Genomic DNA, 144179 nt, shown 5'->3' on the forward strand with positions numbered 1-144179 from the left:
TGGTTAGCGTGAGGTATCGTGCAACGTTACCTATGTACTGCGTGGTCGTTAGCTGGGTCAGTCCGGTTGCTGCGGCTGGGCTCGCTTGTAGTCTCCTGGGCCGGCCGCAGTGGCTTCCTCCCTGTAACATAGAAGTTCGGCGCGGCAACGCATGCGCTGCTGTTAGGCCCTCTGCTGCGCCCTGTCGTCAGTGACTTGGTGCAGCTTCATCGGGCTGGTGCAGAACGGCGGCGATCGGCTACCGTTCAGCGTCCTCCTCTACTGCACGCCGCAGCCTTTCCGTAATGTAGCTTCCATGAGCTCCGCTTGTTCGGAGAGCTGCGCCAGTTCAGCGTCGGAGGAGGAAGTATTACCATTCGCTCGCGCTTGTGCGATAAAGGCTGCCCTTTTGGCTTCTCTATCCCTTGCGGAGCCCGCTCCCGCAGCAGTCGGCGTTGCCACCGGTTCAGCTGGAGCGGCGGTTGTCTTCTTTGCGCCTCTCACCTGCGGTGCTGCTGGGGCAACCGCTGGGATAGGCGCGCGAACGTCCTTCTGCGAGGTCGCAGGAGTGTTCGCAGGTACGACTGCGCTGAGGCCTTGGGCGAAGACTGCTCGCAGTTGCCTCAAGGCCTCATCCTTCTCTGCAGCCACGGCGGCTGCGAAGGCAGCCCTCTCCGCCGCCATGACGGCTTTGAGGGCCGCTGTGGCCTCTTTCACGGCGGCGCCGAGTTCGAGGTCACACTTCTTCGCGGGAGGGCGAGCTGCGTCCTGGCTGCCCGTTTCCGAGCGGTCGTCCCTGCCCCTGGCAGGTGGATCTACTACTGCGCCGTCCCTCAGCTGCGCCGGGCTGCTCTGCACCCTACGCCGTTTCCGACGTCGCCTTCTCTTCTGCTGCTGCGTCGGTGCGGCCGCGGCCGCTTCGCCGCCACCGGTTTGGGTGCGGCTTGAGAAAGCCGCACAACCGCGCCAGCTGGCGACGTGCGGGCCGCCACACCGGACACAAGTCGGCAGAGCGTTGCTGCCGCGGTCGCAGGCGCGGCTGTCGTGCTCGCCTGAGCACTTGACGCACCGCGCCGCGTTGCGGCAATACTTCGCTACATGGCCCTCGCCCTGGCACCTGAAGCACTGGGGCAGAGGGTCCATGGCGGTTGGGAGAGCCTCTGTCGTCACCGGGAAGCCCAGCAACTTCCGCAAGTCGAAGATGTCGCCCCCGCCGTCGACCGTTTGCACGGTCACGGCATAGAGCGGCGCCCTCTTCCTGTTGGTCCGGTTGTGCAACCTTGCGGTTGCGCAACCAAACCCGGCTCGCAGCAGCCCTTCCCGGACCGCTGCCTCGTCGCAGCACCAAGGCAACCCCCTGAGGAGTGCCTTGGTCGTCTTCATCCTTCCGACGGAAGGTGCCTTATCACGCGCCGGCGGTGCGTCGACGACGTGAAGGATCTTGTCCAGTATTTATACCCAGAGGGCGCTGGGTGCTCTCTTTGCCGTCCGCGCCCGCCTGGCGCTGCTTGTAATGTGTTGTCTCTTCCTCGGTGCCCCCTCGGACGTCCGCGCCCGACTTGGGCGCCGTGGCAGCTCTCTGAGGCCTGTCCTGTGTCGGGCGTTCCGTTCGCGGTCCGCGCCCGCCAGGTGCTATTCCTGAGGTTTTGGCCACTCCCTGGTGCTCCCACGGACGTCCGCGCCCGCCTCGACCACCATCTGCAGTTGTGGCAGCTGTCTGGGGCCCGTCTCGCGTCGGGAGCTCTGTTCGCGGTCCGCGCCCGCCTGGCGCTGCTTGTAAGGTGTTGTCTCTTCCTTGGTGCTCCCTCGGACATCCGCGCCCGAAATATTGTGCCAGAGCGACAGAAACATCCGACAGTAGACCCGATTATTCCACATGTCATTACTGAACATATCTGGATGCCTTGCAACGTACTATACAGAAAGATCTCCACCCCCTCCTACTCTTACGGATTTATGGACACTCCTACAGGATTCATGGTGTCAGTTCCCTCCAGCACTACTTCAGACTGTAATCGAGTCCATGCCACTTCGTGTTGCGGCTCTTCTGCATGCTCGCGGAGATCCTACACGATATTCGGCAGGTGTACCAGTTTTTTTGGCTCTTCAATGTATAACTGGTCCAAACTATGGGAAGAGTGTTTAATTTTGTTGTTGTTTTCAATACAAGACAAGGAATACGAAAAGAGCTGAGACGAGTATAATTTTAGTGTTACAATACCCTTTATTTTCAGATTAAATTGAGTTCTCTATTGATTTAAAACGTCCAGGTCTCTTACGATGACAGTCGTGTTGAGACTAGATGCAGAATGAAATGTATATTAATAGCAGTCCCAGACAGGACGTCCATAAATATGAACGTGTGCGATAGAGGCATGCGGCTATACCTGCGCAGCAACAGTCCCCTCGTTGGTTTGGCGCGGCCCCCGGGGTGAGGGAACGCGTAATGAGAGCTGCGCCTCGTCCCTTCTCCCCCCTATCTCCCACCACCACACAGCCGTACAGCCAGAGCCCCCATCCCGCATCCTCCCCCCCCCCTCCAACCCCCACCCACCGCGGCGGCCGTCTGCCACGCGTCTGCCGGGCGTCTGCCTGCCGTCTCCACAGCGCACTCACCCCCTGCCACCCCCTGCCAACCCCCGCACCCCTACGACCGAGCCTTCTCGTTAAAAATGTTTGCTCTCCCGGCGCTGCTGTTGCCGCTGCCGCTACTCCGTTCGCCGGCTCGCGCTGTTTTCACCGCGTAATTATTTTTTCTCTCGTTTTCGACAACAGACACGGCTTCCCTCGTCGTATACAGCGCTGCCTCTCGACTGGTGTGCTCTTCGACGCACCGTTGTCATATTCGAGCATTACTTCTCTTGCCCGGCAGCAGCCACGCCCTCATTTGCCAGTTCCGTGTTGACCTACAGCATTTCCATATCCTTTCCCTTGTTTTGCGATTCACTGTTGTCGATATCACGTTCTGCTGCCTGAATGTGATGGACGGGTGTAGGCTCCACTTCTTCTGTACGTAAATACGAAAATATGGAAATACAAAAATGTTAAAGCAGAAACTTAAGAGAACTAATGTGTCTGTTACATTACAACATCGAACCTGCAACTTTGTCACGCAAACGGCCGATTTTGTCACGTTGACAGCTATGTTTTTCAGTTAATGGTCAACTCTGTTTGCATTATCAGTAACATAAATTTATTTTCTGTAACAGTCTAACAGGGCCTGAATTCAAATCCGGGAAACGCAAATCAAACATGGTTAAAGCTGTAACAACGCTCCAGATACATACTGGGTGAACAAAAAGTCAGTATAAATTTGAAAACTGAATTAATCACGGAATAATGGACATAGAGAGGTATAAATTGACACACATGCTTGGAATGACATGGGGTTTTATTAGAACCGAAAAAGACAAAAGTTCAAAAACTGTCCGACAGATGGCGCTTCATCTGATCAGAATAGCAATAATTAGCATAACAAAGTAAGACACAGCAAAGATGATGTACTTTACAGGAAATGCTCAACATGTCCACCATCATTCCTCAACAATAGTTGTGGTCGAGGAATAATGTTGTGAACAGCACTGTAAAGCATGTCCGGAGTTATGGTGAGGCACTGGCGTCGGATGTTGTCTTTCAGCATCCCTAGAGATGTCGGTCGATCACGATACACTTGCGCCTTCAGGTAACCCCAAAGCCAACAATCGCAAGGACTGAGGTCTGGGGACCTGGGAGGCCAAGCATGACGAAAGTGGCGACTGAGCACACGATCATCACCAAACGACGCGCGCAAGAGACCTTTAACGCGTCTAGCAATATGGGGTGTTCTTTTTTGGTTCTAATAAAATCCCATGTCATTCCAAGCATGTGTGTCAATTTTACCTCTCTATCTACATTATTCCGTGGTTTATTAAGTTTTCAAATTTATACTGACTTTTTGATCACCCGGTATATTTGTTAGACTGACACCAAAATCAGATATACGTGGTCAATTTTTTATGTTGGACGATGGATCGAAATCAGTTTGTTTTGCTTTCTGGTTGATTAACACAAAAACACGGAAAGTTACAGTTACCTTTAAGAGGTTGTGAACAAAGACAAAGAGGCGCATCTTGGTTTTATGGTACTACTCTAGGAATTTTGAGAAAACAGAGACTATCGGATTCTCACTACAGAAGAGCCTCCTAAAAAACTGATACAAAAAACTTATTTAGCAACTGGAGCATCAGTGAGAAGGGCCTTGTGCGAAGGCTAAAACAGTTTTTACAGTCAGGTTCTGTCGAAAGATCTATCAGAAAATCCAAGGTAATTCAGGTCGTGCGTAAAGTCAATGAACCTCCCACTTAATCTTCCGTGGAAATGTATGGTGTTGAAACTGAAGGCAGCAGACTATAAGCAGAGACATTAAATTCCGTTTCTAGTTGTCTTTACGCGTGTCGATACTACTGCACCCGTGTTTGACTGTTGCACAGACTGACAAGCGGAAGATATCTATATTTGCAGCCTCGATAATAAAATACAACGAAGACTGCTGAAAGTGAACAAGGCACGAAGCAGCGATAGAATTCCAGTTACATTTTCCATTCAATACGTTGTGCCGATATACAGGGTTCGCCATTTATCTTGACCAACCTAAATAACTGTTTGTCCAGATGCAAATTACAAAATGTTTCAATTAAATGTTCTTTAGCCGTCAGGGGGACATCAATCAGCATGATTTCCTTCGTTATAGCTTTGTTATCTACAAAGATATGAATAGCAGTATGACTTTTATAAATGACACCCTGTGTTTTTTATTCGGTAATTCATTTCCTCTCCTAAAGACCTATTCAAAAATGTACACTGTGTATCATTCACTGAAACACAACGTTATTAATTACATACCACAACAATGACGTTGACGCTCCCAGCGCTTACTGCAGGTACTCGGGGTATTTGAACACATCCACGTCCAGACGTTGACAGAGGACAAATGTAAACATAAGTAGAATGCAAACCCTTCATTCCGTCAACCATCGTCAGTTGAAGAGTTGTGTGAGTAGAATGTACACCAACGAAGAGAAGGTAGAAGTGCTACTCATCTATGGCGAATGTAAGTTTGCAGAACAGTAATTGCAATACTGCTTCCTTATGTACAGTTACATTTACTACAGTAGTTTAGTCCTTCTAAATACTGTTGTGTAGAGTAGGCATACAGTAAAGGCTATCCTTCCTACTAACTGCATCGACATAACGTTTCTTTTACTGTTGTTGTTGAAGGTTGGCGAGATGCTACGCAGGCAGCGGAACTGTACAGGGAGCGATATACTGACAAGAACCCATCTTCCCGACAGATGTTTTCTCGTCTTTCTGCGACGCTTAAGGAAACGGGAAGTTTCAACCCACGGAAACGCAATCGCCGTAGCATTCTCACAGACGAAGCTGCCGAAGTTACTGTTCTCGCTTCTGTTGCTATGAATCCACATGTGAGTACACAACAGCTCGAACACGAGATTGGCATTCCTAAAACCAGTGTACATCGTATTCTTACACGTCACCGGTTCCATCCTTGTGACGTACTCCTACATCAAGAATTGCATGGGAATGATTTCCAGAATCGTGTACAGTTCTGTCAGTGGGCACAGCAGCAAAAACTCGCCAACCCGAACTTCTTCTCCAATGTTCTATTTACCGATGAATGTTCCTTCTCAAACAAAGGACAGGTAAATAGAAGGAACATGCATTGTTGGTCCAGCAACCCACGGTTGCTTAGACAGGTGGAACATCAGCATCAATGGAGAGTTAACGTCTGGTGTGGGATGCTTGGTACTACAGTTATTGGCCATTATATCATCAATGGTAGTCGAAACGGCACAGCATATGCCAACTTCCTCAGACAAATTCTTCCTCCTCTTCTGAATGAAGTGCCGCTAAGAACCAGAATGCTTACGTGGTATCAACACGATGGATGTCCGGCACATAATGTCTTATGTGCACGTCGTGTTCTGAACCGAAGGTATCCTGCCAGATGGATTGGTCGAGGAGGAACAGTCACTTGGTCTGCTAGGTCTCCTGATTTAAATCCTCTGGCGTTTTTTCTTTGGGGATGCGTTAAAGATGTTGTCTATCGTCATATTCCAACAACACCAGAGGACATGCAGGAACGTATCGTGCTTGCTTGTAATTCTCTTCAGCAGGCAACAATGGAAGCAGTAGTTTAATTCTTTCATTCAACGAGTGCACCAGTGTATCGGTGTCCAGGGTCACCACTTTGAGCACCTTTGAATGTTCTACTTCTGAACAATGGTACAGGAGAGTCAAAGACAATTTTGTGGAACGTTTTTACTTGGCTTTTAGTTGTTTTCTGACGACTCCAGCAAGTGGACGTGTTTGTGATCTCGGGCTCAAAGTCAATTTTGTGTTTCAGAGAATGGTACACTGTGATACATTTTTGAATAGGTCTTTAGGAGAGTAAATAAATTGCCGAATAAAAAATACAGCGTTTCATTTAAAAAAGTCACACCGCTGTTCATATCCTTGTAAAAGCTACAACGAAGGCAATCATGCTGATTGATGTCCCACTGACGACTAAAGAACATTTGCTTGAAACAATTTGTAATTTTCATGTGGACAAACATTTATTTAGGGTCGTCAAGATAAATGGGACACCCTGTATTGCACCTTAGTGCGAGCTCAAGAGTAGCATGATTGCATTCCTCATTATTTACGCCCAGAACGTGTCAATTAGAGCTCTGCCTTCGTAGCGAACATGTCGGCGCTCGTCGAACTGCAGCTCACGTGATTTGCGGCTGAGATGCTTGCCTTGCAGACCTCTAGCCGGAATTCTGCATATCGGGCAAAACAAGTTTTTATTAGCGTCTAGTAAACTTATCAATTGAACAGTGACTCATTCACAGTAGCGTAGACTCGCAAACCTCCACAGTAGCTAATTATAAATTAAAGAAATGAACTGTGTGTCTAAACGGCACAGCGCATGCCAGCTTCCTCGGAAGCAATCGTGCTGATACCACATAAACATTCTGGTTCTTAGCGGCACTTCATCCAGAAGAGGAGGAAGAATTCGACTGAGGAAGTTGGCATACACTGCGCTCATGCCCGCATGAATTGTAAAACCAGCGCCAATGCTCAGAGGTGGGTGAAAACTACTGTTGCGGCTGCAGCCACAGCCTTGGACCCACGTGTATGTCAGGATGCACCACCAGCAGCAATGGAGTGTATCCGGGGATGATGCGAGTGGTAGGAATTCGGATATTATCAATAAGACCAGTGGAAACAAAATGCCCATATACACTCCTGGAAATGGAAAAAAGAACACATTGACACCGGTGTGTCAGACCCACCATACTTGCTCCGGACACTGCGAGAGGGCTGTACAAGCAATGATCACACGCACGGCACAGTGGACACACCAGGAACCGCGGTGTTGGCCGTCGAATGGCGCTAGCTGCGCAGCATTTGTGCACCGCCGCCGTCAGTGTCAGCCAGTTTGCCGTGGCGTACGGAGCTCCATCGCAGTCTTTAACACTGGTAGCATGCCGCGACAGCGTGGACGTGAACCGTATGTGCAGTTGACGGACTTTGAGCGAGGGCGTATAGTGGGCATGCGGGAGGCCGGGTGGACGTACCGCCGAATTGCTCAACACGTGGGGCGTGAGGTCTCCACAGTACATTGATGTTGTCGCCAACGGTCGGCGGAAGGTGCACGTGCCCGTCGACCTGGGACCGGACCGCAGCGACGCACGGATGCACGCCAAGACCGTAGGATCCTACGCAGTGCCGTAGGGGACCGCACCGCCACTTCCCAGCAAATTAGGGACACTGTTGCTCCTGGGGTATCGGCGAGGACCATTCGCAACCGTCTCCATGAAGCTGGGCTACGGTCCCGCACACCGTTAGGCCGTCTGCCGCTCACGCCCCAACATCGTGCAGCCCGCCTCCAGTGGTGTCGCGACAGGCGTGAATGGAGGGACGAATGGAGACGTGTCGTCTTCAGCGATGAGAGTCGCTTCTGCCTTGGTGCCAATGATGGTCGTATGCGTGTTTGGCGCCGTGCAGGTGAGCGCCACAATCAGGACTGCATACGACCGAGGCACACAGGGCCAACACCCGGCATCATGGTGTGGGGAGCGATCTCCTACACTGGCCGTACACCACTGGTGATCGTCGAGGGGACACTGAATAGTGCACGGTACATCCAAATCGTCATCGAACCCATCGTTCTACCATTCCTAGACCGGCAAGGGAACTTGCTGTTCCAACAGGACAATGCACGTCCGCATGTATCCCGTGCCACCCAACGTGCTCTAGAAGGTGTAAGTCAACTACCCTGGCCAGCAAGATCTCCCGATCTGTCCCCCGTTGAGCATGTTTGGGACTGGATGAAGCGTCGTCTCACGCGGTCTGCACGTCCAGCACGAACGCTGGTCCAACTGAGGCGCCAGGTGGAAATGGCATGGCAAGCCGTTCCACAGGACTACATCCAGCATCTCTACGATCGTCTCCATGGGAGAATAGCAGCCTGCATTGCTGCGAAAGGTGGATATACACTGTACTAGTGCCGACATTGTGCATGCTTTGTTGCCTGTGTCTATGTGCCTATGGTTCTGTCAGTGTGATCATGTGATGTATCTGACCCCAGGAATGTGTCAATAAAGTTTCCCCTTCCTAGGACAATGAATTCACGGTGTTCTTATTTCAATTTCCAGGAGTGTAGAATCTTCTCTGACACGACACACATGTCGGCTTCTGTCATGCTCACCCAGCACACTGGTCTCTTCAGCAGCCCTAGCTGCTGTCAGGGAAATTAGATAGGTCGCACCATTCTTTGTAGGCATCACAGGCTGAGCTAATCAGCAACTTCCAGTTGTCAAAGCATCGTGTCTGCACTTTCAGCCAGCTGCAGTGTCCTGCGAAACAAGCAGCTGCACCCTGGATGCATACAGTAGTTTTAACAATTCCAGCCTGAAATAAACCCACCAGTTTAAAAAATCTACTTTGCCCATTACAAGGCAGCGATGTTGTTGACCACACACCTCGAATTTCTCACGAAGAATGTATATTTTTTCCCTTTATATCAATTATTTTCGAAATCAGAAGAAATCGATGCATACACGCATTCTCACATCGCTAAACTATCGATACTTGTTGTGATAATCCTGTGACAGTATGGCATAGGTTACATTTCCTCTAAGTATTTTCTCATCAGGTAGGAAAAAGTCTTTACTTATCTGTTACGTCATGTATCACAGGACTAGAATATTAAATTCATTTTTGGGTCATGACGGAGTCCTAAGCTCTACCTCAATCGCAGGGATGGCTCCTCGCTTTCGAACTCGTTTAAAGTAACCAAATTCCTCGCCACAGATGAAGTCTCTTAACGTAACAACACACAGAAGTTGTAAATATCAGATTGATACTATGTATCACTTTATAAATTCGGTAATACATCTGATTTTATTACGAAGGTCGTTTCTCCCTGTGTAGGAGACAGAGTGAAATATCGCTAAAAGATATCATCGCAACGAAAAACACGCATGTTCACCCTCAAAGTCAAGAATCATATCTGCTGTACCCTAGCCATCACTTCCAAACGCCTGGTGAACCATATTCGTGACTGGCTCATATCTCAAAACGAGTCACATTTTGTCGAACCTGTCTCCTAGAGCAAAATGCCAGTATAGTTTTTTAGACAGACCCTCTGCACCTTGTAACTGTTTCTCACTCTCTGCCCCGCCCTCCATGCAGCTTTGTGCATGTGATCGTTCCAATTTAAGATCGAACTGAGCAGAAATCAGAAACCGCTATACCTATCTATCACCTTCTGCAACATATGGAGAACACGGGTGAGCTGAGTTAATGCCACAGGACTGTGTTTTGACCAGCTCCGCCAACTGTGTACATTGTGTAAGGACAGAGCCAAACAAAGCTTTTTCCTGCAACACAAGGTAGTAGAAAAGACAGTATGAACAGTCACGGTAGTGTTTCTTATTGGGAAAATTAGAAAGACTCCACATCTTATAGGAGCTGGAAGAAGGACGAGGATTTTGCTGCTGCATTGCAATGAGTCTCCAAACTACACGCAGATACTACAGTCTGATGTATATCTGTGTCCTTCAGGGTGCATTCATGTCTTGTCACCCAAACATTCTATCATTGTTATTTTATACCATCCAACGGAGGTAAATTACCAACCATAAAAACTAGGCTAACATCATCCGATAAAGAACTCGATAAGATACTACTGCGTCCCTCTCTTCAGATATATCAGACACAAATACCGTCTGCATGCTGGCATTGAGCATATGTGGCGATCATGTTAAATATACAGGTTTTGGTTAATTGGGGATAGTGTCCAGTGATCGAAGTCACTTCCATAGACCAGCGTATAAAGTTTCATCACTTGTACAGTAGAAGGACCATATCCCCAGACTATCATTTGTGTTGTTGTTAGATACATTGTTATTTTTCTGCTGGAACACATCCAAGCACGATATGACTCCAGCTACATACACCACTAACATTTTGTTTTCCACCACGACTTCAAGGTCTGCGTCAGGCGCTAAACAAACATTAACGCGTTTTGATTCAATGGCTCTCACAGAAAACTGGACAAAGCGCAGTGTAAATTATGCTGTTGCTGCTTCCACAAAACACAGGATGACTGTAATAAAAGACAGCAGTGGTGTTTCTTATCGACAAAAACGCAGAAGACTTCACGACATATGGAAACTGGAAGAGTTTTAGGGCATTGCAGTGCATTATCAAACAGCAGCCCAAGGGTGATTGATGACCTCTTCGTTTAAAATTCTCTTTCGTAGTGACAAGGTAGCAGATGCCTAGGTGTCTCGTTTTTATTGATTTCTCATTGATGTCCTCTACATTTAAAGTTATCTTTCACAGTGATGGTGTGTCAGATGCCTAGGTGACCCATTTAGATTAATTCCTCATACTGCAGTCATGTACGTGATCATCATTGTTTCGTTACAGGCCATCCCCAGAAGGTATTGCCCCTCCACTAAGACTCTATCTCCATCTCAAAAAAATGAAGTCAATCAATCACTATGTGGTAATCAACAGTGTACTAATTGACAGATGGGATGAAAACGCCACCATCAATGTACTGTGATAAGTACCACAGCCGATAATGCGAACAAGTTTTGCTGTTTTACCAGTTTTTTCCATAATTTCAGTGCTGACCACTGAATTTAGGTATTTAAAAAACCAATCGCGGCGTGAAATTCCCGTCTGATAGCGATCTCTGATTCTAGCGATGACAAATGATTACTAAGGGTTGGCTTATGGTTTAAGTGTGTGTTGTGTTTAGTGCTTCTCAATGCATCGCAGTGCCGGCCGGTGTGGCCAAGCGGTTCTAGGCGCGTCAGTTTGGAACCGCGAGACCGCTACGGTCGCAGGTTTGAATCCTGCCTCGGGCATGGATGTGTGTGGTGTCCTTAGGTTAGTTAGGTTTAAGTAGTTCTAAGTTCTAGGGGACTGATGACCTCAGATGTTAAGTCCCATAGTGCTCAGAGCCATTTGAACCATTTGAATGCATCGCAGTGGACTCTATGTTGCATAGGTATTTGTTGTTGTTGGTAGTATCTTATCACATGTTGGATACATCCCACCCTCCTTCTTCATCCCGGTGTAGCAGAGAAAACCATTCAGCTTAGTAATTCTATAGAGCTTTAAAAAGACCGCATAGATTTCTTTACACTTTATGACCAGTTTTGGCTTATCGCCATCTTCAGATCATTAATTAATGTGTATGAAATCTTATGGGATTTAACTGCTAAGGCATCAGTCTCTAAGCTTATACACTGCTTAACCAAAATTATCCTAAGGACAAACACACACACCCATGCCCGAGGAAGAACTCGAACCTCCGCCGGGACCAGCCGCACAGTCTACGACTGCAGCGCCCTAGACCGCTCGGCTAATCCCTCGCGGCATCTTCAGATCGTTAAAATATTCTGATATAAGTCATCGTCAAGTTAATAGGTTTGGATTATTTAATGAAATTTCTCTTAAAAACATAACACTGTTGTTTATGCAGAGTCGATCTATTTCTTTTATTTTGAGTAGTTTTAAGCTGTGTGAAACAAATTGTTTGAACACGATATTAACGATTTAATTAATATTTCTCAGGGCACATGTTCTGAAGCAACACTTGTGACATCTTCGAGATATGATATTCCACACCAAATTTAATAATTCCTGAAGCAGTCCGTTAAATGTACCACAAGGAAGTACGCGGGGATGGCTGAGGCAGTTTAGAGCTCATGGCGGAGTTAAATATACTGTACCATTTCTTATGTCATCTGCAACGTAAACTACAGCTCTCTCTTTCTCTCTCTCTCTCTCTCTCTCTCTCTCGCTCGCTCGCTCTCTCTCTCTCTCTCTCTCTCTCTCCCCATCCCCCCTCTCTCTCTCACTCTATGCAACGATTTTTTTAAGTGTATTTCGAGGCAACGTGCCACGTTTCTGATATCAGTTTCTGTGTGAGAATGTGAAATAGCTACCGTGTCCATCTTACATTCCCTATATCAAACCGAGCGAGGTGGTGCACTGGTTAGCACACTGGACTGACATTCGGGAGGACGACGGTTCAGTCCCGTCTCCAGCCATCCTGATTTAAGTTTTCCGCGATTTCCCTAAATCCTTTCAGACAAATGCTGGGATGGTTCCTTTGAAAATGCATGGCTGATTTCCTTCCCCAATCCGAGCTTGTGCTCTAATGACCTTATTGTCGATGGGACGTTAAACACTAATCTCCTCCTTCTCCCTATATCACGATCATGTGACCGAAAATTAATTATTTATTAACTTCAGCAGTATTTCAGGATCGATTTACAATCAGGTATTTGCTTTGTAAGAAAGGCATCTCTCATGTTTGCCAGTTTCCGACAGGTTGGTTTATGCATACAGACCAATTGAGACAGCAGCCGACAGCAGTGCAATGAACCCACTGGAATTTCCAAAATCCTTCCATTGTGTCCCAACTCTGGGCTCCCTGCGTGTGTGTGGCGAGATGTGAGAAAGTTTTTCAGCTATGTTTAAGCGGTCTGTGATAGTATAAGTACGCATATCCTTACACAATTGGAATGAAAAAGCATTGCAAGTGTTTGAATATCCTGTACATCAACTTGTAGCCCATAAACTGTATTCATAAACAATTTTCCACACATTGTCTAAATTATTTAAACAATATTCAACACATTGTCTAAATTATTTAAACAATATCCCATATGCTGCAATCGATTTCACTCCAAACAGACAATCAACTGAGTCTTTTTCCTCCAATTTCTGGGGGAAGCTGGTCTAGGGGGTTTCCCAGTTGGATGTTAAATAATTGATCGATTTGATTAATTAGTCAATGAAATTGATATCAGAAGTGTGCTTGTATTGGCAAGGAGAGCTCCCAGAGGTATGGGACAGGAGAAGGGGGACAGAGGAGATAGAGGAGGTGGGGGATGGCCTGGGGAACAACAGGTTAAGGACCTGTCAATCAAAAGGTAGGATTAGCCCCAGGGGATCATAATCCTTTTGCAGAACAATTACTTAAAGACCTGTCAATCAAAAGAGAACAATAGGTTTGTTCCTGAACATATACTTGCCCATGATGTAGGCAACCTGCAAAGTAGGTTTGATGCCAGCCTTGTCCCACTACTACTCTCATAGTTTTGTGTTCTCTTGCAGAGTCGTAGCAGCGCCGTTGGATTCTAAAAGTGCAATACTATAGTCTAGGTTTTACAAAATGAAGTGGGAAGAAGTTTTTGTGGAAATAATTTTTACACAGGATGCCAGTATGGTGTGTTTATTTAAGGAACACCATGAAAAAGAATTGGTTCACACTGATCATAAGCCAACTATTAACGGACGAGAACAAAGTCTGCCATATAACTAGATCGAAAGGCCTCCTATCGACGACTGACGACTATGGCGCACAGTCTATAACTTGAGCGTACAATCAGCATAGTTTGTATAAGATCGTACATCTCCAGTCATTCGAAATGGATTCTTTTATTTATTGATATCAATTTTTCCTGGCATTGTAGGGTTACTGAAATGTAGTACTTATGACCTGTAAACAACTACTAATTTCTGAATGGCGAAAGGCAACCTCTACTAGCAAATATTTATTAATAACAATTACTTGATTCCCGCCAGAATAAATGTACTTTCTCAACGTATCTTTTTGCTGATGTCACGAGCAATTTCTGCATTGCCACCTCATCTCACTGGATCTGAAAGAGCCAGATGGCCAATCGCCTCTGCTAGGCAGCAAGGGACCCTACAGCACACTCTTCACTCCATATGTACTGGAGTGCTGATACATTCACTTCACGTATATGAAACAGCAAAACTGGAAATAAAGTAAAACGTGCTCTTATCTGCAAATAGAGGATACTTACAGTCGGCAGAGTTCTACTGGTGGAACCCCAGGACTTAAGTGTCCTCTGCATTACGGCTCACAGCAATACTGTTGCTGCTGTTCACGAATATCGTTGCACACACCAATGATGTGTGTCGCTATGGATCGGAGGAAATCCTCTCTGGCTTCCGGCGGCTATCTGATTTGGTGAAGACTGCCAGTCTCGCTAGCGGGATGAAAGCAGAGCTCACCATCTGCAGCATCGTCGACAGGACTGACTGCGGACCTTTGGTACAGAGCCGAGTGGAGGGTCTGAATCAGAGGCTGAGACGGTTCTGCGACCGTGTGGGCTGCAGATTCCTCGACTTGCGCCATAGGGTGGTGGGGTTTCGGGTTCCGCTGGATAGGTCAGGAGTCCACTACACGCAACAAGCGGCTACACGGGTAGCAGGGGTTGTGTGGCGTGGGCTGGGCGGTTTTTTAGGTTAGATGGCCTTGGACAAGTACAGAAAGGGCAACAGCCTCAACGGGTGCGGGGCAAAGTCAGGACATGCGGGGACCAAGCAGCAATCGGTATTGTAATTGTAAACTGTCGAAGCTGCGTTGGTAAAGTACCGGAACTTCAAGCGCTGATAGAAAGCACCAAAGCTGAAATCGTTATAGGTACAGAAAGCTGGCTGAAGCCAGAGATAAATTCTGCCGAAATTTTTACAAAGGTAAAGACGGTGTTAAGAAAGGATAGATTGCATGCAACCGGTGGTGGAGTGTTTGTCGCTGTTAGTAGTAGTTTATCCTGTAGTGAAGTAGAAGTGGATAGTTCCTGTGAATTATTATGGGTGGAGGTTACACTCAACAACCGAGCTAGGTTAATAATTGGCTCCTTTTACTGACCTCCCGACTCAGCAGCATTAGTGGCAGAACAACTGAGAGAAAATTTGGAATACATTTCACATAAATTTTCTCAGCATGTTATAGTCTTAGGTGGAGATTTCAATTTACCAGATATAGACTGGGACACTCAGATGTTTAGGACGGGTGGTAGGGACAGAGCATCGAGTGACAATATACTGAATGCACTATCCGAAAATTACCTCGAGCAATTAAACAGAGAACCGACTCGTGGAGATAACATCTTGGACCTACTGATAACAAACAGACCCGAACTTTCCGACTCTGTAAGCGCAGAACAGGGAATCAGTGATCATAAGGCAGTTGCAGCATGCCTGAATATGGAAGTAAATAGGAATATAAAAAAAGGGAAGAAGGTTTATCTGTTTAGCAAGAGTAATAGAAGGCAGATTTCAGACTACCTAACAGATCAAAACGAAAATTTCTGTTCCGACACTGACAATGTTGAGTGTTTATGGAAAAAGTTCAAGGCAATCGTAAAATGCGTTTTAGACAGGTACGTGCCGAGTAAAACTGTGAGGGATGGGAAAAACCCACCGTGGTACAACAACAAAGTTAGGAAACTACTGCGAAAGCAAAGAGAGCTTCACTCCAAGTTTAAACGCAGTCGAAACCTCTCAGACAAACAGAAGCTAAACGATGTCAAAGTTAGCGTAAGGAGGGCTATGCGTGATGCGTTCAGTGAATTCGAAAGTAAAATTCTATGTACCGACTTGACAGAAAATCCTAGGAAGTTCTGGTCTTACGTTAAATCAGTAAGTGGATCGAAACAGCATATCCAGACACTCCGGGATGATGAAGGCATTGAAACAGAGGATGACACGCGTAAAGCTGAAATACTAAACACCTTTTTCCAAAGCCGTTTCACAGAGGAAGACCGCACTGCAGTTCCTTCTCTAAATCCTCGCACAAACGAAAAAATGGCTGACATTGAAATAAGTATCCAAGGAATAGAAAAGCAACTGGAATCACTCAACAGAGGGAAGTCCACTGGACCTGACGGGATACCAATTCGATTCTACACAGAGTACGCGAAAGAACTTGCCCCCTTCTAACAGCCGTGTACCGCAAGTCTCTAGAGGAACAGAAGGTTCCAAATGATTGGAAAAGAGCACAGGCAGTCCCAGTCTTCAAGAAGGGTCGTCGAGCAGATGAGCAAAACTATAGACCTATATCTCTGACGTCGATCTGTTGCAGAATTTTAGAACATGTTTTTTGCTCGAGTATCATGTTTTTGGAAACCCAGAATCTACTATGTAGGAATCAACATGGATTCCGGAAACAGCGATCGTCTGAGACCCAACTCGCTTTATTTGTTCATGAGACCCAGAAAATATTAGATACAGGCTCCCAGGTAGATGCTATTTTCCTTGACTTCCGGAAGGTGTTCGATACAGTTCCGCACTGTCGCCTGATAAACAAAGTAAGAGCCTACGGAATATCAGACCAGCTGTGTGGCTGGATTGAAGAGTTTTTAGCAAACAGAACACAGCATGTTGTTATCAATGGAGAGACGTCTACAGACGTTAAAGTAAACTCTGGCGTGCCACAGGGGAGTGTTATGGGACCATTGCTTCTCACAATATATATAAATGACCTAGTAGATAGTGTCGGAAGTTCCATGCGGCTTTTCGCGGATGATGCTGTATTATACAGAGAAGTTGCAGCATTAGAAAATTGTAGCGAAATGCAGGAAGATCTGCAGCGGATAGGCACTTGGTGCAGGGAGTGGCAACTGACCCTTAACATAGACAAATGTAATGTATTGCGAATACATAGAAAGAAGGATCCTTTATTGAATGATTATATGATAGCAGAACAAACACTGGTAGCAGTTACTTCTGTAAAATATCTGGGAGTATGCGTGCGGAACGATTTGAAGTGGAATGATCATATAAAATTAATTGTTGGTAAAGCGGGTACCAGGTTGAGATTCATTGGGAGAGTCCTTAGAAAATGTAGTCCATCAACAAAGGAGGTGGCTTACAAAACACTCGTTCGACCTATACTTGAGTATTGCTCATCAGTGTGGGATGCGTACCAGATCGGGTTGACGGAGGAGATAGAGAAGATCCAAAGAAGAGCGGCGCGTTTCGTCACAGGGTTATTTGGTAACCGTGATAGCGTTACGGAGATGTTTAACAAACTCAAGTGGCAGACTCTGCAAGAGAGGCGTTCTGCATCGCGGTGTAGCTTGCTCGCCAGGTTTCGAGAGGGTGCGTTTCTGGATGAGGTATCGAACATATTGCTTCCCCCTACTTATACCTCCCGAGGAGATTACGAATGTAAAATTAGAGAAATTAGAGCGCGCACGGAGGCTTTCAGACTCGTTCTTCCCGCGAACCATACGCGACTGGAACAGGAAAGGGAGGTAATGACAGTGGCACGTAAAGTGCCCTCCGCCACACACCGTTGGGTGGCTTGCGGAGTATAAATGTAGATGTAGATGTAGATTAAGGGAATATGGAGAGCTCCTCCTTCCTCTCTGGGTTGAAGAACATGATACGGAAGTTAGAATTAACTGGCGATTTGAGGATTGCTCCTGGAACAGGCCGACTGCGAGTTGCGCCATGAGTTGACGCAGAAGGTATTGTTGCTTTAGCTGAACATGCTGGACGCATTGTGAGATGTTCAAACAGTGAACACGCTGTATTACTGTTACTGTCTAAAGTTAGTGACGGCACGCCAATCGGGAACGACAGAAGAGAGATGGCTGTGAGGCCAGCCAATCGTACGCTGGCCGACCTCCCTCCGAGACAACTATGTTAGCCACTTCGATAGTAGACACTACGTAGCACAGACTTGTAGTTGTCTACACTGAAGAAGACTGGTTATTTTGTATGTCGCCCTTTGCTTGCGAAACGTCCATCAAAGTTTAAAAAATTGTTCAAATGGCTCTGAGCACTATGGGACTTAACATCTGTGGTCATCAGACCCCTAGAACTTAGAACTACTTAAACCTAACTAACCTAAGGACATCACACACATCCATGCCCGAGGCAGGATTCGAACCTGCGACCGTAGCAGTCCCGCGGTTCCTGACTGAGCGCCTAGAACCGCTAGACCACCGCGGCCGGCGCCCATCAAAGTTAAATATTGTATTGTTTTGTTGTAATGAAACTCATTAAAATGAGTTTTTTGATTGTTTGTTTAGTGAACTAAGTACCCAGGATTCCGAGACACAACAACATTGACGACGAGGTAATGCAAATTCAAATGTGCTTCAGGTGCTTTATATTCAGACGTTACGTTGCGTGATGTGATCGAGTACAATGTAACTGATGGGCTGTCAGACTTAGAGAACGGATTTTGAAACAGTCAGATCCATCATTTCAACACGTAGTGAAAATTCTAGATCAGTATGATTCAGGCTCCGTAGCAGCTGATAAATTTGAGCAGCCACCAATTTGTCGTGTTGAGCCATCCCTTGCTCACGATCGGCCCAGCAGATAGCAACAGCACGTGCGTTCCAAGCCATGTAAACAGTTCTCCAAACAAACGGCTGCATCAGTGAATAGAATTAAGTCATCTCCCCCCCCCCCCCTCCCGGTGCTATTCGCGGGACACCCGCCAGGGTTGTTCGTCCAGACAAGCACAGTGTTACGCTCTTGGGTAGGAAAGGTCACATACTACCCAAATGCTTGCAACATAACAAACATAAGAATTCTGCCCACTCACAAGAATCTAGTTACAAGGCCCATGTAATCAGCGCAGTGTATTCAGAGCCTGCTGCAGGCATTCGCAAAACTAGCAAGCCGCGTGGGGTGGCCGCGCGGTCTGAGGCACCTTCTCACGGTCCGCGCGGCTCCCGTCGTCAGAGGGAGTCCTCCCTCGGGCATGGCTGTGTGTGTTGACCTTAGCGTAAGTTAGTTTAAGATTCAGTAGTGCGTAAGCTTAGGGACCGATGACCTCAGCAGTTTGTTCCCGTAAGACCATAAGACCTTACCACAATTTTCCAAAACTAGCAAGCAAACAGTTTCTTCAGAGCTACGCCGCCCCAACAAACATTTTGTTCATTTGCATGTTAGTGAAAAACGTGCGGAATTTCAGTTAGACACGGGTGCCTCTGTGACACTGCTGAATCATAACACATATGAAATGTTAGGCTCCCCAAGCCTGCCTAAAACTAGCACGCACCGGACAGCTTATAGTGGACAGGACACTCCTATTCTCGGAAAATGTACTTTGCCTGCCCTGTATCGCTCGCATACGCGATCTGTAACTTTCATAACGTTACAATCACGCGATTGGGAGATGATATTTGACCTTGATTCGTTTGATTTGTTTGGCTTTAAAAATGAGGACAATGTGTAGCTAGCTTGCTGAAAGAATTCCCTGAACTCTTTTCTGAAGGTTTAGGCAAAGCTAACAATTTTGTTGCGCATTATTACTCTGAAAGACAATGCTCAGCGGAAATTTTGCCGGACCAGAACTGTTCCCAATGCATTATGGGATAAAGTGGCTGCTAACCTTAAAGAACTGCCAGATAGCGGAACTATTGCGCTCATACAAGCTAGTCAATGGGTAAGTTCACTGGTTTCCCTCCCCATATCTTCAGGTCGCATTCGCCTCTGTGTTGACTCTAAGCCTACAGTCAATCTACAAACTGTGACTGATACTTACGTATTGCCACGCCCAGAGGATCTCATCGACAGATTAGGCGCAGGTCGCTACTTTTCAAATACTGATTTGCGTGACACGTATCTTCAAATACCACTAGATGAAGAATCTAAAACCGTGTGTGTTGTGAACACTTGTAACCTCCCCCTCACTTATCGACCTTAATGACAGTGAAAAATTAAACCGCGTGTACCTAATGGAAATTTGGGAAAGCAATCGTCACCGAAGTTAATTTGTCGGTAAACAGGGAGGAAAGGGTTACATCTAAATGAAAGGAAAAATGTTAATGAAACTGGTGGAAATTAATTTTGAAAAGGGGTAAAGTTAATAAAGAAAGTAAATGTGCGGCCGTTACGTTAACAATTAACTAGCGGTAATTAGATATTTGAGATTTGGGGGAAATTACGGTCGCCAGTCCTAAGGACAGTTACTATAGTAACTGAAAAAGAAAGGTTATTACACATACAATTAGCACTAGAAACGTGGCAACTGAAGGTTGACACGTGTAGTGTGAAAACTGAAAGTTTGTCAGAAGTAATAAATTTCGCTACACTCTGACTTAATTTAGCAAAAGAATTAATAAAACAGGAAAATCGAAAGTTAATTTAGTGACTGAAGTAAATAGTGAGCTTTCTTTCTGAAGCACATCGAAATTCAGTAAAATATGGTTAGTCTTGGATTACCTCAACAATCATTTCAAAAGCTACTTGAATCTAAACAATTTAGAAATAAGAGATTTAACTTTGAACTTGAATTAAATGATTCTGAACAATTAACAATAGTAAAATTTAGTACGTACCAAGCTGAGCTGCAGTCACAGGTAAGCTAAAATACGGTAACAAAACTCGCACTCTTAATTTGTGCTTGTGTAATCTAAATATTGTAGCCAGCTATGAATACCTTAACTGAACTTTGAAATTAAAGCAGTGAAATCGAATGATGGTGGCGTTTGAGTTTCAACGACACTCGGGTTCATTCTGGAAAAGGAAGGGACCCTGCTTGGTAATGCAATTGGGACAATGAGCAACAAACGTTCATGCTAAGTTGCTGTAATTTTGTGATGCAACAATTTTAAAAGTTTGAAAAGCTGAGGTCTGCCATACAGTTCTAAAACTTTACGTGCTTCCAGTCTTCCTTGTTGGTTGATTGAAGGTTTGAAGCCGTCGATCGAGGAGGTGGCGACAGTCACCCATTGTCGGCCGTCGCTGTTGCAGAAGCTGGATGTTGGCGCGCCTTCTTCTCGACACGGTCACCAGACGAAACGGGCTCTTGATGTGCGCCAGCTAATGCTTCCCGTCCGCGACACCATGTCAGAAACTATCATCGCAAGTCGAGCGCAATTACATGCTGCCAAACCCCGAAAGCGCGGCAACTCGCGGGAGCGTCACACAACACACCTGCTCCAGTGCACCACCCCAGCCAAACTCCCTCTGCTCTTCCCGCGCTCCACGCGGCAGAGTTAACACTACCAAAGATCCTAAACACTTTGGTTCTCCACACGACCTATCGATGTAATGGTTCGATAGCATAGTTTCCCTAGGCCAGACCCAGCGTAAAAATTCAAATAATCTTTACACAACAAACCAATTATACGTCGACATCAATGCATATATATACAAATAGTAAAACAATTACAATGTACAATGACACAGAAACGTCATATATTCAGGTAACAAAATAAGGGAAAAAAATATATAGTACAATAGATGGAAATACGAGGATATGCATTTCCGGCGTTACACATTTGGGCTAGCTTTCATAATTGCGTTTGCCTTTTGGCAGTGCTTCCGCACCCGCCATTTTCCAACGGTATTTGGAACAGCTAACTACTTAAGTACCAAACTGTTCAAACTATTGGGACGATATTGTCGTATCAGGTAGTACACCTGAAGAACACGTTGCAAATTTGTGTGCTTTGTTTCGTGTATTATCTGATGAAGGACTAAAGTGCAGGCTCGACAGGTGTGATTTTTTTAAACCTTAGTTGCAGTATCTTGGCCTTGTCATAAGAAGTCAACGTGTAGATCCTCTTCAGTCACATTTATTAGCCATACGTGACCTGCCAGTTCCTCGCAATGTTACAGAATTGCAATCAGTCTTAGGGAAAATGAACTATTATTTTCGGTTCATACCGAATGCTGCACTAATGGGAACTCCATTGCATAGCCTGCGTCGCAAGAATGAGTCTCAAAAACTTAAAGATGTTGACGCTTCTTCTTACGGAATCGGTGCAGTGCTTTAGCACATATTATGTGATAAAGACAGGCCTATTGCTTTCGCATCAAAAGTGTTGTCCAAAGCTGAGCGTAACTGTTCACAAATAGAGGAAGAGGCATTGACTATTGTGTATGGTGTCACCAAATTCCACCACTATTTGTAAGGCAGAAAATTCTACTTAGTAACGGATCACAAGTCATAGCAGTCCTTGTTTCATCCGATGAAGCCGGTTCCTGTACCAACTACCCAAAAATTTCAAAGATGGGCTTTGTTGCTGTCTCAATACCAGTACAAGATTGTGTATCGTCCGACATCTCAGCATGGTAATGTGGACGCACTTTCACGTGCTCCTATTGGCCCTGATACATACTTTGACGCTTCTGCTGCATCTTGTTGTCACATCGATGATTACGATTCTGAATTGCTTCAGTCCTTTCCTCTGAAGTATAGGAAAATTGCACAGGCCACGGAATCTACATCTACATCTACATTTATACTCCGCAAGCCACCCAACGGCGTGTGGCGGAGGGCACTTTATGTGCCACTGTCATTACCTCCCTTTCCTATTCCAGTCGCGTATGGTTCGCGGGAAGAACGACTGTCTGAAGGCCTCTGTGCGCGCTCTAATCTCTCTAATTTTACATTCGTGATCTCCTCGGGAGGTATAAGTAGGGGGAAGCAATATATTCGATACCTCATCCAGAAACGCACCCTCTCGAAACCTGGCGAGCAAGCTACACCGCGATGCAGAGCGCCTCTCTTGCAGAGTCTGCCACTTGAGTTTGCTAAACATCTCCGTAACGCTATCACGGTTACCAAATAACCCTGTGACGAAACGCGCCGCTCTTCTTTGGATCTTCTCTATCTCCTCCGTCAACCCGATCTGGTGCAGATCCCACACTGATGAGCAATACTCAAGTATAGGTCGAACGAGTGTTTTGTAAGCCACCTCCTTTGTTGATGGACTACATTTTCTAAGGACTCTCCCAATGAATCTCAACCTGGTACCCGCCTTACCAATAATTAATTTTATATGATCATTCCACTTCAAATCGTTCCGCACGCATACTCCCAGATATTTTACAGAAGTAACTGCTACCAGTGTTTGTTCCGCTATCATATAATCATACAATAAAGCATCCTTCTTTCTATGTATTCTCAATACATTACATTTGTCTATGTTAAGGGTCAGTTGCCACTCCCTGCACCAAGTGCCTATCCGCTGCAGATCTTCCTGCATTTCGCTACAATTTTCTAATGCTGCAACATCTCTGTATACTACAGCATCATCCGCGAAAAGCCGCATGGAACTTCCGACACTATCTACTAGGTCATTTATATATATTGTGAAAAGCAATGGTCCCAAACACTCCCCTGTGGCACGCCAGAGGTTACTTTAACGTCTGTAGACGTCTCTCCGTTGATAACAACATGCTGTGTTCTGTTTGCTAAAAACTCTTCAATCCAGCCACACAGCTGGTCTGATATTCCGTAGGCTCTTACTTTGTTTATCAGGCGACAGTGCGGAACTGTATCGAACGCCTTCCGGAAGTCAAGAAAAATAGCATCTACCTGGGAGCCTGTATCTAATATTTTCTGGGTCTCATGAACAAATAGAGCGAGTTGGGTCTCACACGATCGCTGTTTCCGGAATCCATGTTGATTCCTACATAGTAGATTCTGAGTTTCCAAAAACGACATGATACTCGAGCAAAAAACATGTTCTAAAATTCTACAACAGATCGACGTCAGAGATATAGGTCTATAGTTTTGCGCATCTGCTCGACGACCCTTCTTGAAGACTGGGACTACCTGTGCTCTTTTCCAATCATTTGGAACCTTCTGTTCCTCTAGAGACTTGCGGTACACGGCTGTTAGAAGGGGGGCAAGTTCTTTCGCGTACTCTGTGTAGAATCGAATTGGTAGCTCGTCAGGTCCAGTGGACTTCCCTCTGTTGAGTGATTCCAGTTGATTTTCTATTCCTTGGACACTTATTTCGATGTCAGCCATTTTTTCGTTTGTGCGAGGATTTAGAGAAGGAACTGCAGTGCGGTCTTCCTCTGTGAAACAGCTTTGGAAAAAGGTGTTTAGTATTTCAGCTTTACGCTTGTCATCCTCTGTTTCAATGCCATCATCATCCCGGAGTGTCTGGACATGCTGTTTCTGATCTGTTAGGTAGCCTGAAATCTGCCTTCTATTACTCTTGCTAAACAGGTAAACCTTCCTCCCTTTTTTTATATTCCTATTAACTTCCATATTCAGGGATGCTGCAACGGCCTTATGAGCACTGATTCCCTGTTCTGCGCTTACAGAGTCGAAAAGTTCGGGTCTGTTTGTTATCAGTAGGTCCAAGATGTTATCTCCACGAGTCGGTTCTCTGTTTAATTGCTCGAGGTAATTTTCGGATAGTGCACTCAGTATAATGTCACTCGATGTTCTGTCCCTACCGACCGTCCTAAACATCTGAGTGTCCCAGTCTGTATCTGGTAAATTGAAATCTCCACCTAAGACTATAACATGCTGAGAAAATTTATGTGAAATGTATTCCAAATTTTCTCTCAGCTGTTCTGCCACTAATGCTGCTGAGTCGGGGGGTCGGTAAAAGGAGCCAATTATTAACCTAGCTCGGTTGTTGAGTGTAACCTCCACCCATAATAATTCACAGGAACTATCCACTTCTACTTCACTACAGGATAAACTACTACTATCAGCGACAAACACTCCACCACCAGTTGCATGCAATCTATCCTTTCTAAACACCGTCTGTACATTTGTAAAAATTTCGGCAGAATTTATCTCTGGCTTCAGCCAGCTTTCTGTACCTATAACGATTTCAGCTTCGGTGCTTTCTATCAGCGCTTGAAGTTCTGGTACTTTACCAACGCAGCTTCGACAGTTTACAATTACAATACCGATTGCTGCTTGGTCCCCGCATGTCCTGACTTTGCCGCGCACCCGTTGAGGCTGTTGCCCTTTCTGTACTTGCCTGAGGCCATCTAACCTAAAAAACCGCCCAGCCCACGCCACACAACCCCTGCTACCCGTGTAGCCGCTTGTTGCGTGTAGTGGATTCCTGACCTATCCAGCGGAACCCGAAACCCCACCACCCTATGGCGCAAGTCGAGGAATCTGCAGCCCACACGGTCGCAGAACCGTCTCAGCCTCTGATTCAGACCCTCCATTCGGCTCTGTACCAAAGGTCCGCAGTCAGTCCTGTCGACGATGCTGCAGATGGTGAGCTCTGCTTTCATCCCGCTAGCGAGACTGGCAGTCTTCACCAAATCAGATAGCCGCTGGAAGCTAGAGAGGATTTCCTCCGATCCATAGCGACACACATCATTGGTGCCGACTTGAGCGACCACCTGCAGATGGGTGCACCCTGTACCCTTCATGGCATCCGGAAGGACCCTTTCCACATCTGGAATGACTCCCCCCGGTATGCACACGGAGTGCACTTTGGTTTTCTTCCCCTCCCTTGCTGCCATATCCCTAAGGGACCCCATTACGCGCCTGACGTTGGAGCTCCCAACTACCAGTAAGCCCACCCTCTGCGACCGCCCGGATCTTGCAGACTGAGGGGCAACCTCTGGAACAGGACAAGCAGCCATGTCAGGCCGAAGATCAGTATCAGCCTGAGACAGAGCCTGAAACCGGTTCGTCAGAAAAACTGGAGAGGCCTTCCTCTCAGCCCTCCGGAATGTCTTTCGCCCCCTGCCACACCTTGAGACGACCTCCCACTCTACCATAGGTGAGGGATCAGCCTGAATGCGGGCAGTATCCCGGGCAACCACAGTCGTAGTCCGATCGGGGGATGCGTGGGACGAGCTGGTTGTCCCCGACAAACCCCCATCCGGACCCCCACAGTGATGACCATTGGCAACAGCCTCAAGCTGTGTGACCGAAGCCAACACTGCCTGAAGCTGGGAACGAAGGTATGCCAACTCAGCCTGCATCCGAACACAGCAGTTGCAGTCCCTATCCATGCTAAAAACTGTTGTGCAAAGAACGTCTGAACTAATCTACAGAGAGCGCAAACAAATCGACACAAAATTTAAACGGTTATTAAAATACAAGATTGCCTAGTAAATGCAGTAATGCTGCCACTTGTGCACTGCTGACACACTGCTCGGCGGCGGAAGAAGACTACGCGATTTTACACTATTCAGGTACTAAAACGCGATGCTACAACTCTCAAATACTATAATACGCCCGAAATTTATGAATTAAACAATGCAAGTACCAAAAACACGCAAATAAATTAAGAATTAAACTATGTAACAAATGAGTGAGCTAGGAGTATACGACTTGCTGCTGCAGCTGCTTATCAAACGGCGGCGGGGAGCACACTGACTGTGACCAACCGACACTGGCCGTTCAAAACAAGAACAGAAGACAGACGACTACGCGAATTTACACTATTCAGGTACTAAAACGCGATGCTGCAACTCTCAAATACAATAATCTGCTCCAGATTTGAACATTTTGGTAAAATACATTCGCATATCTTGGCCTCCCTCATTGGATAATATACAGAACTCTGTAGGGCGCCGATATTTTGCACGCCGGCATAGCCTCGCTATACAGCAAGGTGTGATTCTGGTTTAAAATGGCAGTGGACAGTCACGGGTGTTGATCCCCAACTCTTTACAAAAAGAAGTGTTACACTTACTTCACTAAGGACACAGGTTTTTTTTTTTTTTTTTTTTTTTTTTTTTACGAAACCGTTAGCGCGTCGACACTGTACCTGGAAGGGTATGGACACCAAAACAGAACAGATGACATCACAGTGTCACACTTGTGCGGAAAATCATTCCGCTCCGTCACAAAAATTCTCTGCTAGGCCGAAGTCGTAATCACCATGGCAACGTGTGCACGTAGACTTTGCGGGTCCTTCTTGGAACACTAGTTGGCTGATTGTGGTAGACTCTTATAGGAAGTTTCCTTTTGCTGCGCCAATGAACTCGACAACGTAACGTTGCACAGTTCAGGCGTTGTCCTCTATTTTTTGCCTCGAAGGTTTGCCTGAAGTGGTAGTGTCGGACAACGGCCCCCAGTTCACGTCAAATGAATCTGAAACATTCTGTGAACGAAATGACATACAGCATCTAACTAGTGCACCGTTCCATCCACAGTACAACAGCGAACGTTCGAGCAGCAGATGGCCAAACTTTGCACCACCCACACCAGGGATCAAGCATTGAAATTGTTTCTCGCCTCCTGTCGTTCGCATCCACGACTATGGCTTGTGAAATTGCTTCACGGCCGCCGCCATCGAACACTGGTGCACCAGCTCCACCGTCCTCAGCATCCGGCACAAAAGGAAGGCAGCAAGTATCTCTTCGCGCCGCATGATATTGTCTTTTACAGGGTTTTTGGAGGCAGCAAATGGTGGGCGCGAGGCGAGGTCCTTCGTAGGCTTGGCGCATGCATGTATCTCATTTCAGGCCCAGCATATTTCGGAAAATTCGCCACTGACATGTGAGCGGTGATCCTTCTGTATCTCTTCCCCCAGATTCTCGGATCCCAAGAACAGCGCGGCTACATCAGCCGCCAGAAGGTGTCATCACGACAACGCGGGACGACCTCATGGAATGGAACCTTCGCGTCCTCCGTCTCCTCTCATCCTACCGATGGAGCTGGACGCCCCCACACCGCATCATGTATTGACCTCAGGATGTGGACGCGAACCCTTCTGGACGTTTTCTGCAGGATGTTTCGCCAGAGCGAAAGGCGAATGGCGGGGTACATCAGGAAGTCTGACGTCCCCTATGACCACAGCTTCCGGTCCATCAGAGTGTCCACGACGCTGCTGCCTCCCCACACATTGTCGTTCCCCATATACGACGACGTTCCGTCGCTTTGGGGGAGGGGGGTGGGAGGAATACTACAGCTTTAAGCGAGCGTCGGCAAGCCAGTCGGGAAAAATAGAGAAGAGATGGCTGTGAGAATAGGTCAGCCAATCGTACACTGACCAACCTCCCTCCAAAACGACAACGCGACAGCAGCGGCCCCTAGATGAAGTGGACATAAGCACCGCGCCCTACTTCGATAGCAGCTTCAGTGTTAGCCACTTCGATAGTAAACTCTACGAAGCACAGACTTGTAGTTATCTATACTATGATTATTTTGTCTGTCGCCCCTTGCCTGCGACACATACATCAAAGTTAAGTATTGTATTGTTTTATTGTTCAAATATTCAAACGTGTGTGAATTTCTATGGGACCAAACTGCTGAGATCATCGGTCCTTGGATTTACACAGTACTTAAACTAACTTACGCTAAGGACAACACACACACCCGTGCCCGAGGGAGTACTCGAACCTCTGGCGGGAGTGGCCTTCCGATTCGTGACATGGCGCCTCTAACCACGCGTGTTTTGTTGTAATAAAACTCATTAATACAAGTTGTTTGACTGTTTGTCTAGCGAACCAAATAGGCAGGATTCCTAGACACAACAATAAAGACAGCTGAATATTCAATAGTTCACCTGAGATGTTTCGGGCAGCAGCAGAGGAATCTCTATTGCAGTCCCAGTTGTCATGGATGCAGATGGTCGTCACACTGAGCAGAGTTTCCAACCTGGAACGCAAACATGGTACGCAATTAACAAGTGTTACCAACTGATGTGGAAATTGAAATGCGTTTCTTTGGAATGTGTTTCTTTCGAAGGTTTATTAGATATTTCTCTTCTGCATTTCCTTAAGAATGTTTCCACAGTGTTTCATTGACCTATGAACAGTCGTTTCTCGCTGGGGCTCTCTCAAGCAGCGAAAATTTAATTATAATCACCCTGTACATGATAAGGTTCAAATGGCTCTGAGCACTATGGGACTTAACTTCTGAGGTCATCAGTCCTTTAGAACTTAGAACTACTTAAACCTAACTAACCTAAGAACATCACACATAACCATGCCCGAGGCAGGATTCGAGCCTGCGACCGTAGCGGTCGCGCGGTTCCAGACTGTAGCGCCTAAAACCGCTCGGCCACTTCGGCCGGCCATGGCCTCGACATGTCCTCATAACTTCCAGGCAGTTTCCACGGTAAACCCACTTAGTCTCTATGCTAGAGAGGGACGGCCTTTCAGAAAGTAAATACGGCGTTGTCTGGTTGTCAGTTATTTAGAAGGGTGCATGTGCACGACTACCCTCATGGACAAGGGAAGAGTTAATTTACAGCCAGTCCATGATAGTTTGGTTTCATGAGCTTCTGAATATTGTTAACTTATAGCTGAATGTACACAAAAGTGATAAATACTTTCGTTTAATGTCACATTCTTCTTTTGTGCTGTACATACAGAAGAATGCAAAAACGTCATTACATGGTCATCTTAAAACGAAAATATATACATTTTAAAAACACATTACATAATGGCGGAATTCTTCTAAGAAAAAGTACTGCCTGTTAAAACATGAAGGACATGCAATGGGAAAAAAGTATTTTGGGAAGAGAGAATACATTCCATAGTGTAGCTGTCACTGCCAAATATACAGGGCTATTACAAATGATTGAAGCGATTTCATAAATTCACTGTAGCTCCATTCATTGACATATGGTCACGACACACTACAGATACGTAGAAAAACTCATAAAGTTTTGTTCGGCTGAAGCCGCACTTCAGGTTTCTGCCGCCAGAGCGCTCGAGAGCGCAGTGAGACAAAATGGCGACAGGAGCCGAGAAAGCGTATGTCGTGCTTGAAATGCACTCACATCAGTCAGTCATAACGGTGCAACGACACTTCAGGACGAAGTTCAACAAATATCCACCAACTGCTAACTCCATTCGGTGATGGTATGCGCAGTTTAAAGCTTCTGGATGTCTCTGTAAGGGGAAATCAACGGGTCGGCCTGTAGTGAGCGAAAAAACGGTTGAACGCGTGCGGGCAAGTTTCACGCGTAGCCCGCGGAAGTCGACGAATAAAGCAAGCAGGGAGCTAAACGTACCACAGCCGACGGTTTGGAAAATCTTACGGAAAAGGCTAAAGCAGAAGCCTTACCGTTTACAATTGCTACAAGCCCTGACACCCGATGACAAAGTCAAACGCTTTGAATTTTCGGCGCTGTTGCAACAGCTCATGGAAGAGGATGCGTTCAGTGCGAAACTTGTTTTCAGTGATGAAGCAACATTTTTTCTTAATGGTGAAGTGAACAGACACAATGTGCGAATCTGGGCGGTAGAGAATCCTCACGCATTCGTGCAGCAAATTCGCAATTCACCAAAAGTTAACGTGTTTTGTGCAATCTCACGGTTTAAAGTTTACAGCCCCTTTTTCTTCTGCGAAAAAAAACGTTACAGGACACGTGTATCTGGACGTGCTGGAAAATTGGCTCATGCCACAACTGGAGACCGACAGCGCCGACTTCATCTGTCAACAGGATGGTGCTCCACCGCACTTCCATCATGATGTTCGGCATTTCTTAAACAGGAGATTGGAGATCATGATCAGCAATTCATGTCATTTGCTCTCCCGACTTAACCCCATGCGATTTCTTTCTGTGGGGTTATGTGAAAGATTCAGTGTTTAAACCTCCTCTACCAAGAAACGTGCCAGAACTGCGAGCTCGCATCAACGATGCTTTCGAACTCATTGATTGGGACATAATGCGCCGAGTGTGGGAGGAACTTGATTATCGGCTTGATGTCTGCCGAATCACTAAAGTGGCACATATCGAACATTTGTGAATGCCTAAAAAAACTTTTAGAGTTTTTGTGTGTGTGTGCAAAGCATTGTGAAAATATTTCAAATAATAAAGTTATTGTAGAGCTGTGAAATCGCTTCAATCATTTGTAATAACCCTGTATATGTTGGCTTGCAGTGGAGGAACGTAGGATGTAGATGGAAACTTTCAGGATGCGCTGTATTTAAACTTGGCCGTGATCTTCAAGTATTTTATAATTCCTAGCTACAGTGCCATGTTCCCCTCTGTCTGCATCACAGGGACGCACGATGCCGAGGACGCCACTCTGCTGTCTGCAAAACAGCTTGGTGCGGAAGCGCTACCTCAGTGACCAGTGCAACGTACTGCGGCGTGCCAGCCTCGTACATCCACGGTGTTTTGACGACGTCAGGATGCGCTGGCAGCCGACTTAGCAGCCTTTGTCTCCGTTGTCTTAGCGCCACTCGGTGGGAGCTGCAGGGCAGCCCGCTGCGTTCTTCTTTGCCATCGTGGTCGACACAAGCGCCTGTGATCTGACAGCCATATCTGCGGCCCTCGCCTCGGGATGCCTTTGGAATGTGTTGGGAGCCAACAAGACTGTCCGCAGTAGTGAGCCGTCGTGTGGCCCACCGCTGGCTGGCTATGGACCCCGCATTGGCCGAGGGTCGAACCAGTGACTCGCCATGGACTGGAATGCTGGCGCCCCATCTGCTGCTACGTGTAGCCAGTTGCGTGAAACGTCCCACCGTCCAGGAGAGCTGCCACACTTGAATTCCCCTCATCAGAAAACCGGCACCTATTTATACACGGCCGTGCGCCTCTGTTTTTCCAATGTGCCGCTCCGACTCACTTACTCGTAACACCTAGGTTGCGCCAGTGGGACCCTTCTGCCTGTAACTTGAACCATGCAAACTGCTGCGTTTACTCTTTTCAGAGGTTCTACGGTCCTGTGGCCTCCATTCTACTTCGCAACCGCTGGTCAGCGTAACTTACTGTCAACAGGCCTGCACCTGGCTGTAACTTGTGCACTCAGAAATATTGCACCGAATCTAACTTTCGTATCTTAAACGGTGGTGCCGCTACAGTAGGGTTGAGGGGCATAGAAAACAATGGAGATGAGGGTGGTTGTGGTGGATGATGGAAAGACAGATATTGGGGAAGATAGACAGTGGGGATGGGATTGGCTTGTGGGTAGGTTATTGGGTATTGAGAGAAAAGGATTGGAGATGGATGCAAAGAGATAAGGAGACAGCAGTCCGGATGTGGAGTGGGATAATTGGTGAAGAGTTAAAGCTGTTAGGAGGGATAACTATCAGGCCGGATCTGACTCGCTGCAAGAGCGAGTTGGTTGTAATTGCATTGCGATAGGCTATGGAGTTTGTGTAACTATTTGACGCAGCTGCTAAATAATCCCAACCTGCAAATTAATACGCCAAGCACAAGATTTAACAGACCCACTCTGACACGCGCCCAGTTGCCTCCACTTCCCATCAGTTGGCATCAGTGGCTTAAAGTCGTCGCACAGTTACAGTGGAATGTTTAAGGTTAGCCAAAGTGATAGTCAAAGTGTTTATGAGCTGAGAGACTGAATTTAGAAACTCTCTAACAGTAGATTAATAAGTTATCATCTACTCTCACTAGATTGGATTCATAAATTTTATGCCAATGCTACACCTTCTCCTCAGACTACAGTTGAGTACATTTTTTGGTGTGTACTATTCCAATAGAGAAGTGCTCTTGTTTCTCACATGTTGGTCAAGTTATTCTGTTCCCGATATATTGCTCTGGGACGTTGGCATGGAATTCGTCTCACAACTCTTTAGCTGGCAGTTTACGTCGGACACCTCAGTTTCTTATCAATACAATACTGATTACCACCCCACCTCGCTTATCATATCCATGAAGAGAACGTATTCGTAGAAATTTGCTCAACACTCCTTCCACATTTGTTATTCATTATTTCGTATACCTACCGTATGGATAAGATCTGTAACTCATGATAGCAATTAGAATTTTATTAGATGGCGCAGCATATTATTCCTGATCATCAAACTGTATTCCAATGTCATGAGATAAAAAGCCAAATATATGTGATATTTCTCATAGAGCGAGGGTTGACGCTAACCTTGTCTGTTGTGTGCAGTCATCAACATTGCCTTCCCTTTTGTTGTACGCATGCAGACTGTGTGCCGAAACTAGAATCACAGTTCCTTTCACTCAGATGAAACCACTGAAGTTATCAGACAAAATGCACGTCGTCTATCAGGAAATGGTTTCAAAATTACTTTGCTGAAGCACCACGGGTCTTTCCACCCACCAATGACCGTAACACTTACTGCGTTGCTACATGAACCACATACTGCAGAAAAGCTATATGTCCACATTTCCTTCTTTTGCAGTAAAACCAACAAACTGAAAACCGCTTTAATGCACTTTATTTCCTGGCATGTATTTCCGATATCGTGGCATGGGTGTACTTGCTTATCATACACTTATGAACATAGAGGGTGGTCCATTGCTGTGACCGGACCAAATATCTCACGAAATAAGCATCAAACGAAAAAACTACAAAGAACGAAACTCGTCTAGCTTGAAGGGGGAAACCAGATGGCGCTATGGTTGGCCCACTAGATGGCGCTGCCATAGGTCAAACGGATATCAACTGGGTTTTTCTAAGTAGGCACCCCCACTTTTTATCACATATTCGTGTAGTACGTAAAGAAATATGACTGTTTTAGTTGGACCATTTTTTTCGCTTTGTGACAGATGGTGCTGTAATAGTCACAAAGGTATAAGTACGTGGTGTCACGTAACAATCCACCAGTGCGGACGGTATTTGCTTCGTGATACCTTACCCGTGTTAAAATGGACCGTTTACCAATTGCGGAAAAGGTCGATATCGTGTTGATGTATGGCTATTGTGATCAAAATGTCCAACGGGAGTGTGCTATGTATGCTGCTCGGTATCCTGGACGACATCACCCAAGTGTCCGGACCGTTCACCGGATAGTTACGTTATTTAAGGAAACAGGAAGTGTTCAGCCACATGTGAAACGTCAACCACGACCTACAACAAATGATGATACCGAAGTAGGTGTTCTAGCTGCTGCCGCGGCTAATCCGCACATCAGTAGCAGACAAACTGAGCGAGAATCGGGAATATCAAAAACGTCGGCGTTGAGAATGCTACATCAACATCGATTGCACCCGTACCATATTTTTATGCACCAGGAATTGCATGCCAACGACTTTGAACGTCGTGTACAGTTCTGCCACTGGGTACGAGAGAAATTACGGGAGGATGACGGATTTTTTGCACGCGTTCTATTTAGCGACGAAGTGTCGTTCACCAACAGCGTAACGTAAACGGCATAATATGCACTACTGGGCAACGGAAAATCCACGATGGCTGCGACAACTGGAACATCATCGACCCTGGCGAGTTTATGTATGGTGCGGCATTATGGGAGGAAGGATAATTGGGCCCCATTTTATCGATGGCAATCTAAATGGTTCAATGTATGCTGATTTCCTCCGTAATGTTCTATAGATGTTATTACAAGATGTTTCACTGCATGACAGAATGGCGATGTACTTCCAACATGATGGATGTCCGTCACATAGCTCGCGTGCAGTTGAAGCGGTATTGAATAGCATATTTCATGACAGGTGGATTCGTCGTTGAAGCACCATACAGTGGCCCGCACGTTCACCGGATCTGACGTCCCCGGATTTCTTTCTGTGGGGAAAGTTGAAGGATATTTGCTATCGTGATCCACCGACAACGCCTTACAACATGAGTCAGCGCATCGTCAATGTATGTGCGAACATTACAGAAGGCGAACTACTCGCTGTTGAGAGGAATGTCGTTACACGTATTGCCAAATGCATTGAGGTAGACGGACATCATTTTGAGCATTTATAGCGTCAATGTGATATTTACAGGTAATCACGCTGTAACAGCATGCGTTCTCAGAAATGATAAGTTCACAAAGGTACATGTATCACATTGGAACATGCCGGCCGCGGTGGTCTAGCGGTTCTGGCGCTGTAGTCCGGAACCGCGGGGCTGCTACGGTCGCAGGTTCGAATCCTGCCTCGGGCATGGGTGTGTGTGATGTCCTTAGGTTAGTTAGGTTTAAGTAGTTCTAAGTTCTAGGGGACTTATGACCTAAGATGTTGAGTCCCATAGTGCTCAGAGCCACATTGGAACAACCAAAATAAAATGTTCAAACGTACCTACGTTCTGTATTTTAATTTAAGAAACCTACCTGTTACCAACTGTTCGTCTAAAATTGTGAGTCATACGTTTGTGACTATTACAGTGCCATCTATCACAAAGCGAAAAAAGTGGTCCAACTAAAAGATTCATATTACTTTACGTACTACACGAATATGAAATAAAACATTGGGATTCCTAATTTTAAAAACACAGTTTGACGCTTATTTCGTGAGAAATTTGGCCCGGTCACGATCAATGGACCACCATGTATACAGATAGCTGTAGTATTGCGTACACAAGGTATTAAAGGGCAGTGCATTGGTGGAGCAGTCATTTCTACTCAGATGATTTACGTGAAAGGGTTCCGACGTGATTATGGCTGCAGCACGGGTATTAACAGACTCTGATGGCGAAATGGTAGTTGGAGCTAGATGTATGGGACATTCTGTTCTGGTGTAACCACAAACGCCAGCACGATCACGAAGAAAGCAAGGGCAGAGAAGGCGGTGGGACGACGTTAGCCAATAGCGGCTGACTAGGACCGCATCACGACAGGAACGCCCTCTAGCCGAAGAGAATATAAGCGCCGCTGCTGCCAGTCTCGGCCGCGTAGTATTAGGTGCAGTACTAGCCCGGCCCTAGAAGAGAGCACTACAATAGCCTTTATTAGTGATCCACAAACTGTGTGACAAGCTTGCATGAACCTTGCTTATAGCAAAGGACTCGGACTTATTTCCATATCGCCCATCGCTTGCGACACCGTTGTAAATTCAAAGTTAAGTACTGTCAATCTTGTTTATGGTAATACTAAGCTATCAATGTGATTTGCTTGAATTGTTGTATAGCATTCCGAGAAGGCAGCATCCTTTAGGCATCTTATAAGCGTCGAGTGGGCAGGACTGCTTGCTCAATATACAGATTGAAGAACATATATGGAACATAATCGAGAGGTCAGCGCGTGCACAAAATTCTGCACCTGCAACACTTTCATAGTTATGGGAGGTCATAGAGGCAGCATTGCTCAATATTTCTGCAGAGGACTTCCAACGACTCGTTGAGATCGTGCCGCATCGAGTTGTTGCACTAAACCGGGCTAAAGAGGGTCCGACACAATATTAGGAGGTATCCTACAACCATATCACCACAGTGCATACTTACATGTAAAGGCTAAGTATGACGCATCGGGAAAGAGGCGGACGACTTTGATGGTTTTGGAAATTTTCCCCTTCTACAGTACACTGAAATTTAAAATTGATTTTGGGATTAAGTTACTTGATTTAAAATATAATTGCACATATAAATGTCTTTTACTGTAATAAATTTTCTGTGTTACATACGTCTGAATAATATTTCACGTTTTTTACTCAGTTTCCTTCACATATGTAACGAAATGTCGTTGTTGTCGGCCACGCTATGACTAACTTACAAAAATGCATTCTTTCTTCTTAGGGACAAACAAATATTTATTGATGTCATCCATCTTGTTGTTACTTGCAGGCAGTTCTTCTATCTAGACTTTCTTTGACCGGAGTTCCAAAGGTCGTACAGCTTTTTTCAGTCTAAACGCATCCATAGCCAAGCCAGCAATATTCATGTTGCACTAACACTGTGCGGAATCGGTATTTTGAAACAGTGAGAACAGGTGTTTATGAAAGACTTTACCGTACGAATTATCGCTCAGGCAGGTTCTTGCACAAAATTTAGGCCACCAAGAACTGTAATCGATGAAAGAATCCACCTTCATTTGAACAATGAAAAATTTGTTGTTTTCTGAGGAATGCTTTGTGAATTTAACATCGTCATCCGCTATGTGGTATCTTTCCCCTTCCATCAACATGTGCCTAATTAGTCCCCTATCTGCAGTAAGTGGAAAGTTGAAGGCCTCGTCGGGTCCTTGTATTTGTTCTCATATTCCGGCAGTTACCCTACAGTTCCCGGAAACTCCAATGAAAAGGCTCTTTTAGAGGAAAATTGAAAATCGTTATCCTTGCCGACTCACAGATAATAAAAATGGGCTGATTTTGTTTCGTGACGGGGAATACTAGATGATGACTGCAGACGTGAACCTACAGTCACTAACACTAGGGATTATTGCTTCGTGTTATTTGCCTGCACTTAGCAAAGTCAACACTTTAAGAGCTGAATGAGGATCACGTGTTTGTAAACACGGCATGTTTGCAAACGGCGTGTTTGCAAACACCAGCAGGAAATCAGCAGCTGATGACACCATGAAACATGCTTCGCTATAGAGTTTTCAGTGGCCATCCAGAGTTAGGAATAAAAGTGGACTCGATTTTTCATAACCGTGGAAGACAGTATTCAAGAATACCAAATTATTGCTCATACGATCAAATAATGCTGCATTCTCACAACTTAGGATCCAACGCAGAACCAATCTAAAGTTTCTAGTACCATAAGATGGGTTACCCTAGCCCTCTGTGGGTAATTTGGGCCGATTGGCTGAAAAAATTTTTAAATTCTTTTTCCGTGCTAAAATTATGTCATTATCGTGGAGTAAACAAGGCAGTATGGATTTATAGTGTGTGATGAACTATTTAGAAAATTGAGTTCTCGGAAGTAATAATGTGTTGGCAGCACTGGACTCAATGTTGATCATAAATATTTTAATAGCTATTACATCTCGATAGCTTCTGCTAAAGCTAAAATATAGTGAGGGTAATTTTGCGTCGTGTCAGTATTAAGCAAGAAGGTGAGATATTGTCATTTGTGTGAAATTCAATATAAACTAAACCCCGTCCGAACAGGTCTCGTAAGACCTAACGATGCTGACCGACCGCCCTGTTATTCTCAGCTTACAGGCCTCACTGGATACTGACCTGGAGGGGCCCGTAGCCACCAAACCGCTCTCCCGGCCGTTGTCTGTTTTCGTGACCGGAGCCGCTACTTCTCAATCAAATAGCTCCTCAATTTGCCTCAAAAGGGCTGAGCGCTCCTAGCGTGCCAGCACACGACAGATCCGGACGGTGACCCATTCAAATGTTAACCAAATCCGACAGCGCTTAACTTCGGTGATCTGACGGGAACTGCGGCAAGACCATTGGCGAAATTCAGTATGGGTTATATACATAACACTTCTGTAATATAGTGCACATTTTTTGAAAATATGGTGTTACTTCATCCTATGTGAAGATGAGGTGGTGCAAGAATTTGATGCCGATTCTGAAAGTTTCTTCGATGTGCGAGATGATGTCTAGCACCACAAAATTTTAAAAGATAAATTAGCAATTGGGCCATATGCTACAGCTTCATACTACAAAGGACATTCTAGACTTGGGATTGAGCTGAGTGATGAAGGTGCTGAAGTGAATTGTATAGGAAACGAAAAGCATATGGCCACAACAAAAAGTGGTATTTAATCCCCCAAAAGATTTGATAAGAATTATCAATCCAACACTACTAACAAAAATGTGACTATTTTCAAGTACCACAATTTCAGTAATTTGTGTAATAAGGCTCGCGTCCACACTCTACAGTATCCTTAACATATGATATATTCTCTTTGCAAATAGCTACCATAGTTTAACACGTAACTTGAAACTTAATTACTCAATTTATGAAATAAACAACACATATATTTGCTGTATCACTGCTGCTTCAATATTCCCTATCCGTACCTGCAAAATTTAGTGTTTATAATTGTTCCTCGGGCCCCTGGATGACTGCTCTAAAGATATTCACTGAGTTTCATTTGACTCAAAAACATATTACCACTTTGTCGTGAAGAAATCTCTGGGTGCCGCGCCGCATTAGCCGAGCGGTCTCAGGCGCTGCAGTCATGGACTGTGCGGCTGGTCCCGGCGGAGGTTCGAGTCCTCCCCCGGGCATGGGTGTGTGTGTTTGCCCTTAGGATGATTTCGGTTAAGTAGTGTGTAAGCTTAGGGACTGATGTCCATAGCAGTTAAATCCCATAAGATTTCACACACACACAAATCTCTGGGTGGGGCAAAGTAGCTCCGAGCGCGGGTAATTTTAGTCAAATGGTTCAAATGGTTCAAATGGCTCTGAGCACTATGGGACTTAACATCCGTGGTCATCAGTCCCCTAGAACTTAGAACTACTTAAACCTAACTAACCTAAGGACATCACACACATCCATGCCCGAGGCAGGATTCGAACCTGCGACCGTAGCGGTCACGCGGTTCCAGACTGAAGCGCCTAGAACCGCACGGCCATACAGGCCGGCTAATTTTAGTCCACTTCTTCTTAGTGGTACCACAGCATCATATGGGATGTATTTTAACGAATTACTTATTGATAGTAAAAGTCTTGGACAAGACTAGAAAAAACTATTTCTGGTTTTATGCCTGCCTCTATTCTTAGCCGGCCGCTGTGGCCTAGCTGTTCTAGGCCCTACAGTCCGCAACCGCGCCGTTGCTACGGTCGCAGGTTCGAATCCTACCTCGGGCATGGATGTGTGTGATGTCCTTAGGTTAGTTACGTTTAAGTAGTTCTAAGTCCAAGGGACTGATAACCTCAGATGTTAAGTCCTATAGTGCTCAGAGTCATTTGAACCCTATCCTTAGTTTTCATCCCACGCTTAAAAGGACAAGTGGGCCAAGGTAACGATACGCTTCATTTGTCCTTCCTTCCAAACGTTGTCACTATACAGCTTTCCAACATAAAATATTTTATTTATTAATGATATTCTTGGTAGCTGATGTTATTTTTTTAATATCCCGGAAGATCACTATACATTAGTCTGTTTAAGAACTACAATTCAGCGAGGTAATTTCTTTAACCTTCATATAGCTTTCCTTGCAGCAAAAAAACTATATGTGAAGTAATCACGTGTACTTCCTCGCTATCTGTCGGTTGTCTCGAGCCACAACAGAATTTATAACAGTACGAAAATCTCAGCGCATTTTCGTCTAAAAGCCAGCTCGAAGTTTTTCATAGAGCCACTACTCTATGGAATGGTGGCTGACTCCAGAAAAGAAAAACCCCGCTTCCTCCCGCTTTTCAGCGGAGCGTGATTGACGACGTAAATCAAGGGCAGACGGGGAGACGCCAGAAGTTGGCAGCCTTAGCTGGCAGTTTTTGCTGGGCGGCTTAAAATGTAAAGCGCTAAAGAGATGGCGGAAGACAGACGAGGACTTGTGCAAACAGACCTCCGTATCTGTGTAAATGCTAACACAATCCAAATAAATAATTTTTGATATAACTGGGGAATACAGCGGTAGAACCAACAATTTAATAAACAGCAGTCCAAATCGCAAAACTTATAGCACGTATTTTCGATTCCGGTAACCGGTTTCGATCTGTAGAGACCATCCTCTGACGAGAGCTTCTGAAATATACGACATTTATAGTGGGTCATGTATAACAAAAGTTGTCCACATGAAGAGTTAAAATACGACCAACATCAGTTACGATATAAAATGACAATTATATGTTAGCCAGAGCTGGTTCGGGAGTACCTACTCAGCGACCCACTATAAATTCGAAGTATTTCAGAGCCTCTTGTCTGACGATGGTCTTATAAACCTAAACTGGTTATCACAACCAAAAATTAATTATTCCGATACTAACTCGTTTTTACTAAAAGAACCAAAAAGGTCGTCTTACTGGTAGTGTACTACACATGCATACGCGTACAAAGGTAACAAAACACCCCTGAAAAGCCGTACTGTTAATGATTATTTATACAGTACCTGGCGATAATATAAAACCGTTGTATTAGACACACACTGTAGAACCACCTTTGCCAGATTCTTTGCTTAAAACTAACTATTCACATAAAATGCAGAGCTTCAATGGATTGGAAATAACAGCCAACCAGCTGCAAAATACAGCTTTATTAAACCTTGATCACGGCTTCGACAGTTTTAAAACTGTATTCTTCAGCAGGTGTTGCATGTAATATCACATATTATCTGTATCCAATGTGGGAGTCGTTGACTCTGTCTAGTATATGTGCGTGGCGTCCTCTTAATCACCATTTAAAATAAATGATTTAAAAGTGTACTGTAGAGCATTGTCTTAATTTTTTTTTAAATACCAAACATTTGACAATGGATCCGATAACGAATAGTGTGCCACTTTAAAGATTTGTATATATATAAAAATGTTTCAAATGGCACACTACACGTTGTTGGATACATTGTCAAATGTATGGTATTTTAAAAAGTTTTTAGACAATGCTTAACGGAAGATAGCTACTACTTTTAAATCATATATGTTAAATGCGATTAAGTGGATGACACGCACATATACTTGACCGAGTCAACGACTCTCACAGTGAATATAGGTAATATGTGATCTACAAACACTACCTTCCGAAGAATGCTGGTTAAGATTTAATAAACTTGTATTTTGTAACGTTTTGGCTGTTATTTCCAATTCATTGAAAAACTGCATCCGTGTTCAAAGCACATATTGTTTATACTGTAAGGGATCCACACTCGTTTTGCATTTAGCAGTCGTTGTAGGCAGTGCAAAACGAGTGTAGGTTACAGTAGAATTTGTATGATGTCAGTTTCCTGTGAAATTAACGTGAAGTGAAGAAAAAGGCCAAACACACTTTAAGTAAAAGTCAACATCTAAACGCCGAAGAAATCGACCAGTGAAAGTGAAATCAAGCTTCTGTTGATTGTAACCGTTGCTAGCAACGAGTGCTCTCAAAACAAGTAAAAGCAATAAAAGCTAGTCTTCACTCGTGATGTTTTACTAATAAAACCTCACCATATGAAAAAATTTTCTAATTTACATTACGCTAAGACAAGAAAAAATATTAATTGTTTTATGAAAACATTTCTGTAAAAGTGTGGAAGCTTAATGTTACATCCAAATGCAGGTCAGTGGCTTGGGAACAATACCTAATAGCTAAAATTTTTATGACTTTTGACAAATTTTTGAAAATATATCTTCTCCAATAATAGCTATCTTTGTGGAACAAACTGATTAATTGTTTTATCAGGGATGGCGCCATTTTGACTTAACACTGAATAATGATTACTGCCTGCAATTTATAACTGATGTTAGCAGCTTCTAGAAACATATTATGATACTATGTTTGCATAATTGAAAGGTGAGATGAACATAGTGAACTTGTGAAGCTGTGCCTCAGTCGCGAAAACTGCTTAACATCAGTTAATGCAAATTTTCGTCTTCAAATACGAGTATAAACATGAACAGGTGTTAGGCCGCCAGTCTGCTCGAGTTGCTCAAGCAATGGTCACTGGCGGTTGGATCGATCAGTTGGTCGGTCGCGCACTGACACACAAGATGACTTGTCCGTCGAGAGCGTCGGTGCATGTGAGGTGAGGTCGCCACGTGAGTCCAGTGGGCCGCAGCGTATAGCGAGGGGAGTGACTTCGCGGTCGACACGAGAATTACAGGAGTCAACCCACGACACCAGTCTGGCCGATGCGAGCTGCGACACTGTGGTGTAACAGGTTCTCCGAACGCTTCTGGGCCCCTTCAGTTACCATCTTGTGGAGCATGGCTCGGTCCTTTCCTGGTGCAGGGATGTCGTTTTGCCAGTGGCCGCGTTTCCTCTGCATGGTTGGGTCCGAGCCAGTATTTCCGCCGTCGTGTGTCTGGAAGTGAGTGGGAGACGCACCAGCAGTGCAGGCGCGACGGAGCAGCAGTCGCGGACGGAGCAGCGGGCAGTCGGTCGGTTGGTGCGCTCCAGGAAAGACGGGAGACTGGCGCGCCTTCCTGCGTCCGTTGAAGCGGCTGGCAGCGGACGCTTCGGGAGAGCGATTTTGGGGTGCTGCGCCAGGTCTTCTCGAGAAATCGCAGTTAGAAGTTAAGTGATTGGTGATATGTTGTGTGATTTACTCTTGTTAAAATCTACTTGTTTTCTTGGACAGTCTCTCGTCCCCAGCTTGCTCGTGTGTCTCTCGTCCGCATTTGTTAGGCAGTTAGTGTCTGTCTGTGGTTCGGAGCTGCCTCTCTCATGTTTGTCGGATTTGGTGTGTTAACAAATTTATTGCTTGGAGTGTAACGGCCTAATTCCTGAAGGATGTTTTGATCCTGCCTATCATCTTGAGAGGCAGTATCTGTGTACTGAGAGGTGCTTAACTTTTTTGGACAACCTTGTAGAATTTTATATAAGATTGCATTTCATGGGCTTTTATTTAAATGATCATTTTAGTATATGAAGTTTCCACCCTTTCACCGTAAGACTTTTCTTAGAAGTTAAAATCAAGTTGCACCTTCGGTGGCAAAGTTAATATTTTAATTTTTAGTGTTTAATGCCATTTCCATCCTCCTACGGGGTGCATAGTTTGTGTGAATTGATGAAACTTTTAGTTTAAAGTAATCTGGTGTGTTGCAGATTTGCACCAGTGTAGTCATTCAGAGGTTGTTGTGGGCGGCCGTAACTACGGCCGTGTCAAAAAGGAGCGGCAAGGTTCTCAGCCTTTGAATAAATTGTAACTTGATATTTAGAGGGTGCTTCCTGATTATAATTTTACATCTGTTTCTTTTAAAAAATGCTTTAGGCACCATTAAAGTGAATAAATTACCATTTGTTAAAAAGGAATTTGCTTATGATTTCATCAGTTACTCCTTTCCAGCTACTTCCACGCTCACATAATGTGATTAAATGTGTTAATGTTCTTGATCAGTCGCTAGTAAATAGAATAAATTCTTACGAATATTTTTTGAAAATAAATCACGGTTCACGAACCATTCAACGAAACATCATCGATGTGCGCTTTCGGAACCGAAGTCCCACTCGTGTACCCTTAATGACTGCATGACACAAAGCTTTACGTCTCTCCTGGGCCTGTCAACACTGACATTGGACTGATGATGACTGGAAACATGTCGCCTGATTGGACGAGTCTCGTTTCAAATTATATCGAGCGGATAGACTTGTACGGGTGTGGAGACAGCCTCATGAATCCAAGGAACCTTCATGTCAGCAGGGGACTGTTGAAGCTGGTGCAGGCTCTGTAATGGTGTGGGACGTATGCAGTTGGAGTGATAGGTGACCTCTGATACATCTAGATACGACTCTGACAGGTGACACCTACGTAAGCATCCTGTCTGATCACCTGCCTCCATTCATGTCCATTGTGTATTCCGACGAACTTGGGCATTTCCAGCAGGAGAATGGGACACACCACACGTCCAGAATTGCTACAGAGTGGCTCCTAGAACACTCTTACGTGTTTAAACACTTCCGCTGGTCACCAAACTCCCCAGACATGAACGTTATTGAGCATATCTGGGATGCCTTGTAACGTGATGTTCAGAAGAGATCTGCACTCGCTGGTACTGTTACAGATTTATGGACAGCCCTGCGGGACTCATGATGTCTGTTCCCTCCAGACATTAGTCGAGACCATGCCTCGTCGTGTTGCGGCACTTCTGCGTGCTCGCGGGTGCCCCTTCAGGATATGCGGCAGGTGTACCAGTTTCTTTGGCTCTTCAGTGTATCTATAGAGTATATCAATAAGGTGTGACGACCAAAGAACCTCTGTTTCAGTTTGGGAGCACACCAAGCCTGATTTATTGCGGGAATCTGAAATGGCGAGTTAGAGGTTCGTGGGTAGTAGTGTTAGTAGTGTTTAACGGACTGGGAGTAAGGCCAGCTGGGTAGCGTGTTCAGATATTTTACTGCCTTACGAAATGCCATGTGGCTTGTGAATGACGCTTCATGACTTGATTTATGTGTATATTTGCTTATTTTGTTTAATATCTAGTTGCACTGCAGCACTGGTTAAAATAAAATTTAATAGATACACTAATAAAAATTTTTTTGTCTACAGATCCAATAAAGAATAATTTTTGATCTACTTTCTTAGAAAAGGGAGCACAAATAGACTTTTCCCTTCACAGGAGTTGTATACATAATTTTTTCAACGATTTGGTAGAGTAAGTTATTGTGATGCATCACTCTAGTGTTAAGATGTGACATAGGTATTAGACATTTCCTATCTTTACTGTCATATTTTTTCTGCTGGAGCTTTGTCATGTTTGGGTAAAAGCTATTGCATTTGCTGCTGCTGTTTGTCAGGCATTGTCCTGCTGAATTTTACATTGTATTAAGCCAGTTTTACTACTGATTTGTTTTTCTAGTTGCTGCACATTCGCTCATATTAGTTGTAGTGTTGCATTTGCTTTGCTAGTTTAGGTATACTGCTGCTTGCTTTGCCAATTTCCATTTTTTTGTCACTGTTGATTGTGTTAATTGTTTCATGCTGCTTCATTGCCTCGCCCCTTAGGTTATGCATCTGCGCTCACTAGATTTAAGTTAGCTTAAGGTGGGGTGGGCCATATAAGAGAACGAGGTGCAATGAGTTGGAAGAAATGCATTGAGAAGTTATATGAAAAAAGTTTGCAAAAAAAAGTAGTGGGCAATGAAGAAAAATTATTTTGAAAGAGGATATGAAAAAAAAAGTAGCGTTTAGGGACTACAGGTATAGATAGGAATTTTGGGAATAATGATGAACTAAGGGAGATCTCCAAGAAGTAAAGAAAATTTTGTTTGCAAATCATATACTATAAATACTACAGTAAAACAAACCATGTCCTTTCCTTTTGTGTTATCCGTCTATGTATTTGTGTACCCTTGTGTATTTGTGTTTTTCCTGTCTTTATGAGTTTATCTGATAAGAGTTATGTTGCAGAATTTTTCAAATGCTAAGTTAGATTCACTATGATGAGGAATACTGTTATCCTCAAATATCATTTGCATTAATAATAGGTTGTTTACTTTGTAAAGATGTTTAGACATTATGTATTGTGTTCTGTTTTAATGCTCACGTGTGAAGTTAATGTTTCAAAAGCTCTTCTCGTTTTTTTATTTATTTACTTATGTCATAATTCCTGTAACACGGATGTATATGTTTATTTCTATTCTTTTGTAAAGCCTGTATTACTACAAATGTTATCTGTATTATTATGTTCTTTAATGATGAATTTTGTACCTTTTTAATTGCATTCTAATGTCGTAAATTTGTAATTGTATAGACACCAGTTCTTCAGATTAAGTATTTTCATTTCACTGCACAATGCGAAAAAAAGGGACTGTTAGTGCTTGCACGTGTGTTGATAATTCAGCAAGGGACTGGTTAACAGCACTGCTGGTTCTAAGGACATTTAAAAAAAAATTGTGATTACACAATGGACTTGCTATATTGTCTGCAAGGGTCTTCGATGGTGATAGTGCACCTGCACAGTCGCAACGGATGGCTGGTAGCCATCTCTACAAGGGGTCTGCTCTGTGATGACCTACCAACCAATATTCTTCAAAACTTCGACTGATTCTGCTGTGGGTTTGCTCTGTTGTGGCCCATTACCTGTCTGAATGTCAAGAGTTAGCACTGCCTTTTCGTTGGAAGGACAACACTACTTCTTCAAGACTGCGTGGAAATCCACTACTTCCAGGTGAATTTTTTTTTTTTTTTTTTTTTTTTTTTTACTGATCAGATTTTGTGCAATGTAATTACTACTGTGATGAATGAGCTGGACTGTCTTTATGGACAGTGGACAATTTTTGCTTTTGACCAACATTGCATCAATAAGTGTGTACATTTGATATATTTGCTATCGTTAATATAAAAAAATTACCAAATAATTATTGGCACTGCCCAAAACAATTCGTAAAATTTTTTGTGGGGAGCATCGGGGCTATGTGAGTAGGCTGTTTATGTTTTTATGTTGGTATCGTCACGTAGCGCTCTGTATTAAAATCACTGACTGTGCTGTGTGCAGTCTGTGGCTAGTTGGCATTGTTGGAATACTCACTATTGTAGTTTTGGGCAGTTGGATGTGAACAGTGCATAGCGTTGCGCAGTTGGAGGTGAGCCGCCAGCAGTGGTGGATGTGGGGAAAGAGATGGCAGAGTTTTGAGAGCGGACGATCTGGGGCTCCACCCGATTTTCATCGTGAAGTTCGTGGTTGCCTGAACACAGAGCTGCCGCATCGATGGGTCGGCCGTGCTACAGAAGGGGACAGCTGCTTCATGAAGTGGTCTGCCGATCACCAGATCTAACTCCGCGTTTATGTACCGCCTCTACCGCGTTATGTAGCAGAGCTCCGGGAGAGAATACAGGAAGCGACTGCCACAGTCGCCGATGCCATGCTATGACGGGTATAGCAAGAATTCGATTATCGTATTGACGTCTGCTGGGTCACTCATGGTTCGCATATCGAATGTTTGTAAAAAATCATATGTATGACATATGACATCTGTACAATTTTTAGTTCTTGTGCAATAAGTAATTGAAAGTGTTCCCGGGGTTCATGTAAGTGTGTGTGTGTGTGTGTGTGTGTGTGTGTACATATGTGTATGTGTGTGTGTGGGGGGGGGGATTTTTTTCTACATGGAAATAATACAACGCCATTTTATGCAATTCAGTAGCAAGTATCTTTGAAGATGACGCCTTTTCATGCAATTAAATTGACTGGATACTATATTTTAATACCTGCTAAAATGGTAAGTATACTGTAATTGTGTGCTTTATTTCAATGCCTGCTAAAATACTTGCCGAGATTGGCAGGGAATTGGGAGGGGGAGGGAGAGGGAAAACGTAAGCGTTTGTCTTGTCAGATGATAATGATGAGTTTATTTATAAGGGTGAAGACGTCACTAGTAAGGGACCAGTGCTTGTGACGTCAGTGATGGGGGCATGTGATGAACGGAAGATGACGTTCAGCGACGTTTAAAGAACAAAATTTACCAAACGCACCTAGGTACACTAACCACATTTATGGTTTCTACAAAGTGTATCAGTGAGCAAATGCAATGTGACGTAGCCCTCTTATTTAAAATAATGAGCAGCAGCACTGAAGCTTCAGTCTCTTCATCTCACTCGGAAGATGCCCGAAAGATATACAGTCGAAATGATAGGAAAAAAAATGGAGTTTCTGCCCACTGCACGCCCGAAATTTAGCAGATCAGTCAATACCGATGAGGTCGCGTTTTTTTCTGCAGGTACTATGGTCGCCAAGAGCCTTTCTAAATTCGCTGAAAAGGACTATAGCGTCGAGAGAAGAGAAAAGAGGAAAAAGCGCGGCGATAGCGCAGCTGAGTGCACAGCGACGGGGCTCGTCACGCGCGGGCGACAGCCGGTGGCTAGCAGCCTAGGGGCCAGGGCGGCTAACGCAATTGGCGGGAGGCGCAGGAAGCGGACACGCGTGGTGCTTCCGCTGCGGTCCGGCGCCGATGGCCGGAAGCTGCTGCGGTCACCGGCAGGTGCGGGGGTAGGGGGTGGGGGGTGGGGCGCATGTGCGGCTGTCCACATCCAATTCCGACCGTATCCGCCTCTGGCCGCGCCCACCTGCTACCGCAGGGCTGTTCGAGCCCCTAATCTCGGTTCCATACATCAGGCAAAAATCATACTCGTTACGATAACTCGCAAGTAGTGTCGAATATGACACTGTAGTATTGTTCATTTGTCCGAATACGGTAGGCAGTGTCAAATGTGCGCATGGAGCAAAGATCCGAAAATGTTGTTTTTCCAACATGTGAGTGTGGTGTGGCAGCCCTGCATATTCGGTTGAAGGCTTTTATGGCGGAAGAGTCAGGTGTGTTGTGTTGGTGACATGCGCATTGAAGCTTTCGAGACAAGACGTGAGTTAGTTTCTCGGAACTAACAAGGAATCCCTTCAGTAGGAGGTCGCAGTTTCAATCTCATTTGAAAGTGTAGTGTTATCAGTTATGACAGCGAAAATATGAGCTGCTAATGACTCTCTCACGTGCATCAGGAGGGTGACAGGGAGGTGCAGAGATCAACCTTCTATGGGACGTACGTATTACACTTCGCAAAATGGACATCGTCGACATTCACGAAATGTTGAAAACGAGCCATTAACTTGCACTATCAATATCTAATGAACAATGGCGCGCCGCACTGATCACAAAGGTTCACACCATCAAGAACGAAGCGAACTACTTGGGAATTACAAGCCGTCCAGGACGTTTAGCTGAGTATCCCCCTTAAAGAATACATACTGGTGTAAGAGGGTGATGTGAACTGATGGAATGTAGTGGAATGCAGTCGAATGCGGAACAGTTTGTCTTGGAGCTTGTACTGAAACTGGCTATCCTTTAATATGTTTTACAACCACAGAAAATTTATCCAGAGGCTGAATTTGTCCACTGATTTCAAGTAGTATAAACAGCAGTGCCACATACTACTCAGGAGGGATAGTTTGCTCTAAAATAGTATAATTTTTATACGCAGACAAGGAATCAAGCAGAAGCAAGTTATTTTGACCAGCTATTGGACAAAAAAAAATTCTTCAGATTGCTCTGAGCACTATGGGACTTAACATCTGAGGTCAACAGTCCCCTGTAACTCAGAACTACTTAAACCTAACTAACCTATGGACATCACACACATCCGTGCCCAAGGCAGGATTCGAACCTGCTACCGTAGCAGTCGCGCGGTTCCGTACTGAAGCGCCTAGAACCGCTCGGTCACAGCGGCCGGCTATTGGACAAAGCAGTGGCCATACCATAGCTGTTGTTCTCTTACTCTCATTTTCCCACTCTCGCTTGATGTCACGTAAATATTCCTTGCTGCCCTTGTAAGATCACACTCACGATAAGGAACCGTAGGGGGCAGAGGACTTCCAACTTCTCGCAGCACAGTAAATAATAACCTTCCAGGAAATTTACCATCCAGATTAAGAGTAGGCATAATTCTATACCAAGGCGGTAAGGTATTGGTATAAGTTGATCTTGAAACAACTCTCTTGGTACCTCTAATTTCCAGGTTTCCTTTCATATGCATTTCCTCTTCAAATCCCAAGCTCAAAACAAATTCCTTACTGGACGATGGGAGAAGTTTGTTTATGTCATTTCCAAGTTTTCACGACGATTCGTCCCTTTGCTGTGCATCGTCAAGTTGACGCTTTGTTTGCAATTTCGTTGTTTTACGTCTTCCAGTTCTGTAGCACAGTTTGAAGTTACGCAACCATCCATTGCTTCCCTGAAAACCACTGTGATCTATGTCGTGCGTAAATCGATGTGCGTAACGCACATCCTGTAAACTGTATCGTGCTACCTTGAAACGTACAAACACCAGTGTTTGGTTTCATAATCTTTTTTATTTTTTATTTATACACTCCTGGAAATGGAAAAAAGAACACATTGACACCGGTGTGTCAGACCAACCATACTTGCTCCGGACACTGCGAGAGGGCTGTACAAGCAATGATCACACGCACGGCACAGCGGACACACCAGGAACCGCGGTGTTGGCCGTCGAATGGCGCTAGCTGCGCAGCATTTGTGCACCGCCGCCGTCAGTGTCAGCCAGTTTGCCGTGGCATACGGAGCTCCATCGCAGTCTTTAACACTGGTAGCATGCCGCGACAGCGTGGACGTGAACCGTATGTGCAGTTGACGGACTTTGAGCGAGGGCGTATAGTGGGCATGCGGGAGGCCGGGTGGACGTACCGCCGAATTGCTCAACACGTGGGGCGTGAGGTCTCCACAGTACATCGATGTTGTCGCCAGTGGTCGACGGAAGGTGCACGTGCCCGTCGACCTGGGACCGGACCGCAGCGACGCACGGATGCACGCCAAGACCGTAGGAGCCTACGCAGTGCCGTAGGGGACCGCACCGCCACTTCCCAGCAAATTAGGGACACTGTTGCTCCTGGGGTATCGGCGAGGACCATTCGCAACCGTCTCCATGAAGCTGGGCTACGGTCCCGCACACCGTTAGGCCGTCTTCCGCTCACGCCCCAACATCGTGCAGCCCGCCTCCAGTGGTGTCGCGACAGGCGTGAATGGAGGGACGAATGGAGACGTGTCGTCTTCAGCAATGAGAGTCGCTTCTGCCTTGGTGCCAATGATGGTCGTATGCGTGTTTGGCGCCGTGCAGGTGAGCGCCACAATCAGGACTGCATACGACCGAGGCACACAGGGCCAACACCCGGCATCATGGTGTGGGGAGCGATCTCCTACACTGGCCGTACACCACTGGCGATCGTCGAGGGGACACTGAATAGTGCACGGTACATCCAAACCGTCATCGAACCCATCGTTCTACCATTCCTAGACCGGCAAGGGAACTTGCTGTTCCAACAGGACAATGCACGTCCGCATGTATCCCGTGCCACCCAACGTGCTCTAGAAGGTGTAAGTCAACTACCCTGGCCAGCAAGATCTCCGGGTCTGTCCCCCATTGAGCATGTTTGGGACTGGATGAAGCGTCGTCTCACGCGGTCTGCACGTCCAGCACGAACGCTGGTCCAACTGAGGCGCCAGGTGGAAATGGCATGGCAAGCCGTTCCACAGGACTACATCCAGCATCTCTACGATCGTCTCCATGGGAGAATAGCAGCCTGCATTGCTGCGAAAGGTGGATATACACTGTACTAGTGCCGACATTGTGCATGCTCTGTTGCCTGTGTCTACGTGCCTGTGGTTCTGTCAGTGTGATCATGTGATGTATCTGACCCCAGGAATGTGTCAATAAAGTTTCCCCTTCCTGGGACAATGAATTCACGGTGTTCTTATTTCAATTTCCAGGAGTGTATTTTACTATGCTGCAGATGATGTTCCACGTACGCAATTATGTTTACTACCCGCTCCTTAGACAACGATTGTTCTGTACTACATTCACTGAAGACGAGGTTTGTGGCACCCTGTCCGAGGAGGATGATGATGTATAGATGGCTCTACACATGTTTCAATATCACTTTCACTTGTTAACACCTGTTGTTATCATTATACTCCTCACGTACATTGTCCACACAGTTGAGCGTATACGACACCACACGTTCCACTGATTCATCTTGCAGAAACACTGATATTTCATCGGCAATTATTTCTCACGCTGCGAAATTCCGTGGATTCATTTCTGATGAAATTTCAATTTCGGTAACTGTTGCTGTAGATATAATGCAATGTCTACTTTGTTTATCGTTGCCATTGCTCTGCTTCGTATCAACACCAATAGCACTGCAGCACTGCTGTGGGTTTCTCGTCGATTAAGCAGTTCAACTACGCTCCGTAAAACTACAAACAATCCTGTCGGAGGAACATCCGCAACAGAGCATTATAGCAGACGTTGAAAATACTACTTCAGTTGTAAGTTTTTTGATTTAGTACACGATCGGTTTCGGGCTCTTAATTACCTATCATCAGGTGTTATAACTTTGTGTAGTAATACCGAGCGCCGCGGTGGACGAGAACAGAACGCGGTGTATCATCAGACAGCGCTTGATGGTGATACACCGTGTTCTGTACCCGTCCACCACGGCGCTCGGGGTCAAAGCACAAAGTTATAACACCTGATGCAACTCCGTTTTCTGTTCATTGCTTAATGTGAAGCGGAATGGCACGTGGGAGAGATGGGCATTTTCCAAACTACCGGAGATATGGTACTTTCAAAATCGTGGAAATCTGCATGTGGAAAACACATGCCTCCAATATTTCCGCCCAGATAAAAAAATTTACGGAATCGTGCTGAGTCAAACAAATATAGACTTTTTAAAAACAACAAAACTGTTATGTTTTGACAAAAACAACAAAATTGTTGCAACAATTTTTTTACTGTGGAAGTATTTGTAATGAAATGAAGGTAACTATAAGGAAAAAGATATCTGTAACAATTGTTTTGGAAATTGTCGCAACTAAAGGCTAGAGGTAAATAATGCTGATTTGTTGCTGTGTATTGCTCTTTTGTAGCAAAAAACTTCTAAATGTGTATAAATGATATTTTTCTGTAATAAGAAGCGATCTCGGTTAGAAAGCGTGAGATTTTTTCCGAGTTGATAATCGAGGCACGTAATTTTAAATGTGGTCTCTGTAGTCCCGCTTATTGAACCACACAGCTATAGTTTGTCTTCCTGATTTATATAAAAATTAACTTTTAATTGAAATTAGGGATTATTGCTGTCTGACCCTTTTCATTACCCCCAATAGTAATGATCAAACTTTCCTAAAGTATGTGACTATGACTGAAACTTTATTTTGTTATAAAAGACGAGAAACCATATCTTTTGCTAAAGAAGCCTTTACAAATAAATAGTATTAAGCTGGTAAGAAAAAGAGAAACAGGAAGGTTATTTCTATGTGCTGCAGAAAGTAAGGACAATTAGTGATTGTTTTTGCTGTAGGACTTTCGGCATGAAATAGGACCGTAATTCGTTAAAGAACAAAGGAAAGAATATTCCACAAATTACATTTTGAGAGACTACGATAATATCAAAAAATATTAAAAACAGTTCCAGTAGATTACTTGTAAACTGCAGCTATTAATTAATTTAGCTTTGGATTCCTTATGATCGTTTGATACACAGTAGAAGTGGTATATTTTGTTTCTCATTTTTCTTTCCAGTTTCCCTTAGGCATGTTTGCCAGTTTTCCGAAAATTTGTCTGAGGTGTAGAAACTATAAACCACGATAAAATAACGTTTCTGTGGGGTAGCTGATCTGTTTTTTTGGTGTATATGTGTGTGAGTGCAAAGTTTTAATTACTAGATCATTACTGCATTTAAGCTAATACCACCACAACTTGTATTCTTGTACACAACAGAGCGACAGCCGGCAGCCTCAGTGAATGAATCGCAACAAGGCTCGTTGGCAAAGCTGAAGTCTGGGTTCAGTGTCATTTGGCACCATTGCCTGTACACGTATAATATGGAAGTAGTTCCTGCTCCACTGCTACTAGCCCACGCTACTCTTCGGGGTGAGTGTTTAGCTGGCAAGTTGATATATTTTCGTCCGTACGATTCAGTACCATCTGATAAAATTCTACTGTGTGAGAAATTCTTTGACAAGAGCCTTTTTCAGCTCTTCATGGCTTGAAACAGGGAAATCCTTTGTCCACAGCTTCGCTGATTGTCCAGTGTTGGTACCGTTGGCTCGTCTGTGTGCCGTGGGCTACTGTTGCAGTAACAGCTTATGCAGTGGAGTACAGCGGCCGCCGACAGGCCCTCGACGTGTAATGCGCGGCACATGGTGAAGGGAACACGCAACCCAGCATGTACACACGGCCGACATGCTACATAGCAGGGCGAGCATTGTGCAGCGCGCCTGCGGCGTGGAAGGGCGACCTGACCGCAACACAAGCTTGGAGGATGTACACTTGCATTACGTATCCACACGTATTTCGGCAGACTTTGTCCTAGAGTCCAGCAAATCCCTTTTAATCAACAGAAAATGAAATCTTATTACAGTTTTCCCCATAACGAATATACAAGTTGTTAACTGGGTGCCCATTTAAATTAGTACATATTAGAAGGGTATTATTGAACAGCTTAAAATCGAAGTAGTTCGTCTAAGCTTGTACGAGTGTTGTACCAAAAGTAAGGTTCCCACATTTTTTACAAATAGAAAATATTGTTTATTGTTGTTAATTTATACATCGTCGAAAAGCTTACACTTTTGTCTGTTTTTCAACATAGTCTCCATCTTTTTCTACACACTTTTGAAGACGATGCTCCAGATTTTGTATTTTAAGTCGAAGAAGTCTCCCGCCAACCTGTTGAAGAAGCGTGTTACCTCTGCTCGGACTTCATCGTCGCTCTTGAAGCGTTTGCCACCTAAGGGTTCCTTTAGCTTGGGGAAGAGGTGATAACTGCTGGGGACTAAGTCCGGGCTGTTCAGGGGATGGAGCACAACAGTCCACCCAAATTTCTTCAAAAGCTCCTCTGTTTCACGAGCGACGTGGGGTCGGGCGTTGTCGTGAAGAAGCACTATTCCCTCCATATGTCTTCCTCTCTGGCGATTCTGGGTTGCTCGCCGGAGTTTGGTCAGTGTTTCAGAATATTTATCTGAGTTCATTGTCGTCCCAGGTTGCATGAAATCAATGAGGAATACCCCCTTCCAGTCCCAAAACACAGTAGCCATAACCTTTCCTGCCGACTGCGTTTGAATTTCTTTGGTGGCGGTGAACCGGAGTGACGCCACTGACGAGATTTTTGTTCTGTTTCAGGGGTGTAATGAAACACCCACGTTTCATCTCCCGTGATGATAGAATCCAACAACTTCTCCTTGTTGCCTCCCCCCTCACACAGTTGAAGAAACTTGTGAGCACAGTCAAGGCGTTGCTCCCCGTGTCGGTCAGTGAGCATCCAGGGGACCCAGCGAGCACACACCATGTGATAACCAAATGTTTCTGTTAAAGTTCTTTCAGTTGTGGCTTGGGAAGCTTCAGGAATGCGTTCAACAAGTTCACGGACAGTGTCCCTCTGATCTTTGAGCAGCTCACTGTTGACTTTTTGGACTATTGCATCCGAAACTGGCGGTCTTCTACTCCATTCTTCATCGTGAAGTTCGGTGTGACCCTCAGCAAAAGCCCTGCACCATTTGCAGACGTGCTGAAGACATGCAATCTTCACCAAAAACCTCAGTCAGTTGCCGATGAATATCCACGGGTGGTAACTTCCTTGCGTGGAGAAACCGGATTGCTGCTCGAACCTCGCACTTGGCGGGAGCGGCGATCAACACCTCCGTCTCTGACGGCTGCCAAACCAACACTGAGCGACGTAGCGAATGTGGACGGGTGGGCTCGAGAGTGGGAGAACCACTGCACACGGCACTGTAGTTGGATTTACCCCAGCACCTTCCCTCGGGGCTGTAGCTCATTGGGAACCTTACTTTTGGTACAACCCTCGTATATTGAGTGCGTATAACACCTGATGATTATGTATATGAGGGGACGAGAATTCAGTAACAGAAATTTTTCGTTTTTTAACACGTGAGTATTCTAACATAACAGAATAGTTGATTTTGCTTTCCTCAGAGGTTACGTTTGTGTAACTTTATTCCGCTCACTACATTCACCGGAGGAATGAAATATAATTGAAATATGAGTAATGTGTATTAACAGTTTTCATCTGGAAAAACAATTTGGGAGAAAAAGAAAATCAGTCGTGGATTAGTTTTCACATCATGCACGGCATTTTGAACACAGAAATAATCGAGGCCGCTGTCTTCTGATACTCCTCACACCCATTCAGAAAGCCCATCGAACCAAGCAGCTGTCTCAGGCCAATTCAGGTGACTTGTTTAGCTGTCTGATCACCATGGACGGGAAAAGCCGGTCCTGAGAGAAAGCAGCAAATCAAACAATAGGAAACACGCGGATTCACAACCGTTGAAAATCGCGAAGACATAGCCATCAGTTTTGTTGAGACTGATGCGTTGTAGTGCTAATAGAGTGTGCTCGTTAGAATCACACCGTCACAGCAGTAAACTAGCGATATCTACAAGGATATCCTACGCAATTGAAGCAGCTAGTCGGGTACCATAGTACTTTTGAAGTGTACATGAGGTTTTTTTTAGGCTAGACGGTAGTATGAGATACTCTGATCAATACTCACCAGTCGATACCTAGCAAGTAAAGTCAAACCGCGTTCAGAATAAAGAAATTTATATTTTCAAAATTTTATCAGTAAACCGTCGACTCATGATAGGAATCAACAACCAACAGGCTGCAAATAACTGTTTAGTACAGTGACCTAGGTTTAGAGACCTCTAGGAATGTCTTCATCAGAATGAAATTTTGAGAAACCATAAAATTACGTCGTTGTTGTCCCTAGCTAGGCATATTTGTCAAAGGCTGTAAAGCGTTTTATTTTATTTTCTGATTTGAGCATATTTGCTCTTAACTCTGACCATTGCCTTCTCGCGATGTAATTTTACGGTTTCTCAAATTTCATTCTGATGAAGACATCCTTAGATGGTCAGTGTACCAAACAGTTATTTTCAACCAGTTGGCTGTGTGATTCCCATGTTGAAGTGTAATTAAGGTTGTTGAGAAACAGCCAGGTTTAGGACTGTAAACTGTCGAACAGAGTTCCCGAATTTACTGCCCTCCAGGAAACTTCTCGCACTAAGATTATTCTTGAGACTGAGAGCTGGTTGAAACCAAGGAATCAAGCTCTGAGATACTTAGCGAGTCGTGGAACGTAGATCGGAAAGACATATTAGAGGCCTTAAGAGAGGGGTCGTTCATTGCAGTTGACAAAAATATTGTCTCTACAGCGGTCGAAGTTGAGATTGACATTGAACTTATCTGATCGCGTATAACACGTGTAGCTGCAACCAAATTAATTGTTGGATGTTTTTACCTGCCACCCTTCTCCGCTGTGACAGTTCTCTAGAAAGTCTACTGTCAGCAGCCCTTAAATACCCAGATCATGCAATACTAGTTGGAGGTGGCTTTAACCTACCGAGCATAGACTGGGATGTCTATGGATTCATTTCGGGGAGTATGAACAAACAGTCCCACGACGTACCTTGGAGCAAATTTTCTGAAAACTGTGTTGAGCAGCTACCTCAGCAGCCCACACGCAACAGAAATATCTTAACCTTGTGGCTACCAGGCATATTCGGAAAATAAGGTCAGATTAGGCGCCAAGTCGAAACCACTGGGGAATTCCAATGGAACTTGGCGCAGATATCTTGGGCAGTGTCCTTAGTGTGTCTGCCGATCGCTTCACGTCGCTCTTTTCAGTTCCGAGCGCAATGTGATCACGTAGAAATGCCTAAAACAACAGTGTATCCAGCCGGCCGCTGCGGCCAAGCGGTTATAGGCGCTTCAGTCCAGAACCGCGCTGCTGCTACGGTCGCAGGTTCGAATGCTGCCTCGAGCATGGATGTGTGTGCTGTCCTTAGGTTAGTTAGGTTTAAGTAGTTCTAATTCTAGGGGACTGATGACCTCAGATGTTAAGTCCCATAGTGCTTAGAGCCATTTGAACCATTTTGAACAGTCTCTCCCGCCAAGTATGTGGATATGGTGAGAAATTTCGCCTGAAGCTATGCAACCCACATAACATAAATTTCATGCCTTACTTTCTACAAGACAATTTGAAACCGTATTCTGCAGTAGCAATGAAGACGCTCCTGCAGCGTTTTCGATGGGAAGTGTTTGATCACCCACAATACAGCCTTTAATTGTTTCCCTCCATTGTTCATCTCGGCTCGCATGAGAAGACAACATTTTGGCACAAACAACGAAAGGCAGACCAGCGTAGAGAATTGGCGGAAAGCACAGGCGGCTGCTTTCTGTGTTGAGGGTACTGGAAAGTTTGTACAACGCCACGAAAAATGCCTAAGTCGGAGCGGCGACTATTAGAGAGGTAGCTCGGAGGTGTGGCAAATTGTTGCGAATAAAAAGTTTTTGACTTTCACCGTGGTTTTCATTTCGCGACCGATAGTACTTTACTTTCCCAACAGCAATCGTACCAATAGGCCGGACCTATCGATAACGTACGTATAGAAACAGGGATTAGCGATCATAATATCATTACAGCAACTATGGTTACGAAAATTTATTTATCAGTCAAGAAGGCCCGGAGAGTGTTTCTCGTAGATAGAGCAGATAAGGAGTTGTTAGCATCTCACTTAGAGAGTGTACTGACGTCACTTAGCTCCAGTAAGATGGATAAGATGGACGTAGACGAATTATGGGCAAAGTCTAAGCAGAATGTAAATCGTGGTGTGGAGAGTTGTGTGTCTAACAAGTGGATAAAAGATGGGAAAGACTCACCATGGTTTAATAACGAAATTCGGAAGATGTCGAGGAAGCAGAGGCTGTTCCTTCTCGGCTCAAATGAGAACGCTAAAAGACGACATACATTCATGCGTCTGTGGAAAGGTCAGTGCGGGAGTCATACGGCGACTACCATCGTCAAGCCTTAGCGAAAGACCTGGCAGGGAACCCGAGAAAATTTTGGTTCCATGTAAAATGGCTATGCGGGTCTAAGGTTTCCGTTCAGTCCTTGTTGACCAGTCTGGTGTGGCAGTTGAAGACAGCAAAACGAAAACCGAAGTTTTGAATTTCGCAGAAATCGTTCACGTTGGAGAAGCGTACAAATACAGTAATTTGACCATTGGACAGACTTCCGTATGGACGACATAGCAATAACCATCCTTGGCGTAGAAAGCAAACAAGTCTCCAGCTCCTCATGGAATCCCAGTTCGGTTTTACAAAGAGTACTCCACGGCATTGGCTCCTTACGTAGCTTGTATTTGTCTCGAATCTCTCGCTCAGGGCAAAGTCCCAAGGGACTGGAAAAAAGTCAGCTGACTTCTTTATATAAGAAGAGTAAAAGAACGAAACCGCAAAATTACAGACCAATATCTCCAATTTCGGTTTGCTGTGGAATCCTTGAAAATATTCTCCGTTTGAATATAATAAATTTTCTTGAGGCTGAGAAGCTTATATCCTCGAATCAGCATGGGTTTAGAAAGCGTTGCTCGTGCGAAACTCAGCTTACCCTTTGCTCACATGATATGGATGAAGGGCAACAGGCAGATGCCATATTTCTAGATTTCCGGAAAGCATGTGACACGGTGCCTCACTGAAGGCTATTAAAGAGGGTAAGTGCATATGGAATAAGTTCGCAGATATGTGAGTGGCTCAAGGACTCGTTAAGTAGTAGATCCCAGTATGCTGTTTATCTCGTTCAATCAATCTTGCTCTTTTTCGGGTAGTCACTCATTCATCATTCTAGTTCCAACGTTATTTGCTAAGTACCGAGTTGTAGCTCCTTTCCTTCATCGCGTTCATCCACTTTTATTCGATAATGAACCTTTTCTCGGAAACTGGACTTCTAGATCTTTACATACACCATTCAGAGCGAGCAAATGGTAATGGTGAAATTATATACTAACATTTTCACTTTTCAGTTTCTGAGGCACAGATGGTAATCATGTGAAAGGATTAAAGGGCAGGCGCACTACGTGGAGTCCATTCTAACATACGTCGACAATTCTTTATCCTTAATTTCGAAATTTTCAATTGTTGAAACCTCAAATTCTTGTATTCTATACATACTACATACTTGCTTCTTTTATTGGAATGGAGTGCGTATTACGAAAAAAAGAGTTTAACTACAATTATTTTATAAATTTTCATTTACAAAAAGTTGTGCTATACTTATTCAATAATAACTGTGATTGTTGCAGGTCATGGGCGTACCTGGGGGAAGACGGTTGGGAGAGGGGGGAGGGGACGGCTGACAGATATAGGTGGTGCGAGGGAACTCACATCGTACCCAAATATACAGACAATGTGTCAGTTCAATGTCAGTTTGAAGTAGGGAGTAACCTGTACTGATTACTGACGAGTAGCAACTGTACACAGGAGCATTTGTAGTGAAATCTCACAACTATTTTGCCATTCACCGCGAAACGATTACACGTTCTCCCTTCTCCCTCCCCATCCACCTCCCCACCTCCCCCCTCCCAAGTCCTGAACCACACCCAGAGCAGATCCTAGATACACTTTCAAAAGCCATACAATATTCCACAGATCAAAAACGAATGGTGAACGAGTAAAAATGAACAAGTTCAAAGAAGGACAGGTCACCAGTGAACTATAATATCTGGTCAAAAGTAGCCGATGCTTCTATTCAATGCGGAATGGATCACTAGGCGCCACGAGAGGAGTTTATAAGGAATGGTGGAGTATGGTGTTGTTAGTAGAGAAACATTAATAACAGAATGGGTCATGGCAGCGCAGTGATTACGAATGTGGACGAGTCATTGGATGATACCTAAACAACAAGTCCATCACTGACATTTCAACCGTTATAAAGCAGCCTAAGTCGACGTTTGGTGATATGACTGAAGTGGAAACGCGAAGGAACAATCACTACTAATCGTACAATGAAGGCTTTCACGACCGGATGTTTCAGATGCTGAGAATTTTTCCGGGTTGTACGGCCGTGGTCCATGGAACTCTTCTGTCCCTGACGTTTCATCCAAGGCTACGTTGGACATCTTCGGAGGTGCTCCTGGTTGTGCTGAGTCTTGCCGGCAACTCTCAGCACCTCCGAAGATGACCAACATAGCCTTGGATGAAACGTCAGGGACTGAAGAGTTCCATAGACCACGGCCATACAACTCGGAAAAATTCTCAGCAGCTGAATCACAGCTAAACCACAACAAGGCAGACGACCGTACCGACGAAAAGGGACCCTCGAGCATTACCGAGAGTAGTTGGAAAAAAAAGAAAAAAAAAACACGCGATATCCGCGGGAGGAAAAACACATTGAGTTCCAAAGTGGCACCAGCAGTTCAGCAAGCATAGTTATTGTGCCTATAGAGTTAAAAAGAATGGGATACAATGTCGATCAGCTCCTCTAAGTAAACCATTCCTATTGTAAGTGCTAAGCGACGCTTGAGGTGGTGCGAAGAGCGACGAAACTTGGTACTTAGATGACTGCAGACTTGTGATTTGGAATGATGAATAGCGCTACACCTGAGTCAGTCCGAAGGACTTGGGTTTGGCGAATGATTGGAGAATTTACCTGCCGTCATGTGTAGTGCCAGCATTCGAGCACAGAAGAGGTGGTGTTACGCTTCTTGTATGTGTTTTTCGTGGCTAGAGTGTGGTCTTCATATTGCGCTTAAGAAAGCGCTAAATGCGGGAAGATATTAACATACGAAGACTATTAGGAAAGGAAGTTCCGATTACTCACGAAACGAAAACCACTGTGAAAATTGAACCGTGGATTTACTTTCACAATATTTTCTTAAAGAATTTACTTTATTTACTGGCGATTCATCAATAACATTAACACATTTAACCACACTATGTGAGCGTGGAAGTAGTTGCCAGTGGGTAACTGCTGAAAACAAATTTCTTTCAACAAATGGAAATTTTATTCCTAAAAACCCTTTCATTAAAAAAAAAGATTTGAAAATTATAATCAGAAAGCACCCTCTAAATATCAAGTGACAATTTATTTAGAGGCAGAAATAATATTTTTTTTTTTTTTTGACAGCATGAGCTATCGGGCTGAGAAGCTTTCCACTCCCTTTTAACATGGCCGTAGTCACGACTGCTCACAACAACCTTTGAAAGACTACACTGGTGCAAATCTGCAACACACCAGATTACTTTAAACTAAAAAGTTTAACAACTCACACAAACACATAAACTATGCACCCCGTAGGAGGGATGGAAATTGTACAAAACACTCACAGTGATAAAATTACTTGCCACCGAAAGTGCAACTTGTTTTTAAAAGAAAACTCTTACGGTGTACACTAAAATGACCATTTAAATAAAAACCCATGAAATGCAGTCTTATATAAAATGTACAAACATGCTCTACATTACACATATACCGCCTCTCAAGATGATAGGCAAGATAAAAACATATTTCAGGAATTTGGCCTTTACACCTTAACAATAAATTCATTAACACCGAATCCAACAAACATGACAGAGGCAGCTATTAACGTATGGCAGACCGACAGACAGACAGACACTAACCGCCTAACAAATGCGGACGGGAGACAGACGAGCAAGCTGGGGACCAGAGACTGACCAAGAATTTAACAAGTAAATGAAACAACATATCACGACACTTCTAATAAACTGCGATTTCTAACGAAGACCTGGCGCAGCACCCCCAACGCTCTCCCGAACCGTCCGCTTCCAGACGCTTCAACGGACGCAGAAAGGCGCGCCGATCTCCCGTCTCACGGCGTCGCAGCTCGCACCGGCCAGCCCGATGTCGTCGGTTGACTCCTGTTGCTCTCGTGTCGGCCGTGAAGTCACTACCCCTCGCTATACGCCGCGGCCCACTGGACTGACGTGGCGACCTCACATGCGCCGACGCTCAAGACGGACAAGTCATCTCGTGTCCCAGTGTGCGAGCGACCTACCGACCGATCCGACGGCCAATGACCATTGTCTGAACAAACTCGAGCAGACTGGCGGCCTAACACATACTAGCACTCCGGACGAGAGACAGACACTGACTGCCCCACACTGACCCGGCTGACCAACTGACCAGACTGGCGAGCTTATAGCACACCTTAAATGCACTTGAACAGGCTACATTTCCCCTTTCCCACCAGAGGGAGACACCAAAGCTGTGACTGCCACAGCGGCGCCACCGCCAGAAACGGAGGGCGACTGCTTCACACTACGCGCTGCGGTGCGATCTTCAAAACAGTACATTTTACCACGGCTCAAAAATCAAAAATGTTTTATTTGTAACAGATACACCTTCCAGACACTTCTCTTCACAGTCACCGCTCCGACATAGACGTCTGTCGTAGCGTTTACCAAATTTCCAATGCCCTCGTCATAGAAGTTAACCTCCTGTGCATCCGCCAGTTCTCTGCGGTGGTCTACAGCTCATTGTCTATGCCAGAAAGTTTTTTTTCATAGCCAGCAGTTCACGTGAGCAGAGGTGAAACTCAGCGGGAGCCAATCACGGGCTGTACTGTGGGTGATCAAACACTTCCCATCGAAAATGCTGCAGGAGCATTTGCATTGCCCCTGCAGAGTGCGGCCGAGAATTGACACGAAAAATGAATGTTATGTGGGCTGCATGACAACAGGCGAATACTCTCACCAGGCCCTCATACTTGACCGGAGACACTACTTTCTCGGCATCTTTACATGCTCAGTGTGCACTCCCAGCTGAAAAGAGCGACATGACGCGATCGACCGGCATACTATAGACACACAGTTGTGCAAAGCTCCATCGGAATTTCTCAGTGGCTTCCATTTCGTGACCGATCGGAACTTACTTTCCGAATAGCCCTCGTATTCTACAGCAAGCGAAAAGCTTACAGTAGAGGAATAGTTAGGGAACTATAACTGTTTGTATCAGCATAACAGTACACTCTGTCATAAAGCAGCATCTCTCACAGTATGAATTGTGGACAATAACGTTTCTGAAATGGACTGACCGGTCCAGAGTCCCAACATGAACGCAATGGAGCACACTCGCGTGAGCTAGTACCTTGACTTCTCTCTAGACCGCAGTGTCCGTCATCACTGTCTTCCCTAGTTTGGGCTCTTGAGGAAAAATGGGCTGCCATTTCTCCACAGGATTTCAGATACCTGATTGAAAGTGTCCCCAGCAAAGTTTTTGCCGTCATAAAAGCAACGGGTGGACATATCGTTGTGTACTTAGACGTGTCCGAATACTTTTGATCAGTGTAGTTCTCAAGGATGAACGAGTTTGCGCATTCTACTACTAAGAAACACTGCAATTCGTTCCAACTGGCAGATGACATTAGTCTTGAATAGTCGCTACGCAGCCGCCTGAGATTCCCATCAGACGACAGTGCGCTGCGGGTTCTTGTTTTGGGAGCAGCCTCGGCTGCAGTTAATTCCGGCGAAACTTGCAAATCCCCCGGTGAGCTGTGGTCCCTGTCCCGGTTTCGATTAGGTACACCACGCCACAAAGTTATTAGCCCTAAAACGGTCCTCATGCGGGCAGATTTATGGATCATTATGTAAATGCAATCTCACTAAATTCAGCTTCGCGCTTAGAGTGCTCGCAAGGGCCTTGGAACATAAAACGCCACCTAGTGGCCATTATATCCCAATACTGCGCCCGCGAAAATAAAACCCGCCTCCGCAGTATAATGGCGGCAAGTATGAATTTATCGCTTTTACTACCGAGTTATTTCCTTAAGGAAGAACTCAGCTCCCCAGTGAATATTACTTAAGGCGAGAGTGAAATTAATATACCCGCGTGTTTCAGCAAAAATCACAGGCGGCCATAAAAGCGGCGTAATAGAAAAACTTGAGAGAGGAATAAAGTTTACACCTCAAACGCTTAGCCATTTCAAGCAGTAGGTTTAAAAACAATCAGAGGGTGTTATGCTCATAAGCATTATACACGGTGAGTCACCTAACGTTACCGCTGCATATATTTCGTAAACCACATCAAATAATGACGAACCGATTCCACAGACCGAACGTGAGGAGAGGGGCTAGTGTAACTGGTTAATACAAACCATAAAAAAATGCACGGAAGTATGTTTTTTAACACAAACCTACGTTTTTTTAAAATTGATACCGTTAGTTTTGTTAGCACATCTGAACATATAATCAAATACGTAATCAGTGCCGTTTGTTGCACTGTAAAATGTTAATTACATCCGGAGATATTGTAACCTAAAGTTGACGCTTGAGTACCACTCCTCCGCTGTTCGATCGTGTGTATCGGAGAGCACCGAATTACGTAGGGATCCAAAGGGAACGGTGATGGACCTTAGGTACAGAATAGACTGGAACAGCACATTACGTAGACATGCTAACACCTTTTTATTGGTATTTTTCACTGACACACATGTACATTACCATAGGACGTGAAGGACGCATAAATTGGCCAGCCCGTTCTCCTGATCTTACACCTCTGGACTTCTTTATGTGGGGTACGTTAAAGGAGAATGTGTACCGTGATGTGCCTACAACCCCAGAGGATATGAAACAACGTGTTGAGGCAGCCTGCGGCGACATTACACCAGATGTACTGCGGCGTGTACGACATTCATTACGCCAGAGATTGCAATTGTGTGTAGCAAATGATGGCCACCACATTGAACATCTATTGGCCTGACATGTCGGGACACACTCTATTCCATTCCGTAATTGAAAACGGAAACCACGTGTGTACGTGTACCTCACCCCTCATGGTAATGTACATGTGCGTCAGTGAAAAAGACCAATAAAAAGGTGTTAGCATGTGGACGTAATGTGCTGTTCCAGTCTCTTCTGTACCTAAGGTCCATCACCGTTCCCTTTGGATCCCTACGTAATTCGTTGCTCTCCGATACACGCGATCGAACAGCGGAGCAGTGTTACTCAAGCGTCAACTTTAGGTTACAATATCTCCGGATGCAGTTAACATTTCACAATGCAACAAACGGCACTGATTACGTATTTGATTATATGTTCAGATGTGCTAACAAAACTAACTGGGTTCCATTTAAAAAAGGTAGGTTTGTGTTAAAAAACATACTTCCGTGCATTTTTTTATGGTTTGTATTAACCAATTACACTAGCCCCTCTCGTCACGTTCGGTCTGTGGAATCGATTCGCCAGTATTTGAGGTGGTTTACGAAATATATCCAGCGGTAATGTTAGGTGACTCACCCTGTATATGTGTCAGTAGAATCTAGAAGAGGGTAACCAGAAACACTTAGGTCTTTCGAGCCTTGACCAGTGGCTTTTAAGAACAAAGACAAATAGTAAGTGGCTCAACGCGTTTCTAACTCCGATATTATGACAACGGTGATGATCATCTTATGAGGAGCAGGATTACTGCATCTGTAGTAAACATAGAAGTAGTTTTCCATGTTGTTTTGTTGATGCCGTAATTGAAGACAAGCGTAGTTATGACGCAGCAGCTCTGGGGGTGAAATCATCACCGTAATAGTTATTCCCATCATCGAAATCATTATCAGAAGCTACGAATTTGGAAATTACGTTCATTCGCTCAGTAGGTTCAATTTCTTACCTCTTTCTGTGGCAGCCTCTTCACTTCGGTGCGTGTGTTGAAATCTTTAGCATTTGCACACTGACGGATAAAATTTCGCTTCGGGAAAGCAAAGAGAGTACTGTACACGTTATGAATGGTATCATACATAAACAGCTGAAGTTCACTACAAAATTTTCTTACTTTAAGCAGCGAGAAGACTCGTTGTGCCTGTTCCTTTGGCATGAGAGAAAGACGCTACCTCACCCGTCATGAACCGATCAAGACGGCGGAAATGGCTGGTAACATACTGATTCATGGCAAGTAACAGCTCTCTCCCCCCTCTGCTTAACACAGAACGTGAAAATGAGATAATAAATACATAACAAAGTGTAGTTCAAAAATGGTTCAAATGGCTCTGAGCACTATGGGACTTAACATTTATGGTCGTCAGTCCCCTAGAACTTAGAACTACTTAAACCTAACTAACCTAAGGACATCACACAACACCCAGTCATCACGAGGCAGAGAAAACCCCTGACCCCGTCGGGAATCGAACCCGGGAACCCGGGCGTGGGAAAAAGTGTAGTTGTTTGTGATTATGACATGTGCTTGCAAATGCATACATCGCCTTTCAGGTATGAGATTCATCGTTCGAGGACTCAAGGCACATACTTCTCGATGCTTAGAGCAACGCAATTTGTCTGCCATTAGTGATATATGTTGACATGAATGCTAGTAGAACCATTTCGATACATCTGCGTAGCTACAGTAAAATCCATTTATGAGGTGCATTCAAGTTCTAAGGCCTCTGATTTTTTTTCTCTGGACTGGAAAGAGATAGAAACATGCGCATTGTTTTAAAATGAGGCCGCGTTCATTGTCAATATGCCCCAGAGATGGCAGCACCGTATGGCAGATGGAATTTTACCGCCAGCGGCGAGAATGAGAACTGTTTTAAATACTTAAAATGGCGACGTTTTCCTTACTTGAACAGCGTGCAATCATTCGTTTTCTGAATTTGCGTGGTGTGAAACCAATTGAAATTTATCGACAGTTGAAGGAGACATGTGGTGATGGAGTTATGGATGTGTCGAAAGTGCGTTCGTGGGTGCGACAGTTTAATGAAGGCAGAACATCGTGTGACAACAAACCGAAACAACCTCGGGCTCGCACAAGCCGGTCTGACGACATGATCGAGAAAGTGGAGAGAATTGTTTTGGGGGATCGCCGAATGACTGTTGAACAGATCGCCTCCAGAGTTGGCATTTCTGTGGGTTCTGTGCACACAATCCTGCATGACGACCTGAAAATGCGAAAAGTGTCATCCAGGTGGGTGCCACGAATGCTGACGGACGACCACATGGCTGCCCGTGTGGCATGTTGCCGAGCAATGTTGATGCGCAACGACAGCACGAATGGGACTTTCTTTTCGTCGGTTGTGACAATGGATGAGACGTGGATGCCATTTTTCAATCCAGAAACAAAGCGCCAGTCAGCTCAATGGAAGCACACAGATTCACAGCCACCAAAAACATTTTGGGTAACCGCCAGTGCTGAAAAAATGATGGTGTCCATGTTCTGGGACAGCGAGGGCGTAATCCTTACCCATTGCGTTCCGAAGGGCACTACGGTAACAGGTGCATCCTACGAAAATGTTTCGAAGAACAAATTCCTTCCTGCACTGCAACAAAAACGTCCGGAAAGGGCTGCGCGTGTGCTGTTTCACCAAGACAACGCACCCGCACATCAAGCTAACGTTACGCAACAGTTTCTTCGTGATAACAACTTTGAAGTGATTTCTCATGCTCCCTACTCACCTGACTTGGCTCCTAGTGACTTTTGGCTTTTTCCAACAATGAAAGACATTCTCCGTGGCCGCACATTCACCAGCCGTGCTGCTATTGCCTCAGCGATTTTCCAGTGGTCAAAACGGACACCTAAAGAAGCCTTCGCCGCTGCCATGGAATCATGGCGTCAGCGTTTTGAAAAATGTGTACGTCTGCAGGCCAATTACGTCGAGAAGTAACGCCAGTTTCATCGATTTCGGGTGAGTAGTTAACTAGAAAAAAAATCGGAGGCCTTTGAACTTGAATGCACCTCGTACTTCCTTTACTTTGGGATTTCGAGTGAGGCGGCGTAGGACATAGTACTTTTCAATATTTTTATGATATAAACTGCCAGGAAATTCCCATCTGAGGCTAGATAACACTGATTCTGTGTTTCAGTGGACTTGTATCGGTCCAGTGGCGAATGTCAATGACAAGTATCTTTCTAAGAGCAGCACACCAGGTAAGTAGTGATCACGTTGTCCTCTGAAAAAGGATTCAAAATATGCAGGGCATACTGATATTTCTATTGGTGACTCAGGACGGTGTACTTTGCAACATTACATCGGCATTTACTTCATTTGCAGACTAATAATTATAGCTGTTAGGAGTAGTATATTCTGAAGTTGATTAGTACCTCCACCTGCGCGTGGCAAGAGCAAGCAGTAAATGCTTATTTTCCCCTGGACAGCAGGTCAGGTGTGGAAGCGTGGACACGTGAACGAAAAAGTCTATACTGAAGGGAGTAGTCCAGTTAGTGGTGCAGCTATAACCATGCGGTAAACATTAGTTCGTAAAATTTGTAAGGTGTAGGACTATTCGAGGCAGGAAAAAAAAACTGCTGTGTGTACATATTAAAGTACCACACACAAAAGTATCTCAACTTATACCTGTTAATACCTGTTACACACTGTGTACTGACATCAAGAGAAGCCAACAATTCCCATACTACGATCTGCCGTCAACTTTCACGTAATTTTGGGCTTACGCAGGGTGTAAATCTCAAGTTGACAAACCAGAATAAGTCGAAAAATAAATTTCACACAAAAAATGTGTAGAATCATAAGTTGATTATTTTCGAGGGGAACATCTGCTGGTGCTAACATTAGCCCGCCACCCCAGCCCCCTGTGGGTGGGGTGGGGTGGGGTGGGAGGTAACTTTAAAATTTCAAATGGAAAACCCCATTTTGTATTGCAGAGTCAGATTCTATATAAAAAAACTACGTACATTTTGTCTTAAACATTTGTTTTGATTCTTGGTAGTTGGCGCTGTAATTCAAGAAAATCCATGTTCTCATTTTTGTGTGGAAAATGGTTACGGATAAATAAAAAATCCTTATTTACTTCGTAAATTTTGATTCGCTAAAATTAAACTCTCCCTCTCGCCCTATAGGGTGGGATTTGAGAGAGAGGAATTAAAAAACTCTTCCTCTCTCTTAAACCCCACCCTATGGGTCAACATTTGCAAAACTCTAATTCCACTCTCTCTCAAACCCCACCCTATGGGGAGAGAAGGAGAGTTCTAGTTTTAGCGAATCAAATTTTAGGAAGTAAATAAGTATTTTTTGTTTATCCGTAGTCCGCCCCCGGTAGCTGAGTGGTCAGGGAGACAGAATATCAATCCTAAAGGCCCGGGTTCGATTCCCGGCTGGGTAGGAGATTTTCTCCACTCAGGGACTGGGTGTTGTGTTGTCCAAATCATCGTCATTTCGCCCCATCGACGCGCAAGTCACCGAAGTGGCGTCAAATAGAAAGACTTGTACCCGGCGAACGGTCTACCCGACGGGACTCACTAGTCACACAACATTTACATTTTATTTATCCGTAACCATTTTCCACGCAAAAATGAGAACATGGATTTTCTTGAATTACAGCGCCAATATTAAGAATCAAAACAAATGTTTAAGACAAAATATACGCCGTTTTCTATGTAGAATCTGATTCTGCAATAAAAAGTGGGAGTTTCCATTTGAAATTTTAAATTTGCCTCCCACCCCACCCCCAGGGGGCTGGGGTGGCCGGCTAATTTTAGCACCAGCAGATGTCCCCCTCGAAAGTAATCATCTTTGGATCATACACATTTTTTCATGTGAAGCTTATTTTTCGAGTTATTCTAGTTTGTCAACTTACGATTTACACCCTGTGTATCAGCAGTTCGGCGTCGTATCGCACAATAGATTTTTATAGGTTTACGAGTAAGAAGTCAGAGACTAGGGTTCATGCCTTGTTGGTCCAAGAATATTTGCCGTTAGTGTGGTACTATCACAAAACTTGGTGCATTTGAGAAAGAAGATGTGTAACACCATAGCTTAGACACAACATACCTTTTGTTGATTCATTTAGCTTTCTGTTTTGTTCAACATCCCATCGTTGAACTTTTGTAATTAGTGTATGATTAATTCGATACTCTAATGAAGTGTAATCTCTGTAATATGCACAATATGAGCAAATGATATGTTTTGTCTGTCTCACATAATCTCTTTGGTTGTCCTTAAAATTGAATAATTGTATTTAAATAATTTTGTGTAGAACAACCAAAGTGTGCAAACGATATGCTTTGTTTAAAGTGATTGTTTGCTGTTATGTAAACTGCTGACCTTCACTTAGGGTTCTTAGTTATTTTGTATGTAAAAGGTATTGTGGTCCCCCTCGGGAACGGAATCATGTAGTGCGCGCAAAATACGGTGGGCATGGATAGTAAAGTGGAACCAAGAGTCAGTCGGGGACAAGCTACCAAACTGTCAACTGCTCATGTAAGAGTTGTGTAACGTGCTGGTGCCGAGAGAGGCTTTTCGTTTGGCTTTCCAATGCCTCGGATGGACGGATGAAGAGTTGAAACTATTCTGGAACTGGTACCTATCATCGCCACCAAGAAATGACAGGTCCAGCATTTCCTCATCCAAATCCACCCACCGACATGCACTTGCCACCACGTTGCGCAATCACTGAAAAGGAACCAAGGAATTGTAAATATGTAAAGTGAAGAATCAGCCCATTGGATGTTTTAGTGTGCTCCAATATAAGGTGACTTATAACTGAATTTATGAACTTGGCTTGAATTTTTCCTTATCACAACACCTCTCAGGTTCCTCTCCGTTTGAAGTATGATTACCGAGTGTCCTCGTTGTGGAAAAAATTGAAGTTTCAAAGCCAAACAGTTAATTAAATAATGTTGTTTGATATTTGCTAAGAAGGGGGTATTCAGATTTACTGTGTATTTGGTAAAATTGTGGGAGGTAGTAAATGTAGCTTTGTGAAAGCCTCCCAGTGATTGAAACAGTCCGATTTAAAGTTTTGCGGGCTTTCAAAGCCACCTATTCAATCATTGACTTGAAAGTAGAAGGCAATAAATCTTCTTGAGGGTAGTTCCAAAAGTAAATATTACTAAAGTCTGGCTTGAAATGTTCTTCTTAGTAAACAATTTTCTGTTACTTTTAAATATTAAAAGTTCTTAAAACTGAGGCTTATAAAGATATGCTTCGTTATTGATCACAGTGCAGTCTGTTGAAAATCACCCGAAGGTTAGCTACTGTCTTAAAACCACGTCAAGTTGTGTTCTACTACAGTAAAAGTTGGGAACTATTACTGTTGAAAGTTACAGGTTCATGCTTGTTAAGGGATTGTTTCTCCAGTGTATTGAAAGTGTGTTTAGTTTGCTCTACTACAGTGGTCAAGTTTAAGGCACCCCTCCATTGAAAGTAGTTCAATGGCACAAAGTTACTTAATTATAGAAAGTTTCCATTACTCTTGCTATTCAAGTCTAAGTCTGTACAATATTGGGTTCCTCCTGTGTATTGGAAGTGCACATTAATAGTGTAACATGATACGCAGTTTGTCTATTGTGCATATGCTAGGTAACAAGTAACAGAAAGACCACTATCTATGAGAACAGTAACTTCTTTTATTCAGAGGACAGTGAGAAATAGTTTGCAGGTGATTTTTTTTTCATGTTAGATAGAAAAGTAATTGGTAAAAAAGACTTAACCAATGTCCAATTTATGATTTGACAGCGAATATTAATAGTAATGTTACTGAGACCATTCATTTTGACTAAGTCCTGAGGGTAATAGCGTGTATCGTTATCTGTTATATTTATGCAAATAGTTTGTTCTGCTCTGTCGGCTCCAACCTTAACGTGAACATATGCAGGTGCTATAGTTCATTGCACTCTCGTATGACAAAAGTATAGGCTGTGTTTGCCCATTGAAATTACTTATTTTCAGTTCTTAAACAAGAATGTTACTCATTGTTATGCCTAATTAGGCTGGCGAGCGTTTTTACTATCATTTGGACACTGTGGGTAGGTAAATTATTCTTTGTTGCTGTTTAAATATTTACGTAATTCTGACTTTCACCTCTGATAAGCCACCTCCGTTAGGTATATCACGGTCAACATAACAAAATTCCTTTCAGAGGGTAACACTGCGCTCTTGCTTTATACCATAATTGCTTTAACAAGATAGTTTCATTATAGGATCTGCCTCCAACTTTAAGGTTATAGTATAGCAGTAGCAGCGGACGGTAGTGTTATACGTGGCTTTTCCGTGACAAGACTATTTGTTTTGTTGGGGCATAGTACGTAATAAACCAAATTTGGTATTTGATTGCACAAGCTACGAAAATCCAGTTGCAGTGTTATAGGTGGTCCTATAATTATGGTAAGTCTGTCAGTTGTCCACAATAAAAACAGAGGTTAAGGGAAGTCTTAGATATCCGAGTTTATTTCTTCCTTAAACAGACTACCGCATCATTTTCCTGCTATATTTTAAATTCAGAATGTACACTTCTGCTTTCCATCACACCAGTAAGTGATCCATTGACCAGCATTTAGCCAGATATGTCGTGCCTATGGTGATTCACGGAGTGGGCGTTCAGGGTTTTCCGGCTGAAAGTATCAATGAATGTATAATTTATCTCAACAATTTCATTAGAAACACATCAACCGTCACTTACCGGCGGTGTTATGATCCGTATGACTCTAAGCAAGCTTGAGTTCAGGTGTATCATTGGAGGCTGCGTCAGTAGTGATATATTTATACCAACAGTGATAAGCGGGGAAGTGGCAGAAACAGTACAGGCAGCGCTAGCGCTTCCGTTGCAGACATCGTTTGTCTCCACAACGGCTAGACATCACGTTGTGTCTCTCCTGAAGCTCGTACAAGAATGCTAAAAGCGTCTTAATAGGATAAAAATAGTTCATTTAATTTGAGTTTTCATTCTGGGATTTTTTTTCTCCGAAGACACGAGTCTCGTCTCTCCAATGATGGTTATCAATGTGCGGGCCACTCGCTTCACATCGTACTTATGAATCCCGCTTCGAATTAAGCCCCGAGACCAGCGAAGACGTGTACAGACACCCCGAACAGCAATGGGGTGCCAATCTGACTGACACCCGCGATACGGCCCAACAGCGAGGAGTGGTGATTTGGGGTGCCATCCACGGCATTCTTACATTACAGCGGTACGTCGATGATAATCTACATCACGTTTTGTTACCCTTCACGACAAGCCATCCTCGGCGTACCTTTCAGCAAGATAACGGCCGATACCGCAGGGCGGAAGTTTCTGCTGCTAGTCTTCGTGATTGTGAAACACTACCTTAGCCAACAAGATAGCCGGATCTCTCCTCAATAGAGAATGTTTGCAGCTCGGGAGTCTGACGATCTAACGCGCCAGTTGGACAGAATTTAGCACGATATCACTCAGGACCTCCCCCCATGAACCATGGACCTTGCCGTTGGTGGGGAGGCTTGCGTGCCTCAGCGATACAGATAGACGTACCGTAGGTGCAACCACAACGGAGGGGTATCTGTTGAGAGGCCAGACAAACGTGTGGTTCCTAAAGAGGGGCAGCAGCCTTTTCAGTAGTTGCAGGGGCAACAGTCTGGATGATTGACTGATCTGGCCGTGTAACACTAACCAAAACGGCCTTGCTGTGCTGGTACTGCGAACGGCTGAAAGCAAGGGGAAACTACAGCCGTTACTGTATGGTTAAATGATGATGGCGTCCTCTTGGGTAAAATATTCCGGAGGTAAAATAGTCCCCCATTCGGATCTCCGGGCGGGGACTACTCAGGAAGACGTCGTTATCAGGAGAGAGAAAACTGGCATTCTACGGATCGGAGCGTGGAATGTCAGATCCCTTAATCGAGTAGGTGGGTTAGAAAATTTAAAAAGGGAAATGGATAGGTTAAAGTTAGAAATAGTAGGAATTAGTGAAGTTCGGTGGCAGGAGGGACAAGACATTTGGTCAGGTGAATACACGGTTATAAATACAAAATCAAATAGGGGTAATGCAGGAGTCGGTTTAATAATGAATAAAAAATAGGAGTGCGGGTAAGCTACTACAAACAACATCGTGAACGCATTATTGTGGCCAAGATAGACACAAAGCATACGCCTACTACAGTAGTATAAGTTTATATGCCAACTAGCTCTGCACATGACGAAGAAATCGAAGAAATGTATGATGAAATTAAAGAAATTATTCAGATAGTGAAGGGAGCCGAAAATTTAATCCTCAGGGCTGACTGGAATTCGGTAGTAGGAAAAGGAAAAGAAGGAAATATAGTAGCTGAATATGGATTGGGGCTAAGAAACGAAGGAGGAAGCCGCCTGGTAGAATTTTACACAGAGAACAACTTAATCATAGCTAACACTTGATTCAGGAATCATAAAAGAAGGTTGTATACATGGAAGAAGCCTGGAGATACTGACAGGTTTCAGATAGGTTATATAATGCTAAAACAGAAATTTAGGAACCAGGTTTTAAATTGTAAGACATTTCCAGGGGCAGATGTGGACTCTGACCACAATCTGTTGGTTATGAACTGTAGATTAAAACTGAAGAAACTGCAAAAAGGCGGGAATTTAAGGAGATGGGACCTGGATAAACTGAAGGAACCAGAGGTTGTACAGAGTTTCAGGGAGAGCATAAGGGAACAATTGACAGGAATGGGAGAAAGAAATACAGTAGAAGAAGACTGGTAGCTTTGAGAGATGAAGTAGTGAAGGCAGTAGAGGATCAAGTAGGTAAAAAGACGAGGGCTAGTAGAAATGCTTGGGTAACAGAAGAAATACTAAATTTAATTGATGAAAGGAGAAAATATAAAAATGCAGTAAATGAAACAGGCAAAAAGAAATACAAACGTCTCAAAAATGAGATCGACAGGAAGTGCAAAATGGCTAATCAGGGATGGCTAGAGGACAAATGTAAGTATTAGAGGCTTATCTCCCTAGGGGTAAGATAGATACTGCCTACAGGAAAACTAAAGAGACCTTTGGAGAAAAGCCTTGTATGAATATCAAGAGCTGAGATGGAAACCCAGTTCTAAGCAAGGAAGGGAAAGCAGAAAGGTGGAAGGAGTATATAGAGGGTCTATACAAGGGCGAAGTACTTGAGGACAATATTATGGAAATGGAAGAGGATGTAGATGAAGATGAAATGGGATATACGATACTGCGTGACAGAGCACTGAAAGACCTGAGTCGAAACAAGGCCCCGGGAGTAGAAAACAAGGCCCCGGGAGTAGACAACATTCCATTAGAACTACTGACGGCCTTGGGAGAGCCAGTCCTGACAAAACTCTACCATCTGATGAGCAAGATGTATGAGACCGGCGAAATACCCTTACACTTCAAGAATAATATAATAATTCCAATCCCAAAGAAAGCAGGTGCTGACAGATGTGAAAATTACCGAACAATCAGTTTAATAAGTCACAGCTGCAAATACTAACGCGAATTATTTACAGACGAATGGAAAAACTGGTAGAAGCCGACCTCGGGGAAGATCAGTTTGGATTCCGTAGCAATACTGGAACAACGTGAAGTAATACCGATCCTACAACTTATCTTAGTAGCTAGATTAAGGAAAGGCAAACATACGTTTCTAGCTTTTGTTGACTTAGAAAAAGCTTTTGACAATGTTGACTGGAATACACTCTTTCAAAATCTGAAGGTGGCAGGGGTAAAATACAGGAAGCGAAAGGCTATTTACAATTTGTACAGAAAGCAGATATCAGTTATAAGAGTTGAGGGACATGAAAGGGAAGCAGTGGTTGGGAAGGGAGTGAGACAGGTTTGTAGCCTTCCCCCGATGCTATTCAATCTGTATATTGAACAAGCAGTAAAGGAAACAAAAGAAAAGGTCGGAGTAGGTATTAAAATCCACTGAGAAGAAATAAAAACTTTGAGGTTTGCCGATGACATTGGAATTCTGTCAGAGACAGCAAATGACTTAGAAGAGCAGTTGAATGGAATGGACAGTGTCTTGAAAGGAGGGTATAAGATGAATATCAACAAAAGCAAAACGAGGATAATGGAATGTATTCGAATTAAGTCGGGTGATGCTTAGGGAATTAGATTAGGAAATGAGGCACTTAAAGTAGTAAAGGAGTTTTGCTATTTGGGGAGCAAAATAACTGATGATGGCCGAAGTAGAGAGGATATAAAATGTAGACGGGCAATGGCAAGGAAAGCGTTTCTGAAGAAGAGAAATTTGTTAACATCCAGTATAGATTTAAGTGTCAGGAAGTCGTTTCTGAAAGTATTTGTATGGAGCGTAGCCATGTATGGAAGTGAAACATGGACAATAAATAGTTTGGACAAAAAGAGAACAGAAGCTTTCGAAATGTGGTGCTACAGAAGAATGCTGAAGATTAGATGGGTAGATCATACAACTAGTGAGGAGGTACTGAGTAGAATTGGAGAGAAGAGAAATTTGTGGCACAACTTGACTAGAACCAGGGATAGGTTGGTAGGGCATATTCTCAGGCATCAAGGGATCACCAATTTATTATTGGAGGGCAGCGTGGAGGGTAAAAATCGTAGAGGGAGACCTAGAGGTGAATACACTAAACAGATTCAAAAGGATGTAGGTTGCAGTAGGTACTGGGAGATGAAGGAGCTTGCACAGGATAGAGTAATGGAGAGCTGCATCAAACCAGTCTCAGGAGTGAAGACCACAACAACAACAACATCACTCAGGAGGCCGTCTAGCAACTCTGCCAGTCAATGCGTTACTGCCATGCTCTCTTCTCTTGAAGAAATTGTAGTCATTTGCCTATGTGGATGTATAAGTACCACACATCTACGCCTATTTCCGTCCCATTCGGATAATCCTTCGTGTTTTTATTTTTTTTCCTTGTTTTAGTGTAACGAGGACGTTCCGTCCCCTGCTGAAGTCTTTTTTGGGACTGCACTGGCGTCATGGATGGCTGAATACTCGAAAGACAGCGTCGCGTTCACTGATAAAACCTGTAGTCTTACATGAAACGCTTGTATGTGCAAGATGCTTATACATCCTCTAAAAGGCTTGAGAATCGGGGCAGAAGAGGTAAATTACCTTGTAACTGGCTTTCCTTTCCCGGTGCTATGACAACAGCGTTATATCCCCCGTTTTTAGAATTAGCACATGCAAATAATGAAAGACATGTGGATTTGTATAAGTATTCAACAATCACTTAGTGACTTAAATTATATCAGCTCTCTCACCCCATAACGAAACCTCTCTCACCGCATGACTGGGACAAAGTGGACATAACAACGTTTAATCATGCAGCCATAGTATCAAATATCGATACACCGAAGCAAAAAGAGAAGTAAAAGAAACTGTTGATTGGAGTATACTGGAAAGTCACCGTTCTTGACGCAAAAGAAGTCATAGTAAACATACCGTCTGAGGAACCCGGAGAACAACCTTCACAACCCTGAGCAATGGTCTTAACTTCGCGAACACACCTCAGAGAATATGCACAGAAGAAATCATCAGAGATGTCAAAGAATCTTTGTCTTCTCTTCCGAAGGTTCAGACGAAGGAAGTAAGATAGAGCGTGTCAAGGATCCTGAGTAAAGCGTAACAACCGACAAACAACATATTAACGGAGGAAAGTAAAAGTCTGAATGAACTCAAGAAAACTGAATGTGTCATGATCACCAGAGGTGAGCAGGTAAAAGACATGTAACTATTGTTTTGTACTCGGCTAAATACCACAAGAGGACGGAACAACTATTGGCACACATGTGATCCAATGAACAGGATGGTAAGAAACCAGAAAAACCTGTTATCAGACACTAGAATGGACAGCTCTGTTACCAACAGTACTGCACCACGTTCATCAGTCTCACCCAGAATATAATGTCTACCGAAGGTTCACAAACAAGGATGTCCGCTGAGACCTACAGTGAACGGGATTAATTCACAATCATACTTTTTAGCTTGACATTAAACGGCGAAGCGGAAGCATCTTGGTAAAATGAACTCCTTTGTGAAGACTATAAAATTTTTTGTTGTAAATACTGGACACAGTAAAAGTATCTATAAATAACACAATGGTAAGATTACTTTCTGACATACACTACTGGCCACGAAAGTGACGTGCTACAGACGCGAAATTAAACGACAGGAAGTAGATGCTGTGATATGCAAATGATTAGCTTTTCAGAGCATTCACACAAGGTTGACGCCGGTGGCGATACCTACAACATGCTGACATGAGAAAAGTTTCCAACCGATTTCTCATACATAAACAGGAGTTGACCGGCGTTGCCTGGTGGAACGTTGTTGTGATGCCTCGTGTAAGGAAGAGAAATGCGTACCATCACGTTTCCGACTTTGATAAACGTCGGATTGTAGCCTATCGCGATTACGGTTTATCTTATAGCGACATTGCTGCTCGCGTTGGTCGACATCCAATGACTTTTAGCAGAATATGGAATCGATGGGTTCAGGAGGGTAACATGACAAAAGACTTCTTCCGACTTATAACGGGTATGTCTGACAGCCTCCATTCTGCGTAGTATATGGAGTAACGTTTGGTTTTGGCAAAGTGTATGTCAGCGGAATTGGAAGGACAATAAAAAAAAACGCGTACAAGAGTAGGGACGCTAACACAAAATGTAAAAATCAGCCGTAGCGGAGCACCAGGAAGTATGTTATTAGGTTACCGCTTTTAAGGACATACGGGTATTAGGCAGAGAAAGTAATATGTCCATGGAGCAGTCGGAATATCGAAGACTGTGTACGGATTCAATAGAGATGACACCTACAGGCTTTCGTCTTCGTGTTTAGTCGCTATTGCGGAAGTAAATATACAGCCACGGCATCTGGGTACATAAACAACTGCCACCAAACAACCGAGGCAGCACAACAAAACAATAATATTTTGGATTCCCTCTCTCTTTCTGTATCTGCTTTCAGCATTTATCCAATACCGACGGCGCACCATTGGAAGCCTGAGGATCTTTCCTTTTCTTTTTTTGTTTTTTTTTTGTTTTTACCCAGTAACTCCACTTCTCCGAAAAAAGCGGGAAAATATTATATAGAAAACCCTCTTGTTTACGTTTACTAAGCTGAAGAGATGTTAACTACACTCCGGTAGTGGATGTTACACGAGGCGTTGCGCATCACGGGAGACTGGACTGTTGTAACACTTTTTGCGCTAATAAGAGACAACAAATATATTTCTTCATCCCAAATACACCTCAAAAACTGGCCACGGCAATAAAAGTGGCAGCACTGAGTGGTGGAATTTGTAAGGATCTGAAGATTGAATCCTTATTCATGCTCGTAAATTTCAAGCCCAATTGTTGTTAGCATTCTTCCAGAGAACGCTCAAAAGAGCGATATAAAAAACTTCAAACATAATAAATAAGATTACTCCTCATCATAACCCAATTGATGTGTATCTATCCTTGATATGTACCTTCTCATACTATATTTCGTCATTAATAAATTATTCTAGGCAGTTTAATACCACTTCAAATGGTAAAGAAGTTAAATCGTGTGGTTAGTTCTGATACGTCTACTGTTTCTTGGTTCAAAGGGCTCTGAGCACTATGGGACTTAACGTCTGAGGTGATCAGTACCCTAGAACTTAGAACTACTTAAACCTAACTAACCTAAGGACATCACACACATCCATGCCCGAGGCAGGATTCGAACCTGCGACCGTAGCGGTCACGCGGTTCCAGACTGTAGCATCTAGAACCGCTCGGCCATCCCGGCCGGTCTACTATTTCTTCTACATTTGCTCATGTTACTAATCAAGGTCTATGATCTACTAAGTGGAATGAGTGATTTGATTGGGGTGATTACGTAAGACATTATAGAACACTTTACTAAAGCACAGAGTTCCTAAAAGATAAGCTTGATTTATTGCTACTGTATATTTAATAGGAATCCTGCAATTATATTTGCAACTAATCGAATAGCTTTGCTTTCCCTAGCTTATAACCTTTCTAATTGTTTCCATTAACCTATAGAAGATATTAACGATGAAGGTGTCCCTTGAAGTACTAATTGAGCAAATACATAGTTTGTCTGATTAATTCATGCAAATAATATAAATCTTAATCTTGTAGGTACTGTTTAGAAAAGTAAACTGTTGTAATTGCGAGAGCTTACGTGGCAGGAGGTGACATGCGACATATTACTTCCCCCCAGATACGTCTCACGAACTGACCGCAACAAAATCAGACACATTCGAGCCGATGCTTTTTAGCTGTGCATACGTAGAGGTCATTAACTGTCGAAGTCGAAGTTCCGTCCGCCACGCCCCTTAAAGAGGGTTTCGGAGCATATGTGAAAAGAAGAAAGAAAAGGTAACTGCAACTTGCACTGAGCGCATAACACGTGGCACATTCCTTACTTCAGGCGCGTTAGCTGCTCGCCAAAATTCCGCTTCCCCGAATGGTCGGTAGTTGGCGGTGTTGATTTGGTGGAAGAATGTATCAACCGTTATTGTAGACGTATGCTTGTCAGGTTCATGACACCTCCACAAGATATTGATTTTGTTATAGCGTTATGACGTTTATTCCTCTGAGTACTACTCATTATTTTTACGCTTTGCATACGATTCCTACCAGAATCTTATTCAATGGTAAATACAAAGAGCTCGAATTTGAGAGGACCAGGGTACAATCTCAAAACTGGGACTCCGGATTTACATTTTATGTGGTTTCCCTAAATCGTTTCAGGTAAAGACCAGAAACATTCCGACGAAAAAAAATTGTATGGGCTTAGCCTGAATAGATTTTAGATAATACGCTGGTAATAGTCTGTAACATACAGTTCCCGCTGCACACAATGTTTTAAAAGCTACTTATCACAACTAAAGAAACTCCATTAAACATGTGCGAGTAATGTTAGGCGGATGTGGTTGTTGTTGAGGTCTCCAGTCCTGAGACTGGTTTGATGCAGCTCTCCATGCTACTCTATCCTGTGCAAGCTTCTTCGTCTACCAGTACCTACTGCAGCCTACATCCTTCTGAAACTGCTTAGTGTATTCATCTCTTAGTCTCCCTCTACGATTTTTACCCTCCACGCTGCCCTCCAATGCTAAATTGGTGATCACTTGATGCCTCAGAATATGTCCTACCAACCGATCCCTTCTTCTAGTCAAGTTGTGCCGCACACTCCTGTTCTCCCCAATTCTATTCAATACCTCCTCACTAGTTATGTGATCTACCCATCTGATCTTCAGCATTCTTCTGTAGCACCACATTTCGAAAGCTTCTATTCTCTTTTTGTCCAAACTAGTTATCGTCCATGTTTCACTTCCATACAGGGCTACACTCCATACAAATACTTTCAGAAACGACTTCCTGACACTTAAATCTATACTCGATGTTAACAAATTTCTCTTGTTCAGAAACGCTTTCCTTGCCATTGCCAGTCTACATTTTATATCCTCCCTACTTCGACCATCATCAGTTATTTTGCTCCCCAAATAGCAAAACTCCTTTACTACTTTAAGTGCCTCATTTCCTAATCTAATTCCCTCAGCATCACCCGACTTAATTCGAGTACATTCCATTATCCTCGTTTTGCTTTTGTTGATATTCATCTTATACCCTCCTTTCAAGACACTGTCCATTCCATTCAACTGCTCTTCCAAGTCCTTTGCTGTCTCTGACAGAATTACAATTTCATCGGCGAACCTAAAAGTTTTTATTTGTTCTCCATGGATTTTAATACCTACTCCGAATTTTTCTTTTTTTTTCCTTTACTGCTTGCTCAATATACAGATTGAATAGCATTGGGCAGAGGCTACAACCCTGTCTCACTCCCTTCCCAACCACTGCTTCCCTTTCATGTCCCTCGACTCTTATAACTGCCATCCGCTTTCTGTACAAATTGTAAATAGCCTTTCACTCCCTGTATTTTACCCCTGCCACCTTCAGAATTTGAAAGAGAGTATTCCAGACAACATTGTCAAAAGCTTTTTCTAAGTCAACAAATGCCAGAAACGTATGTTTGCCTTTCCTTAATCTAGCTTCTAACATAAGTTGTAGGGTCAGTATTACTTCACGTTGTTCCAATATTGCTACGGAATCCAAACTGATCTTTCCCGAGGTCGGCTTCAACCAGTTTTTCCATTCGTCTGTAAATAATTCGCGTTAGTATTTTGCAGCTCTGACGTATTAAACTTGTTTTTCGGTTTTTCACATCTGTCAGCACCTGCTTTCTTTGGGATTGGAATTACTATATTTTTCTTGAAGTCTGAGGGAATTTCGCCTGTCTCATACATCTTGCTCACCAGATGGTAGAGTTTTGTTAGGCCTGGCTCTCCCAAGGCTGTCAGTAGTTCTAATGAATGTTGTCTTCTACCGCGTCCTTGTTTCGACTTAGGTCTTTCAGTGCTCTGTCAAACTCTTCACGCTATATCATATCTCCCATTTCATCTTCATCTACCTCCTCTTCCATTTCCATAATATTGTCCTCAAGAACATCGCCCCTGTATAGACCCTCTATATACTCCTTCCACCTTTCTGCCTTCCCCTCTTTGCTCAGTTTTCCATCTGAGCTCTTGATATTCATGCAAGTGGTTCTCTTTTCTCCAAAGGTCTCTTTAATTTTCCTGTAGGCTGTATCTATCTTACCCCTAGTGAGATAAGCCTCTACATCCTTACATTTGTCCTCGAGCCATCCCTGATTAGCCATTTTGCACTTCCTGTCGATCTCATTTTTGAGAATTTTGTATTTCTTTTTGCCTGCTTCATTTACTGCATTTTTATATTTTCTCCTTTCATCAATTAAATTTAATATTTCTTCTGTCACCCAAGCATTTCTACTAGCCCTCGTCTTTTTACCTACTTGATCCTCTGCTGCCTTCACTACTTCATCTCTCAAAGCTACCAGTCTTTTTCTACTGTATTTCTTTCCCCCATTCCTGTCAATTGTTCCCTTATGCTCTCCCTGAAACTCTGTACAACCTCTGGTTCCTTCTGTTTATCCAGGTCCCATCTCCTTAAATTCCCACCTTTTTGCAGGTTCTTCAGTTTTAATCTACAGTTCATAACCAACAGATTGTGGTCAGAGTCCACATCTGCCCCTGGAAATGTCTTACAATTTAAAACCTGGTTCCTAAATTTCTGTCTTACCATTATATAACCTATCTGAAACCTGTCAGTGTCTCCAGGGTTCTTCCATGTATACAAACTTCTTTCATGATTCTTGAACCAAGTGTTAGCTATGATTAATTTATGCTCTGTGCAAAATTCTACCAGGCGGCTTCCTCTTTCATTTCTTAGCCCCAATCCATATTCACCAACTACGTTTCCTTCTCTTCCTTTTCCTACTGTCGAATTCCAGTCACCCATGACTATTAAATTTTCGGCTCCCTTCACTAGCTGAATAATTTCTTTTATCTCATCGTACATTCCATCAATTTCTTCATCATCTACAGAGCTAGTTGGCATATAAACTTGTACTACTGTTGTAGGCGTGGGCTTCGTGTCTATCTTGGCCACAATAATGCGTTCACTATGCTGTTTGTATTAGCTTACCCGCACTCCTATTTTCCTATTCATTATTAAACCTACTCCTGCATTACCCCTATTTGATTTTGGATTTATAACCCTGTATTCACCTGACCAAAAGTATTGTTCCTCCTGCCACCGAACTTCACTAATTCCCTCTATATCTAACTTTAACCTATCCATTTCCCTTTTTAATGTTTATAACCTACCTGCCCGATTAAGGAATCTGACACTCCACGCTCCGATCCGTAGAATGCCAGTATTCTATCTCTTGATAACGACGTCCTCTTGAGTAGTCCCCGTCCGGAGTTCCGAATGGAGGACTATTTTACCTCCGGAATATTTTACCCACGAGGACGCCATCATAATTTAATCATACAGTAAAGCTGAATGCCCTCGGGAAAAATTACGGCTGTAGTTTCCCCTTGCTTTCAGCCGTTCGCAGTACCACAACAGCAAGGCCGTTTTGGTTAGTGTTACAGGGCCAGATCAGTCAATCACCCAGACTGTTGCCCCTGCAACTGCTGAAAAGGCTGCTGCCCCTCTTCAGGAACCACACGTTTGTCTGGCCTCTCAACAGATACTCCTCCGTTGTGGTTGCACCTACGGTACGGCTATCTGTATCGCTGAGCACGCAAGCCTCCCCACCAACGGCTAGGTCCATGGGTTAGGCGGACAATTTCTGTTAATGGCATTTACGTAAAACGGCAGCTAACTGTGATTACTTCCGTGTACTATTATCACGTTTAAAAACTCAGGAATGCATGCAAATGATCCAATTAAGAACTAACTTCCATGCCCGAGGCAGGATTCGAACCTGCGACCGCAGCGGTCGCGCGGTTCCAGACTGAAGTGCCTAGAACCGCTCGGCCACACCGGCCGGCCGTGTGAGGAGGATTAGGAAAGTTCATGTGCAGATTCACATTCACGTACAAGAAATGCATAATACACGACACATATAAATATGTATTATGAAGCCTAACACATTTCCTTCCACCCGCCCACATGGGTTCTGTTGCACCCGCGGCCGGCCGCGTCGCGCAATAGAATTGGCGGCCGAGCCGCCTCCGTTTGTATTTCCCGGTGCGAGCGAGCAGCGAAACCTGCTGCTTATGGAGCGGAAACTACTGTACCGTTTCACTGTAAATACGAGTAAATACATAAATTTTGAAAATACTTAGTTTTTGAAGTCATTCTTCCTGTTCATCGCGCCTTCAAGTAAGACAAGTTACTTGTTTCTAAGAACGTTGGCAACGCTAGTCTTGGTCCATGCTGAAAAAGTATGTAAATGAAATCCCTCAAAACCAGATACTGAGCGAAAACATGTATATAAGTGCCGCAACTGTCAATCGTTTGTTAAATGGTTGTATCACATTCAGTGAAACTACTCAAAGCTGAAGGGTGAATGGAAACATTAATATAACTGACATGTCGGCAAAGAAACGTTTTATTTGGTTGTTTCATTCGTCTGAAAAACAAAGAACTGAACAAATCACACATCGACTGTGTCGGTTGTTAAGACCAGTAGGTTGTTGCATCCCTACTGCATGTCCTTGTAGTTTTCATATATAATACTTCGGATATACTTATGAGTTACCCCGTCCGATGACATAAGCGCTAGGAAAGAGAGACAGAATGAAAGGTTGATTTGATAATCTTCGTTGTCTTCTCAGTAGCAAGCTGTATGAGCAGGTTGGGTGACACTACGTGCCAGGACTACGCCTTCTCCGCGTGAGCGCCAGTTTCGCTACACAGGAGCCGGGAGCCGCGTCGCGTTTCCAGAGCGGCGGGGCCGGCGCCAGGCAGGGCGCCGCTTTATCCGGCAGCGGCGCGGCGCGGCGCGGCGCGCGCATTTGGCTCCATTGTTCGCCGCGTGACGTCATCGCTGGAGGGCCCTCGACGCGGCGCGCCAGACCCACCCTCGCTCGCGAGGGGAGCGCGGGGGCGGCCGGCGAGGCGCCGCTACCTGCCGCCTACTCCTCCCCTCGCTGTCGTCGTCACTTTCAACTGCTATAACGGGATGGAACAGGAGAACCATGTAGCCAAAACTAGAAATTAGCCCCTCGAAGCGGTGGGCCCGTGTGAATAAGATTTTTTTTCATTTTATAATGGTTGTTTCTAAAGTCTTCTCTTCTTTAAGAACGTTCATTTTTCACTTTTCTACTAGGAGTGTTTATTTTCGACACTTTCACTAGTGCTTTTTCCAGCCATTACACTCGCTGGCCGGCCGCTGTGGCCGAGCGGTTCTAGGCGCTTCAGTCTGGAACCGCGTGACCGCTACGGTCGCAAGTTCGAATCCTGCCTCGCGCATGGATGTGTGTGATATCCTTAGGTTAGTTAGGTTTAAGTAGTTCTAAGTTCTAGTGCACTGATGACCTCAGATGTTAAGTCCCATAATGCTCAGAGCCATTTGAACCATTTTTGAACTCCTATTTCAACCCTTTGATGCCACAGTAGCACCTACACCCAGCGACATCGATTATTTGATGGATATATTTCTGTATCCATCCCTATAGGTTTTCTTCTGCACAGCTCACTATGCTACTATGGACGTTATTCCCTTATCTGCTAACGCTTTCCTGTCATTTTGCCCTTCTGCTACTGTGTTTTCCACATACCCATTTCCATCCCAATACTGTGGATGATCTCTTCATTTCTTATCTCATCAGTCCTGTAACCCACATCTCAAACGCTTAGATTCTCTTCTTCTCTGCTTTTCTCACAGTCCACAATTTCCTCCAGTACATTGTTGTGAGCCAGATGGACGTTTTCAACTTTTTTCTCAAATTAGGGCCTATGTTGGTACTGGTAAAATCTGTTCTAGCGAAGAATGCACTTTTTGCTTGCGCTATTCTGCATCTTATATCCTCCTCACTTCGTACACTAATTTGTTTCCTAAGTAGCTGAATTTCTTCACTTTGTCCACATCATAGTCCCCAGTTTTCATTGTGAGTTTATCGGCATTCTCATTTCAGTTACTCTGTATTACTTTCCTTTTTGTGTGGTTTACTATCTGTACACATTCTGTGTTCATAACACTGACCATTCCGCTTAACACGTCATGTAATTCTTCCTTGCTTCGTCGCACCATATCCTCTATTAAATAAAGACGAATAAGTTAAAGCCCCCGTTAACCCTAAGAATGGTTTATGCGCTGCAGCATGGTACCATGCATAGTCCTGTTGGAGCTGGTGTGGCCTTCTCTTGACCTCTGAACTGACGTCCCCAGCCTGGTATAGGTCGACATACGATTCAACGAGAACTCCATGTACCAGTGCAGCTTTGCATTTCTCTCATTACCAACTCATTGCTGGCAGGGAAAGAAATGAAGTCGGGGCTTGAAAATTGGTGAAAGGGCTTTCGGTTGATCCTAAACGAAAATAAATGCGAAGTATAGCACCATAAATACGCCAAGCGTTCCACCACTGTTTATCAATTTCCTGATGACGTGTCACTGGAAACGATAACTACCGTAACCCCTAGGGAGAATCGTTCAGACCGGCATAAAGAGGAATTACGGCACTGTAGTAAAAGCAGATGCCAGGTTGAAGCCCATTGGGAGAATCTTAATGAGCTCGCTGAACTTCTCTGGTCTTCGTTTTTTAGCAACTGCTTCTCTCGCGAGGATGTCATAAGCCGACGTGAGTTACGACCTAATTAGTTTAGAAGCTCACGCTCAGATCAGAGGTGATGCGGGATTTTTGGTCACTCTTTTACGTTACATTACGTTACATTAATACTCGTTCCACAGATCTCCAATACGACATTTTTTAATGATGTGGAAGTGTCAGCTTAAAATAAGTTTTCATTACACAATTTTTATAGAGTTACTACTTCATATCAAAAAATTCATAGGAGTTATCATTTAGAAATTCTTTTAATTTGTTTTTAAATGTTAGTTGGCTGTCTGTCAAACTTTAAATGTTATTTGCTAAATGACAAAAGATTTTGTGGCAGCACAATTCACACCTTTCTGTGCCAACGTCAAATTTAATCCAGAATAGTGAAGATCATACTTCTACTAGTGTTATTATTTTTGAAATGGGGTGGGTTATTAACAACAAATTTCCTAAGTGAATGTATTTATTGCGAAGGTACTGTAACAATTGCGAGTTCCTCTGCAAGGCGATCTTGTGTGGGCTCTAGCTATTATTCTGATTATACGCTTTTGTGCAATAAATACTTTTTCTCTTAATGATGAATTATTCCAAAATATGTTGCCATGTGAAAGCAGTGAATGAAAATAGGGATCATAGGCTAATTTACTGATATGTTTATCACCAAAATTTGCAATAACTCTACCAGCATAATTAGCTGAACCCAACCGTTTCAGTAGATCACCAATGTGTTTCTTCCAACTCAATTTCACACCAAAGTAAAAATCCAGAAATTTTGAATATTCTGTCTTAGCCACAGATTTCTGCTCAAAGTCTATATTTATCAATGGTGCTGTGCCATTTACTTTGCAGAATCGTATATATTCAGTGAAAGTCTATTTGCAGAGAACCATTTAATACACTACTGGCCATTAAAATTACTACACCAAGAAGAAATGCATATGATAAATGGGCATTCATTGGACAAATATATTCTACCGGCCGCAATAACGGCCTTGATACGCCTGGGCATGTAGTCACACAGAGCTTGGATGGCGTGTACATGTACAGCTGCCCATGCAGCTTCAACACGATACCACAGTTCATCAAGAGTAGTGACGCGTATTGTGACGAGCCAGTTGCTCGGCCACCATTGACCAGACGTTTTCAATTGGTGAGAGATCTGGAAATGTGCTGGCCATGCCAGCAGTCTAACATTTGCTGTATCCAGAAAGGCCCGTACAGGACGTGCAACATGCGGTCGTCCATTATCCTGCTGAAATGTAGGGTTTCGCAGGGATCGAATGAAGGGTAGAGCCACGGGTCGTAACACATCTGAAATGTAACGTCCACTGTTCAAAGTGCCGTCAATGCGAACAAGAGGTGACCGAGACGTGTAATCAAAGGCACCCCATACCATCACGCCGGGTGATACGCCAGTATGGCGAGGACGAATGCAGGCTTCCAATGTGCGTTCACCACGATGTCGGCAAACACGGATGCGACCATCATGATGCTGTAAACAGAACCTGGATTCATCCGAAAAAATGACGTTTTGCCATTCGTACACCCAGGTTCGTCGTTGAGTACACCATCGCAGGCGCTCCTGTCTGTGATGCAGCATCACGGGTAACCGCAACCATGGTCTCCGAGCTGACAGTCCATGCTGCTGCAAACGTCGTCGAACTGTTCGTGCAAATGGTTGTTGTCTTGCAAACGTCCCTATCTGTTGACTCAGGGATCGAGACGTGGCTGCACGATCCGTTACAGCCATGCTGATAAGATGCCTGTCATCTCGACTGCTAGTGATACGAGGCCGTTGGGATCCAGCACGGCCTTCCGTGTTACCCTCCTGAACCCACCGATTCCATATTCTGCTAACAGTCATTGGATCTCGACCAACGCGAGCAGCAATGTCGCGATAAGATAAACCGCAATCGCGATAGGCTACAGTCCGACCTTTTTACAGAGTCTGAAACGTGATGGTACACATTTTTGCTCCTTACACGAGGCATCACAACAACGTTTCACCAGGCAACGCCGTTCAAATGCTGTTTGTGTATGAGAAATCGGTTGGAAACTTCCCTCATGTCAGCACGTTGTAGGTGTCACCAACGGCGCCAACCTTGTGTGAATGCTCTGAAAAGCTAATCATTTGCATATCACAGCATCTTCTTCCTGTCGGTTAAATTTCGCGTCTGTAGCACGTTATCTTCGTGGTGTAGCAGTTTTAATGCCAGTAGTGTAATTTTCTGAAAGACATTATTTGCAATTTTCGTAGCTGTTTCTTGTTTTTTGGCTGTGATTGCTGTACTTGTATCATCAACAAAAAGAATTTCCCTTGCATCTGCACGAATACACAGTGGCCAGTCATTAATATATATTAAGAATAATAAGGGACCCCAGACTGAACCCTGTGGAACACCATTCTTGATCTCCCCAATTAGAGAACTCTGCCGATTTTTGCAGACTATCTGCACTTTTAACTTCAAACTTCTGCATTCTTCCAATTAAATATGAATTAAACCATTTGTGTACAGTGTCACTCATACCACAATACTTCTTGGCACACGAGCGATTCCGTACAGAAGTGAAAAAGCAATGGGTTGTAGCTGAGACTTTTCACGTCTGTGTGGTTGGCGACGGTACTGAACGATTCGAATGTTAGACTAAGGAGGTAGATATGATGATGATAGGGGAAACAAGTCCCTAGGTTAGTCTACCGTTCTGCTTTTTACTGCTTCTTCACGTGTTTGCAAAGAATATGCAGAAGAACACAGACACTAGTTCATAAATTTAGTAACTGTAGAATGTAGATGAGGCTTACAATGTACAGTTACGAGAACAAATGGCCACCCCAGCCTGTAATTCTGTTGACTTTCGGACAAACACATTAACGTATGGTACTACAGACACGAACCGTGGAGGTAACACATTCTATTGCTCTAATCGAAACGTTAGGTCAAGTACTGATAACAATGTAAGGTGCGTACAGACAAATGTACGATGAAAACCAATAACCCTAGCTCAGAGGTACACAAAGGCAAGCTTCTTAGTCCACAAAGTTAACTGAGTCTTACTGCTCACTCGCATAGCGTCTGTTGTAGGCTCGTCCATCCGAGGCGGCTATTGCCGGATCTCTCGAAGTTATCCGAACTCTGCTTCGCCTGGCGTTTTTTTTTTTTTTTTTTTTCTTTATTGTGATTTCATTCCCCTGCCCCATATGGGCAGGGGAGGGCTGTCAGCAGCACAATCCGCCGCTCTTCAGCCGAGTGACACGACAACTAAAACAAGAATAAAATAATACATACATAAGGAGATAAAAAAGGGGAACATAAAACAGAGTAAGGGGAGAAAATGGAGGTAAAAATACACTGACATGTAGACGTTCATTGGGGACAGTTAAAAAAGTCACCAGAAAGTTAAAAAAACACAGTTGGCGATTCTTAAAACACAGAGAAGACACTGGATGTGCATGCACAGGTTAAAAGTTGGCCACAGTATTAAAAACACTCCGAAACAACACACTTAAAACCCACTTGGAGCACACACGACGAAGAATAAAACTACCAGGTGGGACCTGCCGAGGGAAAGGTCAGAGAGGATGGAAAAGGAGGGGAGAGCATGGGGCAGCTAGGAAAGCGGCGGGATGAAGAGAGGAGGGGCAACCGTGGGTTCACGAAGAGGCAGGAGACACATGGGGCGGGAGAGGAAATTCGCCTGGCGCCTGAGAGCCTCTATATATGGCGTTCGAGGCTGTTTGTTTATAGGTGATATGAGACTGCGTCGCTTTTTACCTCCAATACGCAATCGATGCGTGTGAAATCAGCAGTTTCTCAATGCCGAAAGTGGCTTGCACCGTGCGCATCTACCAAAGTTACGAGATTTACAGTTAATATTCATATTTGGGCGATTTTTCGTTTTCTGGCAACCTTTCATGCTTCGGTCATTACAAGGGGGTATCTTGCGGCTCTTTGAAGGAAATTAATCGCAAGTGCGACTCTCTGCATGTTGTCTTGCTGGCCGCTCCAGATTCTAACAGGAGTAACTGGCCGTTTACAGTGAAGGGCGTGCCTGCGCCATGTGAAGAACTACTCATTCCCTCTACTTTCGTGGTCATGGGTTGCGTCTTCTGAATAGCTACAGACTTCTTTTCTGCTGTCTTGGTTGATGTATGTGGTCCTGCCAGCGTTCCATTTCTCACAAGAGTCGAGCGTAGAAATAAATGTTGAACACATTGTCTTAGCATGTGGTTAAGTGTTGGATGCGATTCGCGAATTTATTGCGCTCTTGTCACTGAAATTTGTTTAGGGTTCTCGCGTATAGCTTTGTGTAGCTGTCGTTGGTGGATATTGTTTTTTCCTGTGTTCTTAATGTGGATAAGCATACCTCCTACTCGGAACATGTCCACATTATTCTTCAGACTTTGTAAATAGGCGTGTGTTTTGGCCAGTTCAAGTCCCATTATTACTCGGTGTAATTAAAATTCAGCACAAATATAGAACTGATCGTTCTAAATGCTCATTCGTTAAAACTGTTATAAAACATTCATACCTCGAATTTTCTGTTAACACTAAAACACTCGTGATTCGTGTGTTAAAAGGACACATTTTTTCTTGCTGTAATTTTATTATGCCACGACCAAAGACTCGTGTGCGATCTTTAATTTATTTCTGTTGTATAATTTTAATTACTATCTTGTGTGTGTTTTAGAGTCTGAGCTGTATAGAGCATCGATGTGACGCATGCGCTGACTTCAAGACAGCCATTGTACAATGGCGTTCATTTGCAGTTCCCTTTTAATTTTTATTTAAATATTATTTTGTTCTATATGTGTTCATGGACATTTTAGTGTATTTTTTAAATGTTTGTGAGATTTTTAAACTCAGATTTTGCAAAGATAAAAAGGAAGGTGTGAAAGGTTCACCAGGCAATATTCGATTCCTGATTAAATTCTTCTATGTTAACTCAGTTATTGTAAATGTTCAGAATCTAGTTGCTGATGATTACTTATATTATTTAGTGCCGCTAAGGCAACATAAAAATGTGAAATTTTCGTATTTGGTATGTTCAGCACGTTACCACTCCCATATCCACGGTCCCTTAAAGAAAATGTAATTCCTCGACGAAAGCAGTAACTTACTTGTTCGGCAGGTTCTTGAGTGTTCTCTATGTCCGGTAAAGCTATGTGATACTTATTAAAAGCATCTGTGATTCAAAGCAGTTAAAGAACAGAGGACACTGCACGTCACTGAAAGAAGAAATTGTCTATTTGCTAATGGTATCCATAAATGACTGAGCAAAGTTATTGTGATAAAGGTTACTCCCCAACATGTAGACGCTCCTGTAAGAAAGAAAAGCTGTGAATACTAAGCAGACTGTTGGTGCATGCTCAGCGCTATTGAACGTCATTTGATTTATGTAAAAAAGCTTCCAAAATAGAAGGTTTGTTGCCCAGATCGTAGTTGATACACATCTTGAGTATTAGTTTCGGCAAATTTATATTGCGGTCTTCAGATTGTCGGGTACGTGAATTATAAAGCTACTACAGGTAGTACATTGCCAGCCGGCCTTTGAAAACATGCAGGTAAACTCACAGGAAAGACACTCCCATGCAGCACTAAGTACACTGAAACAAAAGCCACAACTGTATCAGAGAAGTGCTGAGGTGGCAAATACAGCACATACACTGCTGTCAGATGTGTGTATGTTGATAGTCGACAACGTAATTGTGGTGTCACCGCCAGACACCACACTTGCTAGGTGGTAGCCTTTAAATCGGCCTCGGTCCGTTAGTATACGTCAGACCCGCGTGTCGCCATACGGCAGGTCTAGTCTAGAGAGACTCCCTAGCATTCGCCCAGTTGTACAGCCGACTTTGCTAGCGATCGTTCACTGTCTACATACGCTCTCATTTGCAGAGACGACAGTTTAGCATAGCCTTCAGCTACGTCATTTGCTACGACCTAGCAAGGAGCCATATTCAATTACTATAATTACTATCTTCAAGAATGTATTCTGAACAGATAATATTGTGAATCATGTACCGTCAAGAGCGCCGTTCATCATTAATTGATCAAAGTTAAGAATCAAACTAATTACGTCCGCTTTCTGAATTCTCATTCCTTGTCATGTTCCAGACCTCACGTCAGCATAGTTCTTTCCTCCTCGCGCCTGCCTGCGTGAGCTAAAACGCGTGCATTTCGACCTCCACTCGTAACACGGTGTTGGCTCTTCTGCTAACACAAAAGTAATCATCTCTCCTTCTGACAACGTCAAGTAATTACAGTCATTTGATTTGTTTTATGAGCGTCCCCGGTGTGTGCGGCACGTGAGCACCGCAGGCGGAGCGGCGTGTGGCGCCCTGGGCTAAGGCTCACCATCGAGCCGGCCTGCAGGGCGGGGAGTGGGGGAGGGGGAGCAGGCGCGGCGGGCGACGGCCGATTCGTCATGCGGCGTCGCGGCGGCGGCGCCAGGCGGCGCTGATGGCCGGCTATGCATCACGCGGCGACTCGCTGATTAACCGGCCGCGCGCGCTTCCTGAGGACGTGCGCTGCGCCGAAGCGTCATCAGTCCGCACTGCGCAGTTACACACCTAGCATCAGCGACAGGGCGCCCGTTCTGCAGTAGGGACAGGCATAAAATATACACGTCGAAGCAACGTTAGTCCACAACAATGTCGATATATATCGCTGCCAGCGAAGAAACCGGAATATCGATTAATCGACATAAATTAATGAGTATCGAAAGTGATATTGTCTGTCTTTTCTTGACTCGTAGGAACTACAGCTCTCATCAGCACATTTCTTGCCCATTCCAGCTACTATCTATCATTTACATCTACATACATACTCCGCAATCCACCATACGGTGCGTGGCGGAGGGTACCTCGTACCACAACTAGTTTCCTGTTCCACTCCCAAACAGACCGAGGGAAAAATTACTGCCCATATGCCTCTGTACGAGCCCTAATCTCTCTTATCTTATCTTTGTGGTCTTTCCGCGAAATACAAGTTGGCGGCAGTAAAATTGTACTGCAGTCAGCCTCAAATGCTGGTTCTCTAAATTTCCTCAGTAGCGATTAACGAAAAAACGCCTCCTTTCCTCTAGGGACTCCCACCCGAGTTCCTGAAGCATTTTCGTAACATTCGCGTGATGATCAAACCTACCAGTAACAAATCTAGCAGCCCGCCTCTGAATTGCTTCTATGTCCTCCCTCAATCCGACCCGATAGGGATCCCAAACGCTCGAGTAGTACTCAAGAATAGGTCGTATTAGTGTTTTATAAGCGGTCTCCTTTACAGATGATCCACATCTTCCTAAAATTCTACCAATGAACCGAAGACGACTATCCGCCTTCCCCACAACTGCCATTACATGCTTGTCCCACTTCATATCGCTCTGCAATGTTACGCCCAAATATTTAATCGACGTGACTGTGTCAAGCGCTACACTAATAATGGAGTATTCAGACATTACGGGATTCTTTTTCCTATTCATCTGCATTAATTTACATTTATCTATATTTAGAGTTAGCTGCCATCCTTTATACCAATCACAAATCCTATCCAAGTCGTCTTGTATCCTCCTACAGTCACTCAACGACGTCACCTTCCCGTACACCACAGCATCATCAGCAAACAGCTATCCCGAAGATCATTTATGTAAACAGAAAACAACAGCGGACCTACCACATTTCCCTGGGGCACTCCAGATGGTACCCTCACCTCCGATGAACACTCACCATCGAGGACAACGTACTGGGTTCTATTACTTAAGAAGTCTTCGAGCCACATATTTGGGAACCAATCCCATATGCTCGTACCTCAGTTAGGAGTCAATCTTTGCAATCTAACAGTAAATGTCTTACAATGGGCGTAATTTAATTTCATGTTTAGGACTACAAATGAGCACAGATTTGAACAGAATGTATCTATCCTGCATACTGATGAAAGTTTGCTACCTTCGTGTGCTATTTCAACCATTGCAAACGATAGGTACCAGGTGCAAAATGAAAACGCTTGGTGACATCACTGTATGAGAATTGCGGAAATTACCACTCGCTGCTAGCAACTATGAGGCAGAACACGCGCTCTCGTTACTCCTCGAGTGCCTGGATCAAGAAAAGATACGTAGACGCATTGTGAAAGTAACGCAGACTCGGCACAAAACTCATACACATTACGCACTGGAATTTAAGTTGAAATGGAAACTTGTTGTCTGAAATGTTTATACACAGAACACATATCAGAATTGTTTCATTCCCGAGTCTTCCTTCGCGTAGGAATGGACCAGCTGTATCGATATTTCAGAATACCGACATTTTGTACGATAATTTTGAAGTCTTTCACAAATTTCGATACGATATGTATCGATACTTTTAAATTTTGCCCTTTTCTATATTGCGATTCCCCAAGCCCCCATCCCCGCACTGTTTCTCTTCCTTACTCTTTTTCCCTTAGGACAAATTAATTTATTTAACACTCGATTATTTCCATATAATCAACAGAAGCGGAACGTAATTCACCAATGAACATAAAGGCTCTCCTGGAAGACATATAAATTTATAGTTACACCTACAGTGGTGAAATAACTGTGAAATAACTGTTGCATATTGCCGAAACTTTAATACTGATCGTTGTAGTCCAGAAATACATTATGGTATAAATACACTGGTTTGTTTTTATACAATTCTAGCTAGAACAGTCCATGTTTCTAGCGCGAGGGTGCTGTGTGTACCTTCTACGGCAACCGTGTTACCTGTAAACATAGCAGTACTCGTGATGTGTGTTATTACGAGAGTTGTGTTGCTTCAGGTTGGCTCGGACAGTAGTAACGTACATGTGTGGATAATAAACCTACGTCAAGATCGTAAATTTTCTTTACTGGGTACTGGTCTCGGTTCATTACAGAGCCATGTCCAGATGAATTTAAAATTTTGTTCCGTGTGGGACGCTCGTTACATATCGCCGTGTTTTTAAACTCTCCCTAAAGTGAAAATCTTAGTTGGTTATGTAAACTGACAACGTTAATCATGAACCAAATGTTGCTACAGTGCCCATTTTGCCACTTCGCTTAAAACAATTATAAAAAAAATGTAACGTACTTTCCAATGATCAAACCTCTGTCAATACAATCAAGCTTCCACAGTCCTCTGCAGGCCCTGTATTGCTAGCCCTTCTCTCCCCAGTCGGTACCAATTGATGTCAGACCACCTCAAACGCTAACATTTACTGGACCTGCAATGCTCATCCAAACACCTCTTAAGTCAGACACATTTCTATGCATAATCTGAAAATTATGTGTGTATGTGTGTGTGTGTGTGTGTGTGTTGGGGCTTATGGGCGCTCGACACCGAGGTCATCAGCGCCCTGACACACATTAAAAGGAACGAATGTGGACAGACCCAATAAAACTGAAGCACACACTCAAAGAAAGCAGGAAAAGAAGGAAAATGCTACATAAGAAATTAAAACCAAAGGAAAGGGAAAACATAGCAACAAGGATGCCACAGGAAATTGTCATTGGCTGGCCACTTACATAAAATATGGACGAGCTTGTCACACAGTGAGCAAATTAAAATCCTCTCCCTAAAATCTTTGTACAAACATTTGACATGGCACAGAACTTTAAAACTTTAACCACGTTCGTCCGAGTGTTGCCCAAAAGAGATGGCAGGTCCGCTGGCAAGTCAGCCGCGGCCCGCTGGTCAGAAAATAAAACGCAATCCAATGAAACGTGGCGCACTGTGTCCTGGACGCCGCAAGCACCACACATTGGAGGATCCTCTCTCCGGAGCAGGAAGCCATGCGTCATAGGGCTGTGGCCTATCCGAAGCCGAGTGAGGAGAACCTCGTCCCGTCGATGGGGCTGAAAAGAAGTACACCACACACGCGTTGTGGGCTTGACTACACGGAGCTTATTGTCAGTCACTTCCAGCCACTCATCCTCCCACCGATGCATGATTCGTGAGCTCAAGAGCGAGGTGAGTGCGTGCAGGGGGATAGCACACTGAGATACTTGTGGTTCGAGACACGCCTCCTTGGCTGCGAGATCTGCCCTTTCATTCCCAGCAATGCCGACATGCCCCGGAACCCAGCAGAAAGCTACAACCTTCCCCAGTCGCTGTAGTCGGAGGAGGGCATCCTGGATGGTCTGGACTATTTTGTCTGCCGGATGCAAACGTTGTAATGAGTGAAGGGCACTGAGTGAATCGGAACAGACAAGAAATTTAGGAGAGGAAGAATGTCTCATCTGCTCCAGTGCCCGCAAGATCGCAGACAATTATGCATCAAAGACAGTAAACGCTTGAGGCAGTCGGATCTTGAGGACACGATCCGGAAAAACAACTGAGCATCCAACAGAATCCCCTTGTTTCGACCCATCCGTAAAAACAGCTACATAGTCGTGGTGCTCAGATAAAATGGCAGAAAATGCTGCATTAAAAACGGTGGCGAGAGTGCAATCTCTCTTGTACTGCAATAAATCTAAAATCACTCCGGACGTCTTCAGTAACCAGGGTGGCAGGCGGTTAAAACCCTGGATTTGGGGTTGTACAGACTCCACACCGAGGGACTCTAGCACACGTTGCACACGGATCCCAAACGGCAACGTAGCCCGGGGACGGCGGGAAAAAAGGCGGTCCAGAGGTGGATGGGCAACAAGACGGTGAGCACGCGAGCTGGGAGCTGCAAGAAACTTACAAATCTGGCGCACCAGCAGGAGCTGCCGCCGGATGGTAAGTGGCGGTTCGCCAGCCTCAGCACAGAGGCTGGGTACGGGACTGGTCCGATAAGCACCCGTGGCCAGTCGAATCCCAGCATGGTGAACAGCGTCAAGGATCTGCAAATAAGACGGCCTTGCTGACCCATATACTATGCACCTATAGTCCAGCCGTGAACGCACAAAAGCTGGATAAAACTGAAGGAGGCGCGCCCTGTTCGCTCCCCAAGACCCTGTGGCTGAGGCACTTGAGGATGTTCAGTGCCTTCAGGGTTCTGGGTTTCAAGTCGCGTAGGTGTGGCAGCCATGACAACCTGGAGTCAAAAATTAGGTCCAAGAAACCGCACTGTGTCTCTAAAATGTAGGACAGTATCCCCCAGATGCAAGGCAGGCAAAGTAAAAAGACGACGAGAACGATTAAAATGAACACAAACACACTTAGTGGCAGAAAACCGAAAGACCCGTCTTCGCAGCCCACTCCTCTAACCGCCGCACTGTTAGCTGCAACTGACGGCTCACGGTTGCAACACTGGAGGAGGAACAGAAAACAGCAAAGTCGTCCACAAACAAGGAGAACTGTACTGGACTCGTCACTGTAGACGGTATACTTTTGATGGCTATGGCAAAGAGGGTAACGCTTAAAATACTGCCCTCGGGGACACCGTTCTCTTGCTCAAAGCGATCAGACAGTGTGTTACCAACGCGGGTCCGAAAAAACCGCTGAGACAGGAAAGACCGAATGAAAATGGGGAGGCGGCCACGAAAGCCCCATTGATGCAGTTGTGCAAGAATACAGTGTCTCCAAGTAGTATAATATGCCTTACTGATATCAAAGAAGATACCGATACAGTGATGCTGATGGAGGAAAGCCTGCTGAATAGCCGCCTCTAGGAGGGTCAGGTTGTCGACCGTGGACCTAAATTTTCGGAAGCCACACTGAAAACGGCTAAGGAGCTGTCTGGTCTCTAACAGCCAGACCAGACGACGGTTAACCATACGTTCCAGGGTCTTGTCGACACAGCTTGTCAAGGCGATACTACGATAACTACTGCGACATGTGAGGTCCTTTCCCGGTTTGAGGAGAGGGATGAGGATTGCCTCCCTCCACGAGGTGGGGAACACTCCTGTCTGCCATCTGAGATTAAAACATTCGAGGAGGATTTCCTTTGGCGCCGCTGGCAGATGTCGAAGCATGGAGTACCGGATGCGGCCGTAACCTGGTGCAGTGTCAGAAGTCTCAGTAAGTGCCGATTCAAGTTCCCACATGGAGAAAGGGGAGTTGTAGGCCTCAGAACTGTTCGACCGGAAGTCCAAGTTCGCTCTTTCGACAGTCGCGCAGTAGCGACGAAACGCTGGATCCTGGGTTGCAGTGGCAGTACTTTGTGCAAAATGCTCTGCCAGCGTCTGAGTAATGGCTCTGGGTGTCGTTAGGAGGCATCCCTGGTTCAGGACTGCAGCTATTGGTAAACGGCTGCGTTTACCGGAAATCCTCCGGATGGCTTCCCATACTTTTGTGGAACAAGTGGAACGGTTGATGGAGACCAGGAACTCCTGCCAGGACCTTTTCTTGCTATCTTTAATGACACGGCGTGCCCTGGCTCTCGCGATTCGAAAGGCGGTAAGATTGACCGCTGTTGGGCGGCATTTAAATCGGCGAAGAGCCTCACGCCTGTCCCTGATGGCTGAACGGCACTCTTCTGTCCACCAAGGCACAAGGCGCCGCTTAAGAGGGCCAGAAGACTGTAGTATGGACAGGTCAGCAGCATGATGGATCACAAGTGTGATGTGACCCACCCATTCCTGTACGCTGTTGTGGCGTTCAAAGACAGCCAACTGAGTGAACAGTGGCCAGTTAGCGCTGCCAATCATCCAGGATGGCGGCCTCTGCTCCAGCAATACACCATCCAGGAGATGAATGCGGATGGGGAAGTGATCGCTGGAATGAAGGTCGTCAATGACCTCCCAGTGAACAGAGTCGGTGAGGTTTGGAGAGCAGAAAGATAGGTCAATGGCTGAGAATGATCCAGTAGCAGTAGAGAAATGAGTCGGAGTACCTGTGTTGAGGATGCATAACACTTGAGACGTTAGGAGGCTCTCCAAAATTCGACCTCGAGTGCAAAGAGAAGTGGAGCCCCACAGGACATGACGGGCATTGAAATCTCCCAGGAGGAAAAATGGGCAGAAAAGTTGGTCGATAAGATCTGTGAGAGCGCCTAGGGTCATTGCATCCAGAGGGGGTAAATAAAGGGAGCAAACGGTAAGCCTCCGAGGTGAATGAATTTCAACTGCAACTGCTTGCAGGTCAGTATCCAGGGGGAGAGCAGAGGAGTGGTGGTCGTTATTGACAAACACGGCGACTCCGCCTTTGGCCCTTTCTCCAGTCAGGTCATCTTTGTGATACAACGTATAGCCCCTTAGTACAGGAGCATCAGATGGTTTTAAATGCGTTTCCTGTAAAAACAAGCACAGGGGGCGTTGCCTTGCTAGGAGGTTCAGTTCCTCCACATGTACCCGGAATCCATTCATGTTCCACTCTGTAATGGGAGCCATCTATCAGGGTGGGAGTACCTTCATTCTCACTTTCTGTCGGGGAGGAAAGCCCACAACAGGTGGAGGCTCAGTTTTGGGACGAAATGATTGCCCCAGTCTGACATCAACCTCCATCGCCTCTGAAGAGGAGTCGAGAGAGACGTCAGAGAGAATGACATCAACATCAGCAGACTGTATAACTTCAGTCTCCTTTAGCGGGCGAGTCTTTACCTTTGTCTTTGGCCTAGATTTCTGGCCTGAGGTGGCATTGGAGCCAAAACGTCAGAAGCAGTAGGGGGTGTAGCAGCGCTGGGCAGTGCACAAGACTGGACCCGAGAAGGGGCAGGAAGTTCCATGATATCAGCTACCACGGCCTGGTCAGAAGGCCGGGATGGAGCAGCAGGCTTCACAGGAATGGCAGCAGCACACGTACATTGACAAACGCAGGTGCTAGTGCTGACAGTAGCAACCTCCGTTTGTGTAGCGGCATCGGTTTTCAAGACTGGCTGTTTCAGAACGGAAGAAAAGGAAGCAGCGAACGTGGGCTGCTGCATGGACTTGTAAATTTTCTTTGCCTCACCGTACGGGATGCGTTTGGTGGTTTTAAGTTCCTGGATCTTCCGTTCCTCAAGGAAAACTCTACATTCCCTACTCCACACAGGGTGATCCCCAGAGCAGTTGACACACTTGAGAGAAGAGGAGCCACCAACTCCCTCATGGGCGGCTTTACCACATTTCCCGCAAGTGGCTTCCCCTTTACAGCCGAGAGTAGCGTGTCCAATGTGTTGGCATTTAAAACACCGCATGGGGTTGGGGTAATAAGGCCGTACACTGAGACGTAGGAAACCTGCCTTCACATGCTCTGGCAATTTGGTGCTGTTAAACGTAAGGATAAATGAGTCAGATTTCATGAGAGCACCGTCCACCCGTGTCATAACGTGTTGCACGGCGACAATTCCTTCCCGGGACCATTCAGCCTTCAGTTCGTCTTGGGGAATGTCAACGAGATCTCTGCAAGTCGCAACAAATCACAACACCCTTGCTGTAGTTCAAGGTGTTGTGAAATTCACTCTCTATCGCAAACTCCCCAAGAAATTGTGCCTTCTGAAGGTTCTGGACTTGCTGGAAGCTAGATGTTTCAACCAACAAGGTGCCATTTCGCAAGCGCTTTACAGATTTTAATGTGCCAGCAATACCTTCTAAGCCCTTCTGGATATAAAATGGTGAAATTTTTTCGAAATTCCCATCTTTTCTTTTAATTATAAGATCACATTCTGCGAAGCAGCATGCGTTCTGTTACTATTACTTGAATCAGAAGGACTGGCTCCACGAGCCCTCTTGTTAGACTGGGTGTTAGAACCTACCAGCGGCCCACCCTATCCGCTGGGAGGAAAAGAAGAAAAGTTCGAGGGTTACATCTCGGTCCCACGACCAGCTAGGGAACTAGGAGTCCACCTAGACAGAGCCCCGCCTGCCTAGATAAGCCTTATACCACTGATGTGCGGCAGGTTCCCCAGAGGTTGCCCGCTAACGACTGTTCCACCTCAACAGCCATGCATCTCATCAGCGCGCAGCACAACTTGAGATTGAGTGGTTGTTTATAGAGGTTTATTCCATCCTCGCAATCCAGGCGGTCAAGCCAAGATCCCCATTCCCTGAGACACACAACATTCCACCGCCGCGCCGCACGGTGGTCGCTGAAGGATGCTCAGAGCTTACGGACACAAGGGACTGGCGGCGCTTACCAGTTCCCAGCTCAGGAACCCCGGGGTCGCCATGCCCGTACTCAGAAAATGAATGCTGAGCCCCTGGGGGCCTGAAAATTACCATCATTAATTCTTGGAAAACAAGACCTCATAACTGAAAGTCACTGCAAGTACTGAGTCACCAGATGACTTCAATGAAAGCACTAACGACAGAGTTCCTCATTCTCAAATTCACTCATCATGCTAATCACAGTTAAACACTCAGTTAAGATTATGACCTTTAGATAAGCCCACACATACGTACGTATACAGAGTTAAATCAACTTACAAAATTGTTGAGGCTTTCGTGGCCACTTGTTGACAAACTGCCTATTGGTTTCTGACTCGGGTTCTTCGGCCGACGTCCATCTAATGATTTTTCTGACGTTTCACCAGCACGAGTGGCTGGCATTGTCAAAGCTTCACCCTCCATTGCCGGTGGTGAACTGGAGCCGAGCTCGCGGGCGCAGACTATATGTACCTGGCGCGCCAACGTCCGAGGGCTTCTCCGCGGTCATTTCCGGTGCGGTTCTCCTCTTGCTACCTGCGACGGTCGTTCGCTGCAGTACGGGAAGCCAGGATCCGTTTACCTTAAGGCTTTCCTCTTTCTTGTTCAAACTGTTCGTGTGTTTTTGTATTTCTACGGCTTCTCTGAACAAGCGCGAGTGATAGTGCTTCTCTACAGCCAGAACTTCCGTGTCGGCGAATTTTATTACGTGGGCGGTCTCATTCAGTGCGTGCTCTGCCACGGCCGATTTCTCCACCTGCCCCAACCTGCAATGTCGCTTATGCTCTTTGATCCTGGTGTTAATGGATTGTCCAGTCATTCCGACATAAACTTTTCCGCATGTGCATGGTATGCGGTATATTCCCGACATTGCAAGTGGGTCTCTTTTCTCCTTCGCCGATCTAAGACACTCTTTGATCTTCCTTGTCGGTTTGAAAATCGTCTTTACGCCATGATTGCGCAATATACGGCCGATTCTGTCCGTCACTCTGGGAATGTATGGCAGAAAGGCCGTACCCGACAATTCTTTTTCTGGTTCCTTACATCGCCGAGTGTTTGGCTCTGTTACTCTTCTAATATAATTTGTGGAGTACCCATTGCTCCTCAGGACAGTTTCCAGGTGTTGCATTTCTCGTTTGAGGTGTTGCGGCTCACATATTCGTCCTGCTCTCGTCACGAGCGTACTAATCATGCCTCTTTTCTGGTTCGGGTGGTGGTTTGACAGTTTGTGCAGGTATCGGTCCGTGTGAGTCGGTTTTCGATACACGCTGTGTCCCAGGTTTTCGCCGTCCCTTGTGACCAGAACATCTAGAAATGGCAGTTTCTTGTCCTTTTCTACTTCCATGGTAAATGTTATGTTGGCATGGAGGCTGTTCAAGTGTCTTAGGAAGTCGCCGAGCTGTTCTTCACCATGGCTCCACACCACGAAAGTATCATCGACGTACCTGTACCACACCTTAGGTTTGCAAGTCGCCGAGTCCAGTGCCTGTGCTTCGAATTGTTCCATGAAGAAGTTGGCCACCACTGGACTGAGAGGACTACCCATGGCGACGCCTTCCAGCTGTTCGTAGAAATCGCCATTCCACGTCAAACAGCTCGTGGTGAGACATACATGGAAGAGCTTTCTGATGTCTAGCGGGAAAATGGAACCGATGTGCTCCAGAGCGTCACTGAGTGGCACTTTCGTTAATAACGAAACAACATCAAAGCTGACCAGGATGTCGTTTGGTGCAAGTTTCAGTTTCTTCAGCTTCTCAGTGAAATGTCCTGAGTCCTTAATGTATGTGTCGGTCTTCCCCACGTGTGGCTGGAGCATGAGGCCAAGTGTTTTGCCAGTTTATATGTCGGTGATCCAGGAGCGCCAACGATCGGTCTCAGTGGAACGTTGTTCTTATGGATCTTGGGTAATCCATACAGCCGAGGTGGTAGGGCTTCTGTGTTGCGCATGTTTCTCTGTATGTCCGCCGGCAGAGAAGACGCCTTGATTAATCGATTCGTATTCCGTGTGATACGTTGCGTCGGATCTGCGCTTAGTTTTCGGTACGTCGTCGGATCTAATAGGTCTCGGATCTTTTGCTCATAATCTTCGGTCTTCATTACGACGGTCGCCTTCCCCTTATCGGCAGGCAATACCAATATACTCTTGTCGGCGTTGAGATTCTTAATGGCTTGTACCTCTCTTTCTTCAGGTTGCAAGCTGGTGGTTTTGCTCGGCGCAGTATCCTGTCTGTTTCCGTGCGTATTTCCTCCCTTTCACAAGGAAGGGTACGAATGGCTGCTTCGTTGTTGGCAATGATGTCCTCCAGAGCACGCACTGAATGACACGGAAGTTCTGGCTGTAGAGAAGCACTATCACTCGCGCTTGTTCAGAGAAGCCTTAGAAATACAAAAACACACGAACAGTTTGAACAAGAAAGAGGAAAGCCTTAAGGTAAACGGATCCTGGCTTCCCGTACTGCAGCGAAAGACCGTCGCAGGTAGCAAGAGGAGAATCGCACCGGAAATGACCGCGGAGAAGCCTCGGACGTTGGCGCGCCAGGTACATATAGTCTGCGCCCGCGAGCTCGGCTCCAGTTCACCACCGGCAATGGAGGGTGAAGCTTTGACAATGCCAGCCACTCGTGCTGGTGAAACGTCAGAAAAATCATTAGATGAACGTCGGCCGAAGAACCCGAGACAGAATCCAATAGGCAGTTTGTCAACAAGTGGCCACGAAAGCTTCAACAATTTTGTATTACGCCTCTACGGGGAGGAGATTTGCGGATTGTACCGACGCCTTGACCAACGACGGAAGAAGAAAGCGCGACTGATGTCCTCTCTCGCCTTTCTGCCAGGTTGCCGAGATGAACGTGCTACACCGAAGTTCTTGAGATGTAAACGCCTATTCACCACCGCCCAAACACAACGTATCTACGACAGAATTGAACGAGCTTTTCTTCGTGAGCGAATACATACAACACGGAGAGAGTTGGCAAGAACGGATCAGGAACTCCTGGACATTTTCTATCAACTAAGTAGCAGAATGCATCGAGACGACTGGGACAAGATCGACAGCATCACTCACAGGAGCACGCAGAACGAACTCGAGCGCTGCACCGAGCGACAGAAGAAAAAGTTTGAAAAATGCCGGAAGCAGACCGACAAGGCGATTCTCGACATGTCACACACAGTGGTCAACCTCACTGAACGACAATTGACCGAAGAGGAAGTGTCTGTTCTTCAAAAAGGAGGGAATTTCGCCATCATCCCGAGAATTATACCTATGGAGGACATCATTGCCAACACCGAAGCAGCCATTCGTACCCTTCCTTGTGAAACGGCAGAGGAAATACGCACGGAAACAGACAGGATACTGCGGCGAGCAAAACCACCAGCTTGCAACCTGAAGAAAGAAGAGGTACAAGCCATTAAGAATCTCAACGCCGACAAGAGTATATTGGTACTGCCTGCCGATAAGGGGAATGCGACCGTCGTAATGAAGACCGAAGATTATGAGCAAAAGATCCGAGACCTATTAGATCCGACGACGTACCGAAAACTAAGCGCAGATCCGACGCAACGTATCACACGGAATACGAATCGATTAATCAAGGCGTCTTCTCTGCCGGCGGACATACAGAGAAACATGCGCAACACAGAAGCCCTACCACCTCGGCTGTATGGATTACCCAAGATCCATAAGAACAACGTTCCACTGAGACCGATCGTTAGCGCTCCTGGATCACCGATATATAAACTGGCAAAACACTTGGCCTCTCTGCTCCAGCCACACGTGAGGAAGACCAACACATACATTAAGGACTCAGGACATTTCATTGAGAAGCTGAAGAAACTGAAACTTGCACCAAACGACATCCTGGTCAGCTTTGATGTTGTTTTGTTATTTACGAAAGTGCCACTCAGTGACGCTCTGGAGCACATCGGTTCCATTTTCCCGCTAGACATCAGAAAGCTCTTCCATGTATGTGTCACCACGAGCTATTTCACGTGGAATGGCGATTTCTACGAACAGCTGGAAGGCGTCGCCATGGGTAGTCCTCTCAGTCCAGTGGTGGCCAACTTCTTCATGGAACAATTCGAAGCACAGGCACTGGACTCGGCGACTTGCAAACCTAAGGTGTGGTACAGGTACGTCGATGATACTTTCGTGGTGTGGAGCCATGGTGAAGAACAGCTCGGCGACTTCCTAAGACACTTGAACAGCCTCCATGCCAACATAACATTTACCATGGAAGGAGAAACGGACAAGAAACTGCCATTTCTAGATGTTCTGGTCACAAGGGACGGCGAAAATCTGGGACACAGCGTGTATCGAAAACCGACTCACACGGACCGATACCTGCACAAACTGTCAAACCACCACCCGAACCAGAAAAGAGGCATGATTAGTACGCTCGTGACGAGAGCAGGACGAATATGTGAGCCGCAACACCTCAAACGAGAAATGCAACACCTGGAAACTGTCCTGAGGAGCAATGGGTACTCCACAAATTATATTAGAAGAGTAACAGAGCCAAACACTCGGCGATGTAAGGAACCAGAAAAAGAATTGTCGGGTACGGCCTTTCTGCCATACATTCCCAGAGTGACGGACAGAATCGGCCGTATATTGCGCAATCATGGCGTAAAGACGATTTTCAAACCGACAAGGAAGATCAAAGAGTGTCTTAGATCGGCGAAGGAGAAAAGAGACCCACTTGCAATGTCGGGAATATACCGCATACCATGCACATGCGGAAAAGTTTATGTCGGAATGACTGGACAATCCATTAACACCAGGATCAAAGAGCATAAGCGACATTGCAGGTTGGGGCAGGTGGAGAAATCGGCCGTGGCAGAGCACGCACTGAATGAGACCGCCCACGTAATAAAATTCGCCGACACGGAAGTTCTGGCTGTAGAGAAGCACTATCACTCGCGCTTGTTCAGAGAAGCCGTAGAAATACAAAAACACACGAACAGTTTGAACAAGAAAGAGGAAAGCCTTAAGGTAAACGGATCCTGGCTTCCCGTACTGCAGCGAACGACCGTCGCAGGTAGCAAGAGGAGAACCGCACCGGAAATGACCGCGGAGAAGCCCTCGGACGTTGGCGCGCCAGGTACATATAGTCTGCGCCCGCGAGCTCGGCTCCAGTTCACCACCGGCAATGGAGGGTGAAGCTTTGACAATGCCAGCCACTCGTGCTGGCGAAACGTCAGAAAAATCATTAGATGAACGTCGGCCGAAGAACCCGAGACAGAAGCCAATAGGCAGTTTGTTAAATCAACTTGTCGGATACTATCAGCTATCCTTCAGTTACCTTGCACTTAATTTAACTAGCGAGAAACTACCTTAAAAATACTTCCCACTCACAATACCAAATGCCATACCCGACCAAAAAGATGTGGCCTTCTTTGGAGGGGGCGGGGGGGGGGGAGGGGGGCTTTGTCTTCTGACTGGTTTGATTTGGCCCGCCACGAATCGCTCTCCTCTGCCAACCTCTTCATTTCACAGTAGCACTTGCAACATACGTCCTCGATTATTTGGTAGATTTATTCCAATCTCTGTCTTCCTCTACAGTTTTTGTCCTCTACAGCTCCCTCTAGTAGCATGGAAGTTATTCCCTGATGTCCTAATGGATGTTCTATCATCCTGTTCCAGCACCTTGCCAGTGTTTTCCACATATTCCTTTCTCCTCCAAATGGTTTAAATGGCTCTGAGCACTATGGGATTTAACATCTGAGTTCATCAGTCCCCTAGACCTTAGAACTACTTAAACCTACCAACCTAAGGACATCACACATCCATGGCCGAGACAGGATTCGAACCTGCGACTGTAGCAGTCGCGCGGTTCCGGAATGAAGCGCCTAGAACCGCTCGCCCACCGTCTTACCCCTGCGGTTCTGCGAAGAACCGCCTTTTTCCTTACCGTATCAGTCCAGTCGTCTGTAACGGCACATCTCAAATGCTTTGATTCTTTTCTGTTCTGGTTGTCCCAGAGTTCATGTTTCACTACCACACAATGCTGTGTTCGAGACGTACGTTGTCAGAAATTTCTTCCACAAATTAAGGCCTATGTCTGATACTAGTAGATTTCTCTTGGCAAGAAATTCTCTTTTCGCAAGAGCTAGTTTGCTTTTGGTGTCCTCCTTCCTCCGTCCGTCATTGGTTAATTTGCTGCATAGGTAAAAAAATGGCTCTGAGCACTATGGGACTTAACATCTGTGGTCATCAGTCCCCTAGAACTTACAACTACTTAAACCTAACTAACCTAAGGACATCACACACATTCATGCCCGAGGCAGGATTCGAACCTGCGACCGTATCGGTCACGCGGTTCCAGACTGAAGCGCCAGAACCGCACGGCCACACCGGCCGGCCGCTGACTATATACCAGAATTCCTAAACGTCATCTATTTCGTGACCATCAATCCTGAAAAGTTTCTCACTGTGCCCATTTCTACTACTTCTCATTACTTTCGTCTTTCTTCGAGTTACTCTCGATCCATATTCTGCACTCATTAGATTGTTTATTTCATTCAGGAAATCATATAATTCTTCTTCACTTTCACTCAGGAGAGCAATATCATCAGTGAATCCTATCACTGATATCCGTTCACGTTGAATTTTAATTCCTCTTGGAACCTTTCGTTTATTTCCATCACTGCTTTTTCGATGTACAGATTGAATAGTAGGGCCGAAAACTTACATCCCTGTCTTAAACCCTTTTTAAAGCGAGCACTACGTTCTTGGTCATCCACTCTTATCATTCTCTCTTAGTTCTTGTGCATATTGTATATTACCCGTCTCTCCCTATAGCTTACCTCTATATTTTCAGAATTTCGAACATCTTGCACCATTTTACATTGTCGAACGCTTCTTCCAGGTCGACAATTCCTATGAACGTATCTTGATTTTTCTTTAGTCTTGCTTCCATTATCAACCGCAACGTCAGAATTGCCTCTCTCGTGCCTTTACCTTTTCTGAAGCCGAAATGATCGTCGTGTAGCACAAATATTTTCTTTTTCGTTCTTCCGTAGATTATTCTTGTCAGCAACTTGGATGCATGAGCTGTTAAACTGATTTTGTGATAATTCTCGCACTTGTCAGCAGTTTTAGTCTTCGGAATTGTCTGGTGATATGTTTTCGAAAGTCAGATAGTGTGTCGCCAGGCTCATACATTCTACAACCAACATGAATAGTCGTTTTGTTGCCACTTCTGCCTTATTTGATCTTAAACCCTCCAAAATCTTTTAAATTCTGCTTCTAATGCTGCATCTCCTACCTCTTATAAATGGTCTCCTGTTTCTTTTTCTAACACATTAGATGACTTTCCCCCCTCATAGAGGCTTTCAGTGTATTCTTTCCATCTATCAGCTCTCTCCTCTGCATTTAACAGTGGCATTCTCGTTGCTCTGTTAATGTTACCAACAATGCTTTTAATTTCACCGAAGGTTGATTTGACTTTCCTGTGTGCTGAGTCTGTCTTTCCGATAATCCCTTCGTTTTCGATTTCTTTTTCGTGCAGTCATTTCGTCTCAGATTCCCAGCGCTTCCTACTTATTTCATTCCTCAGCGACTTGTATTTCTGTATTCCCGAGTTTCCCGGAACATTTTTGTACTTTCTCCTTTCATCGGTCAATTGAAGTATTTCTTCTATCACCTATGATTTCTTCGCAGTTATCTCCTTTGTACCTATGTTTTTATTTCCAACTTCTGTGATGGCCCATTTTAGAGATTTTCATTCCTCTTCAACTGTACTGCCTAATGAGCTATTTCTTATTTCTGTATCTATAGGGTTAAAGAACTTCAAGCGTATTCCATTTCTTTGCGTTTTGATTCTTCCTCTTCGTCTCTACTACATTGTGATCTGAGTCTACATCTGCTACTCGGTACGCCTTACAATGCAGTGTCTGATTTCGGAATCTCTGTCTGACCACGATGTAACCTAACTGAAATCTTCCCGTATTACCCGGCTTCTTCCAAGTATACCTTCTCCTATTGTGATTCTTGAACAATGTATTCGCTATTACTAGCTGAAATTTGTTTGTAGTCATGGACTGTGCGGCTGGTCCCGGCGGAGGTTGGAGTCCTCCCTCGGGCATGGGTGTGTGTTTGTCCTTAGGATAATTTAGGTTATGTAGTGTGTAAGCTTAGGGACTGACGACCTTAGCAGTTGAGTCCCATAAGATTTCACACACATTTTTTGAAATTTGTTACAGAACTCAATTATTCTTTCTCCTCTTTCATTCCTTGTTCCAAGCCCACATTCTGCTCTAATCTTTTCTTCTTCTCCTTCCCCTACAACCGCATTCCTGCCCCCCATGACTATTAGATTTTCATCTCCCCTTACGCACTGTATTACCCTTCCAATACCCATATATACTTTCTCTATCTCTTCATCTTCATCTTGCAACGTTGGCATGTATACCTGAACTATCGTTGTCGGTTCTGGTTTGCTGTTGATTCTGATAAGAACAAGCCTCTCACTGAACTGTTCAGAATAACAAACTCTTTGCCCTACCTTCCTATTCATAATGAATCCTATTCCCGTTATACCATTTTCTGCTACTGTTGATATTACTCTATACTCATCTGACCAGAAATCCTTTCTTCTTTCCATTTCACTTCACTGATCCCCACTATATCTAGATTGAGCCTTTGCAGTTCTAATTTCGGATCTTCTAGTTTCGCTACCAGATTAAAGCTTCTGACATGGCATGCCCCGAATCGTAGAACGTTATCCTTTCGTTGAATATCCAATCTTTTTCTCGTGCTCACCTCCCCATTGGCAGTCCCTTCTCGGAGATCGGAAAGGTGGACTATTCCGAAATCTTTTGCCAACGGAGATATCGTCACGGTAATTTTTCAATCACAGGCAACGTGTCCTATGGACACATGTTACGTGTCTTTAATGCAGTGGTTTCTATTGCCTTCTGCGTCCTCGTGCCGTTGATCATAGCTGATTCATCCGCATTTAGAGGCAGTTTCCCATCCCATGGACAAGAGAGTGCCCTGAACTCCCGTCCGCTCTAATGCCCTCTTTGATAAAGCCGTTGGCAGGATGAGGGTGACTTCTTATGCCGGAAGTCTTCGTTTAAACCTAAGGACGACTAAGGGGAGATAAGAACAATATTAGGCAGGCCAGAATAACATCACAGATTTATATTGTCAGTTCCTTGTTACCACCGCGGCCATCGGAGGTAAGTTTGATAGAGGGAATAACGTGTAACAGCACGATATCGCCTGTAGCGCCTCGTGACCATATCGGTTAGACACTAGACGGCTAGAAATCCGTAGCCTGGTCAGATGAGTCCCGATTTCAGTTGATAAGAGCAGACGGTAGGATTTGTTTGTGGCACAGACCTCACGAAGCCATGGACCCGGGTTGTCAACAAGGCACTGTGCAAGCTTGTGGTGGCTGCATAATGGTGTGGGCTGTATTTATGTGGACTGTGGTCCAACTGAACCGATTATTGACTGGGAATGGTTATTTTCAGCTACTGGAGATCATTTGTAGCCAATGCTTATGGACGACAATGCATCATGTCGCCGAGCCACAGCTATTCGTGATAGGTTTGAAGAACGTTCTGGATAATTCGAGCGAATGATTTGACCATCCGGATCGCCCGACATGAATCCCATCGAACAGTTATCGGGCATAATCGAGAGGTCAGTTCGTGATCCAAATCTTGCACTGGCAACACTTTCACATTTGTGGACGGTTATAGAGGCAGCAGGACTCAATATTTCGGCAGGGGACTTCCAACAAATTGTTAAGTGCTGCGCTGCGCCGGGAAAAACGAGGTTCGACATGATATTAGGAGGTATCCCATGAATTTTGTTTCCACAGTTTACACCAGTAACTTTTTTTTGGTCATCAGTCTCCTGACTGGTTTGATGCGACCCACCACGAATACCTCTCCTGCGATAACGTCTTCATCTCAGAGTAGCACTTGCAACCTACGTCCTCAATTATTTTCTGATTAGATTAGATTAATTATTCATAGACCCATAAAAGAGGGAATTCTCCTGGGTGTGGAACACGTCAGATAAACACAGTACAAAAATGTAATTAGAAAAACTTGAGTTTCATTAATTTTAATGATCCTCAGTCAATAAACAGTAAAATTATGTACACGAATTAAATTTAAACTTCTAATATTTACAGGCTTAATACTTACATCTGCTTTCATTAAATCCATCATTCAGACGTTTGCTAGTTTCTTGGCTATTACAACTAAGTATTGTCAAAAATTAAAGTATAATAAATTTTCATTAAAATGGTCTACTGCACTTGTTGAGAAACTCATGGATGGAATAGAAGGAGTTGGCCACCAAAACTTCTTTTAAATTATGTTTAAATTGTGCCTTGTCTGAAACTAAACTCTTAATGGTTGCTGGTAAGTTATTGAAAATATGCGTTGCTGAATACTGGACTCCTTTCTTGGCAAGTGTAAGTGATTTTAAATCTTTATGTGTATTGTTCTTATTCCTAGTAATGATACCGTGTACTAAGAAGTTAGTTGGAAAAAGAGATGTATTATTTACAACAAACTTCATTAAGGCATAAATATACTGAGAACTTGTGGTTAATATGCTCAATTCTTTGAATAGGCTTCGACATGATGTTCTTGGATTTATACTACTCATTACTCTTATTATACGCTTCTGTACTCTAAAAATTTTATTTCTGTTTGCGCAGTTACCCCAAAATATGATACATATCACATAATGGAGTGAAAATAAGCAAAATATGCCAGTTTTTTATATTTATATCTCCTATGTCTGGTATCATTCTTGATGTCTTCCAAACTCTGTCTTCCTCTACAGTTTTTGCCCTCTACAGCACCCTCTAGTACCATGGAAGTCATTATCTCATGTCTCAACAGATGTCCTATCATCCTGTCCCTTCTCCTTATCAGTGTTTTCCACATATTCCTTCCCTCTCCAATTCTGCGTAGAACCTCCTCATTCCTTACCTTATCAGTCCACCTAATTTTCTGTAGCACCACATCTCAAATGCTTCGATTCTCTTCTGTTCCGGTTTTCCCGCAGTCCATGTTCCACTACCATACAATGCTGTACTCCAGACGTACATCCTCAGAAATTTCTTCCTCAAATAAAGGCCGGTATTTGATATTAGTAGACTTCTCTTGGCCAGAAATGCCTTTTTTGCCATAGCGAGTCTGCTTTTGATGTCCTCCTTGCTCTGTCCGTCATTGGTTATTTTACTGCCTAGGTAGCAGAATTCCTTAACTTCATTGACTTCGTGACCATCAATCCTGATGTTAAGTTTCTCGCTGTTCTCATTTCTACTACTTCTCATTACCTTTCTTCGATTTATTCTCAGTCTGTTCTCTGTACTCATCACACTGTTCATTTCGTGGAGCAGATCATGTAATTCTTCTTCACTTTTACTCCGGATAGCCATGTCATCAGCAAATCGTATCACTGATATCCTTTCACCTCGAATTTTAATTCTACTCCTGAACTCTTCTTTTATTTCGGTCATTGCTTCCTCGATGTACAGATTGAACAGTAGGGGGGTAAGGCTACATCCTTGTCTTACAACATTTTTCATACGAGCACTTCGCTCTTGCGTCCACTCTTATTATTCCCTCTTGGCTCTTGTACATATTGTATATGACCCGTCTCTCCCTGTAGCTTACCCCTACTTTTCTCAGAATTTCGAACATCTTGCCCAATTTTAACATTGTCGTACGCTTCTTCCAGGTGTACAAATCCCATGAACGTATATTGATTTATCTTTAGCCTTGCTTCCATTATTAACCACAACGTCAGAATTCCGCCCCTCGTGCCTTTACCTTCCCTAAAGCCAAACTGGTCCTCAGCTAGTGCAGCCTCAATTTTCTTTTCCATTCTTCCATAGATTATTCTTGATAGCAATTTGGATGCAAGAGCTGAAAATCTGATTGTGAGGTAATTATCGCACCTGTCAACTCTTGCTGTCTTCGGGACTGTGTGGATGATGCTCTTCCTTAAGTCAAATGGTATGTTGCCAGACTCATACGCTCTACACACCAACGTGAATAGTCGTTTTGTTGCTACTTCCCCCAATGATTTTAGAAATTCAGATGGAATGCTCTCTGTCCCTTCTGCCCTATTTGATCTTAAGTCCTCCAAAGCTCTTTTAAATTCTTTTTCTGATACTGGATCCCCTACCTTTTCTAAAGCGATTCCTCTTTCTTCTTCTATCACGTCATACAAATCTTTCCTCTCATAGAGGCTTGCGATGTATTCTTTCCACCTATCCGCTCTCTCGTCTGCATTTAACAGTGGATTTCCTGTTGCGCTCTTAATGTTATCTCCCTTCCTTGTAATGTCACTGAAGGTTGTTTTGACTTTCCCGTATGCTGAGTCTGTCCTTCCTACAATCATTTCTTTTTCGATGTCTTCACATTTTTTCCTGCAGCCATTTCGTCTTAGCTTCCCTGCACTTCCTATTTATTTCATTCCTCAGCGACTTGTATTTCTGTATTCCTGAATTTTCGGAACATTTTTGTACTTCCTCCTTTCGTCGAGCAATTGAAGTATTTCTTCTGTTATCCACGGTTTCGTTGCAGTTACCTTCTTTGTACCTTAGTTTTCCTTCACAACATCAGTGACGACGGTTTTTAGATATGTCCTTTCCTCGTCAACTGTACTGCCTACTGAGCTATTCCTTATTGCTGTATCTATAGCCTTAGCGAACTTCATGCGTATCTCGTCATTCCTTAGTACTTCCATATCCCACTTCTTTGCGTATTGATTCTTCCTGACTAATGTCTTAAACTTGAGTCTGCTCTTCATCACTACTATATTGTGATCTGAGACTATGTCTGCTCCTGGGTATGCCTTACAGTCCCGTATCTGATTTCGGAATCTCTGAAGCCCATATTCTTCTGTAACCTTTTATTCTACCTAGAAGAAAAGGTTACCAGTAACTTACGCCACCAAACTGCCGGACGTCTTTAAAAACAGCGAAAATATTGGGAATAGAAGTGTACAAATTAACGTACCAAATCAATCGTCTGCTGGCCACAAATATGGCATCGTATTACTCCTGTAACGAATACCAATAACCTTCAACAAACTCAGCCTCAATCCACAATTACAAGGCATTTCATCACCCATCTGAAGCCATCAGGTTGTGTAAGTACTGGCACAATACCGAAACCAAACCTGTACCATTCGCCAGACAGCCACCTTCAATGCACCAGCACTGCTCCTGTACAGCGGACATCAATGTCCTGCTACACTATCTTCCACCACTCGACTCCACTCTAGCTTCACGCTCCTCTCCTTTATGACTTGCTATGGCACCACCACCGTGGTTCAAGGAGGCGATAATTAACAGATGTGCCACTCATTAATATGTATGCTCCTCATCCCAAACTCCTTGTGGCTGAATACCATCAACTATGACCATTTATAAGTCCAACAACTTTGCTACTGGCTTTACTCGAGATAGATGAACTCTTAGTGTCCTTTTACTTTCGGCATCAAGTAGTAATAAGATGAATGTGGTAATAAAATCCACAATCTCCCAAGGCTCTTTGTATCGTGGCAGAAGTTTGCAGACGCCTTATATATAGAATTACTAGCCGCCCCCAACTCTCAACTGGTAAGTACTAGGCTAAACTGAACTAAACTCCGTCCGAACAGGCCTTGGAAGTCCCAATGGTACCGACCGGTCATCGTGTCATCCTCAGAGGCGTCACCGGATGCGGGTATGGAGGGGCGTGTGGTTAGCACACCGCTCTCCCGGCCGTATGTCAATTTCCGAGATCGGAGCCGCTACTTCTCAATCATAAGTACTAGGCTATCGTCCTTTATTATACCTATGTGCATCGCGCTTTTGAGCGTTTCAAGTATTATTGCGTGCTTTTCTAAACTGGACGACCAAATGCTCTGGCAGAACTTCGTCAGGCAAAGAAATCGTAATTTAACCACAGGTTGCTCAGTGGAGTAGTGTCCTTAAAGGCAAGGAAAAATGTAGTAGGCGTGGTCGGATGACACTCTTGCCGAGTGTCGGTATTAATTCTTGGGGAACAACGGTTTTCGGTTTTTTATTATAACGTACCATACAACAAAGTCTGTCTGCAAGAAATATGCTTTACACACTTCACCACTTTCTAAATTCTCCTTCATACAATGGATTTCCATGACCCTATCCTGATACTCCTGGATTTCCTTAAACTACTGAGGCTCTTCAGTTAATATCAAAGTAGAATCTGTTGACCTTCGCTGGTCCCCATCACTGTCCGTTTCAAACATCCTACTTAGGGTATCTGCCACTACATCATCCGTTCTGCGAAGACTGAAGGCATCTAAATTAAATGTACTTACAGCCCATCTTGCTCTGCATTCACTTTTTCGTGTTCTGCCCAAGACCCAACTCAATGTCTGGTTGTTAGTCTCCAGACGGAAATGGGTGTGTTCTAAATAATATCGAAATTTTTCTACTTCGAAGAGGACTGCTGATGGTTTTGCTTTGTAGATAGAATATTCCTTTTCCTTAAGCGCCCTCACCATTATAGTCCCTTGTTTCTGCGCATGCTCAGTGTGCAGCATACTCAGAAATTTAGAACTAAACACTCGGCACAATATAGATCATTGACGTCATAAACATACTCGCTCATGGATGGTTGCTGACTAACAAGCATGCGCGGAAGGCCTGTGCACTTCGAGTAGCTGATTTTGACCAAAAAGTCGCTCGTGTAAAACTTCCATTGCTGAAGTGCGTAGGAATGTAAGGCTAGTCGTGACATCGTGCGCAGGTTGCGTGTACGATCTTGCTGCATAAAGCAGCACTGACGAGGTGAAGTTAATGATTGTCGGGATTAGATGGTGATTAACGAAGCTATGTTTTGTGAGACATTGGAGGGTGTAACACGAAAATTAAGTAAGGCAGTGTATACAATTACAGATGTGTTCCATTAGTGGAGGAGTGGTATCTGGGATAGACTTCATGCTATCGTCCACACTTTATACGAAAAACATACGAGTTTTGGTCAGTCCTAAGAAAGTGGTTATATTCTGGTTTATTCCAATACTATAATACTATATACTGTTTAACACGAAAACTGGGCACAGAGTAACTTCACTGTTATATCCCTGAAACCAAAATGCACGCTATTTCTGTATTCTTTTGGTCGTGGCAGTTTGCATTTATGGGCTAATGTCATAACAGCCAGTTGTGTAATTGATCATTCATATCTTAACTTTTCCGAATATTGTTGTACATTTATTTTAATAATTAATTAGAGAATGTACTTCATCACTGAAATCTGTTTTCTTGCAATGTCGTCGCAGAATCGGTAACTCCCTGAAAGTTTTTACACACACGCATATAGCTGGCCGCTGTGGCCGAGCGGTTCTAGGCGCTTCAGTCAGGAACCACGCTGCTGCTAGGGTCGCAGGTTCGAATCCTGCCTCGGGCATGGATGTGTGTGATGTCCTTAGGTTAGTTAGGTTTAAGTAGTTCTACGTCTAGGGGAATGATGACTTCAGATGTTAAGTCCCATAGTGCTTAGAGCCATTTCACACACACACAAACACACACACACACACACAAACCTTTCAACACGTGACTGAACATATGCCTGCAAGATTGGAAGCTGTAGTCAAGGGTAAGGGTGGGCTAACACCATTTTGAATTCCAGCATTATCGATGGAGGGCGCCAAGATTTGTAAGTCATTTTCAGCCTGGTGTCCGGATGCATTTGATCACATAGTATATATATATATATATAGTATATATAGTATATAGTATATATATATAGTATATAGTATAGTATAGTATAGTATAGTATAGTATAGTATAGTATAGTATAGTATAGTATATATAGTATATAGTATATATATATATATATATAGTATATATATATATATATATATATCCGGATGCATTTGATCACATAGTATATATATATATCGATAATGATATATATATACTATGTGATCAAATGCATCCGGACACCAGGCTGAAAATGACTTACAAATCTTGGCGCCCTCCATCGATAATGCTGGAATTCAAAATGATGTTAGCCCACCCTTACCCTTGACTACAGCTTCCACTCTTGCAGGTATACGTTCAGTCACGTGTTGAAAGGTTTCTCGGGGAATGGCAGCCCATTCTCTACGAAGTGCCGCATTCAGGAGAGGCATCGATGTCGGTCGATGAGGCCTGGCAAGAAGTCGGCATTCCAAAACATCCCAAAGGTATTCTATAGGATTCAGGTCAGGTCTCTGTGCAGGCCAGTCAATTACACGGATGTTATTGTCGTGTTACCACCGCCACAGGCCGTGCATAATGAACAGGTGCTCGATCGTGTTAAAAGATGCAATCGTCATCCCCGAATTACTCTTCAACAGTGGGAAGCAAGAAGGCGCTTAAAACATCAATGTAGGCGAAATACCCTCAGACTTTAAGAAGAATATAATAATTCCAATCCCAAAGAAAGCAGGTGTTGACAGATGTGAAAGTTACCGAACTATCAGTTTAATAAGTCACAGCTGCAAAATACTAACGCGAATTATTTACAGACGAATGGAAAAACTGGTAGAAGCCGACCTCGGGGAAGATCAGTTTGGATTCCGTAGAAATGTTGGAACACGTGAGGCAATACTGACCTTACGACTTATCTTGGAAGAAAGATTAAGAAAAGGCAAACCTACGTTTCTAGCATTTGTAGACTTAGAGAAAGCTTTTGACAATGTTGACTGGAATACTCTCATTCAAATTCTGAAGGTGGCAGGGGTAAAATACAGGGAGCGAAAGGCTATTTACAATTTGTACAGAAACCAGATGGCAGTTATAAGAGTCGAGGGGCATGAAAGGGAAGCAGTGGTTGGGAAAGGAGTGAGACAGGGTTGTAGCCTCTCCCCGATGTTATTCAATCTGTATATTGAGCAAGCAGTAAAGGAAACAAAAGAAAAATTCGGAGTAGGTATTAAAATTCATGGAGAAGAAGTAAAAAACTTTGAGGTTCGCCGATGACATTGTAATTCTGTCAGAGACAGCAAAGGACTTGGAAGAGCAGTTGAACGGAATGGACAGTGTCTTGAAAGGAGGATATATGATGAACATCAACAAAAGCAAAACGAGGATAATGGAATGTAGTCAAATTAAGTCGGGTGATGCTGAGGGAATTAGATTAGGAAATGAGACACTTAAAGTAGTAAAGGAGTTTTGCTATTTAGGGAGTAAAATAACCAATGATGGTCGAAGTAGAGAGGATATAAAATGTAGACTGGCAATGGCAAGGAAAGCGTTTCTCAAGAAGAGAAATTTGTTAACATCGAATATAGATTTAGGTCTCAGGAAGTCGTTTCTGAAAGTATTTGTATGGAGTGTAGCCATGTATGGAAGTGAGACATGGACGATAACTAGTTTGGACAAGAAGAGAATAGAAGCTTTCGAAATGTGGTGCTACAGAAGAATGCTGAAGATAAGGTGGGTAGATCACGTAACTAATGAGGAGGTATTGAATAGGATTGGGGAGAAGAGAAGTTTGTGGCACAACTTGACTAGAAGAAGGGATCGGTTGGTAGGACATGTTCTGAGGCATCAAGGGATCACCAATTTAGTATTGGAGGGCAGCGTGGAGGGTAAAAATCGTAGAGGGAGACCAAGAGATCAATACACTAAGCAGATTCAGAAGGATGTAGGTTGCAGTAGGTACTGGGAGATGAAGAAGCTTGCACAGGATAGAGTAGCATGGAGAGCTGCATCAAACCAGTCTCAGGACTGAAGACCACAACAACAACAACAGGCCTGTACTGTGATAGTGCCAGGCAAAACAACAAGAGGTGCAAGCCCTTTCCATGGAAAACACGACCACACCATAACACCACCGCCTACGAATTTTACTGTTGACACTACATACACTGACAGATGACGTTCACCGGGCATTCACCGTGCCCACAACCTGCCATCGGATCGCCACATTGTGTACAGTGATTCGTCACTCCACACAACGTTTTTCACTGTTCAATCCTCCGATGTTTACTCTCCTTACTCCAAGCGAGGTGTCGTTTGGCATTTACCGGCTTGATGTGTGGCTTATAAGCAGCCGCTCGACCATGAAATCCAGGTTTTCTCACCTCCCGCCTAACTGTCATAGTAATTGCAGTGGATTCTGATGCAGTTTGTAATTCCTGTGTGATGGTCTGGATAGATGTCTGCTTATTAGAAATTACGACCCTCTTCAAACGTCGGCGGTCTCTGTCAGTCAACAGACGAGGTCGGCCTGTACGCTTTTGTGCTCTACGTGTCCCTTCACGTTTCCACTTCACTATAACATTGGAGGCAGTGGGCCAAGGGATGTTTAGGAATGTGGAAATCTCGCGTACAGACGTATGCAGATGTGACGCCCAATCACCTGACCAAAGTTCGTGAGTTCCGCGGAGCGCCCCATTCTGCTCTCTCACGAGGTCTAATGACTGCTGAGGCCGCTGATATGGAGTACCTGGCAGCAGGTAACAGCACAGTGCACCTAATATGAAAAACGTATGTTTTGGGGGTTGTCCAGATACTTTTGATCACACAGTGTACATGTACACTGAAGCGCCAAAGAAGCTGGTGTAGGCATACGTATTCAGATACAGATATGTGTAAACAGTCACAATACGACGCTGCGGTCGGCAACGCCTATGTAAGACAACAAGAGTCTGGCGCAGTTGTTAGATCGGTTACGGCTGCTACAATGGCAGGTTATCAAGATTTAAGTGAGTTTTAACGTGATGTTATGGTCGGCACACGAGCGGTGTTACACAGTATCTCTAAGGTAGCGATGGAGATTTTCCCGTACGACCATTTCACGAGTGTACCGTGAATATCAGGAATCCGGTAAGATATCAGATACCCGAAATCGCTGCAGGTGGAAAAAAATCCGGCAAGAACGGTACCAAAGAGGACTGAAGCGAATCGTTTAACGTTACAGAAGTGCAACCCATCCGCAGATTGATGCATATTTCAATATTGGGCCATCAACAAGTGTCAGCGTGCTAACCATTCAACGAAACATCATCGATATGAGTTTTCGAAGCCGAAGACACATTCGTGTACTCTTGATGACTTCACGACATAAAGCTTTACGCCTCACCTGGGCCCGTCAGCACCGTCATTGGACTATTGACGACTGGAAACATGCTGATTGGCTTAAACACTTCCTCTGGCCACCAAACTCCCCAGACATGAACATTACTGAGCTTATCTGGGATATCTTGCAACCTACTGTTCAGAAGGGATCGCCACCCACTCGTACTCTTACGGATTTATGGACAGCGCTGCAGGTTTCATGGTGTCAGTTCCCTCCAGCACTACTTCAGACATTAGTCGAGTCCATCGCATGTCGTGTTGGCCGGATTTCTGCATGCTCGCGGGAGCCCCGTATGATATTAGACAGATGTAGCACTTTCTCTCTCTCTCTCTTTTTCTCTCTCTACATGTGTATACGTGTGTGTGTGTGTGTGTGTGTGTGTGTGTGTGTGTGGATGCATACACATAGATATTTTGAAGAATATGCACTGCAAACCGATTAGTCGTTGTATTGATACACAGTAATCGTCGTGTCCAACCGTTGCATATCTAGCGGCATTGCAACGAACCCCTGGTTACACTGGTGAACTCGTTTACTTGTCCTCCTTTGTGCTCGTATCGAGTTTTGTTGTACCCGACAACAAAACTCAGGTGACGAGTTGCTATTAAATGGACAGCGGCAGGGACTCGCGAGTGGAGTCTCCGAGGAGACACAGCCGACGAGCTCAGAGATGACGTCATCTCACTTACTGGCCAGTTCAGAGCAAGTATACGGAGCTGATATCTGATGTTTACTCCACAATTACAGCAAACCGGCGCCTGTAGCAGCAGACCGTCAAGAAGCCACACGCTGCCTTACCCACCGGTTGTACACCCTGTGGCCTTCCACGCTAAAGCTAGAAAAGACATTCTTATTTGCAACATTGGCACACTCACTACACACTCAGTCTAGGCAATGACGTTCCGAAAAGTGTTAAGTACCAAAACTGGCATAGTATGTTTAAAGGGCATGGTCCAAGCCTTCCACTTGGACGCCACTTAGGTGACTTGTGGGTCCTAACCTAACGCAGAAAATGCTTCTAGTAAACTGAGACGTTTAACGTGGAATCCGAGCCATGCGTAGTTTCAGGCGAATTTTCACATCATTGATAGGTGGAGGCAAGTTTGACAGGCAGACTTTTCACTGCCAGATAGCGATTTGATCCCGTGACCTTATGGTTTTCAGGATCCAACTTACTAACATTAAAATGCAAAGAATACTGGCAGGGAGAGCGATTTTTAAAAAGTAAATACTAGAAACTGTTTCATAGATAAAAAAAAGCCTTCTCTTGCTGCACTGTATTCTAATTCTCCCAGAAACGTTTCGCCTCTTTTTCACTTTAAGCCATCATCAGTGGGATCTAGAATGATACAGATTTGTTTTGATAAATATTATTAGTAGATTAAGACACCGTTCATATCTCGTTTTTTATGTAAATAAGTGATTACTTACAGTTCTTCGCATTTTTAGTTGGCATCTGCGTTTCCTCTCATCTGGTCATATTCTGGAGGTCGCTCTACAGCTCTATAAACGAAACCTAAACACGTTCGTATGTTCTGAACTTTTTTATCCCACTTTTCGTCTTGTTTGCACCTGTTATTGTGATGCGCTATCATTTCTCTGTCACTAATGACATATATTTGATCGGAAACTGTGATTTCAAGATGTAACTGGTTCGAATTCACTAAGTGTCTCATCCTGTTTGGTTTGTTTACTTACATGTTGCCAACGTAACGAAGTATATGCTCAAAACTAACGTCTATCCATTTCTGTTGTGTTTATATCCGTGTGTAAGTGTGTCAGTGTGTGTGTGTGTGAGTGTGTGTGTGTGTGTGTGTGTGTGTGTGTGTGTGTATGTGTCTGTGTGAGAAAGAGAGAGAGAGAGAGAGAGAGAGAGGGAGAGGGAGAGGGAGAGGGATGGAGGGAGGGAGGGAGGGTCTATGCATGATGTAGTGTGGGTGTTGGTAGTTATTCAGCTGAATATGAATATAATGTCAGTGAATGGTTGAAACTTTTGGTGTACAGCTGATTTCAGTTTGATTTCAATGTTTTGTGGAGAGGTTCACGAACATGTAAATGGAAAGGGAGTTGGATGGTATTGTGATTATTATGATAACAGCCTTCTATTGTTGTGTTACTTTATTATTTTATATATTAATGCGAACAATGGGTGACATCTGCTTAATAGACGAACCACAAACAAAAACTGTGAAATTACCTACTGACATCAACAAGGTACATAAAAATATAAAATTCACAATGGAAAGGGAACAGAAAAACCTAATTAATTTTTTGGATATAACAATCAAAAAACAAAACAATAAGCACATGTGTGAAATCTACTGTAAACCCACAGCAACTGACACTGTCATTCCCCAATTCTCAAACCACCCACACTCACAAAAGAAAATAGCACTTCGACACTTGCTCCATAGTCTCAACACAGTGCCACTCAGCAAAGGAAGCTACCAAAATGAACTGGACATAATCATGCAGATAGCCTAAACCAATGGGTACAATAGTAACAATGTTACAAAGCCAAGCAATAAAAGTAGAAGTAAACTAAAAGCAGACAGCACAAAACCATTCACAACGTCACAACAGAACCAAACACAATCGCAATACGAAGAGTTATGAGGAAAATATAAAAGAAAACAGAAGATGGTACACAATGACGTACAAACACAAACTCACACATAAAATCACCAACATTTTCAAAAAACAGGGAATAAACGTAGTATACACAACAGATAAAACTATCCAAAAATACACACGAAAACTGATAAAAACAGAGATACGTCCCGCAAAGCAGGTATGTATCAATTATAGTGTAATACTTGTGATTGCAGATACAAAGGACAAACAGGCAGAACGTTTGATGTCAGATAAAAGGAACACATGAGAGCCTGGAAGTACGGGACAAACCTCTCCACTTTTGAAGAACACGTAAGAAAACATAATCACAAACCAGCCACTAGAGAAGAAGGCATGCAGATAATTAGAATCAACAATAAAGAAACACCTCCTAACTCTGCAAGAAGATTACCACACACAGAAAACCAAAGCAGAAGAGAAAACCCTGTCGAATGATCAAGTACACACGCTGAACAACTCATTGTTTACACTAACAGATAAAATAATACAGTAACACTACAACAGAGGACAATGGTTAGAAAAATAATAATACCACCGAACCCCCTTACCACTAACTTGCCCATGAATCTCTCCACAAAACGATTGACCCAAAACTCAAATCAGCTGAAGCTATTATATTCATATTCAACAGGCTACAACTCGCACTGTATAGCCATTCAGTATATATATTTCATGTTGCGTGCACTTGTTGTGATGCTCTATATTAGTATTTATATAACATTTGATCGGAAACTGTGATTTCAAGACGCAGCTACTTTGAGTTCATTGTGTGTCTCAACCTGTTTGGTTTATTTGCGTTGAAACGTCCCCTTAGAAAAATTTATACACGACTGTGCTGATAAACCTCTTACACTATTTGCTTTTCAAACAGCTGAGCAAAACTGAACGTACTCAAACATTCACTAAAGTGACACACAATATTTTTAGCGCAACGCAATCTGACTATCAAAGATCCCTGCAAAAGAATGGCCCTGAGTAACATTAACCTGTACCTTTCACAAATCACTTACCTCACAAAAATCTTCGTTACTCGAACTACTGCAATACAGCGAGCGCCACTACTGCCAGCTAAATAAAAGATTCAAACTACTGAAGGCACTAACTACTGATAGGGATAGTTAGCAAATGAAAGATTTTAATAGAGAACAAACAATGTATTTACCTTAATAATCATAATATATATAGCAGTTCAATTTCAAAACTTCCGCCATCTCTCTCCCCACATCCACCACTGCTGGCGGCTCACCTCCAACTGCACAACGCTACGCGCTGTTTACATCCAGCTGCCGCTGCCCAACACTACAATGGCAGACAACAATGCAAACTAGCCACAGACTGCGCACAGCACAGCCAGTGATTTTCATATAGAGCGCTACGTAACTTTGCCAATGATAAAACATAAACAGCCTACTTACAGCGTTCGTGTTTCCAACGTAACGATGTACATGCAGCAAAACAAACGTCTATTCGTTTCTGTCATGTTTATACCTCTGTGTGTGTGTGTGTGTGTGTGTGTGTGTGTGTGTGTGCGTGCGTGTGTATATACTCTTTCACACACACACACACACACACACACACACACACACACATGTATAAACATAAATGAACAGACGTTTGTTTTGCTGCATGTACTTCGTTAGGTTGGAAACATGCACGCAAATAAACCAAACAGGTTGAGACACACAGTGAACTCAAAGTAGTTGCGTCTTGCAATCTCAGTTTCCGATCAACTGCATATAAATACTAATGTAGTGCATCACAACAATAAGTGCACACAACATGAAAAGTTGAAGGAAACATGTTCGGAACATACAACCATGTTTCAGAAACAGAGCTGTAGAGCGACCTTCAGCATGTCACCAGATGAAAGGAAACGCAGATACCAACTAAAAACGCGATGAACTTGAAGTAATCATTTATTTACATAAAACGAGACATGAACTTTTTTAATAAACTAATAACACTTATCAAAACAAAACTGCATCATTCTAGACCTCACTAATGATTCCTTAAAGTAAAAGAAGGCGAAACGCGTCTGGGAGAAATAAAATACAGTGCAGTAGGAGAATGCGATTGTTATTTACAAAACAAATATTCCTGTGCTTGCGGCGGAGGATGGCCACGAAAAAAAATTCGTTACTAGAAACTGTTTTTACGGAGTAGAAGCGACTTCTGAGGATGCAGATAGAAACCTTCACCGTTCGGCCTATGTTACAGAAGCATTTATGGGGTAAGGAAGAAGTAAGATGCAGAGGAAAACGTGAGATGAGTTCGTTACTACAGAAGAAAATAACGAGGAGTAGGGTTCCCAAATGCAGAGCACAAACAAGAAATTTGAAAGAGTACTAAATCAAAGACCTAATGACAGAAACAGTAGTGAAAAGAACTATTACCATCTCATAAATTTTGCTTTATTTTCCGACAGGAAGCGCTTGAGGCTCATAGCAAAAGTGCTCGTAATTACTGAGGTCGAGTGGCAGAATACGTATTTCAAAATAAGTTATTCGGCGCGCCTGGCACTGCTACAAGCAGAGCGTTTAACGGATGCTCCGCGGGAGTTCTTAAAAGTGCGCGGGCCGGCGTTATTTATGTGGGTTCCCCGGGGCCACGTTAGCCCCGCGGCGGCGGTCCCAGCCCAAATTACTCGCAAGTGTAGCCGCCGTATTGCCGGCTTTCTTATGCAATCCGCAATTTGCTTTACTGCCTCGGAGGGGGTGTGCTCAGGGCGCCGCAGTAATTCACTACACTGTATCGCTGGCTTCAGTGAACACTTCTTGCAAAGTGGCATAAATAAGGAGGTCCGTCCATTCGTTTGTACGCTTTTGTAGCCTGCAGCGTGGAAGCTAACTAGTGCTACTTTACTGTAATTTTGGAGTTTCATTTATAGAACCAGTGTACAGTGCCACGTTTACTTATTTGTAGATTTTACGGCTGTAGACCTAAGGCAACTGCTAGCGCTTCTGTGGGCGTTGTTTAGCAGACCCAAATGCGTCTCACAAGGGAAAATCACCAACTCAACATCATGATTTAAGAAGGAAAAAGTACACTTGCAATACGTGAACGACAGCAATGGATCCACCCGAAATTTTTGATCATAATTCTGGTATCAAGCAGTTATAACCTTCTGAATGTACAACTTTTAAACTTTCGCGCGCCCGCATCTCGTGGTCGTGCGGTAGCGTTCTCGCTTCCCACGCCCGGGTTCCCGGGTTCGATTCCCGGCGGGGTCAGGGATTTTCTCTGCCTCGTGATGGCTGGGTGTTGTGTGCTGTCCTTAGGTTAGTTAGGTTTAAGTAGTTCTAAGTTCTAGGGGACTGATGACCATAGATGTTAAGTCCCATAGTGCTCAGAGCCATTTGAACTTTCGCGCCCACCGGTTGTTTGCCACCCCCTACACCCCGCTTCAGCCCCCTAATTCCCGAGTGCGAAGTATTGTACTGCGGAGGGACAACCACGGCCCCCTATTGGTAGGATGTTGAACGCCAGTGAAGAGAAGGAAAGGGACTGTACATATCTAACCAAAGTGAAACTTCCTGGCACATTAAAACTCTGTGCCGGACCGAAACTCAAACTCGGGAACTTTGCCTCTCGCGAGCAAGTGCTCCACCAACTGAGCTACCAAATCAAGATTCAGGACCCCATCTCACACTCTTACTTCAACAACACGTCGTCCGCTGCAGAATGAAAAATCTCATTCTACCAACTAAAATCTTTTGAAATCTAATTGGAGAACACACGTGTATGCGCAAAATGGTAAGTAATATGAATGCGTTGTATGTCAACCTTATGCCACAAATACGTTTAACATTATTTCAACAATATTCTCATACTGATATTCTGGAGCTATATATACTTCTGAAAATCAAAATGAATAAACCTAAGCAGCTGAAAATTATTACGAAATGAAGTTAATGCTTCTTTCTTCTTAAAATATGAACTGAAAAATAATATTCTAACAGACGTTACTGTCACGGTTTTTATTTTAGGCTACCAATTTTGACATCTCAACAGTGTCATCTTCTGGCTCTAGCCAGTAAAAATTACAAAACATCAGAGAAATACACAATAAGATGTCATACATAGTATTATAGAAACGAAACAAAGGATACATAATAATGTATAGAAATAAAAGGAAACCGGTATGAAGTAATACATTCATGGCACAATAAAGGAAATACTATGAGTATCTAACATAGTATGCACACACAGGGCAAAACACAGGTCACCTATCACAAATAACTCATAAGGAAAATAGTGTTATTGCAACGCAAAGAGTGATCCTACAAGTTCTTGTTAATCCTACACTTTCATTGTCCAAAAGTCCGCCCCAGTAGCTGAGTGGTCAGCGTGACGGATTGCCGTCCTCCGGGCCCGGGTTCGATTCCCGGCTGGGTCGGAGATTTTCTCCGCTCAGGGACTGGGTGTTGTGTTGTGTTCATCATCATTTCATCCCCATCCGGCGTGCAGGTCGCCCAATGTGGCGCCGAATGTAATAAGACCTGCGCCAAGGCGGCCGGACCTGCCCCGCGAGGGGCCTCCCGGCCAATGACGCCAAACGCTCATCATCATCATCATTGTCCAAAAATATGTAAGGATATAAGCGACTAGGACCCAATTTTTTTTGATGGCATAAAATGAAGAACAGCATCAGATCATCATCATCATCATCATCATCATTTAAGACTGATTATGCCTTTCAGCGTTCAGTCTGGAGCATAGCCCCCCTTATACAGTTCCTCCATGATCCCCTATTCAGTGCTAACTTTGGTGCCTCTTCTGATGTTAAACCTATTACTTTAAAATCATTCTTAACCGAATCCAGGTACCTTCTCCTCGGTCTGCCCCGACTCCTCCTACCCTCTACTGCTGAATCCATGAGTCTCTTGGGTAACCTTGCTTCTCCCATGCGTGTAACATGACCCCACCATCGAAGCCTGTTCGCCCTGGCTGCTACATCTATAGAGTTCATTCCCAGTTTTTCTTTGATTTCCTCATTGTGGACACCCTCCTGCCATTGTTCCCATCTACTAGTACCTGCAATCATCCTAGCTACTTTCATATTCGTAACCTCAACCTTGTTGATAAGGTAACCTGAATCCACCCAGCTTTCGCTCCCATACAACAAAGTTGGTCGAAAGATCGAACGGTGCACAGATAACTTAGTCTCGGTACTGACTTCCTTCTTGCAGACGAGAGTAGATCGTAGCTGAGCGCTCACTGCATTAGCTTTGCTACACCTCGCTTCCAGTTCTTTCACTATGTTGCCATCCTGTGAGAATATGCATCCTAAGTACTTGAAACCGTTCACCTGTTCTAACTTTGTTCCTCCTATTTGGCACTCAATCCGTTTATATTTCTTTCCCACTGACATTACTTTCGTTTTGAAGATGCTAATCTTCATACCATAGTCCTTACATTTCTGATCTAGCTCTGAAATATTACTTTGCAAACTTTCAATCGAATCTGCCATCACAACTAGGTCATCCACATATGCGAGACTGCTTATTTTGTGTTCACATATCTTAATCTCACCCAGCCAGTCTATTGTTTTCAACATATGATCCATAAATAATATGAACAACAGTGGAGACAGGTTGCAGCCTTGTCTTACCCCTGAAACTACTCTGAACCATGAACTCAATTTACCGTCAACTCTAACTGCTGCCTGACTATCCATGTAAAGACCTTTAATTGCTTGCAAAAGTTTGCCTCGTATTCCATAATCTTGTAGAACAGACAATAAGTTCCTCCTAGGAACCCGGTCATATGCCTTTTCTAGATCTATAAAGCATAGATACAATTCCCTGTTCCACTCATAACACTTCTCCATTATTTGCCGTAAGCTAAAGATCTGGTCCTGACAACCTCTAAGAGGCCTAAACCCACACTGATTTTCATCCAATTGGTCCTCAACTAATACTCGCACTTTCCTTTCAACAATGCCCGAGAAGATTTTACCCACAACGCTGATTAAAGAGATATCTCTGTAGTTGTTACAATCTTTTCTGTTTCCATGTTTAAAGATTGGTGTGATTACTGCTTTTGTCCAGTCTGATGGAACCTGTCCCGACTCCCAGGCCATTTCAATTATCCTGTGTAGCCATTTAAGACCTGACATTCCACTGTATTTGATGAGTTCCGACTTAATTTCATCCACCCCAGCCGCTTTATTGCACTGCAATCTATTGACCATTTTTTCCACTTCCTCAAATGTGATCCTATTTCCATCATCATTCCTATCCCATTCTACCTCGAAATCTGAAACATTACTGATCGCATTTTCACCTACATTGAGCAACTCTTCAAAATATTCCCTCCATCTGCCCAAGGCATCCACAGGATTCACCAGCAGTTTTCCTGACCTGTTCAAAATACTTGTCATTTCCTTCTTACCTCCCTTTCGAAGACTGCTAATTACACTCCAGAATGGTTTTCCAGCAGCTTGACCCATAGTCTCCAACCTGTTTCCGAAGTCTTCCCATGATTTCTTCTTGGATGCTGCAATTATCTGTTTGGCTTTGTTTCTTTCTTCAACATAACTTTCTCTGTCTACCTGGGTTCTGGTATGTAACCATTTTTGATACACCTTCTTTTTCCTTTTACAGGCTGCCTTGACTGTATCATTCCACCAAGCTGTTTGCTTCACCCTACTTTTACACACTACTGTTCCAAGACATTCTTTAGCCACTTCTAGTTCTGTGTCCCTGTACCTTGTCCATTCCTTTTCCAATGACTGTAATTGACTACATTCAACTAACTGGTACCTTTCTGAGATCGCTGTTATGTACTTGTGCTTGATTTCCTTATCCTGAAGTTTCTCCACTCTTATCCTCCTATATATGGACCTGACCTCCTGCACTTTCAGCCTCACAATCCCAATTTCACTGCAGATTAAATAATGATCAGTGTCATCAAAGAATCCCCTGAATACACGTGTGTCCCTCACAGCCTTCCTGAATTCCTGATCTGTTATTATATAGTCAATGACAGATCTGGTTCCCCTGCCTTCCCAGGTATACCGGTGAATGTTCTTATGTTTAAAAAAGGAGTTTGTGATTACTAAGCCCATACTGGCACAGAAATCCAAGAGTTGTTTCCCGTTCCTGTTGGCCTTCATATCCTCTCCAAATTTACCCATAACCTTTTCATACCCTTCTGTTCGATTTCCAATCCTGGCGTTAAAATGACCCATGAGCAGATCACTGTACTTGTCCTTTACTCTAACAACTACATCACTGAGTGCCTCATAAAAACTATCCATCTTATCTTGGTCTGTCCCTTCACAATGCGAATATACTGACACAATCCTAATTTTCTTGCTAGACACTGTCAAATCTATCCACATCAGTCGTTCGTTTACATACCTTATTGCAACTACGCTGGGTTCCATTTCTTTCCTGATGTAAAGCCCTACACCCCATTGTGCTATTCCTGCTTTGACTCCTGACAGGTAGACCTTGTATTCTCCCACTTCCTCTTCTTTCTCACCCCTTACCCGAATGTCACTAACAGCTAAAACGTCCAGCCCCATCTTACTTGCAGCCTCTGCCATCTCCACCGTATTCCCAGAGTAGCCCCCGTTGATATTAATAGCTCCCCATCTCATTACCATTTGTTTGCCAAGTCGTATCTTAGGAGTCCCTGGTTTGTCAGTTAGAGGTGGGACTCCGTCACCTCCAAAGGTCCGAGGCATTTTGCTCTGATTGCTGCCAGCATCATATTTAAAGTACCAGGGAAGCAGATTGCTAGCCTTACTTGCCCCGAGTCCTATTGGGTTTTACCCCTAACGGCTGAGGGACTAACCGGTGGATTTGGTAGTCTTTGCCGTATGAGCACAAAGGTGACCACGACTCAGAATATGTCCGAGATGCCCAGCCTTATTCCAAAGTAACTGGTATCCCGACTGTCGGGACCACTTACTTGGCCACTCATACGTTGCCCGTGGTTCATGAACTAGGACATGACTACATGAACCCACACCATGAACCAGCATCAGATAACTAACGTAAAATTACAAGAAACGATATAAGTGTAAAAACGACGTAAAATTATAAACCGTCCTTCTGAGAAAATACCCATGATAATTACCCGAAGAACGTCGTGAGGCGCTGGTGTCCGTACTATGTAATATGAATAATTCAATAAAACAGGCATTAGTGTTTTTAACCATCACATTAGGGTCACAGCAAGGAAGTACAAGAAATGTGACACGATTAGGAATGAAAGCGAAGGAGGTCGGGAATCGTGCATGTAGATATCCTATGACTGCTAGGTGAATCTACAGATAAGATAAACTCATGAGGACAATGCTATACAATACCTTAAAGGTAACAGTTACAAAGTGGGGGAGCGTGTAGTGCCCTCAATACGTTGCAAGTGTCAGTCATAGTCAGAACAGTATTCTGTGTAGTTGTGAGTGCATTACCTCGTAGCTAAGTGAATTCGAGACTGGGTTAATTGTAGGTGCTTGTATGGTGGGTACTTGCAGCCAAACTATTTGGTGTTTCAAAAATTACCGCAGCGAAAATTAATGCCGCATACATGGAAAGCAGAAAAACAATGGGGATGAAAGTGTATTGAGTGATCATGGTAGAGCCGGCCGCGGTGGTCGAGCGGTTCTAGGCACTTCAGTCCGGAACCGCGCGACTGCTACGGTCGCAGGTTCGAATCCTGCCTCGAGCATGGATGTGTGTGATGTCCTTAGGCTAGTTAGGTTTAAGTAGTTCTAAGTTCTACGGGACTGATGACCTCAGATGTTAAGTCCCATAGTGCTCAGAGCCATTTGAACATGGTAGACGGCCATTCAAGAGGATTCTGACGAAAAATAAGAGTACGGCAGCAGCAAAAGTCACTGCAGAACTCAATGTCACACTCGCAAACCCTTCTAGAATCAGAAAAACACGAAATGAGCTCCATAGCTGGGAATATCGGAGCGACATGAATTCCATAACCATTAATCGACGGTGCAAATGCTAGCAACAGGAAAACGTGGTGACGAATTCATAAAACCTCAACTATGGAGCAACGGAAGATGTCATTTGGTCTTATGATCTTGAACCACACTGTTTTCAACTCCTGGCCGAATTTATGTTCCAAGAGTGACGCATGACGGGAATTCGATGACTGTTTTGGCAGCCATATCGTGGTATTTCATGGGCCCCGTGGTTACTCTGCAAAGTCGCATTACTTCAAGGATTATGTGGCCATTTTGGCCATTAGGTCGACCCATGGGTACAATGTTTGGTCCCCAACGGTGAAACTGTGTTCCAAGACGACATAAAAAAAATGGTTCAAATGGCTCTGAGCACTATGGGACTTAACTTCTGAGGTCATCAGTCCCCTAGAACTTATAACTACTTAACCCTAACTAACCTACGGACATCACAAACATCCATGCCCGAGGCAGGATTCGAACCTGCGACCGTAGCGGTCGCGTGGTTCCATACTGTAGCGCCTAGAACCGCTCGGCCACCCCGGCCGGTCAAGACGACATAAAGCTCGCATCATCCATGACTGTTTCTGTAATTACAATGATGAACTGTGGCATTTCTCGAGGCCGACACATTCATTAGATGTCAATATTATTGAGCCTTTGCTATCTACTTTTGAGAGAAGGGTGCCTAATCGCTATCCACTTCCATATTCATTACCTGAACGCCATTATTTTGCAGGAATAATGGCGTAAGATTCCCCTAAAAATCGTACAGAAGCTGTATTAACCCGTTACGAGACGACTGGAAGCTGTTTTCAATGGCAAAGTGTTTCCCACAATGTATTACGCATTATATTGGGTTTTTGGTATTAACGTATTTTTGTCCTCCTCCTGTATTCAAACCTTGTATATTATCTTCTGCACCAAGCGTTCTCATTATCAGCTGCACATTTTGGAGCCAGGAAGTTATGGGTGTCCTCCTTTTTCGAATTTCCCATCCTCGTTACATGTCCATAGCACGTCAGTTTCCTCGTATGCAACCCATCACACAACGTGGCATCGAGATGGGGTCCACGCTTCGTTGGGCTCACTCCATCTTGATTGCTGTATCACTGATTTCTGGAGTTAAAATGCTCAAACTATGCACCGGAAGAGAGTGTTTATGCGAAAGCATTGAGAGCCAATATGACTGACTTTACGACGTTTTCCAGCCAGAGACGGCTACATGGCTGTAGGGAAGCTTCCAGAGGCGGTGGCGGACATACACTGCCGCTAATTTGTGGGGTTAAAACGCAAATTTCGTGCGATGACACCCTGTCCTTGCAAGAATGGGACCGTCCATTTTACCCAAGCGCGGGAAGACGCGAAGGAGTGTGAGGCATTTTTGAGATTTTACAAGCTCTCTTATGAGAGTTGGAGAAAAAAAGTGAGGGAAGGTGCAGGAATCCACTTTATTAAGCTCCCGAGCTGATACATGGCCAGCCGTGAGTGGTCGCTAGGGCGAGTGGAAGGATCGGGCAATGCGAAATTGTAACATCATTCATAACAATAATACCCTTTATTAGACTTCCCAGTACTGCGGTAAACTAACAACGAAGTTAACAATCATAACAGCAGAATACAATTAGCCTGCTCCCCAGTGAAACATCGGGAGACAGAGCACAAACCCAGCATCGCCCGTTAGTCTGGACGCCGCATCACACACTGGTCGCGTAACACGGGAACCGGGCATTTAAGAACACATATGCAAAGATATCTTAAAGCATATGTAAAAAATGCGACTTCGTGGGCTAACGTCTACTCTTAAATAACCAAACAATTTAGAAAGGTAAATCAGTTGCCTGCAGATCATACGGTAGTTTATTTAAAAGCTGCTACGGTCGCAGGTTCGAATCCTGCCTCGGGTATGATGTGTGTGATGTCCTTAGGTAACTTAGGTTTACGTACTTTAGGGGACTGATAACCTCAGATGTTAAGTCCCATAGTGCTTAGAGCCATTTGAACCATTTTTAGCTCCTTTAAATACCTAGTATCAAAGATGTGACAGAATAAAATCGAAACCCTTTCCTTGAAATAACGCTATACAAAAGAATACAAATAATGGGGACGGTGATGTTGCCCCCGTTAATCCCCCCCTTAACCTCCCCCCCCCATCCCTACTCGCACGCGCGCGCACACACACACACACACACACACACACACACACACACACACACACAGTGGTAATATTCGAGACATTTCCAAATATACGATAGTTTCACAATGCAGAGACAATTTTCTCACCGATAAGCAAGACGTAATTAGCAGGACGAATTATTAATGCCGCATAAACTAGCCTTAACGCAGAAGTAAAACAACATGAGATAGAGCATTTAATGTTTAGCACATGATAACAGCACAATTTAAATAACTCCCAAATGCTTATCATTAAATACAGAGAACAAGAATAAAACTCATGAGTAAATGCGCACCACGATAGACTAAGCCCTGAACGTTTCAGATTAACAGTGATTTAGCCAAACAGCACTTACAGTCACAGCTGAAACGTGGATGACACAACGATACCCTATTCTGAATGTTAATATGTATCAGTCACATAATAAGCCCCCCCCCCCCAACTAGATCTGAAGCTGTAGTCATTTCCTTCCAGTGTGCACAATGCAACCAGCAATTACAATTTTAAATCAGTTCAAAAACACCCGGTATAGTCTTTTGGCAGGAGACTTGCCGGTTGTAGCAGACTCGCGTAGATGTGGCCGTAGTCTCGCGGCCGATGGGTCCCTGCGCACACTATCTCCTGTCCACTCGTCGGCTGACGGACGTTGTCGATCTGGCCCATTCTGGGTGTCGGTATGAGCAGCAGTCCATCTCCAACACCAACTCGGGCTGTGCGTCCTTTCGTCCAGACAGAAAACGCCTCGGCTGCTAGAGGCGGACTGTCATCTTTAAGCGAGTATGTCTTACTCCAGATTCACTTCTTGCTCGGTCTTGTCCACACCAGAGACCTCGGCGCACGCCAAGCGCGCGCCCCCGCGGCATGGAACTCGGGAACGTGCCACGACATGGCGCCACCTCGCGAGGTGGCTCCCTAAGCACTTATGGAAAACGATCTACCGTAGTCAAAATAGCAGTTCCTCCTCAATGAACAGTCACTATAGTAGGGGCGATTACTGATGTTTCGGAAGAAGGAAGTTGTGAATTAATGTTAAAGGCTGTACATACATGAGGAATGAGCTAAAAGGTGCTGTCGTCGTTAACCTGAATAATGACATGATTAGTATACCTTTTTATGATTCTCCTCTTATCCATTTTTGTAATTTAGTTTTCTCTGTTGATTTTCTCTCCAATTTTATTTTTCTTTACTCTCTTGTCTCCATGAATAGGTTGGATATGAATAAAAAAATTGATAATGTAAAATATTTTCAAGTCCTGTCATGATCGCCATTATATTCACTCTTTCCTTCAAATAAAAGATTGCTGGTTAATTATTTAATAACTAGCAAGAAGAGAAAGGGGAATTATCTCAGTGCTTGAGATGGGAAATAGTCGTCGTAATTAGTGGTCGCTGATTCGCTGCACGGTGATGCGTAACTGTGAATCGGTATTTCAGTGCCTGCCCTGCTTGGGCTTCTAAATGTAGTGATTCTTTACATAATGTTGGACTTGGTATGCTAAATTTAGAATGAATGAAGGTTCTATTCAAATGGTTCAAATGGCTCTGAGCACTATGGGACTTACATCTGAGGTCATCAGTCCCCTAGACCTAGAACTACTTAAACCTAACTAGCCTAAGGACATCACACACATCCATGCCCGAGGCAGGATTCGAACCTGCGAACGTAGCAGTCGCGCGGTTCCGGACTGAAGCACCTAGAACCACTCGGCCACAGCGGCTGGCGAAGGTTCTATTATTGACCATAGGATATGCATTTAAGACTGCTATAATGATCGTCAATCGATGGCATCACTGTTTTAACACCATCCAGCAAGTCCGCCCGCTTAGCTGAGTGGCTCCGGCACGGTAGTCCGGCGTGTTCGGTCGGTTAGCTGAGTTCATGGCTCAACTATAAAGTTAAACAAGCGTCAATGGATGTTCGCCCCGAACAAATTGAACCACCTATAACGAACAAAGTAATATCAACAAGAAAAAGTGGTAACATGCTTACCTCCCATGCAGTATGGCGTCATCTGAAAAAAAACCGGCACTCGGCAGTCGAACTTCCCCCGATGGGGCCTCCCGGCCATCAGTGCCACACGATCTTTTCATTTCTTCCACCGTCCAGCTTAAACCGTCACTCACCATAACAAAAGCTTTAAAAATACTTAAAAGTCAACTTTTGGACAGGCAATTGTGATAATATTGAATGAAAACACCAATTCTCTTAAGATTGTGTTACTGATCCAAGAAACATAAAACTAAAATGTTACCATTTTATTAGCGTTGTCCTGCCAGAATGCATGCGAATAATAAAAAGTTAGTTTCAGGAGCTAAGCTTTCTTTGTCACTTTATCCCGAGTTTACACATACTGCAAGCGTTCATAATACTATCTGTGCATTCATGAGGATATTAGGATGAAGAAAAAATGCTGCATTTGGCGGTCGGCATGTGATTCCTCATCCCAGTTCGAGACAAAAATGCAGCAATTAAAACCCAGTCCCATTAAAGAATCAAACTGCATCCAATTCACGCCCTCACAATGCGGTATATTGCATAATTATTTGTGTCACTGTCATCCTTACCTAAATATTAAGAAATAACATAACTTCTTATAGATATAAATGACTACTTTGTTTCGTCCATGACACAAATAAAGCCAAAAGAAAATAATAGTGGACCCAGTAACATCGTCGGTAACCAATGAGGTACAAAATACACAGTTAGGTGGGCTGCACTAGATTTCACATTACGCTACGCACAGTAACTCCATTCCGTATATTTGACGTCCAGACTTATCTTTACAGGGCTGGTACATGCACATATGAGCAATGTTCACTTTAGAGAAGATGTTCAAAGCGACCACCTTGCATTTGCAAACACTTGAAGTATTATAAACTTGCTCCTTTAAGTGTCCCCGCAAATAGAAATCTAGTGGAGCGTGATCGAGGAACGTGGAGGCGAGAACATCGGACATTTGTGTACAATCCAATTCCCTGGAAACGATTCATTTAAATACTTACGCACTTTCGTTCCAAAATGCGACGGTGCACCATCATGCTGAAATCATATCTGTCGCCGAACACCAAATGGAACGCTTTCTAATACGTCAGGCGAAGTATTACAAAGAAACGTACCATATAGGAGCTCATTCTTGCCTGGCAGTAGGTAACGGCCAAGAAGGACTACTCCCACGATTCCAGACCACAGGTTTATGTCAAAGCATGCCTGAAAGCCACGTTCATGGGTGACATGTGGGTTGTGTTCCGACCAATAAAGGCTGTTGTGGAGGTTGAAAATAAGCAAGATTCACCAGTTAATATCACGTTAATCATAAAATGTTCGTTATCTTCCACTAGGTGCAAAGGCTATTCACAAACCTATACTCGTCGAATGCGATCCTCTGGCAGCTGCTGTAGAGTTAACATGCAGTGATATGAATGCAGTTCCTCATCCTGCAACACTTCAACAACCAGTCCATGACATATCTGGTATTGCTTTGCAATATCACGAGTACTTCGCCGAGCTGACCGTTGAACGATTTCAAGAATCGCATCCTGTGTTAGTGGAGGAAGTCTAGTCCTTGAACGACTTTTATCCATTACTTATGGATGAAGATCACCTGTTTCCCGAAGGCGTTGCTCCAGGCAGTGAAAAACAGTCCCATCGCCATGGCATCTTTGAGAGTATCAAGCAGCATACACACGAGCAGCAACGGCAGCATATCGATGCATTCATCATTTATGTACTACTGGCCTATATGAACTTGACAGGACCAGTTATAGTTGCATACTAAACGATTTGTAGACACATGCATGGAGTTTCATGGATCCCACTGCGATGTGATAGACTATCTTCATGGGACAAAATGGTGTGATGCTTGTAAACTACGAGTACGAGGGAACAGACGTATAAAAAATAAGAAAAAAAGGAACGTGACGAGAGTTCGAACTATAACTCCATGGGGGATGTCGGTTTGATGTCTGTTCAGTAAGCTGAAATGGCTGCTGTGGGATGATAAGCATTCCTCTGTAGATTGTGATGGGCTACACGATTTTGACAGTGTGTGCCAGCTCCTTGTTTTCATACATGTGTTTTCAAAATGCATCCTGTCTGGTTCTGCTAGACAAACATTTATCTTGAACGTAGATGAGAAATCGTATGCCGATCTCCAATTCCGGCCGGTTTTTTTCATAGTTCTATTATAAACTGTAGATAACATCGCTAACCTCAACAGTGTACAACAGTGGGCGCAGAAAACAAAGAGTTAGTTGGTGTTTGACTGTGGTGAGCCTCGGGCGGCCACGTAGCAAGATGGTTCTCTTGTTTGTATTGGCGTGTAGTATCGGAAAGTAACGTGTAATGTGAAATGTTTAGGCAGTAGAAATTTATTTAGTATTAATGTAACTTATTCAATTCAATGGGTTGAAATTATTTCGTAGTTGGAGAAACCTTATTCATCATAGATTGTATTTATTGGTCAAGAAAGCTCAGCATGACAACTAATAAGAATATTGCCACTTAATCTGAAATGCAACGAAGGATAACAGTACCAAATATACAAGCATCAAAAAAAGTTTTGCATCACCCCAGTTCCCAGAACTGGGGAAGATAGACGTTGGCTGTAGATATTGTATCACAGACACAGTCCCTTTGACTGTTCAGAGATGTCACTAAACCCGCCCAAAGACCTAAACAACCATGCATGGGCAGCGCCTATTAGACGGATGGGGTCCGACAGCCGATCAGTTCCAGTCGTTCCACCAGGAGAGAGATACACGGCTCATGTTGTCCGTAGTTCAACCATGCCTAGACGGTCAATAGCGTGGTTTGATCGCGTCAGCATTGTTACTATGTACCAGGAAGGGCTCTCAACAAGGAAAGTGTCCAGAAGTCTCGGAGTGAACCAAAGCGATGTTGTTCGGACATGGAGGGGTTACAGAGAGACGAACTGTCGATGACATACCTCGCTCAGGCCGCTGCAGTAGATGACCGCTACTTACGGATTATGGCTCGGAGTAACCCTGACAGTAACGCCACCATTTTGAAAATGCTTTCCGTGCAGCCACAGGACGTCGTCTTACGACTCAAACTGTGCGCAATGATGCGCAACTTCACTCCCGACGTCCATGGCGAGGTCCATCTTTGCTACCACGACACCATGCAGCGCGGTACAGATGGGCCCAAGAACATGCGGAATGGACCGCTCAGGATTGGCATATGGCAGGATTCGCATATGCCTTCAACCAGACGATCGACGGGGACGTGTTTCGAGACAACCCGGTCAGGTTGAACGCCTTAGACACACTGTCCAGCGAGTGCAGCCTAGGTGGAGGTTCCTTGCTGTTTAGGGGTGGCAATATGTGGGGCCGACGTACGCCGCTGGTGCAACGAATTGGGAGTAACTTGGGCATCCAAGAACAACGATATGGATTTAACAGTTTTCTGTTCCCATCACTGGGCTGCTTGATTTCGGTGAGTATCCATGACATGTGGGCCTGTCACTATCAAAGCATGGACAATTTACGTTATTGCATCGGTTTCGCTTTATATACCGCCGACAGCCGCGTAGCGGCTAGCGCCAGAATAACGACAGTTGGATGGAAACAAACTCATCGAAATTAGCCACACTGATGGGCTAGCAGTCCGATGGTTTGACGACTCGCCACAATCAACCCCGTAGGTTGCACCAAACTAAGATTACCATACATGTGCCTTATTTGCCAGAAATGTGAATGTCTAGTCATTTTATTTGTACTGTATAATCACATTTACAACACCCAAGTAACATTTGAACATTAGCATCAACCGTTAGAACACGAAGGTTTACATCTACATCATAAATGAAATGTGGAATTAAATGCTTCGGCACTTAATTGCAGAAACAGGCAGACTTCTTTGTCTATTACAGTACCAGTAACCACGAATGGGAAATAATGCTTTCAGTAAATGTTAGGTATTTTTTGGTGTAGAATCCGAATATGCATTGAAATTGGGAAGGGAGGAAGTTCTGCTCATGCAGAGGGGTGGTTAGGAGATGGCCAGTTGTACCAAAAACAAATGTCCCCTTAACTAACATTAACTTTTCACCTAGAACATTTTTTTCGTACTAGGTGTTGTTTTCGAGCTATTCAGTTGTCTCAAGCTAAAATAAACACCGTGTACACCAGTAGCCATTAAAATTGCTACATCACGAAGATGACGTGTTACAGACGCGAAATTTAACCGACAGGAAGAAGATGCTGTGATATGCAAATGATTAGCTTTTCAGAGCATTCACACAAGGTTGGCGCCAGTGGCGACACCTACAACGTGCTGACATGAGGAAAGATTCCAACCGATTTCTCATACACAAACAGCAGCTGACCTGCGTTGCCTGGTGAAACATTGTTGTGATGCCTCGTGTAAGGAGAAATGCGTACCATCACGTTTCCGAATTCGATAAAGGTCGGATTGTAGCCTATCGCGATTGCGGTTTATCGTATGGGTTCAGGAGGATAATGCGGTTTATCGTATGGGTTCAGGAGGCTAATATGGAACGCCGTGCTGGATCCCAACGGCCTCGTATCACTAGCAGTCGAGATGACAGGCATCTTATCAGCATGGCTGTAACGGATCGCGCAGCCACGTCTCGATCCGTGAGTCAACAGATGGGGACGTTTGCAAGACAACAACCATTTGCACGAACAGTTCGACGTCGTTTGCAGCAGCATGGACTATCAGCTCGGAGACCTTGGCTACGGTTACCCTTGACGCTGCATCACAGACAGGAACGCGTGCGATGGTGTACTCAACGACGAACCTGGGTGCACGAATGGCAAAACGTCATTCTTTCGGATGAATCCAGATTCAGTTTACAGCATCATGATGGTCGCATCCGTGTCTGGCGACATCGCGGTGAACGCACATTGGACGCATGTATTCGTCATTGCCACACTGGCGTATCACCTGGCGTGATGGTATGGGGTGCCATTGGTTACACGTCTCGGTCACATCTTGTTCGCATTGACGGCACTTTGAACAGTGGACGTTACATTTCAGATGTGTTACGACCCGTGGCTCTACCCTTCATTCGATCCCCGCGAAACCCTACATTTCAGCAGGATAATGGACGACCGCATGTCGCACGTCCTGTACGGGCCTTTCTGGATACAGAAAATGTTCGACTGCTGCCCTGGCCAGCACATTCTCCAGATCTCTCACCAATTGAAAACGTCTTGTAAATAGTGGCCGAGCAACTGTCTCGTCGCAATACGCCAGTCACTACTCTTGATGAACTTTGGCATCGTGTTGAAGCTGAATGGGCAGCTGTACGTCTACACGCCATCCAAGCTCTGTTTAACTCAATGTCTAGGCGTATCAAGGCCGTTATTACGGCCAGAGGTGGTTGTTCTGGGTACTGATTTCTCAGGATCTGTGCACCCAAATTGCGTGAAAATGTAATCACATGTCAGTTCTAGTATAATATATTTGTCCAATGAATACCCGTTTATTATGTGCATTTCTTCTTGGTGTAGCAGTTTTAGTGGCCAGTAGTGTATCTTCCTGCTTCTCTTTACATTTTTTTGAAACTCGTGGTCAGTGATGTTCTTCTGATCACGGACTCCATGCTGCTTAGTCGAAAAATTCGTGTGTGTTTGTAACCAGGAAACTTGAGGCGTACCCCTCACAAGTCAGTGCTGTGACCAACAGCTTAAGGTATTTTTCGGATGAGATATTTATACCCTGTCCCTGACCCTATCACCTGCCCGAATCACTTGAGTCTCTCAGTGTATAGATGTTGAAAACACGAACACGAAATTTACGAGCGAAAATCTCCCTTTCTCTGTAATGACTGTCACTACGGCTTCTGGCGATGGGGTCTAACAATACACCCTGTAAGGGGTTCACCGTACTGCTGGTGCAAATGTAATTTCGATGTGTTGCTCAGGCGCTGCCTGCGACAGAAAATATCTTTGCTACAATAGAGTCGCAGGTCAGAGCAGTTTTGGCAGCAGTTGCAGTCGCTCGCTGCTACAGAGCAGTTGTAGTCTGTCGCTGGTACAGCGCAGTTCATAGCCATGTATTTTAAGGCAAATTTTATTATTTTTATTAGCATGCGCGTAGTTACGTCACTTGTCTGAGATGTTAATATGAATTTGTTTCAATCTTTTTGTGATTCGTCGGCACCAGTCGATCCAGATTTATAATATTAATGATGGTGTCGCCGGATAACGCTTTCTACATATCTGCTCGTTAATTGCACATCTTAGTGCAATGCTGGCCTATCTACTAATACGGGACAACATTTGTCTGAGATCTGAATTATTAGAAAAACTGACTTTTCTTATTGACACAGCTGCACAGCTGGTCGTCTGATTACTAAACAACACATGACTATGATCTGCAAAAATTTCTGAAATATTTAAATTTAAGTAAATGACTGGATCGGGACTGGTAATGACTTAAACAGAATTATTCCTTCCTTTTTTGTAGACTGGTAAAAATTATGTTCTGAAAATCTTTTACATTATTGATAAACATCTGCAATGCATTATATGAAAAATTGAATATTACAAATCTGGGTCAACTGGTGCTGACGAATCACAAAAAGATTGAAACAAATTCATGTTAGCATCTCAGATAAGTGACTTAACTACGCGCATGCCAATAAAAATAATAAAATTAACCTTACAATACATGGCTATGTACTGCGCTGTACTAGCGACAGACTACAACTGCACTGTAGCAGCGAGTGACTGCAACTACTGCCGAGACTGCTTTGATTTGTGACTCTATCGCACGCAGAGCGTGAGCAATACATCGAGATTACATTTGCTCCAGCAGAGTGGTGAACCCCTTAGAACCCTATTGCCGTGTTTGATGCACTCAAATTATTTCGCATTCGGAATGTGTTCTAAACTCACTGTCTATTATCCTATTACATATGCCTCTACTACCAGCGTACAACCTATCGTTGCGCCATACACTGCAAACGGTATATTAAAACTTGGTTGCTATTATCTTCTGGCATCACCCAGGGCTGCAGTTAACTACAACTAAATTAACATTTTGTTTCTACGATCTGCCATGGCAA

Source organism: Schistocerca cancellata, chromosome 2, assembly GCF_023864275.1.
Source record: "Schistocerca cancellata isolate TAMUIC-IGC-003103 chromosome 2, iqSchCanc2.1, whole genome shotgun sequence".
In the NCBI taxonomy this organism is placed as follows: domain Eukaryota; kingdom Metazoa; phylum Arthropoda; class Insecta; order Orthoptera; family Acrididae; genus Schistocerca; species Schistocerca cancellata.